Source organism: Hyperolius riggenbachi, chromosome 3 (assembly GCF_040937935.1).
Source record: "Hyperolius riggenbachi isolate aHypRig1 chromosome 3, aHypRig1.pri, whole genome shotgun sequence".
NCBI lineage: Eukaryota > Metazoa > Chordata > Amphibia > Anura > Hyperoliidae > Hyperolius > Hyperolius riggenbachi.
Genome location: NC_090648.1, coordinates 98,310,255 through 98,454,433, shown reverse-complemented (window position 1 = coordinate 98,454,433; position 144,179 = coordinate 98,310,255). Strand labels below are relative to the sequence as shown.

General features: G+C 45.6%; 2 protein-coding genes across 3 annotated transcripts; both read right to left on the bottom strand.

Moving 5' to 3' along the window:
- Positions 1-4,373: 4,373 nt before the first annotated feature.
- On the bottom strand, positions 4,374-38,049 carry LOC137562873 (tumor necrosis factor receptor superfamily member 26-like). 2 transcript variants are annotated; one of them, XM_068274665.1, is made up of 9 exons: positions 37,805-38,049; positions 26,179-26,284; positions 19,113-19,241; positions 17,010-17,124; positions 13,353-13,444; positions 10,119-10,205; positions 8,836-8,855; positions 6,081-6,174; positions 4,374-4,901 (listed from the first exon to the last, which is right to left on the bottom strand). In XM_068274665.1, the coding sequence occupies exons 1-9, from the start codon at positions 37,892-37,894 to the stop codon at positions 4,609-4,611; spliced, it is 1,026 nt and encodes a 341-aa protein (XP_068130766.1). In that variant the 5' UTR covers positions 37,895-38,049; the 3' UTR covers positions 4,374-4,608. The 2 variants fall into 2 exon arrangements, with proteins under 2 accessions (XP_068130766.1, XP_068130765.1); XM_068274664.1 differs by having other exon boundaries at positions 6,081-6,195; positions 37,805-38,048.
- A 38,926-nt stretch (positions 38,050-76,975) lies between these two features.
- Positions 76,976-141,718, bottom strand: LOC137561066 (tumor necrosis factor receptor superfamily member 23-like). Its single transcript, XM_068272298.1, has 9 exons — positions 141,620-141,718; positions 128,801-128,906; positions 116,308-116,439; positions 114,254-114,368; positions 88,097-88,179; positions 86,805-86,903; positions 85,410-85,429; positions 80,510-80,605; positions 76,976-78,175 (listed from the first exon to the last, which is right to left on the bottom strand). Exons 1-8 carry the CDS (start codon positions 141,710-141,712, stop codon positions 80,513-80,515), a joined length of 741 nt encoding a protein of 246 aa, XP_068128399.1. The 5' UTR covers positions 141,713-141,718; the 3' UTR covers positions 76,976-78,175; positions 80,510-80,512.
- Positions 141,719-144,179: the final 2,461 nt, after the last annotated feature.

Here is a 144,179-nt window from a genome sequence, read left to right as displayed (position 1 = left end):
TGAAGGAGTGGTTAAACAAAATAGACTTCATTTACACAATGGAGAAACTTAGAGCAGTTAAGACAGATCGGACCCACAAAGTTTATATCACATGGGCGCAATGGGTGGATTTTAAGGAAAAAAGAGAGTATACTGACTTGGCAACAACATAGAGAGATGGTATGATAAGAGTCTATAGGAGGCAAATAGCTGATTATAACAGAAATGATTCTGAATCTGGTTTAAGGCGTAGGGAGGGACTTCTTGAGGACTAGGACAAAGCAAATGCGGTCAGGGTTAGCTAGATATAAGTGCAGTCGGATTTTAGGATATGGGAATAATAATAATACTAGTATTACTATCTTGAACCTAAAGGTCTTATGTGAGGGTTTGGGGCTCTGTTTAAACTTTGGATACAGTTCTGACACTTGCCAATTTTGTGTTGGGATAAGCGGTGTGTACCACTATGTCATCCCAGCTAAATTCAGCCTTAAAGAGACACTGAAGCGGAAAAAAATATATGATATAGTGAATTGGTTGTGTACTATGAATAATTACTAGAAGATTAGCAGCAAAGAAAATATTCTCATACTTTTATTTTCAGGTATATAGTGTTTTTTCTAACATTGCATCATTCTATAATATGTGCACATTACACAACACTCAGCATTCAAAATGAGTCTTTCAGAGCAGTCTGTGAAGTAATGACCTCTCCTCTAGCAGAGGAAAAGCAAATAGTCCAGGAACAGTTGAGATAATAAAAGTCAGATAACAGCCCTCTCCACGACTAACTTAGTCGGAGAGCTTAAAGGATACCCGAACTGACATGTGACATGATGAGATAGACATATGTATGTACAATGCCTAGCACACAAATAACTATGCTGTGTTCCTTTTTTTCTTTCTCTGCCTGAAATAGTTAAATATCAGGTATGTAAGTGGCTGACTCAGTCCTGACTTACAGGAAGTGACTACAGTGTGACCCTTACTGATAAGAAATTCCCCCTTTTTACCTCTTTCTTGCTCTCAGAAGCCATTTTCTGCTAGGAAAGTGTTTTATAGTTGGAATTTCTTATCAGTGAGAGTCACACTGTAGTCACTTCCTGTCTGAGTCAGGACTAAGTCAGCCACTTACATACCTGATATTTAACTCTTTCAGGCAGAGAAAGAAAAAAAGGAACACAGCATAGTTATTTGTGTGCTAGGCACTGTACATACACATGTCTATCTCATTATGTCACATTTCAGTTCGGGTATCCTTTAATGGCTTGTTTGCATAGAGATAACAACTGGAGTTTCTCAACTCTTCCTGTACTGGAAACAATTACACTGATGTATCTGATCTTAATGTTTTATTTCTTAGCTGTGCTACACATACAAATCATAATATCATCAATTTTTTCGCTTCAGTGTCTCTTTAAAGAGACTCTGTAACAAATTGTTTATCTTTATTTCTTCTATGCTATAAGTTCCTATGCCTTTTCTAATGTGGTCTGGCTTACTGCAGCTTTTCCTAATTGCACAGTAGCTGTGTTATCTCTGTTATATGATCTAATCTTCTCTCTATAGTCGGCACAGTCAGGCTGAGGCAGTCAGACTGGAATGTGCAGGGCTGCTTGTGATTAGCTAGAAGCTGTACACACCCCCTGCAGGCTCTGTGTGACTAACACACTCTGCTTAGCTGAGCCTATTAGAAGCTGGTTAGTTTGTTTGTAAACACTGCCTAAAACTGGCAATTACAAGCCAGGTTTGCAGCAGAGAATGGCAGAAACAGCACAGAGGGGACCAGGAGCACATAATGAATAGAATGGTATGCTTTTTATTGTAAGAATTTCAGAGTACAGATTCTCTTTAAAGCTATGAGGAAACTGGCTTGCAGGCGTTCTTAGCTGGACAGTCATTATAGATTTCAATTTGTGTTAGTTAATTGCAATATGTATAAAACAGTAGAAATGTTTGTTTTATGATGAAAAGTTAAAGACTTGTTTAAGCTGTTTAACTTTTGCTGTTGCTCATTAGACATATGTCATTGTTCTTTGACTATTTTCAAATAAAGCTTTTTTGGAGAAAAAAAAAAAGATACAGTACTACAGTATACTTTAAGTGCTTGAGTATGCCAATATATAGTACTTTTTATATAGTAAACTACTTTGCCCTTGCCCCTTGGAGTTAACAATAAAGGGATACCACTGTATACTGCTATGCCCTGCAGACATAAGCCCACGCAAAATAGTTTGAATCTCAACAGATGCCAAAGTATTATCGAAAGGTGAAATTATGAGAAATACAGGGCAGTGCTGAGCTAGTCATCACTAGTTCTGCTGTGTTTTTATTTTGAATGCAAGGTTTGGATAGGCTTCAAAGGGAAATATCATTTCTGCAAATGTTCAGGTTTATACTTAGTAGCAGGGCTGTGAAATCGGTACAAAAATCCACCGACTCCGACTCCTCAGCTTAGGATTCCACTGACTCCGACTCCTCTAATTTGCATATTACAATCTTGTTGATTGAAAGTATGTAACATGAAATTCGTCTCTTAACTGCCAACGCTTAAGAATTTTAAAAGACAACTGAAGTGAGAAAGATATGGAGACTGCCATATTTATTCCCTTTAGTCACAGACTAAAACTAGTCCTTGGCAAGAGTACTTGTAAAAGGTACAGGCCGGAACAAAGAACATCTATCAGGCCCTAGGCAATGTAAGTGTGGGTACATGTAAGAATGATGTGCAGGTACTCTGCAGGGGAAGAAGGAGATTCTTCTTTTATTACACATTCTTCATGCACAATCTGAACCAGGTTTATGGGTGATAGACAACACCTCTGTGTTCAATGTGCACAACATTCTCAGTGGATTCCCTGCAGCTTTGTGGAGAGTGCATATGTAGAGTATAGTACTACTATGTAACAAAGTAAACTTGAGACAGATGCAATTAAAGTTTTATACATACCTGGTGCTTCCTCGAGCCCCCTTCAGGCTAATCAGTCCCTCGCTGTCCTCCTCCGCCACCTGGATCTTCTGCTATGAGTCCAGGTACTTGAGCCAGAGTAGCGTAGTGTGCATGCACACACTACGCTGCCGGGAGCGTACTACACCTGCGCAGCACTATTGCGCAGGTGCAGAACGCTCCTGGCTGTGGAAGCCGCATGCGGCCGGACTGCGCTGACTAGCTGAATTACCAGGACTCATAGCAGAAGATCCAGGTGGTGGAGGTGGACAGCGGGGGACTGATTAGCCTGAAGGGGGCTGGAAGAAGCCCCTGGTATGTATAAAACTTTTCTTTTCATCCTTCTCAGTTACCCTTTAATTTGTAGTCACCAAACCAAATTTTAACAACATATCAAATTATTTGATTTCATGAGCAAAGAGACATTTGTACATTTGCATAAATCAGAATCAATGCAGAATTATTTCCATGTCGTTGACCATCTCTATTAGTGACACGGCTACACATCAGGCTTTATACTTACAGCATAGATGTTATTTCGTATATATAAGAGATTCCTGTGTACACATCATATATACAGTCACAATCAGATGTGTATATCTGACTTTAAAAATACGGGGACTGCTTTATTGAAGCAGCACAAGTAACTCATTTTGATTGGTTTATTTCATTTTTGTGGACTAAGCACAGCTATTACTGTATGTATAAATTATTTATGAATGACTATTATCTGAGAAATAGAACATTTTATCATATTTTCTATTTTAATTACAGTTTAAATTCATTAGGAGTCGGTGCATTTTTTCCAGACTCCGACTCCAGGCACCCAAAATTGCCCCGACTCCGACTCCACAGCCCTGCTTAGTTGAACGAATAGAATGCAGCAGCTGAATTGTCACATGGATACTAAGTACATTCTTAGAGGCTTCAACAAAACCATAAAGATAGTCAAGAACCAACCACACATTGCTCTTCCACCACTGATTTGGGACCTGATTAGCCTGAAGCCCCACACCCACACTGGACTGAACTCGGCCGTGGCGGACGATAATGACCACCATGGCTGAGAGTCAGGCATCAGTCAGGCGTGTGGCCGCATGACAATCGGTAAAGATCCGGCATTTTGGCTCTTTAGCAATGCCCGACTCCCAAGGATTGCGCAATCACACCGGGGGCCGATCTGTCACACGCACTCCTCTCCCACCCCCACATAGCAACAGACGCATCTCTACAGCATTGTTAGCGCTCTATTGTCCCGGCAGGAATCAGTACCCCATCCCTTGGGTGATAGAGATCAGCAAGGCATCCCCCCCCATGGGTATGTAGCTGTAGAGAAACATAAGTAACAAGCATTTTTCATTTGCAACTTGGTCACTGTAATGCTGACAATAGAATATGAACACATAAAAATAAACCACAGAACTGATTTTTTTTTGATGAGATGAAGATCTTTTGGGTATTTTATTTTTTATATATTTTTTGTAGTACATTTTTATATTTTTTTTTTAGAAAAAATATATAAAAATATTAACAATTAAAATCATATCCACATATGTACAAAGTTCCTTAAGTCTAAAGCCAGCTAAGACAGGAAATCAAAACTGGCAGAGGAAATCAAATGTTCCAGGCCGGGATCAGTACCAGAGACGGAGGGGGCAGTACCAGATGGCAGGGATAGCGGGTCAGTCCTGGACTTGCTGTATGTACAGGTCTTCCCTCAGCAGCTCTCTGGTGATGGTCTGAGCGGTTTTATCCATCTTCAGGCGGCACAAGGCTTTTAAGATGAGGTTCACATCGAAGGGATTCTGCTGGTGCCACATACGTAGCATGGCATAGTGCTGGCTGTTCGCATTGCGAGCATTGTCTAACTCCGCTCGCTCAATATCCCTATCACTCAGTCCCAGTTGCCGCATGAATTGATCAAACTCTTTGACGGGACCGTGCACCACAATCACGTCAAATGTTCTGGTAATGACTGTAGAGAAATGAAAATACTTCAGGTTACAAACTGCAAATCAGGAACATTTACATGTTAAAAAAATAGGTCTATGGATCAGATAAGCTTTGCAAGTAGGGAGGGAAAATTAACACTGCTGGGCAGGCAAAAAAAAATGCAGAAGTGATGTCACTTTTGACATCACAGAGAAACAGTGAAGATGGAAACCAGCAGAAAAATAATTTTCTCCTAAATCTGACAGTGAACACTAAAAACAGGACAGGTAAGCTAAATAAGTAATTACTTATTAGATGGGTTGTTGTTGTTTTTTAATTATTATTATTTTTCAACTAATTTGGAGTTTCATCCCACTTTAAGACATAACTTACAAAAAAAAAGCCACCACATGTTTAATGTTTCTGTAGATCGGTAATGTAACCTTTAACCCAGGGCTGGGGACATTTTGCGCAGCCTGGGCTGCATTCCTGGCATTCTCCCATCCTCCAACCATGCAGAGTCACAAGCGGGTGGTAGCAGTGAGTTAAAACTCATCTGTTTGCCGATTCCAGCGCCGTGTCTCCATGGCAACAGGGCGTCACATGACTCGCCATCAGAGGGTGCCAGTGTATTACACGCTGGCAACTGATGGCGTATCATGTGACGCCTTGGAGCCATGGAAACGCGACGCTGGAAACAGAGAGCAGGTGAGTTTTAACTCACTGCTACCGCCCACTTGCGACTTTGTAGGGAGGGAGCGGGGGAGAAGAGGAATCCGGATGCCTATCAGCGGGCCGGGTGTACAGCCTACAGAGGCCAGATACAGGCCGTAGTTTGCCCAACGCTGCCTTAATCAGTACACTATCCAACCAGGGTCCAGATTCTGGGTAGTACAGCGATTCAGGAGCGATTTTGTAATGCACCAATACTTTACATTGGAGAGCAATCGCTCCCAAAATGTGGCATGAACTGAATCAGCTATAACTGCAATCACTCTAGTGGACTCCCCTCCATTGACTTTCATTAGCAAAACATTTTTTGGAATCACAAGCATTTGAATATCCAAAAATGCTGCCAAAAGTACATTGGTGCGACCCAACCCACAGAGGTTCTACTGTATTTCACCATAATAAAACCAAGAAATGTACATAAGCCCCTCTAAGCTCCCCTTACTGTGCAATATGTACATATGAAAGAATGGTCTGTGTAAAGATTACTCACTGTAATCCTTGGCGTCAGCAGTGATGTCCTCTTTGAACTGCAGCTTGATGTCTGATGGAAGGAGCTGGGTGCTGGAATCCTCACTTTCACCAGGCTTGCACACAGAAGATAAGATCTATGTTTACAAAATGTCATGTGTGAATATTCTAGTCACTTGTTAATGTGTAGTGTATACAGAAAACTCTACTTCTGTTTTGAATTGTGACAGACAAAAACTGCAAGTCTAGAAAATCTAAAGGAATAACGAGGTGGGGGGAATGAGCTGGTTTTGTCGCCTGCTCTGCACCGCGCCTGATTTGGGTGCCGCCATATACAGTATTGTTACTTACAGCTATGGCGGTGCAGCATGAATTAAGTACACGTTTCCTAATGTCAGGTGCTGTAGTTCTGATCCTCTCCAGGGTGCCTCTGTCTGCTCCAAAAGATCCGTCTACTACGTGTGCCCGTCCGCGCACCTACTCATTTGTGTCCCCTTTTCTGGAAGATGTCTTTGTAAATTGCAAAAGTGCAGATTTCTCCCGGGGGCTATAAAGGAGGCACACGCCTGCAGCAGATGCAACCAAAGTTGTAGTCAAGGCTCTTTCGGAGCGGACATTGCTGACCTGGAGGGGATTGAACCTACAGCAAGGGACCTAATATCCTGAAGGGGGCTTGTAGAAGCCCCAGGAAAGTAAATTTTTACTTTTCCCCCTTACTTTAAACTCAATTTCTACAAAAATGTTTGTTTTGGTTCTGAGTTTTTTGAGAATTTATATCACTTCCTTTCTAAACAGGAAGTGATTAAATCTCTCCAACAGCAACAGAGACAGCAACAAATAAAACATTTATAGTAAAATAGGGAAGAGTATAGTACAGTGGAGTATTCCCTGGTGTAAATCTCGATGCAAAGATGACTATCAGTATATTTGCTGGAGCTTCACCTGGTAGTAGTGGCTGTCTCTGGCCCCAACTGTCTACACTGTGACAACACAACAACACAAATCCCCTCCACAGCCGAGGAAGGGTGGGTGGAGAGTGACACCACAATGTGCGGTGTAGATGGCTGATGCCTCCAGGTCAAGATTTGGCGACTGCAATATTAGCTTGACACTCGGGAATCCTTTACTACACCAACACAAGTCGGAACATGGAGAGAACTTATTGTAAGTACTGTCACTGTGCTACTAAGAAGGGGTGCTTCAGGCATGGTCACCCAGAAGATTTTCTGCAGTTAGTAGACCTTATACAGAAAGGGGCAGAGAGGCCATAGGAATTCCTATTCTGTGATACTGACATGCAGATAGTATGTAAAGTGAACTGACTGTGGTATGTACTTGCACTGCGCTGTGACTATACAACATGTAGTGTACATTTTAATAACTAAGCTAGAGATTTAATGGATTGCTGACCTTTAAAACACGAGTGTTTACAAAAAAAATGTCCTTTTCTTCAAGTGACAAATGTCAGGTGAAAATAAGTTTAAGGGCTAGTTCAAACTGTGCGCTTTGGTAGCGTTTTGCTGATCGCTGGCGATCAGCAAAAAAGCTGTTTTTTTCACTGTACAGGAAAGCGATTTAGGAGTGATTGTGTTTTGTGATTCTATAACATTGAAATGCAATCGCTCCAAAAATGCTGCATGCACCATCAGCAAATTGCTAATCACTGGCGATAGTGCGATACTGTGAACACTACCATTGACTTGCATTATCAGCAGCATTTTGCTGAACACCAGTGATCAGCAAATCACTCTGCACGTTCCTGCTGCTACACTGCTTGCGGACAGCACTTCTGAGATTTCTTCCTCTTTTAGATTGTGGTCCCTTTGCTCTGGTACTGTTTTGATACCTACATATTTGTGTGCCTCTCAGGAAGCGGCTTCTGACCGTGAAACACGTGTCAGGCAACATATGGTTCTGTATTATGGATATTTTGTATTGAATTGTCTACATTTCAGGACTGCAATAGAGAGGATTTTATACTGAAGAATAAAGACTTTGTGCTGTTCCTTAACCACTTGCCGACCGCACACTCATAACGTGCGTCGGCAAAGTGGCAGCTGCAGGACCAGCGACGCAGTACTGCGTCGCCAGCTGCAGCCTAATTAATCAGGAAGCAGCCGCTCGTACGAGCGGCTGCTTCCTGTCAAATCACGGCGGGGGGCTCCGTGAATAGCCTGCGGGCCGCCGATGGCGGCTCGCAGGCTAGATGTAAACACAAGCGGAAATAATCCACTTTGTTTACATTTGTACGGCAGATCGGCGATCCCCGGCCAATCAGCGGCCGGGGATCGCCGCCATGTGACAGACCACATCCTGTCACTGGCTGCACAGGACGGATAGCGTCCTGTGCAGCCCGGAACACCAGGGGGAGGCAGCAGGTAGGAGAGGGAGGGGGAATTTCGCCGCGGAGGGGGGCTTTGAGGTGTCCCCCCCCCGCCACCCACAGCAGGCAGGAGAGATCAGACCCCCCCAGCACATCATCCCCATAGGGGGGAAAAAAGGGGGGCAATCTGATCTCCCTGCCTGCACCCTGATCTGTGCTGGGGGCTGCAGAGCCCACCCAGCACAGATCAATCAAACCAGCGCTGGTCCTTAAGGGGGGGTAAAGGGTGGGTCATCAAGTGGTTAAAAAAAACCCTTTAGTATAAAGACTGTTTTGTGACTATTTAGTGATTCTAGTTTGCTCAGTGTTCTGCATGGAGCATCATCTTGCTGTGGTTGATGCCTCTCAGTTTAGTAAACTTTTATTCTAACAATATTACGAATCATGAACTTACCTTTCCAAACAATTTAGACCCTGAAAGAAAAAATACACAAGAAAATTAGCGTGTCATCTACACAACTTTTTCAGCATCTATAATAATAAGACATGAAAGGCATTGTTCTATTACATATTCAGCAATTCCCTGATGTTTCTTGTGTGACCCCAGTATTGACCAACAGCCTGTAGAAGTTAGAAGATGAATATCAGGAAGGCAGGGAACACACTAGGCAGAAACGCTAGCGTTGCGGAAAACGCACATAATGCAAGTCAATGGGCCGCATGTAAAAATGCATATACAGTACTTGCGGTCTGTAATGTGCGGTTTTAAAATCGCTGGTTTTGTTGCATATTTTTCAAATAGCATAAAAAACGCACATAATGAAAGTGAATGGTGATGAAGCGGTATTGTGTTTTAGTGCGTTTTTTATGTGTTTTGCATGCGATTGTATATGCTTTTTTTTTAAAAGAAAAAAAGTTTGCTGAAGTATTTCCGCTTCCTGTTGACTTTCTAGTCATTTGCATAAAACGCATAAAAAATGCATACTAAACACTTATGCGATTTATATATGCATTCCGCAAGCGCATTAAATTCACAGAAAACGCATGTGCAGGAAACCGCAAATGCACATAAAACGCACGTAAATGCATTAAAAACGCACAATTGCATATGTGTTAAGTATCCCGCAATGCCTAGTGTATTCCCAGCCGAATAGATTGCTCTAGCCACTCACAGCCCCACCACCACACAGAAGGTCAGAAAGTATGAAGGAAATATATACATATTCACAGGACTATACAGTAACCAATCCTATACTGGCTTTCATTTTCCAACCTAGAAAGGGTAGCCGCAATGTGATGTGGTTACTACGGCAACACTATTTCCTTTCATTTAAATTGTAAGTGGACCGGAACCACAGGACACAAGGAAAACACAGAGAAATACACCCTGTGTGTTTTAGAGAGAAAAGCCTGTCTAATTCTCCCTCATCTGTGACAATCAGAAATGTAATTTGAACTGTGTCAGCACAGAAATGCGGCAGACCTTGGCAGACACAGCTAACATCCATTTGTCTGCTTCCATAAAAGCAGGAAGTAGACACACTGCAAATTTATTGCAGGAGTGCTGTAAGCCGTAACAAAGAAATGTTCTTCTTTAATGGTTATTATGCTGGTGCGTATCTTTTAGAGCAGAAAGGAAGTTCTGAGTGTATGTTTTCTTTATTCGTGTATGTTTCTGTTGTAGGACAGGCTCTTTATCTATTGGCCACTATCACACAGGCTTCTGCCATTTCTCACCTTCTCTCCTCTTCATAAGCACAACGACAAGGATTAGAGCCAGGATGAGCAGCAGCAGTGGAATAAGTGTACCGGCTATGATGATACCTGTAAAAGAAATTATTGTGTCCGTGTTAGCTTGATATACAATGTTTACAACACAATGTCAAAGAGGTGGAAAAGGAGGCAGTGCTGGAAGGGAATTAGGATCACATACGCAATTAACTTTTTCTCCTGCGTTTTCTCCAAGGTAATATTTTTACATCTTGTTAATAAAATGCCTTTAAAAGTGTACCGGAGCCGAAGCTCGTGTGCAAAATAAGATGCTTACCTAAAGAGAGGGAAGCCTCAGATTCCTATTGAGACTTAGTGCTCTGATGTCCCCCGGAGAGCAGCCCCGGGAAGATTAGCGACAAGGCATTGTCGCTAATCATATCGGCGTTGCGCACCTCCTCTTCCTATAGCGTGGCAGCGCAATACCCGACCGAGCCCGTCCATTGCATGCGCAGTAAGCCGGAACCGCTTATGTACGAACAGCGCCGTGCTACTGCGCATGCACAGCCGCGCTCACAACAGAGGAGGACTGCGGCCCTGATCTGGAGGGTGCCGCACTCAGCGACGGGGGACAACGGATCACTGAGGGAAGCCTCAATAGGATCCTGAGGCTTCCCTCTCTACGCGTAAATATCTTATTTTGATCACAAGCTTCGGCTCGGAATCACTTTAACCACTTGCCGACCGCACACTCATACCGTGCGGCGGCAAAGTGGTAGCTGGAGGACCAGCGACGCAGGTCTGCGTCGCCAGTTGCCTCCCTAGTTAATCAGGAAAGGCCGCTCGCGCGAGCGGCCGTTTCCTGTTAGATCACGGAGCGGGTCTCCGTGAATAGCCTGCGGGCCGCTGATCGCGGCTCGCAGACTAAATGTAAACGCAGGAGACATTTGTCTCCTTTGTTTACATTGTACGGCGCTGCTGCGCAGCAGCGCCGTAAGGCAGATCGGCGATCCCCGGCCAGACAGCGGCCGGGGATCGCCGCCATGTGACAGCGGACATCCTGTCACAGGCTGCACAGGACGGGTAGCGTCCTGTGCAGCCCCGATCACCGGGGGGAAGGGTAGGAGAGGGAGGGGGGGGGAAATGTCGCCGCGGAGGGGGGCTTTGAGGTGCCCCCCCGCAACTAGCCTGCACGCAGGAGCGATCAGACCCCCCCTGCACATCATCCCCATAGGGGGGAAAAAAGGGGGGAGATCTGATCGCTCTGCATGCCAGCTGATCTGTGCTGGGGGCTGCAGAGTCCACCCAGCACAGATCACAAAAATCAGCGCTGGTCCTTAAGGGGGGGTAAAGGGTGGGTCCTCAAGTGGTTAAGCCACCAGCAAGCAAGAAAATACTCAAAATAATGTTGACAGTACTTTTACATCTACTTGTTGGTACTTTTTCAATTGCAAAGTGCTGAAAAGTTATTGTAAAAAGAAGTTGAAAAATAATCCCATTGGAGAAAAAAATGAACTGAATAAGGGTCTAAGGCCACATACACACATCAGACCATAGTCTTTTGAAAATGAAAGATCACAGACCAATCTTACCACCCTTCATGTAGTATGAGAGCCACACCTACACAGTCTATTCTATGGAGCTGAACTCCCCATCAGAAAAAATCTTTGCAAGATGCTGCACACACAGATGCTGTACAGACACAAAAGATCAGTATCTGCGAAAGATCTGTTCCTACCAAAAATCCATTCCTGCAAATTGCAATGATAGTCTATGAGATCTGCAGATCATCGTACACACATGATTTAACTGACATTCATCTGCAGATCATCTGCAGATCAGATCCACCAGGTTGGATTTTCAGATCTGCAGATCTGTCAGTTAAATCATGTGTGTATGATGATCTGCAGATCTCATAGACTATCATTGCAATTTGCAGGGTTGGATTTTTGGCAGGAACAGATCTTTTGCAGCTACTGATCTTTTGTGTCTGTACAGCATCTGTGTGTGCAGCATCTTGCAAAGATTTTTTTCTGATGGGGAGTTCAGCTCCATAGAATAGACTGTGTAGAGTATGGCTCTCATACTACATGGAAGGGGGTAAAACTGGTCTGTGATCTTTCATTTTCCAAAGACCATGGTCTGATGTGTGTATGAGCCTTAAGTCTGCTGCAGCTGGTCAGTTTTCTAGCAGGGGCAGTGGCAGACAAGCAGGATAGACCCATGCCTTTCATAGTTATTAACTCTCTGGCTGTTCTGCTAATCCTCTGGCTTTAATAATTCTTGAATCACTGACCCAGATTGAGTGTACTGAACAGATAACTCTAGTGTTGGCATGCTTGTAGAAGGTTCCAGTCATACTCTACTAAAGACAAAATATCAACAACTATTGTCTTACCAAAAGGAAGAGTAGCAGTGGATGTTCATCCAACTTCAGGTTTTTAATGCGTGCACCACCTAGTGATAGTCTATGAACTATCGGAAACAGATTGCAGAGCTACAGTTATAGGAAGGAAGAGGGAGGGAGGGATGTCTGGCCAGTGGGAGCAGGGAGAATTGCAGAGCAGTGCTGAACTAGCCAGCTGTAACTCTGATTTTTGTTTCTGGATAATGAGTTTAGTAGGGCTTTAAAGCCAATGGGTACCGGATTAAAAAAGAAAAAGTCAGATACTCACCTAAGGAGAGGGAAGGCTCGGTCCTAATGAGCCTTCCCTCTCCTCTCCCGGTGCCCTCGGTGCTGCGCTGGCTCCCCCATTCGCGTCCGCCGCCGCAGGGACTTCGGGAGCACTCAGGCTTCCGAAGAATGGGCCGCTCCATACTACGTACGCGCGAGTGCGTCATAGAGGGCGCTCGCGTATGCGTAGTATGGAGCGGCCGCGTCATCGGGAGCCCGAGTGCTCCCGAAGGCTTCCGAAAGCTCCCGAAGGCATGCGGAAGTGGCAGTATTTGACCGAACTGGTCGAATACTGCCACGGGGGATCCTGCGCGGGACCGGGCACCGGGAGAGGAGAGGGAAGGCTCATTAGGACCGAGCCTTCCCTCTCCTTAGGTGAGTATCTGACTTTTTCTTTTTTAATCCGGTAAACATTCACTTTAACAACATTCTTTCCTTGCAGAGACCAGACCTGAAGAATACGTCCTCGTAGGATGGGCCAGGCATTTGCTATGCATTTAATTTTATTTTTTTATTAAATTCACCATGCTATGGAAAAATTTGAATTTTCATAATTGTAATACATGCATTATTTAAAGGGGACTCACTTGTGTTGTTGTCAGTGGAATCACTTTGAGAGCCACACTGGATGTCTGATGTTGAATTGCAAGGTGCAAGCAGAAACTGATCTTCAGGGCAACTGAAAAACAAAAACAACCAAAAACATTTTTTATTTGTAAGTTATGGCTGAAAGTGGACCTGAACTCTTGCACAGGACAGAAGGAAAACAGAGAGAAATGCACCCTGTATGTATTTAGCGAGCTTAGCCTGTCTAATACCCCCCAGCCCCCCCCCCCCCAGTCTGTGACTAATCACAAGTGTGATTTGATCTCTTATCTGGGACCGCTGGATGCCTCGGCAGAGCAGCTAATTTGTAAACACAGAATGTTAACCCTGTGTCTGCTTCCATGAATGCAGGAAGTAGACACACTGCAGATTTATTGCAGAATTTGCATGAGTTGTAACTAGGAAATCTTTTTCTTTAAAGGTTATTATGCTGTTACTTATCTTTTAGTGCAGGGGGGAAGTTCTCAGTTCAGGTCCACTTTAAGGGATGAGAGTAAAAATTCACTGAAAACTATGGTATTAAGGCCAGGCAAGTCTTAATTGTCAGGTCACCATCATGACTTGGCAATACTCCTTAGTGAATTGGATGATAAATAATTACATATATATATATATATATATATATATATATACATATAATAAAATGGCCTGCCCCTCCAAAGCACTATGGTTTATAAGAGAGGAGTGCATGGGGTCACACTCGGGTCAGTTCTGATTCACATTCCCCAGCTGATGTCACACTACAGCACCCAATCAGTGGTTACTGCACACTGGCTCTAGGTCTATTCACAGACACTTCTGCAAAAGTCCCTCACATTCTACTCCAGGCCTTCAACCTTACTGAGGTCAGCCAATGCGGCTGAGAGACTTACGTTGGATGCAGTCCTTTAGAGCAAACACAAATCTATTCCTCCGTCCACCAGCCCAATGCGCATGATAGGAAACTCAGCACTGCAAAGTAGTCACCAAACCGGTTTGAGCAGCACAAAAACACACAGGAAGACTGAAGCGCAACAAAGGGAATTTCCCATCGCTTTGTCAGCACAGTTTCATCAGAATATACAACGTTTCGGGATAACTCACTCTTCCTCAGCTGCCACCCTGGGCCTCAGCTCTCATCAGCTTACACATGACAACAGCCCAAAGCAATCCGTGATAACTATGAAACTTCTCTCTTTGTGGTGAGTTCGTTGTGGGCAAAGATGATGTTAAATAGCATATTTAGCTCTGCCTGGCCAGCAGTGGCATATATTAGAGTAATTAGCGCTAACCGCAAGAACTGAAACTAGGCCATGACTTGAAATGGGAGTGTCCAACTTGAAGCTGGTCATGGCCAGTAAAAGGTTTGGTGATGGGTCAATCATACAAATAAATAGGTCAATGTACACAAGTCTCCCCCAAAAAACTGGGCGACAGCATATCACCAAAATAAAAACTAGGCAGCGTGTTCTCAAATAACAAAATTAGGGAGACATTCTTCCAAACTAACATAATTAGACAGCATGTCCCGGTGTAAGACCAGACAACTGAAGGAGGGGACCGTCTTACTTCAGGAACGAAGCAAACTTTTACTGTTCCAATACACACATGTTAAGACATCTGACGGTCACAGACGACAATCGTTTCAGGGTCACACAGGTTCCCTTTGTCAAGGCATAGGCAGACAAAAACATGTACCTGTGTCTGCTTATGCCTTGACAAAGAGGACCTATTTGGCCCTGAAATGATCGTCAGCTGTGACAGTCAGTGTGTTGGAACAATAAAAGTTTGCATAGTTCCTGAAATAAGACTGCGTGCAGACCTCTCCTAGGTTGTCTGGACATTACTGCTACTGGGATCCAGCACCAGCAACTACTCCTGATAGGTGTACAGTTCTATTGATTCAATGATTTCCAGACCCCCATAACAAATCCCAGTAACAGACCGCATCACATGACAGACTCCAGTAACAAGCAGCATCACATGACAGTACCCAGTAATAGTCAGGCCCTCAGTAAAAGGCCCAGTCCTCCTGTTCTGTACACTAGAGCTCACTATCACTATTACTCAGGAATGGTGACTACATTCATGTGTCCTGATGCTCTTCAGCCCAGTCAGCATTCACCTGCACCACTCACCATCGTCAAGTCTCCTGTCCACACCATTCTCACTGACTGAAATATGGGGGAGAAGGTAGTCAGATGTCACACTGCCAAGATGAACAATGACCGGGCTGCAAAGTCACCCTACCTCAGCCTAAGTGACAGCGAGCAAAGGTCCAAAGCTGTGGGAGATTTGCAGGAGCTCCGCACTCCTAACCCATCCCCAATGTTTGCCCTGTGATATCAACGTACCATATGGCTGTGCATGTGCTATGCTGTAATTAATACAACAAACTTGGTCTGGAGCTGTTACAAATAGGAACGTGACTGCAATCTCACACCAATAATTCACGAATCTATAGTCCTGTGTGGCCAGGTGATGAATGCAAAGATTTGCCACCTTGTAACAGACAATTTTACACCCAGGCTATATTACTTGCGCTCTACAATGTTTTACATCTCATTCGAACTCCGGGAAACAAGGTCTACTGCTGCAGATTCATTAAACCACTGTAAAATGTAATGGTGTTTACGCAAACTACATAACGGGCATTGCACAAATAGTGCAACTTGCATTAAGTAGTCAATGCAATGTTACTTGTATAGCAATTGTGTACATGACATGAGTTTGTTCTGTTTGTGCAAAAGTCATTATGTAAGTTGCGTAAACACCGGTACAATTTACCCAAATGATGTGCGCAGTTAAAGTTGATCTAAACTCTTGCCCAGCACAGAAGGAAAACATATATGGTAGAAATGTATATCTATTTAGAGATTTTAGCCTGTCTAATTCCCCCTCATCTGTGACTAATCACAACTGTAATTTGATCTTTCAGTTGTGTCAGCTAATTTGTAGACACAGGATGTTAACCTTATGTCTGCTTCCATGAAAGCAGGAAATAGACACACTGCAGATTTATTGCAGGATTTGTATCAAAAAATGTTTTATTTAAAGGTTATTATGTTCTTTCGTATCTATTATAGCAGAGAGGTTCTGAGTTGAGGTCCGCTTTAAAGGATACCCCAACTGAAATGTGACATAATGAGATAGACATGTGTATGTACAGTGCCTAGCACACAGATAACTATGCTGCATTCCTTTTTTTATTTTTCTGCCTGAAAGAGTTAAATATAAGGTATGCAAGTGGCTGACTCAGTCCTGACTCAGACAGGAAGTGACTACAGTGTGACCCTCACTGATAAGAAATTCCAACTATAAAACACTTTCCTAGCAGAAAATGGCTTCTGAGAGCAAGAAAGAGGTTAAAAAAAAGGGAATTTCTTATCAGTGAGGGTCACGCTGTAGTCACTTCCTGTCTGAGTCAGGACTGAGTCAGCCACTTACATACCTGATATTTAACTCTTTCAGGCAGAGAAAGAAAAAAAGGAACACAACATAGTTATCAGTGTGCTAGGCACTGTACATACACATGTCTATCTCATTATGTCACATTTCAGTTGGGGTATCCTTTAAATTGTTATGGTGGTTTTGTGAATCTGCTGTACTGTCTCCTACACAGTGTGGCTTAGCTGCTGTGTAACACTCTGATTTCTTACCTAGGAGTACAGTTCAGGCAGATCTCACAAGGTTGGTTGGGAGCGCAGTAAGTTCCTTTCTTGCAATGGCAGACGGTATCCTTAGTGCTTTTACAAGCTGACACTTGGTCCTGATCTGCAATGACACACAGGAAGTTGTTATTTTAGATGTTCTAGAACAGTGTTTCTCAACGTTTTATTGGTATGTACCCCTTCTAAAACCCTGTACTCACCAAGTACCCCCTAGCATATTAATCATTATCACAAGTACCCCTTAACAAATATATATTTAATCGTAGTACATGATAATTGGGTCTAAACCATTTCCAAGCAATTACTATTGCTTTTAACTAACTAAAATACTAATTTGGTGTTGTTTAAATAAGATTTATCATTTTCTAAAACTCTAAATTTGTATTCTCGGTTAATTATATCAAGCCCGAGTACCCCCTGGAACCATCAGAAGTACCCCCTGGGGTACGCGTACTGCACGTTGAGAACCTAGGTTCTAGAAAGACCTGTGACATTCAGTAATGCAAAGTGATCACATCTGGACCTGTCGAGAGCAAAGCTAATTGCATTGTTGGATGTAGTGGCCTGTAGGTTATTTGAGGCAGAAATTGAAAGTTCTAAAATTCTATGTAAGGTTTTGGGGATTAGTACCCGAGACATACAGGAGCATTTCCAAAAATCATAAATGATGTACCATAATTTGTACCACGCATAATTACCTGGGTGATCCTGCAGTGCTAAGCTAGAAGAAGGAGCCTTGCTAGAGGAATCTCTGCACAGCATACATGCACTCCTCCCCTCTTCCTGCTCCTTTTTAGTGACATCACAGTGACTGACAGCATGTTCGGGCCAGTGAAAACTATGCAGTTAAAGTGAACCTCCGGACTAAAAATCTACTCAGCAGAACTGAAAAGGCTTGGTGTTTCTTTAACAGTTTCACAGCATCAGAACTTTGTTTTTCTTACCAAAGCATCATTTTTAGCTGCATTTTTAGCTAAGCTCCACCCATCGAAGAAAAAAAAGCCCAGGGAGATGCTGTGCAGAGCATGATGGGATTTTCTATGTTGTTATTCACGTTGCCTAGCAACTAGGAGAGGTGCTTAGGACACAGGACAGTTGGAACTGTGTCTCATGCTCCCTGTCACCTACTTTCAACCAAAAAGATGGCTGCCATCATCAAATCAAACATTTGTCTGTTCTTTTAAAACAGGGTGGGTAAGAGACTATATTACCTATCTATTTTAATGAATATAACTAATGTAACTTAATGACAGTATGTTTGTTTAGGCTGGAGTTCCTCTTTAAGGTCCAGCAAGGAGTGCAAAAATGCCAAGCAGAAAAATATCTATCTGCAACCCCCCCCCCCCCCCCCCCCTCCATATTGAGATAGAAAGCTCACAAGGGGGCAGGGCTTTCATCCCTTTGGTCTCCTGGAATTCTGTTACAGTATTTATTTTGTGTCTTGTAACTTGCTACACATTTTATTTATCATGTTACATATATATTTGCAGAAATTGAATGCCAGGGAGGTTTAGGGCCAATAGCCTGACGGTCCCCAATCAGTTAAAGGACAACCGAAGTGACATGTGACATGAGGAGATAGACATGTGTATGTACACACAAATAACTAGGATGTGTAAAGATCAGGTATGCAAATGACAGTTTCTGTCTGGGTCGGAACCGAGTTGGACTGGGTCAGACTATGGCATAACCCTCACTGATAAGTAATTACAGAAATAAAGCAGTTTCCTGTCAGTAAATGGCTTCTGAGAGCAGGAAAGAGATAAAAAGGGTCAATAATTCATATATTTGAGCTATGACATACTTCAATGAAGGTGCCATTGAGCAGAGACCATGAAACAGTGAAAACTAGATTTAAATATAAAATAAAATTGTGGGATATCTTAAAAAAGTCAGGAGGATTGATACAATCGTTTTTCTCGTCAATTTATTTTCACCTTGGATGTCCTTTAAAATGTTCCTGTTTTTTGTCTGTGCTTGGAAGAATAGGCTTCCTTCTCCTCTTAGAGACAACAGTATAAAACAGTGAGTGGGAAAATATCTCCAGCAGGAATCCAGACAGAAAATGTGTGTTTTGTAGGAGATACTCACCATCACGACATCTGCGACATGTGAGGCATTCAGACATCCCTGTGAGGTCCTCGGTGAAAGATCCCGCAGGACAAGGCACACACACTCCCAAGGTGTCCGGCTGGGTGCAGGCAGCTTTAACATAGTAACCTGGAGACAAAGGAAAAGTTTGGTATTAGTTAATGAAAAGCAAATAAAAGATGGATGTTTACAAAAAACATTAGAGGAACTGCAGCCCTTATATCAACACTGTGTTAAAGAAAAGGGTGGACTGTGGATGTGACTCACTGAGCTGCCATGTGTGCTTTGGTTTCCTGGTAAGGTGTGATTGTACTTGAAATGGATTGTTCTGCCATAGCAGAGCTATGCACTAATTCAGGGGTAGGCTAGATTCAGAGTGGGACGTTGCATTTTGATGCCACGTTAAAGTCGCACCGCAAGCTTACAACGCAACGCGCCCAAAAAGTGGCAACACAGCGTTACCGTCGCATACAGCAGATACAGTAAAAAATACAGGCAATGAAAAGTATGCTTCTAAGTCATTACTGAGCATGTGCAAACAGTCCAACGTAGCTAATAACGTGTATAACGCACTGCATGCAGTACTTTTACTTAACGTGCAGTGTTAGACACCAACGCAACGTGTGCACTGTGAACAGGGCATTGATTTTTCATTGCAGTGAGTTATTCTGCGTTAAATGTTGTTTTAATGCACGACTTTAATGTCCCACTGTGAACTTAGCCGTAGGGAACCTATGGCTCGGGAGCCAGATGTGGCTCTTTTGATGGCTACATTTGGCTCACATACAAATCAGTAGGGGTTGATTCACTAAGCTACACTGCTCAAGCAGCGCAAGTATTCAAAGTATTGCACGCTACTGCTGTAGCATGCACTACTAACTTACGCTACCCCAAAATGAACAGCTGCTCCAATTGTCCCACTCTGGGCCCTGTCAGGTCCAGTGACTTTGTAGACCGAGCTCCTCGCATTTTCATTGAACCAATAGGCTGCCTGTCACTTGACAGGCAGCCTATTCGGCCAAAGTGCGGGGATCTCTTCCTATAAAGTGAATCAACCTCCAAGTCAGCTAGCTAATTGTACAAGCTGTTAGGCCTAGTGCACACCAAAAACCGCTAGCAGATCCGCAAAATGCTAGCAGATTTTGAAACGCTTTTTCTTATTTTTCTGCAGCGTTTCAGCTAGCGTTTTGCGGTTTTGTGTAGCGGTTTTGGTATAGTAGATTTCATGTATTGTTACAGTAAAGCTGTTACTGAACAGCTACTGTAACAAAAAACGCCTGGCAAACCGCTCTGAAGTGCCGTTTTTCAGAGCGGTTTGCGTTTTTACTATACTTAACATTGAGGCAGAAACGCATCCGCAATCCAAAATCTGCAGCAGCCCGGGAGTATGCGTTTCTGCAAAACGCCTCCCGCTCTGGTGTGCACCAGCCCATTGAAATACATTACCCTAGTGGATCTGCACCCGCAAGCAGATCGCAAACCGCAGCGGAAACGTTCCGGTGTGCACTAGGCCTTAGTCAGTATTTCTCCTGTCTGGTTCTCAGGGAAATTGCTGAAGTTTCTGAAACTCAATAGAAGCTGAAGACGTGTCTGACACTTTCGCTGCCCAACGGATCACCATGGCAACAGGGACATGAGCCTTACTGTCCCTGTTTGAAACATATTATATGACTCTCACGGAATTACATTTTAAAATATGTGGTGTTTATGGCTCTCTCAGCCAAAAAGGTTCCTGATCCCTGCCCTAATTACTCAAATGCAACCACTAGAAATGGGAATGAAATGTATGAGGGTAGGCGATTTCATTGAGGGATACCTTAGGGCCCTTGCACACTTAGCGCATCGCAGTACTCTCCCCGCCAGTGGCCATTACTGTCTATGAGACAGGCCACAGTACCCGCAGTGCAACCTGACGGAAGTGGTTCAGTGAGTGAGAAGCTGCAGCATGTTGGCATGTGGTACGCGGTACCCAGCGGCACAAGACTACGTGGGAATTTTTTATAGATTGTCGCAGTAACAGTGCGCATACTGCAAAAAACAAGTGACATGTGCCTGAGGAGAGAAGTCAGACGCTACTGACGTCACTGAATTACACGCGGGATCGAGGAGTCGGTGGTTTCATAAACTGAGGAGTCGGATGATTTTTGTGCCCGCTCCATAACCCTGCAAGGGCTGTGGAGTCGGAGTGGAGAAGTCGGATCAATTTTGGGTACCTGCAGTCTGAGGTTTCATAAATTGAGGAGTCGGAAGTCAGATGATTTGTGTACCGACTCCACAGCCCTGCTTACACTTTTGGGGGGGAGGGGCAGAGCAGGATTATCCACCAAACAACCTAGGCAGGTGCTTAGGGCCTGGTGGGTGTCTAGGGGCCCATCTGCCACCTTCTGTGACCTCTCTACGCTTCAGCTTACAAAGGACAAGGACCACAAGGGGCCTCACATCTATTATGATGCCTATGGCCTCATTACATATGAATCCATCTCTGGGGAGGGGTCACACTGATTTCCCTGTCAGCATTGTCTGCCGCAGGGAACAAAATACTCTATTTTGCGCGCGCTATAATGCGCATAACATTTTTGTGTGTGATCGCAAATTTTCATGTGCAATCGCGAATTTTCGTGCAAAAATGGCCACGTCTTCGCACAAAAAATTGCAATTGCACACGGAAAACGTTACGCGCATTATAACGCACGCAAAACGCTAGTGCGACCGTGATATTAGTTATCACGGATTAGTGAATCAAGCCCCATGTGTGAAACCACCCTAGCAATACAGTACACTCACAAATTATAATTTTGCCAGAGAAATAGCAATAAAATATAAATATAAATAAACCATAGAAATAAAAATTGTGCACTTAGTCATTGTTTACGGTTTATTTATGCATAGCTGACTTATCCTATAAAGGCAGAGCTGAAATTCCCAAATTTGAATGACTAGATACTCCCATATGCCAGTTATAATAATGCATATGGACAGTCATGTAATTAGAGGTCTTACGTAACGTTTATAATGAACCTTGCTCCATGCCAGGAAACACCCACAGAGAGGTGCATGGCATTCCTTAATCTTCTTATGTAACACGTGTTACCATGTTACTGCAATGTGGTGTACACAGGGTGTGGCACCTCTATGCACGAGCTGTTCCAGGCTGGGAGCCAAACACTTCAGAAGAGGGCCAGGAAGGAAAAGATCACCACTTTAAAGGGTACCTGAGATGGTGAGGGGAAAAAAAATTACAGGTAGTCCCCGACTTACGAACGCCCGACTTACAAACGACCCGCCGATACGCACGGCATGGATTCTGTGTTTCCATGGGAACAAGCCCCCCAAAATTTTTCAAATTGGATTTGTCGTTTTTGAGAAAATCGATTTTAAAAAATTCAAAGAAAAAATGGCTTTAAAACTTGTATAAGCAGGTGCAGAGGGCAGAGGGGGACACTGGAGGCACAGGGGGGCACAGAGGAGGTAGAGGGGACAGAGATGGCACAATGTTCCGACTTAAGAACAGATTCAGGTTAAGAACGAACCTACAGTCCCTATCTCGTTCGTTAACCAGGGAATACCTGTATACATACCTGGGGCTTCTTCCAGCCTGATCGCTCCCTCGTTGTCCTTCTGAGCTGCCTGGATCCTCCGCCATTGGCCCCAGAATGTCCTCTGGGACGGGGCGTACTGCACACACGTCCCTGTTGCCGGGAGCGTTCTGCGCCTGTTTAGGGAAATAACTATGGCAGCCTTTATATGCATCTCATTTTAATTGTCTTTTAAACCCCTTCCGAAATGAACAGCATTTGTTGTAATATTTGGCACTAAATGAAAGACAAAAACCCTCCCAGCAGCGGTAATGAATGGACTAACCCTTCCCATACACCTTCTGCAGTATCAAGAAGTAAATGTGTTTCCTCTATGCAGGGAAGGGGCAGGTTACAGAACAGGCGATAGGAGCAGACATATGAGACAGTCAAACGTGTACCTTAACTGGAAATCCCAGTTTATCCTCTAAATTCCCCAGCTATCATGCGACCCGCATTTCCTTCCTCTGCTCAGTGAGTCATGCCATTGTACACAATGTACAGACAACTCCTTTCTACTAAAGGCATAGCTCTGCTATGGGGCAGGGCAGCACAACCGTCAGAGCACAGAGAGACTATGCTGCTAAAAAATAATAACTTACAGTATTAGTGCCTGTATGACCTGCTGAGGCTATTGCTTCCTTGGTTCATAGCCTTTCAGGGTTAGTACCTATAAGACAATGTTTACTCCTGATCGCCCACTGAAAGTGAACACTGCTGCAGACCGATCACAAATGAGTGAGCATGAGAAATAACACAACAATCCTACAGGTCGCGCTGAGGACATGTGCAGCCGACCGATCCCTGACATGTGTGTATGGGGTTTTCACTTTTACCACCGATGTGGAAATCGATCTAAAGGATCAACTTCCCAAAAGGTGAGCTGCAGATCCTCTCGTGTATTAAAATTGGACCAATCAGGATAAGTGCCTGTCAATTTTTATTGGTCCGAGTTGAAGCTGCACAACATTTACATGAAACTTGAATGCAAGGAGAAATGATGTGCACCTCAATAATCACCCCTACATCACACATCTGGGTATTTGATAACGCGGTTATTGGCAAGCAACGGGGACTAGCATACCGTGTTTGGACGCTGAAGTCACAGTGGATGACAGAAGTTGAGTATCGGTTAGCGTTATCAGTTGTTAGACACTGGGATTAGGAGAATTAGCGTTATGCTAGGTACACACCATACAATTTTCTGTTAGATTTACCCACCAGATAGATTATTTCCAACATGTTGGAAAAAAATCTATCTGGCAGGTAAATCTAACAGAAAATTGTATGGTGTGTATCTAGAATCAGAGGACAGGATAGCGGGAAGTTAGGGCACGTTTTTCCACTATGCGGAAACTGCTCCACATCGCAAAGCAAGGAAACTGCAACCAAGTCACGTCAATGGAGAACCTACGCGATCCGGCGATATGCGACGCAGGGGAAATTATGGAGCTTTCCACAGCATGCATCCGAGTCCCCATAGTCGCCGACGGGCAGCTGCATGATGCCACATCCGGTTGCACAGAAGACAGATGGAAGCACCTGCGGTGGGATACAAGGCAATGCGGCTATCGCCTCGCATCCGCTAGTGGAAACGGGCCCTTAAGAATAGCTGTTGGAGTTAAAAGGTTAGCATTAGACATTAAGCAGGGGGAAATTTTGAGGATGGAGTTTAGAGAAAGGCACCAAGAAGGAATTTAACTTTAATTAACATTAGGGGGAAGATTAGGTTAGGCACTAAGGGGGGTGGGGGTGGGCAGGGTTAGTAAGGCATCAGGATGAGGTTCACACATTAAAGTGAACCTCCAGACTAAAAATCTACTCAGCAGCAATGACAAGGTTTGGTGTTTCTTTAACAGTTTCACAGCATCGGAACTTTGTTTTTCTTACATAAGCCTTATTTTTAAAACGCTTAACCTTTTCGGGACCGGCCACCTACCCCCCCTTAAGGACCAGGCATTTTTGGCGGGAAGGGGGTGCGCGCGTTTGGGGGGGTCAGGCGGCCGGATCCCGTGTGTGGCTGCCGGGCATTGTGTCCCCCCTTGGTGGCCTGGGCCCCCCCTTCTGCCAGCAGCCTTCACTTACCTTCCAGGCTCCAGCGATGAGCCGCACGGGACCCTCTTCTCCGGCCGGCATCTCCGCTTCATCTGACGAGCAGTTCCGGGTCGCGGCTTGATGACGTCATCAAGCCGGGACCCGGCGCTGACGTCAGATGAAGCGGAGATGCCGGCCAGAGCGGAGGGGGGCGCCGATCGTCGCTGGAACGGCAGGGAGGTGAGTGGATCCTCTTCTTTCCCCCCCTGCCGCCGCAGCTGTCAAACAGATCACTACGATCCGACGGCGATCGTAGTGATCGTGTGATCAGCAGCCATACGCGATGGCTGCTGATCACTCGGGGGAGATGTCGGCTGTCATATGACAGCTTGATCTCCCCCTCCGGGTGCGCACGATCGCGTCGGGAGCGGAAATTTCGGGCCGGCGTAGATCCTACGCCGCATCAGGCTAGAACAGCCACAAGTGCGGCGTAGGATCTCATGCACATGGTCCCGAAAAGGTTAAGCTCCGCCCCATCAACGAAAACTGCCCGGGCTTTTTTTCCCTGATGCTGTGCAAAGCAGGATGGGATTTCCTATGTTGTTATTCACGTTCCCTAGCAACTGGGAGGGGTGATCAGCACACAGGACAGTTGGAACTGTGTCTCATGCTCCCTGTCACCCCCTTTCAACCAAAATCTATTTTAATTAACATAACTAATGTAACTTAATGACAGTATGTTTGTTTAGGCTGAAGTTCCTCTTTAAGCATGAGGTTATGACTAGGCTTTAAGGTGCCCATACACTCGTCAGATTGGCAGCAGATAGATAAGAAATGCATCTGATGATCTATCTGATGCGTTTTTAGAACCTTTTTTACCAGGATAGAATTCCAATAGATTTCAGTTTGAAATCTATTGAAATTCGATCTGATGGCATTTTTTTGCCATCAGATTTCCATTAAGGCCAATGCAAACTGATAAGCAATCTCATCAGATCGACCTAAATTTTCCATCCTGCCTGGTCGATGGAAATCCATCGAAATCGATCAAAATCGGCTATCGATCGGTCGATTGGCCAACCAATTTGCAAACGATCAATCGATCGATCGGCCAGAAAATCGGCTGAGTGTATGGGCCCCTTTAGGAAGGGGGTGCAGATTTAGGGGAATCAGTTAAAGTTAAGTTATTGATGGAGATGGAGGAAAGGCACCAAAACAGAAACAAATTCACAGTCACCAACCCAAAAAAGCAAAGTACCACTGACAAGAAGGAAGGTTAGGCTTCAGGAGGGGTTGACATTATGGGGGTCTGAACCTCAGGGAAGGGATTTAGCATTAGGGGATTGGGTTATGAGATCAATGGGGGAAGATGAACCCAAACACCACCTAAAACACTGCTGAAATAAATGATTCCAATACATGTTGGACATCCATGAGTTGATGTGAGAGTAAATTACCTGCTGGACATCGTAGACATCGGACGTCGTCATTCATATAGTAAATATGGTCATCGGAGGGCTCGCTGTCATCACCCAGAGGCAGGCTAGATGTGGAAGGCAGTATCTGCAGAGAGGAGATCACACTGATTAGTATCCCAGCATTGCAACATCAGCTCCAGTCACTACGCAGTCACTGTGTGTATGGCTGCTATCACTCTCAGGAATGGAAAAGCTAAGTCAGATGCTAATACAGTAAGCTATATGCTATTGGGTCACACTTGGGCCATTCATTGTGGAGCCCAAACAAAGTTTGTATTGGTGCAGTATGGTGATCTATTGGCCAGCAGGCTTGGCTAGCAGCACTGGGGTGGAGGGTTCAGTCCCATTCTGTACACTAGCTGTGTGTAAATAGTATGATCTACCTGTGTAAATGTGCATTTTCTACACAGTCTAAAAAGTAGCCTGTATTAAATTGTGGGAACATTCTCCTGGTTACTTCTACCTCTGTGCTTTCCTCAACATGTACTAGCGATTGTGAATTGTTGTATTACAATTTTGTTTTACCTTCTCTTAGATTAAAATTGTTTTTAAAACAGAAATTCAAACCCAGGTTCACTTAAAGCGGATCCGAGATGAAAAACTAACTATAACAAGTAACTTGTCTATATATCTTATCTAAAGTTTATACAGCAAATCTAGCTGCAAACAGTTTTTAATAGAATATGATTGATTATTCCTGTGATACAATGACAGCAGCCATGTTGTTTGTAAACATTACACAGAGGAAGGCTTATCTGTATCTTGAGCCATCAGCCTAATCCCCTCTCCTCCTCCCTCCTCCCCTCTGCCTCTGATATCAATGGCTAGTAACACCTCCCCCTCCTCCTGCCCAGACTTAGCTCCCATGAGCCCTTGCTACTGCCAAGGCTCTCTGAAAACCTGTGGGCGTGGCTTTTTTAGTTTATAGGGAATTAGAGTATTAAAACAAAAACAAAAAAGTATTTGGCTTGAGGAATGCCTCAATAGGAAAGGAACGCAATTATGAAATGTGTAAAAGTTCATCTCGGATCCACTTTAAAGGGACCCTGAGCAGTCCTCGCGGCCTATGGTGGGCTGGAGGAAGCCCCAGGCAAATACCAATTTCATTTTTTGGGACTGTTCGGGGTCCCTTTAAAGCAAATGGGAATCGTTTTTTTTTTAAAAGACACTTACTTAAGGAGAGGGAAGGTTCAGTGTTCTATAGCACCTTCCCTCTCCTCTCCCGGTACCCTCATTGTGGTGGCAGCTCCTCTGTTTAAATCCTCTGCCATGGGGGACTTCGGAAGTCTAATTGGGAGCCAAGTACTCCCGAAGACAGGGGGCTCCGTACTGCACATGTGCGAGTGCGCAGGAGAGAGTGCTCACCTGTGCGCAGTCTGGAGCGGCGCGTCTTCAGGAGCACTCGGGCTCCTGAAGAATTCCGAAGCCTCCCTACGGCGGCGGACACAGCAGTATTTGACCAAATTGACCGAATACTGCTACGGGGGAGCCAGCACAAGAACAAGAGCACCGAGAGAGGAGGGGGAAGGCTCTATAGGACCCAGAGCCTTCCCTCTCCTTAGGTAAGTATCTGGGTTCCCATTAGGTCCCCATTGACTTTAACGAAGTATAAACTGCATCTTTATTGTGAGCAACTATCAGCTCAAGGCAACGAGCTCAGACATTTAAAACCACTTAAATTCTTATGGAAGTGAGAGGTCGATCTCACATACACACACATACAGTCCCCACGTAGTAAATCGCACACATATGCTGCACCAAAGCAATTGTAGATCTGTACACTGTTGGACAATAAATATATCAGTCCACGTGGAGTTTCGTCCTGCGATCTACATGTGCACATGTGGTCACTCCACGGGGATCAGCCGGGGACACCATGAGGCAAACGTCCGTCTCGCTAAGCTCCTCCCACCAGGTGAGGTCATGGTGTCCCACACATAAACAGTTGTTTGCATACTCAGAAAGTTTGACTCCCAAACTGTTTTTTATCGCTGTCCTGATCCTTTTTATTTTTTTTACCAAAGTTGGACTTTTGCAGATCAGTTTACTATAGCCTCATCCTTAAGAACACGTCCCGCATGCTCTTATCATATAAAAGCTGCACAACTTGAATGACACAAAAGCCAGTTCATATTACAGGCTATATAAAAAAAAAACTTTTTGAAATGGCGTCAAGTATGAAAAGCTGTCCTTACCCTCCCTTCAGTGACAGGACCCCCATATCTCCAGGAACACTGTGTGAAGGTTTTGTTATCAGATGAGCCACATGGAGTGACGCACATGTTATTTCCAGAATGCAGTAAGACTGGCTCCTCACAGATAACTGCCATGTGTTACACAGCAGGGAGTGTCTACACTTCTACAGCTGTACTAGTCACTTGGAACACTTGCTGTAAATTGACACTAAATATTTTCCTGTGTAACTTTGTATGGAAAACATGCTCTACAGAAAACAGAATTAAATAATACTATCACTTCCTCGAAGCAAAATAAAGCTGAAATGAGTTTTAATACCGATCTCAGAAGATAAATCGCCGTCCTGCATAATTTTGGTGCATTTGTGCTCCTCTTTTTATAGGAGCACAGAAAAGTGACATAGCAATTGCACTGCTATAAGATTTCCCTGTGATTCGGCAATGCAAACTGTTTTCCCGCAGGGTTTATTTTCTGCTCCCATCGGAAATTGCAATCGCACTGTACACTTGAAGGATCACGGCGCAATTGTGGCCAAATTGGGGAAAAGTATAGTCTTCAGCCCATGCAAGAGGGTTCTCGGCCGCCCGTTGGGTCACCTCTGCATAGAATCTAGCATGTGTACCTCAGCTCCTGATCCCCCTCAATGCTTCAGTAAAAGATTCAACTTGCCCACTCTGTGCCACATTTTTGTGCGCATTGCTGTCGGCCCGCCTCCTCCTGCATAGCAACAGAACACGGAGCTAGCCTATAGGTTAGCAATGCATCTGTACAGAACTCACCTGAACTATGCAGGCAACAGTTCTCGTATGTATGTACGAGGCTTATACACCAGAGTGTCCATTTCGAGAAAATATGTTGTAATCCACAGGTTTCTATTTTGGACCTCCATTGTTATTCGTTGGTATCTACTGTATGTTGCCACCCTTTTCTGTCCTTTTTTGGCAGTTCCTTAGTATTTCTCTAATAACAAGTTCACCCAAACATAACATTATAACCCAAAAATAACATTAGGAAGAAGAAAGGGGTGAAAGAAAGAAGCCAATTTCAAAAAACAAAGGGGGTGTAAAAGATAGCTGTGAAGGAATATGAATAAACAGAATACCAACTTTATGGTGGTTGATTGTAGGGAATGGCTGCCCCAAAATGGGTTCCATTACAAATTTTGTTACAAACTTTCCCAGAGCTAGCTGAAATGTATTTAAGTTTATGAATATAAAAAAGCCTATTGATTGAGGCCTCAAGGCCTGGTGCTGGCTGAGTGGGGTATTTCCAGTATTTAGCAATAAGACAATGTGCAGCGATTACTAGATAATGATTCACTGGATGCCATAAGTGTACCTTGAGCTGAGGTAGAGTCTTCCTATTATACTAGGTGCAGCCTCTTCCTGTGAGGGCGGAGTTTCTTATGGGCTGTAGAAATCAGCAAGCCCTGTAATGTGTTGTTGCTACAGGCAGGATTATTATAATTGGCCTGGACATTGTCACGCAATTCTGTGAGCATCTACGATTGATACGTCTTTATCATTAAAGGACAACTGAAACGTGAGGGATATAGAGGCTGCCATATTTATTTCCTTATAAGCAATACTAGTTTCCTGGCTGTCCTGCTCATCCTCTGTCTCTAATACTTTTAGCCATGGACCCTGAACAAGCATGCGGCAGATCAGGCGTTTCTGACATTATTGTCAGATCTGACTTGATTAGCTGCATGCTTATTTCTGGTGTTATTTAGACACTGCTGCATCCACATAGATGAGCAGGGCTGCCCAGCAACTGGTATTGTTTAAAAGTAAATAAACACCGCAGCCGCCATGCTCTTCTCACTACAGTTGTCCTTTAAGCCTAGTATGCTGCTCACTCTCTCTCCTCTTCATGACAGGCATTCAGAATGTCATGGAACAGGAAGCCCCTCTGGGAACCTTTGTCATATGTGCTTCCCTAAAGGTTCCCATTAACGGTACAATTTTTAGGGAATGATCTAAAGCCTCGTTCACACACTCGATTAAAATAGTTGGAAAACGAACAATAAACGACAGATGAATAATAATCATTGGACCATTTTGCAAAATTAGCACTAAACGGCCCTGCCAGACTATGATTATCATCCAATGGACCGATCCACCCTAACAGATCCGTTTGGACGATAACTGGTGGAAATCGGTAGAAAACACAGAAATCAGACACTGATGAACGATCAATCCATTCAAAACCTTTGCGCTATATTATGTACTTCCAGTTCCTCAGTTTTGAACTTCCGCTAAAAATCGATCAATAGACTATCGTTATGCCGTCCTCGATTTCAAAAGTGTCAGATGGTGACCGTTTGTTTTGGAACATCGGTTATGGAGGGTGTTTACATAATTTTAGTTTCAATAAGATTATCCATATCAAAAGAAAAGACCGTATTTAGTTGATCACCAGCATGAAAAGTTGCCAGCTTGCGATCATATCTAAACCAGTTACCATCGTATCTACCAGGGCTGTGGATTCGGTACTAAAATCATCCAACTCCGACTCCTTTGTTTATGAAACCACCAACTCCGACTCCAGGTACCCAAAATTGCTCTGACTCCAACTCCTCGACTCTGACTCAGTCTAATTTTTACAAAGCCTATGGATTTGGTTCAAAAATCATCCGACTCCTCAGTTTATTGAAACCGCCGACTCCAGGTACCCAAAATTGTTCCGACTCCTCGACTCCACAGCCCTGGTATCTACAAGTAATCAGCCATGCTGGCTGCCCATTTCTTTAAGGAAACAATCGATAATGTGATATAGTTTGGGATTGATTGGGCCCATCAGCTTCTCTGTTTTTATACAATACCATCTGAATAATCTGATCAACAATATGACTGTTATCTAAAAATGGTACCATTAACGTGCAGCTTTAAAATAGACACAAAACAAAATACTCGGCTGAGCCATTGGCTTTCATAATATCCAAATCTGTCCCACTGTCTGAAAAAATGCAGTCAGTGGAAGGGGTGTAAGGTTAGGTTAGGGGGTTAAAGCAGACAAAAACAGAACAGATAAATCTCCTGGGGAAAAGCTATAGGCAACAATAGAGAACAGTGATGCTTGGCACAAACACCATGTTTGCCAGCTTGATGTATATCACCACTTTTAAGCGGTATTGTCACCATAAAAATCAAATTTCAACAGCAACTGGTCTGAGTGTATTAAAGCCTAGGTTCTCAACGTGTGGTACGCGTACCCCAGGGGGTACTTCTGATGATTCCAGGGGGTACTCAGGCTTGAAAAACTTAACGAAGAATAACAAATTTAGAGTTTTTTAGAAAAGGATAAATCCTATTTAAACACCAAATTAGTGTTTTAGCTAATTAAAAGCAATTGTAAATGCTTAGAAATTATTTAGAACCAATTGTCATGTACTATGATTAAATATATATTTCTCAAGGGGTACTTGGAATAATGTTTACTATGCTAGGGGGTACTTTGCAAGTACAGGGTTTGAAAAGGGGTACATACCAATAAAATGTTGAGAAACTCTGTATTAAAGGATAAAGATGCTAATCCTGCATTCAAAACTTGCAAAACGTTTTCTGCTGTTATGGTTTGTAATTATCACATACTTTAGGAGCACTGGCCCTAGTGCCAAACAGTTGAATGCTGGGAGTTCTTTTTATCTATAATATATTCCTCCATTTCCATTTATTTCCCTGCCTAGCTGCTTATCAGAAACACCCTCTGATTACTTGTGTTTACAAGCAAGGCTGAGGTGACTCAGTGATTGGATGTGTAAATAAAAAAAAGACAGTGCAGTTGTTAGTATACACCTCAGTGGGAGTGCCTGAAGACTCTGGGAGGACGGCAGCTAATGAATACACAATGAGCAAGAAAAGGGAGGGGGGGGAAACAAGAGTCAGGGAGGATATGATGTCAGCATTAGCTTGGCAAGATGGCCAATGCCTAGAATAGGATTTTCTGCTTTTCCTTTATAAAATTTACAGGAATCATTATGTGGATAGCACAATACATCTGTTATGTAAGTAGAAGTAGTATTTATCTACTAATATATGTGTTTTTTATTTCTAGGTTAGCACGGGTGTCGCTTGTTCGAAGTATGCAATGAAAATCTATGGACTAAAATAGAGGGGGAGATGACTATGATATTTAGTGACCAAAGTATGATCACCTTTTTATTCCCCAAAAAATGAAACTAAAATAAATAAAAACATTATACATCATACAAACATCATACAAATAGGCCCCTTAGGAAACTTCTACACCAACGGAAACCTATGTGGAGAGTTCCACAGCAGCTGCCTGCAACATTTTGCAATTTACCTGAAACAAACACTTTATAAGGCAATGAGGGCCTTTTCTCAATCGCTCAGAGAAAATCACGGTTCTTCGCAATTTGGAAATCTCAAGTGATTTCCAGATCACTCAGTGGGCAGTGAGCACCCCACTGGAAGGATTGCTGCTCACGTTTTGTTAAAGTAACTTCAAACAGGTAGATGGAATTGATGTACTAACTGCTTTTTAGCAAGGTGGAAGACAGAATTTTCTGTATGTGTGATCTGTGCCACTCTGACCTTTGCTACTCCTATGGCAGGAAAGGAACAAGTGACAGTACTACAGGATTGTTCAGGAAGGCGAGAAGGCACAGACACCACATGCACCATGCAATCTTTCACTTTAGATCCAATTCAAGTATGTAATCCTGTACATATTCTGATCTGACATCGATTGAACACAGAAAAAAGCTAGCAGACAGACATGTGCGATTTTTTATAATTCCGAATGTATACAGATCAAAAATACATTGGTTGCACATTTTACCTTTGAGAAAGCCTGGCGCAAGCCATGCGAAACGGTCGTTAGGCCGTGCACCTAGTGGCACCCACCACCGCTGCCTCCCACCTGTACCCAGCCGAATTTGAAGACACCATGATGGTATGTGTGTTTTTCTCACTGCATGATCAATCAATGCATATCATGCCTGCTGATGCACTTTAATTCACTACATGTGACATCTTTTTGTACAATAAACACTATAGTGCCAGACTTTTTCTCATGTCTTTTTGACTGTCAAAAATACATTGAAAGGACAATAGTTTGTATTTTGAGCAATATTTTTCAGCATGTCTGATCTGCCTCCGATCGCATAAGAGAACAATTTTGAGATAGGATTGGTCGCTGACAAGTAGTAGGCTGTTTGTCCAATGTGATCATTTTTTTTTTCTAGGAAAAATAGGATCTGAAGGGAAAATTGCATGGTGTGTACCCTTTAGGTCTAATGGGGCAGAGTCGTGAAACAACGGTAAAGTTCATATGTGCACACAGTGCACGTAAAGTTTGCCAACATTTCCACAAACCATGTAATTGGTGTTGAGCAAATAGCGCATCTCTCATTATGTACACAACGTGCACACTTGACTTATTGTATAATGAGTGGCACACTAATTGCATAATGTGCTTTATTTAAACATGTGTATTGTGTGCATAACGTTCATTGCACTATTTTGCAGCGGCTGATAGTTTGTGTAATCTCAGTAAACTTTAGGTGCACTGTGTGAGCATGAAAATGCTACCATTCTATCTCGATTCTGGGTACATATGGAGAGGGATTTACCGTAAACTCAGACATGTTGCCCTGTACTTTGCCTGGGCCACAGTGTTCCGCTTTGCAAAATGTCCTATCTATAATTAGTGTGGGAAGTAAAATTAAGCAATGGTGTCTCTCAGACGATCAGGGCATGTTAGGACATGTTCCCTCACCCCGACTGTGATGCCTAAAATCAGCCACACACATTCTGTTCAACTCGCCAACGTAAACAAGTGCGTGGGCATTTATAAACTATATCTGAATAGCCTTTTACTGTATGCATTTCATAAGGCATTTTATTTGAGTGTATTTACATGTTTTATTTGCATTTAAGTACTAGTTGGTCAAAGTCACCTCATATCCAATACAATAAGCTACGTATATACAGTACGCAAGGGCAAAGGAACACATTCTAATATAAAACAGTAAATCTGTAAATCAAGTACATTCGTTTGTCTATGTGATGCTGTATCATTATTTGTCCTCTGTTCCCCTCCGCTGCCGTTTTCCCCCCACTATATGCCCCGTTCTTCTTTGGTCCTGACTAATTGTTAGTCAGGACCTTTGACCCGGAATTAATGCTCCTGTGCATGCGCAGTAGGCTCGCTCACATGACTGGGAGCAGTGTATGTAAAGCCAGGCCCCCATCAGCACAGCTCACAGGACGGCTACTGCGCATCAAACGTCCGGACTAACAATTAGTGAGGACCAAAGAAGAGGGCATATAGGGGCACAACGGTGGCAGATGGAGGGGAACAGAGGACACAGAAGGATACAGCACCACATTATACACAAACTTATGTACTCGATTTATCAGGGTTTTTTCTTTGTCTCAGATGTCCTTTAAAGTAGCAAAGTGTAATGCGATGCATTACAACCAACTGCTTTTAAAATAGACATAGACAATAGACAATAAATGGTATCATCCTGATTCAAAACGTCTTGCTTTTACTCATGGCTAACACGGTACAACACTTTACTGCTTCTAAAATAGACATAATAATACAGTTTACTGGTTTACATTTGGATGTGCTCTTCTGCCCTCCCAACTTGTGTCTTCTTGACCATGTGTACCCCAGCGTGTAACCCTGTGTGTGTGTGGCACACGTCTGTATTGCTAGTTTTCAACACAAAATAACGGACAGGGTTGTCGCCTGTGACACTAGTGACACGCTATCTGAAGTTGGATTCCCAGGCCTGCAACCCTTCTGTGGTCCATGCTAGAATGTCCCACTGTTGTTGGATTTTAGTATATTTTTGTTCTGTACAAGCCAAATTGCAAATGGAGGAGACATTCCAAAGTGGGAGAGAGACAGACAGGAATTAGGAAAACATGATCATCTAGCCAGCATGTGACTCAGACCATCCAAGTAACCAAGTAACTGACAGGAAGGGTGTTTGTTGGGTAACACTGAGCTAAAGACCAGAGCTAATTCCTGGTTTGCTAATGTCGGAACAACATGTGACAGTGAAAGCCATGGGGTCATGTGAGGGCTTCCTTGAGAAAACATTTAAAATACGTACGTAAACCTATCGCGTTTCAATTTTTCTGCAGATCTTCCCCATGCATTAGATTACATATCACATGAAACCGTCACCTATATGGTTGCTTGGGTATTCTATATGGCAAATCACATCTACCTCATGACATTTCAGAGACCCTCCGTTACTGCTCCACTCCAATAAGGCCCAGTGCACACCAAAAACCTCTAGCAGATCTGCAAAACGCTAGAGGTTTTTGAAGCGGATTTCAGAGCGATTCTAGGCATGTTTAGAGACGTTTTCTAAGGGCCCCTTCACACTAGAGGCCTTGTTCGGCGTTTTACCATGGCCATAGTTGGCGTTTTCCATGGTAAAATGAAAGTCCATAGACTTTCATTTTACCTTTCCCACTTAACTCCGCGGTTGAGCGTTGCGTTTTGAAGCTCCCCGATGCTTTTTTAGGGCTGACCGCGGTATTTCTCATTTCATTGGTAATCATGTATTGGCGTTAAAACGCCTTCAAAACGCACCAAAACGCTTACAGCCAAAGGCAGCATTTTGGCCTTTTCTAGCGTAGCCTCTAGTTTGAAAGAGCCCTAAACATGCCTAGCGTTTTTGTGTACCAGATCACAAATATTGTTACAGTAAAAACTGTAGCTGAACAGCTTCTGTAACAAAAACGCCTGGAAAACTGCTCTGATCTAGCGTTTTTCAGAGCAGTTTTCCACTTTCCTATACTTTAATAGAAACGCCTCAGAAATCTTAAAACTGCTGCAACCCCCGAGTTTGCGTTTGTGGAAAAAAACGAACCTCCCTGGTTTGCACCATCCCATGAACTTTCATTAGCCAAGTGGTTTTCCCCCTGCAAGTGTTTTAAAAAACGCTCCAGAACCGCTCTGGTGTGCACCAGCCCTAACTGCAGATTCTCTGAAGGCTCACATTCCTCCAGTTCATGCTATGTCCAAAATATAAGAAAGTTTGAGGCCTCTTGCACACTACATGCGATTCTGATTTTTTTTTACGATCCAATTTTTTATTCCAGTTAAAAAGTGTGGCAGCATGCTGTACTTTTTTTTATGGAAATCAGAAATTGGATTGCATAAAAAAATCGAAATCACATGTAGTGTGCAAGAGGCTTCAGTGGGAAGTTTTCACTTTTTGTAAGCTATACAATGTTTTGTCATCATCAGTCCAAATAAACCAAAGAAATAACAAGGAAATTATATGTATGGAAAGCATAATCATTATCCAGCCCAGTGTATGTTAAACATTTATGATAAGTCAAAATGCCGTCTGTATTTCAACTGTTCTTTTTGCCATACCGTGTGTTACCAAAAATAATTCTGGGTGTGACACCTGCGACTCTCAGCGAATAAAGCTGAGTCTAATAATGCAAAGGTTGTGACCGCACCGGGGCCCTTTGGCCAAACCCACTAGTAACCCTCCCTCAACTGCAGTCTAGCTTTTCAATGGAGCTGGCATTCTGAAGATGCTTTGAATAGTGGTAATCATTAACAAACTGATCCCCTCCTCTGCTGACACCTCCCATACTGTGAATGTCCTTGACTTTTTTGCCCATATGAATTGTTATGTATAGATGTCGGGGCGGCTCAGCCTGGGGCTCAGATCAGGATCTTCAGCGCTCCATGTGTACCGCTATGTCATTTCACTTGACTGATATCCAATTGGAAAAATGTTCAAAAATCATATGCGTACGCCAGCTTTCTTCTATATCCAATCAATGTCAGAACTGAACATCAATCTGATGGTCACTCGGTTGAACAGACTCAAGTGTAAGTTGAATAGAGTGTACTAGGTTTACAAACATTTGCTACACACTGCAACAGCTCCAATCCTAGCCAGGGCGCTATCTGCATGGAGCTTGTATGTTCCCCTCTGTGTCTGTGCGGGTTTCCTCTGGGAACTCGGGTTTCCTCTCACATCCCAAAAACATACAGATAACTTCATTGGCTTCCTTGTAATTTGGCCCTAGACTACAATCCATACAATACACGATACATACATAGACATATGACTATGGCAGGGGTTAGATTGTGAGCCCCTCTGAGGAAGTTAGTGACAATATACTCTGTACAGCGCTGCAGAAGAGGTTGGTGCTCTATAAATACTAAGTAATAAAAATACAACAAGGTGCCTGTACAGCTTCATAAGAAACTGAGCCATTAAAGTTGATGGCCCCTTAATAAACTACCATACTCATATTTAATAATAATAATTAATACTTATTTAATATTGTTGTAACTATATAAGCAATAATTCTCATTCAGTTGTGCAAGTCTTTGCATGAAATAGAAGCTCTCTCGGTGTGTGCAGGTGGCAGACAGTGGCACTCACCAGTAGTAGCAGGAGGAGTAGTCGGGTGATCAGAGCCGTAGGGTCCAGTCCGGGGGTCGCATGTAGCTGTGGTGCCCCCCTCGGGGCCATGGTGTACACGCCACACAGGTGAAAATAACAGATCCGTGTATTAGCACAAAGTATCCAGTGATCGCTGGTGATCCGCAATAACCTCACTCTGCACTTCTGCACTGGTCTGGAACACCGGCAAATTGCAACTACTAGGCACTATTATTCATCACTCTACTATTCATCTCTGTACTATAGCTCCACCCCTGGTAAGCCCCGCCCCGCCAGTGACTGTACTCTTGGCATCGCTGCTGACTGAGAGTTACGTCACGCATTCCTCATACCTCGTGGCTTCTCGTTGCAAAGTTCCCCGGCCGCCACTCCCAGCAGTTGTCTTGCGTAATACTGATAATAACATCTACTGTCTGGAAATAGGTTGCCTGTATTCTAGCAAACTAGCATACGTTGTCAAATTGTCAAAGTAGAATACGTTTAAAGCGATATTCCCTGCTTTCAGCTCCACACTTAATTTAGGTCCAGTTTACAGGGATGGTTACACATCGTTTTTGACAACTTTTTTTTTTTCTGAGGGCTTGTTCACACCTAGGGCGCTCTGCGTTTTTCTTGAGCGCCAGCGATTTTTAAAAACACCCTGAAATCGCTAGTGCAATGAATCCTTATGGCACGCCCCCTGATGATCAGTTTGTGAAAAGGAATAGATTTCTCATGTAAAAGGGGGTAGCAGCTACTGATTGGGATAAAGTTCAATTCTTGGTCGGAGTTTCTCTTTAAGCCATGTGCCTGCCACACCGCTGATCACGCCCTCGTCACACCCCCTAGTCATGCATACTATAAAGATTTCATAAGAAAAATATGCTGTTTTATAATTCAAACCACCCTGGTCCTTTCTATCCTGGTTCATTTTCCTTCATATTAACATTTTAAAATTAGTAATATATCAATTTGAAGGATGGGAATAAAGTTTACAGTCAAACACATTTTTTAGTAGAGAAATAAATATATTTACATAGAAAGAGGGACAAATGAGGAAAAAGGGACAGAGCTCCCAAAGAGGGACTGTCCCTCCGAAAGAGGGACAGTTGGGAGCTATGTTATGGGATAGTTCATATCAGCGCGTTGCATCCGCTTTCCGCTCAGCAAAGCGCTGCCTGTACCATTTTCGGCACGATTTTGCTACAATGGAAGGTATAGGGAAAACGCTCACAAATCGCATTATCTGGCGATTATCCGACGATTGCGTTCACACTTTTATTAATAAATGCATTGTATTTTGAATGGAAGCAGTTCAGTTAGGGTACCTGGATATGTTGCCTGGTGGATGATCCTGCTCTGCCTGTGTACCTAGCTTTAATGAGGAACTTTAACCCAGGATCGAACTTCATTTCAATCAGTAGCTGATGATGCCTTTCCTGTGAGAAATCTTTACCTTTTCTCAAATAGATCATCAGGGAGGGCTGGTGCACACCAAAACCCGCTAGCAGATCCGTAAAATGCTAGCAGATTTTTAAACGCTTTTTTTATTTTTATGAGGCGTTTTGCTAGCGTTTTGCGGATTGCTGCTGCGGTTTTCAGTATAGTAGATTTCATATATTGTTACAGTAAAGCTGTTACTGAACAGCTTCTGTAACAAAAACGCCTGCAAAACCGCTCTGAACAGGCGTTTTTCAGAGCGGTTTGCGTTTTTCCTATACTTAACATTGAGGCAGAAACGCATCCGAAATCCAAAAAATGCCTCACCCAGGCATTTTTCGTTTCTGCAAAACGCCCCCCGCTCTGGTGTGCACTACCCCATTGAGATACATTGACCAAGCAGATCCGCAGCCGCAAGCGGATCTGAAAACGCCCAAAAAGCCGCTCGGTGTGCACCAGCCCGGAGGGTCTATTTGGCTGATATTTTGGTGAAACCCCTCCCACAGTGTGATGTCATGACCATGGTCCTGACCGTTTGCTGTTTAGAACCTTGTTGCATTGTAGACAGTAACTGCTTTTTCCAGCTGCCAAGCAAGCAATATCGAATAATAATAATAATCCGATCTCCCTCAGTGCATAGAACTCTCAGTAACGAACATTCTGTACAGATCACCTGGCAGGACTAAAGATGCCACCACCAGTTATAAATTTCAGAATGTAAATCAGGGAATATTTTAAATGGCCAAACAATGAATAATTTACAAATGAATATTGAAAAAATTAGCAATTTTATTTGTTATGTTATTTTCACTACAGTTCCTATTGTTTTTTGTTTTGTTTTGTTTTTTATCACGTAACAGGAAAAATTAACAAATCAATTTTGGTTACAACTTTCTTTTTATTCCATACATTTTTTGCGAATCATGCATAGCTCCCAACTGTCCCTTTTTCGGAGGGACAGTCCCTCTTTGGGAGCCCTGTCCCTCTGTCCCTCTTTCACCCTCATTTGTCCCTCTTTCAGGACTTTGTCCCTCTTTCTGTGTAAATATATATATTTCTATACTAAAAATGTGTTTGATTGACTCTAAACTTTATTCCCAACCTTTTAATCAGGGGTCTCAAACTCAATTTACCTGGGGGCCGCAGGAGGTAAAGTCAGGATGAGGCTGGGCCGCATAAGGAATTTCACAATCGCGGCGCATCGGCGCCTCTGCCCGCCCCTCTCACTCTTCCTTCACAGAGAGGGGCGGGGAGAGGCGGCGATTGACATCAGGAGGGGCAGAGCTGAAGCTAAAAGCTCTGCCCCTTCCAGGAAATGCCGGCGGATTGCCCCCTGGGCGATTTGGGGGCTCTGCAGCCCTTGTTTAGCGGCGGGGATGCGGCGGATTACTTGGGAGCACTGAAGCGAACTATAAGGAAGCTTTTGCCAGCGGGGGCCACAAAATATTTTATCGAGGGCCGCAAATGGCCCTCGGGCCGCGAGTTTGAGACCCCTGCTTTAAATTGATGGTGTTACTATGAAGTAAAATGAACCAGTATAGAAAGGACCAATGTGGTTTGAATTATAAAACAACATATTTTTCATATGAAATCTTTATGGCATGCGTGACTAGAGGTGTGGTGAGGGCGTGGCCTAAGTGTCCCTTTTTCTCATCTCAAAAAGTTGGGAGGTATGAATCATGGACTTTTTATTTTAATCAGGGCAAAGGAGCCCTCGGGGTCACCGAGTACCCCTCAAGCGTATGTTTTCAGAACGGTAAACCCTCCCTCCCGCTGCACTATCACTACATGTTAATAAAGCAAGCTTATTTGGTGAATTTACACTCCAAATACCAATTGATGTGTGGTGATGTTTTCACCTATCTCCTTATCACTTGTATGATCTTAGTGAATTGTGGCCTATGTGTGTTAAAACTTTTACAGTGTATGCAACGTCCCATTGTGAACCTAGACATTGGGCTAGTTCACAGTGCTCAGTCGCGTTGCAGAATAATTCTGTATGTACACTCACTGCTCATACAATCCCATGGCCCTGTTCACAGTACTACATTGTAGCGGACCACCTTATTTTAACTCACTGCATGCAGACTTTGTATTCAAATCTATGTCCAGTCTCCATTGCAGTTCATGCTCATTATAACGCGTGTGTTATGCAACTGACCACTGTAAATCTAGCCTATCATGTTTCTCAAAATGCTTATAAAATAATCTTTTTGGCCGGCACCAGGGCCATTTTTAGGGGCGGGGCAGGCGGGTGTCCGCCTGGGGCACCGATCAGGAGGGGGTGCAGATCTCCAGCGCTGCTCACTCTACTTCCATATTAGCAGAAGTGGAGTGAGCAGCGCTGGAGACAGAGAAGGCTGGCAGCATGCATGGAACTCCATCGCATGGAGTGGACCCGATCAGGCTCGGCTATTTCTGATGGAGCCCAAGGGGAAGCTTGTACTACGCCTGAACAGGAGTGTGGATTGCTACATATTGCCACGCGCTGAAGCCCCTACTGCGCCTGCATGGCGGATTTTCAGGGTCTCCCAGCGCTGGATCCAGGAGACTGAAGAGGACGGAGGAAGCCTCTTTAGGATCCAGAGGGTTCCCCCTCCCGAGGTAAGTACCTCATAGTGGCACTTTTTTCCCTTAAGGGTTTACTTTAAGCAAGATATTCTAGAAATCCAGAATCTGACCGTAATATCCACATTATGGCTATATTATCAAGGCTGTGGTATTTGAGTTATGACAGTCAGTGACATTCCCCCTCCACCTTCCCCACACCCTTCCATTTCATTTCAACATACAGTAGTCCTAAGTGCACATTCCTGCTACACTGAAATATTATACCTGTCTCTGTGACACTCATTTATCTGTGAAAAAGGACAGTTTGTACCTATACAGCAAGTAGAGATAATAACTGAGATTAACCCAAGTTTTCCAGCACAATGGAAAGTAAAGAGGTACAGTATGTATTGTGTGAAAGCTTACAGCTGTTCCTAGTCCTTGTCATGTTTCTGGGAGTCACAGGTAGCATTTCAGTCTTAGGGAACATATAGCTCCAGGTGCTGGTGGTAGCGGACTCTATAATCAGGCGGGACAGGATGTTGTCTCCAGGCTGCTTGGGTTCGGCATATAGTGGATCACATAGACAAATAGATGGGTGTGGCTGGAGGACCCAGCTGTTGCAGTACACATTGATACTAATGACACAATTAGTGGAAGGTGAAAGGTCCCCATTTTACTGTCCCCTATTCCCTCTTCACTCTATGGACTATCTATCCCAGCCCTCTATACTGTCCCTTATATGCTCCACACCCTTATGGACTGTATACCCCAACCCCCTATACCCTTCCTTTGTTCCTACAACCACCCCTCCCATTGCTAATGTTTTGCTTTGGCAATGCTAAATGTATTTGGTCCTGCCAATAAAGCTTATTTGGATTTGGTCCTAAAAATGTTTTCAAGCCGAGCTGGGACAAGGTTCTCCAGCACCCAAGGCTGAGACATCAAAGTGTGCCCCCTCCATCTCTCCCACCCCAGCCGTCACACACTGATTGCTATTAAGCCCAATCTACACGATACGATTCTTTATACGATTCTATTTACGATCCGATTAAATCCAACAAGTCCGATCGGGATTTGATTCAATTCGATTCGCCATTGCAAAACAATGGCAAATCGAATTGAATCAAATCGAATCCCGATCGGACATGTCGGATTTAATCGGATCGTAAATAGAATCGTAAATATTATCGTGTAGATTAGGCTTTAGACTAAGAGGAGCCCCAGCCCCCCCTCCCCCCCACCCCCACACACACAGTTAACTGGCTTGCCGTCACTGCCATGTATCCCATTTTCTTATTTCTCTCTACTTTATGGCATAGGGGGAATGATAGCTGAGTGAGTTGTGTGTCCCCTCCTACACTGTGCCCTGAGGCTGACGCCTCCCGGCCCTGATTTCTAGGATTTAGGAGATCGACTCAAAACAAGGTCCTCCAAAGCAGTGTTTTCTGAAATGCTGCCTGTGCCTTGTGGGTTACCTAAAAAACCGCAGGAGCTTAGGAAGATAAATAAGTGGTCGAGAAGTTGGTGTAGGAAGGTAGGAAATCTTGGAGAGTTCTTGGAGAAATGGGAAAATGTTCCAGTCGGCTACATGCTCTACAGTATGGACAAACTACACCAGTATGGAAATAAATCAAGTTGATCCGCACAACAGGTAGATTCACAAAGCAGAGTAGTTTATTTACATGCAGGGCCGTTTCTAGGGCAGTGCGGGCAGGGTGATCATCCTGGGCGCAGACCGGCAAGTAGAAGAATGGGGACGCAGGCAGAAGGACATAACCGCTAGGGAGCTGGTGACAAGTGGTGCAGCCAAATGGAAGAAGGAAGAAGATTACCAGCACGATCACCTTCCTTGACTCCTCCTGGGCGGCCTGCGCCCGATGTCAAGTCATCATTACCTTACCACTGGGTGATGACACCTGATGTCCTGCAGCGGTACTGCAGGCTGTCAGGGTGCGGCGCCCATGGAGGAGTCGGCTTTCCAGGCTCTTTTCGCCTGTGTGTTTTCCTGGTCCCTGCTTCCTTCCGGATGAGCGGCTGGTCACTAGTAAGTAGGCAGATCTACTTGTGACCTGTGGCTGTGTGACTGTCCCTAAAGAGTAAGGGTATGCGAGTCCACGGGATGGGGGGGAAGGAGGCGCAATTTTTACACCCTGGCCCTTGGTGCAATTTAGCCTAGAAACTGCCCTGTTTACATGACAGCATGTACAACCATTCCACCACTAATGAGTCATTCTGGGGCCACGGCGGGTTTCCTTTGTCAAGGCACACAGAAGTTGCATTCTACTGTGTACCTTGACAAAGAGGCCCAGCTGTGTTCTTAAAACAAGTCACGCGGCTTTGTGATAGTACCCCCCCCCCCCCAATTTTTCCCTCAACTCTTCTGTGCTTCCATGTGACCCTGTAGGATAGCAGCATTGTATCTCACCTGTCCATGCAGCTGGCTCACTGTTCTTTGTCCTCTTTCTGCTGCCTGCCTCTTGTGACCCGGCGCATGTTATGTGTAAGAGTAATAACATGCACTGGGTCACAAGAGGCAGGCAGCGGGATGAAGACAGGGAGCCCGAATGGAACAGCACGCCGGCCGCGGGACAGGTGAAATACAATGCTGCTTTTGTGCAGGGGCCTTTGGGAGCACATAAGAGTTAAGGGGGAGGTTGGGGGTCCAGCAGCATGGGGGGTCTGGCAGCACTCAGGAGCCCCGGAGCAATTTCCTTCTTCTTGCCTTAATGGACCTGCAACATAATATGTTTGCTAACCGATGGTATTAGCTTAAAAACAAAATTAACCTATTTTGGTTCCTGGACGTAGAAACTACGTCCAGGAACCATGCACGCTCCCGCGGCCGATCGCGCGCGCTCCTGGCCCGCGGTTCGTTAGCCAGGCAATCAGTGAATCGGGCTATGGTGCCCGATCACTGATTCCTCTCCCCCGCTGAAAAAGCAACAGCTTCTCTCGGAAGCTGCGCTTTTCCTGGCTGTTGCCTCCCTCATGCGTCACTCTAAGCGTGTGTTACGCTTAGAGTGACGTCATGTAAACAAACTCACTCATCTTGTGGCCAAAAAGTAAAACTACAACTAAAAGTAAAAAAAATTAAAATCAACACACAATTACATTATAAAACTATGGTTTACATCCCACCCTCCCAAAAATACCCAAATAAAATGTTTAATATAAAGAAAAAAAAACCATTGCAATAAAAAAAAAACATGTAAATATTTACCTAAGGGTCTAAACTTTTTAAATATCAATGTAAAGATGAAATATTTCTATAGTTTTTTTATTTTAAACTTGTAAATAGTGATAGATGCAAAACGGAAAAAATGCACCTTTATTTCCAAATAAAATATTGTCGCCGTACATTGTGATAGGGACATAATTTTAACGGTGTAATAACCGGGACATATGGGCAAATACAATACGTGAGTTTTAATTATGGAGGCATGTATTATTTTAAAACTATAATGGCTGAAAACTGAGAAATAATGATTTTTTCCGTGTTTTTCTTATTCTTCCTGTTAAAATACATTTACAGTAAAGTGGCTCTTAGCAAATTGTACCCCCCAAAGAAAGCCTAATTGGTGGCGGAAAAAACAAGATATAGATCAGTTCACTGTGATAAGTAGTGATAAAGTTATAGGCTAATGAATGGGAGGTGAACATTTCTCAAGTGAAAACGACGGAACGCGAATGGGTTAATCAACTTGAGTAGCTGATGAGAGTATTTTTAGCCCCAATAGCTTCATGTGATACAAAATAAGTAACTTTTGGGGCATTTCAGGCTCTGTGACCGGCAGATCCAGGGCCGGATTTGTGGGCAGGCCAAATAGGCCCGGGACTAGGGCGGAGCTTAGGGAGGGGCGGGTTAACAAACAGGTAGTGTCCAACAGTTGTCCATGTCATCCCCACAATTGCCATGTTGTCCGCAGCCGCCCCCCTGCATTGCTCTGCACACACTTTCTGTGTGTGCAGCAGCGGTGCCGGCTGCTTAAAACGGACAGCTTTAATTTTGCATCAGGAGCAGCAGCTACATCTTTACAGACGAGCTCGCTGTCATTTACTAGTAGTGCCTCCGCCCCCTGCCCCATATTCAGTTTCGGCCAATCATTTCTGTGGATGCAGCATGAGGAAGTGCCAAAGCTGCACTGCGATTGGTGGATGGCTGGTGCTGGGACCTGATTGGTGGAGACTGCAGGCGGATTTTCTGATTGCTGCAAGCAAGTGGGAACTGGGAAGCTCATGGACTCTGGATGGCGGGCAATGGGAGACGGGGGTGACACAGGGCAGATAACATCAGCAGAACAGGCAAGTGAGTGACTTGCCATGATGCAGCTACTATGCATACAGAGGCTCTAAGTGCTCTCCTCCCCACTTCTGTATTTGCAGACAGCGGCAGTGAGGCCATGGCTGCTCCAGGAGGAAGAGGAGAGAGGCAGCCAGCTGACACAGGGAACTTAAGTGATAATCCTCTAACCAGCGCTGCACAGGAGAGAGGTAGTATCTGATTACGTGGTACATGGATGGATGGACGGAGCAGGCAGCGTCTGCTGTGCTGGAATGTGACACTGACAGGCTGTCTGGCTGAACGATCCTCCCCCCTCTCCCCTCCATGAGCTGACATACACCATTCCTTCATCACAGGATACAGGGGTGAGAAGGGAGACAGTGTAGGGTGCCTGCTTTTTCTTGTTCTCTAGCAACTGTGTGGTTAGTGTGTGGGCAGTGTGGCTGAATGATACTTATGACCAGCATAGCAGTGTAATTACACTTGTATATAACTGTACATATGCATATAAAACTTTCTTTTGCTCTGTCTCCATGCCCTTTTTCTAACTTTCTCTGCACCCCCTGCCCTCTTTCTATCTACCCTCTCTATGATAAGTGCTTTGTGTCCACCTGCATCTTTTAACCTCTGCCCACTCTTTACTTTCTATTCCCTTTCTGCCCAGCCTCACTCTTTTTGTGCCATCTTTCTCTCTCTGCCCTCAATCCCTTCCTCCCTCTTGCTCTCACAGCCCTCTTGCCTACTGTGGAGCTCACAATCTAATCCCTCTCATAGTCATTCTAACGACTTACCATATTATTATGTATTTATATAGCTCTGACGACATCTGCAGCACTTTACACAGTACATAGTCATGTCACTGACTGTCCTCAGAGGAGCTCACACTCTAATCCTACCATAGTCATAGTCTAATGTCCTGCCATATTATTACTATGTATTTATATGGCACTGACACCTCCTGCAGCACATTACAGAGTACATAGTCATGTCACCCACTGTCCTCAGGAGCTCACACTCTAATCCTACCATAGTCATAGTCTAATGTCCTGCCATATTATTACTATGAATTTATATGGCACTGACATCTCCTGCAGCACATTAGAGTACACAGTCATGTCACTGACTGTCCTCAGGAGCTCACAATCTAATCCTACCATAGTCATAGTCTAATGTCCTGCCATATTATTACTATGAATTTATATGGCACTGACATCTCCTGCAGCACATTACAGAGTACACAGTCATGTCACTGACTGTCCTCAGGAGCTCACAATCTAATCCTACCATAGTCATAGTCTAATGTCCTGCCATATTATTACTATGTATTTATATAGCACTGACATCTCCTGCTTCACTTTACAGAGTACATAGTCATGTACCATAGTCATAGTTTACTTAGTATGATTGGAGGATTTGGGGGGGGGGGGGGGGGGGAATATAAATACCACAGTCTGGTACATTGCCAGTCTATGTTCTGTAATGCAGTCTATCATATACAGAGCTAAAATACATGTGTAGGCTCTATTTAGTCTCTGAAGGGGCGGTTGGAGAAATTTGGCCTAGGGCGGTGAAAGTTACAAATCCGGCCCTGGGCAGATCAGAGGGTTAAAGTGCCCAACAAGCATATACAGTAGTTCAGCCTATTGTGTGAAAGACTCCTAAACTTGGGTAGCTTCACAAAGAGATAACTGGGAGCTACTGATTGCAACAGGTATTTGCACAGCCCAGAGGAAAGCACTGATTCACTGAGGAAACATAGCAACAGTGACTATATAAACAAGCAAGGAGGGGCAAGGTCCGTTCCTTCAGCCCAGGAAAGTGCTTGTCTCATGATGTGGGCAGACCTTTATCTCAAGTCAATAAGATCGGCACACATAAGAGGGAACAATGTACAGAAAGCAAAAAAAAAAAAAATCACCTTCACAGAAGTGTTTATTAACCTAAAAAATAGGTGGGGCTGCGTCTGCATGGACCTTGACAGTCATGAGATTCCCTTCACTGTACAGAATACACCCTAGACTGCCTGGACTGGCACTGGCAGTCTGACTTTCTTCTCTCTCTCTCTCTCTCCAAATCCAAATCCAAATCCAAAAAAGCTTTATTGGCAGGACCAAATACATTTAGCATTGCCAAAGCAAAATAGAACATTAATGTGGGGGGGGGGGGGGGGGGGGATTGTGGGAATAAGGGAAGGACATGGGTATACAGTCCATAGGAGGATGTACGGGATGGTATGGGGGGGATGGGGTATATAGTCCATAGGGGAGGGGGGTATAGGCATACAGTCCATAGGGGAGGGGAGTATGGGGTTATACAGTCCATGTGTTATCATGTTCCTCTCAGTTGGTGGCAGGCCGTGACATATCGGGCAGCTATTTGCACAGTTTCTTCCTCTTCCCCCAGTATGATGTAGAGTTTCCTCTTCTCATCTGTGGAGGTGAAATCTGCAATGTGGGCGGAGAGTCTTTGAGAGTCTCTCTCTCTCTCTTTGCATCTCTGCTGTCCCTCTCTACCTTTCTGCTTTTTCTCTCTCTCTCTTTGATGTCTCTCTCTCTCTCTCTCTCTCTCTCTGCTTCCCTCTCTACCTTTCTGCTCTCTCTCTCTGCCTCTCTACCTTTCTGCTTTGCTTTCTCTCTCTCTCTCTCTCTCTCTCTCTCTCTCTCTCTCTCTCCCTCCCTCCCTCCCTCTCTCTCTCTCTCTCTCTCTCTCTCTGCTGCCCCTCTCTACCTTTCTGCTCTCTCTCTCTCTCCCCTTGCTGTCTTTCTCTCTCTCTGCCTCTCAGCTGTCCTTCTCTGCCTCTCAGCTGTCCCTCACTACCTTTCTGCTCTCTCTCTCTCTGCCTCTCAGCCGTGCCACTGTGCCTTTCTGCTTTCTCTCTCTCTCTCTCTCTTTGCTGTCTCTCTGCCTCTCAGCTGTCCCTCTCTACCTTTCTGCTCTCTCTCTCGGCCTCTCAGCTGTGCCACTGTGCGTTTCTGCTTTCTCTCTCTCTCTCTCTCTCTCTCTCTCTCTCAGCTGTCTCTGCCTCTCAGCTGTCCCTCACTACCTTTCTGCTCTCTCTCTCTCTCTCTCTCTCTCTCTCTGCCTCTCAGCCGTGCCACTGTGCCTTTCTGCTTTCTCTCTCTCTCTCTCTCTTTGCTGTCTCTCTGCCTCTCAGCTGTCCCTCTCTACCTTTCTGCTCTCTCTCTCTCTCTCTCTCTGCCTCTCAGCTGTGCCACTGTGCGTTTCTGCTTTCTCTCTCTCTCTCTCTCTCTCTCTCTCTCTCTCTCTCTCTCTCTCTCTCTCTCAGCTGTCTCTGCCTCTCAGCTGTCCCTCACTACCTTTCTGCTCTCTCTCTCTCTCTCTCTGCCTCTCAGCCGTGCCACTGTGCCTTTCTGCTTTCTCTCTCTCTCTCTCTCTTTGCTGTCTCTCTGCCTCTCAGCTGTCCCTCTCTACCTTTCTGCTCTCACTCTCTCGGCCTCTCAGCTGTGCCACTGTGCGTTTCTGCTTTCTCTCTCTCTCTCTCTCTCAGCTGTCTCTGCCTCTCAGCTGTCCCTCACTACCTTTCTGCTCTCTCTCTCTCTCTCTCTCTCTCTCTCTCTGCCTCTCAGTCGTGCCACTGTTCCTTTCTGCTCTCTCTCTCTCTCTCTTTGCTGTCTCTCTGCCTCTCAGCTGTCCCTCTCTACCTTTCTGCTCTCTCTCTCTCTCTCTCTCGGCCTCTCAGCTGTGCCACTGTGCGTTTCTGCTTTCTCTCTCTCTCTCTCTCTCTCTCTCTGCTGTCTCTGCCTCTCAGCTGTCCCTCTCTACCTTTCTGCCTTCTCTCTCTCTCTCTCTCTCTCTCTCTCTCTGCCTTTCAGCTGTGCCTCTGTGCCTTTCTGCTTTCTCTCTCTCTCTCTCTCTCTCTCTCTCTCTCTCTCTCTCTCTCTCTCTCTCTCTTTGCTGTCTCTGCCTCTCAGCTGTCCCTCACTACCTTTCTGCTTTCTTTCTCTCTCTCTTCGCTGTCTCTCTCTCTGCCTCTCATCTGTCTCTCTCCCTCTCAGCTGTCTCTCTCTGCAGTCTCTCTCTCTCTCTATGGCTTTCTGCTGTCCTCCCCACACACTGGTACCCTCCTCCTACCCACTGGCACCCTCCTGCCAAATATATATTAAACTTTATAGTCTCTTTAGTTGTGCCAGCGTTGGGCTGCTCCAAAAATAGGAACCTATCATCCTGTAAATACATGTCTTTGGACCAAAAAGGAAACTTATCAAATGAATGTCAACAATTACTGTGCAGTCTGAAATGTCAATAACACATCCAATTTATTAATAATAATAATAATAATAATAATAAAAATCACAAGAGATGGAACTTTTTCAGTTTTTCAGTCAATTAATGGCCAATTGTTTCAGTGTTGTTAGATGTGATCTGTGTGTGTGTGGTCTCCTTATCAGAAACAGGGAAGCACAATGTTGAAGCTGAGAAAGCAATGACCAAATATGCCTCGTTCAATGCAATTTAAAAAATAGTATAAAAAAAATACATTTTACATAGATGATTTCTTAAACCATAAAGTACATTGATTAGCTTATTAAGAACAGGGCAAAGCTTCATGCAGAGGCAAAACTGGGCTATTGCCCGGGGTCACATAGCCTGTTGGGCCCCATAGCTCTATGTGAGGCACAAAAGCCAACTAATACAAGGGCAATGGTAGGCTTGGGTACCCATGTTCATTTTTGCCCAGGGCCATATTTAATCTAAAATCGGCCCTGATTGACAATGAAGCACAGCTCCAACCAAAACGTTTCTTTTAATTTTCTGGATAGAGTGGAAAAACTTTACAGCCTCCTTCATGTTTTTACTGCATATCCCCATCTGGTGACATGGGAAGTGGGAACACCTATCCAAAGGAGACAGACCGTAGCCTGAATTGTAAGGTTGTCACTTATTTCTTTCCCTCATGACAGAATTATCTCAAATTCAAGCTCTGGATGTCACACTGACGGGATATGGGGGGGGGGGGGGCTGCAAAAAGTTGCCAGAAGTCCCAACACTTCATCCTCCATCCAAAACTGGAAAATAAGTTTTGGCTGAAGTTGGGCTTTAGGGTGATTGCCTTTGCACCATTACTCCCCTATGTAAAATTAATACATTGTGGGAGACATTTCTCTGCCCTGTGGCACCAAGAGGAAACAATAAGGGACCCCTAAAGTCCAGGAGGGAGCTCCCATCAACCACATTGGTCACTTAAAGAGACTCTGAAGTCTGCTAAAAATGAGGTTTTTACTTTAAAAACCTCTTTAACATAATTGTCCCTCCTAAAATGCTGCATCCCTGCAGCTAAAAACGCCATAAATCACCCCAAATTACCTGGGGCACATTGCGGGGCTCCTTCCGTGAGAGGCAGAGCTTTTGCCTGCAGCTCTGCCTCTACACGGGTCCATCAGCGTGTATCTCCGCCTCTCTCCGCCCCTCTCAGTCTTCCTTCACTGAGAGGGGCAGCGATCAGCACTGATTGACGCGCATGGAGGCAGAGCTACAGCCCAAAGCTCTGCCTCCTTAGTTCAGCAAAATCCATGACCATGAAAGTCATGGATTTTGCCAGGGGAATTAAGGGTGATTTATGGCGTTTTCAGCCTTGGGGATGCAACGTTTTAGGAGGGGCAATTATGTTAAGAGTTTTTTTTAAAGTAAAAACCTCATTTTTAGAAGACTTTTACGTTAAAGGGTTCCAAGCAGCTTTCTTTTTCTGCAGTATAACTAAGCTTCTAATAGCTGTAGGAGCTGCCATTTCCCCCCTCCCCTTCTCTCTACTCTTATTTATACTGGGGAAGGTGTGAAGGTAATCAAGTTTTTAAAGTGGATCCGAGATGAACTTTTACTAATTGCATAATTGTGTTCCTTTCCTATTGTTTATAGGGCATTCCTCAAGCCAAATACTTTTTTGTTTTGTTTTTGTTTTAATACTGTAATTCCCTATGAACTGAAGAAGCCTCGCCCACAGGTTTTCAGAGAGCCTTGGCAGTAGCAAGGGCTCATGGGAGCGCAGTCTGGGCAGGAGGAGGGGGAGGTATTACTAGCCAGAGATTTCAGAAGCAGAGGGGAGAAGGAAGGGGGATTCCGTTTTTTTACAGGCTGAGTGCTCAAGATACAGATAAGCCTGCCTCTGTGTAATGTTTACAAACAACATGGCTGCTGTCATTGTATCAAGAAATAATCTTATTCTATTAAAGCTGTTTTCAGCTAGTTTTGCTGTGTAAACTATCTAAACTTTAGATAAGATGTATAGACAAGTTACTTGTTATAGTTAGTTTTTCATCTCGGATCCGCTTTAAGTACTGTGAGAAAACGCGGAAAAGCCGCCGCGTGCGCTCAGAACAAGGCGGCTGATTCCGCGTCCAACGCGGCGGTTTGCACGCGTAGGCCTACATCTGTCAGTATGGCTGAACGTGGAGAAACCGCCGCATGTCTTGATAGCGGTGCGGCTGGCTCCGCGTCCAGCGCGGCGGGTGGTACGCAAGACATGTCTGGTGTGGCTGGGACTGATAGTCCACACAGGTTCAGAAGGACGCGCGCGCGCGCGTTGAGAGGCAGAACTTTTATGACAGCCAGAAGGGAGTCAGCTGACCAAGCCGGTCAGCTGACGATTGTACCAGTTCCCATTGGTCCAGCACTTAGGGGAGGCGCTGGAGAGCGCTGGGCTATATATACTGGGTGCTGGTCATTTGCTGGTTGTCTGCCGTTGCGATCACTACGTGGAAGCCCTCAGACCTTATTGTCAGAATCTGTTATCATTCTGTTATACTTCAGATTAGTTCCAGGGTGTTGATGATCAAGGACCTCACACCCAAGATTACGCATCTGTGTTATCATTCTGTTATACTTCATATTAGTTCCAGGGTGTTGATGATCAAGGACCTCACACCCAAGATTAGGAATATGTGTTATCATTCTGTTATACTTCAGACTAGTTCCAGGGTGTTGATGATCAAGGGCCTCACACCCAAGATTAGGGACTTGTGTTATCATTCTGTTATACCTCAGACTAGTTCCAGGGTGTTGATGATCAAGGACCTCACACCCAAGATTAGGAACTTGTGTTATCATTCTGTTATACCTCAGACTAGTTCCAGGGTGTTGATGATCAAGGACCTCAAACCCAAGATTAGGGACTTGTGTTACCATTCTGTTATACTTCAGACTAGTTCCAGGGTGTTGATGATCACGGAGCTCACACCCAAGACCAGGGACTTGTGTTATCATTCTGTTATATGTCAGACTAGTTCCAGGGTGTTGATGATCACGGAGCTCACACCCAAGACTAGGCATTGTTTATTATCTGTTATGACTTTCTGCTTTCCTGACCACTCTTCTGTTCACTGATTTGGTACTTCGCTATATCTGATACTCTGTTTCCAAACCCTGCTTGCCTTTGGATTACCAAATCAGCCTTCTGTCTTTGTACTGTGTGTGTTGCCGACCTGGCTTGTCCGACCTTGAGAGCTATCTCCCCAGTTAAGAGATAGTTCACAGACCAGTCAGTGACATCCTCTATTGGTGTCACTCTCGCTCTGGTCCTTCCCTCTCCCAGTCTGACTCCTCCCTGCGGGAGAGTCTCAGGCTGCTGGAAGGTACTTACTCTAGCAGTATTCCTTACTGCCTTGTACCTGTCTTCCTGGTATTGTTCTCAAAGTATTACTGTTGCACCAAACACTCATATCTCTCAGGTGTCCAGAGGTTAGTAATATATCTGATTATCGGTGATACTGCAGATCATCAATAATCAGGTATATATCTGTATTTTGGTGATACTGCAGATCACCAATAATCAGATCCTCTCTGTGTTACACCGATCGTTACAAGTACATTGTCCTTTTGCATGCTTATGGCTGCTGCTAATTACTGCAATCCAATCTGCCTGCTCTTTCTGCTTACGCAGTCCGGCAGAAGTAGGACAATAATGAACATTTAAATGTAATAAGAAGAGGTAGAATAGAATTTTTTTTGTAAAAAAAAAAACACCCCACATTGTTAATATGCATATTTAATGTGCTACTGAGATGCCCTGGGGGCTAAAAATGGTGCTCGGTTCACTTTAAGTACCACCAACAAGGGCAATTCTAATTAAAAGGACAAAAAGACAAAAAGAGAAGCGCTCCTTGGTCCCTATTCAATTAAATGTTTCTCCCGAGTTCTCTTCTAGAAGATAATTTTCATCTTCTGTTAAGAATAGCTTTTCAGCACTTTGCAATTGAAAAAGTACCAAAAAGTTTGTGAAAAAGTACTATCAAGATTATTTTGAGTATTTTCTTGCTTGCCGGTGGTTTTAGAGGCATTTTATGACAAGATGTGAAATATATCACCTACTCAGGAGAAAAGGTGAATTGCAAATGGGCCCTTGTGTTTAAATGTATGGGGATGCTTAACCCCCTTAATAATTAGCTCACCTTGAGTTGTTGCTGAGAGAATCAATTTTGACTAATCAGCAAATGAGTCATATGAGTGGATTCACTCTCAGGCATCAGGCCATATTCTTTCATCTGCAGGTCCCTGTGCTTCTTTGTCTCTAGAAGGTTATGAGGAATGTGGTTACCAGACGCCTCTCCTGTCTCTGGCATGCAAGGACCAATTAGTGAATAGGGCTCTCCAGTATATGGAAAGAGTTCTTTATTATATAAAACATAAACGGATATGTCAAAGCTAACATGTTTCCCAAGGGGACACCCTCTTCATCAGGGATCAGATACAGTTTACTGTATGCACTCCTCCATTTCTAAAGGCACTCATAAACATGAATCTGTGATTGACTAAAACACCCTTAAATGTGTTACCATCTGATGATCTGTTCAGCAGTTTTTGTGTCACAAAACAATTATGCATGATTACTTTGGGTGACAGTCTTTTGCCTGTATAGGAGTCCCCCTGCTACTGCTGTGTCTGTCAAGATGGACCAGTTGTTGTTTAAAGTGCACCCGAGGTGATAATAAACTGATGAGATAAACAGTTGTATTTATTCAACTACTAAAAATAACTTTTTAGATATCTCATGGTTTTATTTTATAATTAAACATTTACAAAGTAGATTGAATGTTTTGTTGTCTGCTGTCTGTTATTGGCAGCCTATTAAGTGCCCCAGAGTGAAAATACATGAACTATTGACCTTTTTATATCTCTCCCTGTACTCAGAAGTTGAATTCTGCCAGGAAAACTTTTATGGCTGTATTTTTCTTATCAGTGAAGTTTACTATATTCCTGAAAAGGTACCGACAAGACAGAAGCTGTCACTTCCATGCCCGAGAATTAATACTTTCAGGCAGCAAAGTAAAACAAGTAAAGCAGCCTGGTTATTAATATGTTTTTCCCTCTACATATATCTGTTTATCTCATCATGTCACATGTCGCCTCAGGTACACTTATAAGTCCTGGCGCTTGTTGTCAGTCAGGGGGAAGTCCTAGTAGTGATAGTGTAATCTCCTCAGAAAAAAAGCATGGAGGGAGATGATAAGATCCAGATTATTTTGTTGTTTTTTGCAAAATAACAAAAATAATATTGATAAGATTTGAACACCAAGCTAACTTTAGCAATAGTCTAGAAGAACTGGTGCATGATTTTCTCTGTGACTCTAGGCCATTATTTCTCAACACTTAGGCCTGGTTCGTATTAGCGTTAAAAAACGGTCCGTTCCCAGATTGGAAGGGATGTGAATGGATCCAATGTTAACCTATGGATCCTTTCACATCCGTCCGTTCCAACGGATGCGTTCCCCACGATCCACTGAATGGACCGCTAAGCCCTCTCTCTCTCAGATGGGAAATCCGAGTTTGCTCGGATAGTGCTATTCGGATTTTAAAAAAAATCCGAATTGCTATTCAAAGTTCGGATAGTGGAAAAAGTTCGGATTATCTGGGTAGTTCGGATACCCAAAAATTGGATAAGCACCACTGCTCCTTTAAAATGACAGTTTAGCAATGAAAGGGAAGAAAACAGCATTTTTATTCCTTCAGTTCTCATAGATGGTAGGAGCTGGAGGACAGAAAATGAGTCAGGAAAGAGTTAACTAAGGAAGAGAAGAGACCACTGCTAGCTAAGAAAAACAGTCATAAATTAGGATTAACTAAATTAATTAACAACTGCTGGGGTCAGTGTCAATGCTGTAAAAGAGGTGAAGAAACTAGCAGAGCTCACTGATGTTTGTGAATGCCTGCATTAAAACTCAGCGGAACTCAGTTCTATCTGCTTTGTAATGTAAATCTCTGGTATTTCTCACATCAATCTGTGTGTTTATCATACAGAGGAATGGATTATCAGTGACAGTTATGATTGATCCTGATTTTTTTAACACATCAGGAAGTGAGAGAGAGATGCAGGGATTGGGGAACTCTGGAATTCAGCTATTAGTGCAGAGCAGGGCGCTGGATGGCTGCGCTGCGGGACCAGAAGAGATGATTTACTTTGACATATGACCTCTTCTCTCTCCAAGTCATGTCGCCCTTTTTATCTTATCTAATTTTATCGCCCTAGGCCGTGGCCTTTCTGGCCTTCCCAAAAATCTGGCCCTGATTATGCAATGAGTAAAAGTTCATCTTGGATCCGCCTCCACCCAGATTTAGTCACCTACATCAAATGATAACCAAATCCTGCTGAAAAATTAGTTGTGCACTCTTGGTAAAGGGAAGGTAGCAGGTAGTTAAAGTGTAACAAACACTGGGATTGGAAGTAAAAATCATGTACAATTTTATATAAAATAACTATCACTTGTTGGATACTGTGCTAGACTAACAGCATCCCATATGAGCCTCCTTCTCCATCGACTCTGCTTCATAATAGGACCTTCTGATTGGCACACATTCTTTCCTAACAATAGGCAGCAACTATCCTGTTTACTTTACAGTGTGTATGTAACAATTGTGGAATTCTCTCCGTGATCAGCGCACAGGACGTGCGCTGACACTGCGGAAATCCTCCACAAGCGTATAATTTGAGGGAACCCAGCAAAAGGTGCAATGCACCTGTAGAGGGAAATTCCTGTCGACAGGTGGAGCTGTGAAGTGCAGAGGAACAGCTCCTCTGCCCTGCCACAGACGCCAGACAGGAATTGTACGAAGGGAAGAAACGCAGGGCAAGATAGCCCAGAAAGAGAGAGATCAAAGCGACAGAGGGTATGTGTGTTCACCAATCTAGTCGCCACCCTGCGACGATGAACACACAACCATGAAGATAAAGTGAGAAGGCAATCGCCAGAGATGGCGATTGCTAACAGCGACACAAGACCAAATAAGCACAGATGAGGAATGTATGTATGTCCACCAATCTAGCCGCCAACCTGCGACGGTGGACACACAACAGAAGAAACCAAGTGAGAACGCAATCGCAAGAGAAGTGATTGCGGAAGAGAATGAGCACAGGGACAGAATGTATGTATGTGCCCCAATCTAGTCGCCAACCCGCGACGGTGCACATACAACAGCAGATATGAAGTAGGAACGCAATCGTGAGAGAGGCAATTGCCAGAGGTGACACAAGGCTACAGCAAGGCAGAGCACGAGAGTAGCAAAGGCACAGCAAATCATACAATGAGAAGATAAGGAAAATAACAAACGCTAACTAAACGCGAGCACCGCACTCATTCGCAACAGTGCACGCGTTTATGCGCGGTCTTCGCGTGTTAAGCACAACAGAGACAAGCACGCCTAACTAACCACCGACAGACAAACATGAAACAGAAGACGCGAGCGCTTGCTTAACGGTTACCTCACCGAGCCTCCAGCAAGCGTTCGTAGCAGACAAGACAGATACACGAAAACAGGAATACGTGAGAGATACGATCCACTGCTCTTTCCGCCAGAGCGAGTGCGATCCAAGTATAGAAACAGAGCGAGCTGGATCCACTGCTCTTTCCGCCAGAGCCAGTGCGATCCAAGTACAGCATGAGAGATGGAGATCAGACGGATCCACAGCACTAGCGCCAGGCGAGTGCGATCCAGGCAAGACAGATTAGAAGGGGCTACCAGTAACAACCGCTGTTCCGGTTAGCACTCAGACACACAGAACGATCTCCTGTCGACCACCGCTGGGACAGGACAATCGTAACAGAGAAACAAACAGATATGCAATCCTAACTGCACTAGGGAACCTGCCTAGTGCAGTCTCAAGAATTACTCTAAGCTAATCTTTAAACAATGAGCAAGGCTGACACTCCAGGAGTGTTTCACAGGACTAACCCTTATGACCAGCCCAGGTCTGTGATATCACATGGTATTTATAGAGCAAGCCTACAAAGGATGTGGCTAGGCAATCTGCATGACAAATGTATGCAAATTCCTCAGCAGCAAGCTGCAAAACTGACAAAAGGTCTCTCTTCCAGAGACCTGCAGAATGCAGACCTGAACAGTGGTCAAAAAGCTGCCTGCCTGCGCAGGCAGCCGAGCGGATCCTCACAGTGTATAAACAAGAGGCCTTTAGTTTACTTGTTTATGTATTTGATTTACACAGAACCTCTGATGAAGTTGGTGTTTGACCATGAAACACATCAGGGTCTTTTTGACCAGAGAGGCTTGTTGGTTAGTATAGTGTGGCTGGATAGTGTACAGGTTCAGGGCTCTGCCTCTGACACAGGAGACCAGAGTTTGAAACTCAAATCTTCCTGTTCAGTATGCCAGCACCTATTTGGTAAGGAGACCTTGAACACTGCTACTGCCTATAGAGTGCATGCTAGTAGTTGCAGCTCTGTCCGCCAGGAGAAAAGCATTATATAAATGTTATTTGTCTTGTCTTCTCTGTCAAGCAGATAACCCATTCTATACTTTCTTGTCTGAGAGTAAAGGTCCATATCCACAGCATGATATTTCGTGACAACTTATCATTTCTGCGTCATTGTGTAACATTATCTATATTATGTTAAAACGATGTTTAACCTCCCTGGCAGTCTATTAAAAACCGCCAGGGGGCAGTAGAGCAGTTTTTAAAAAATTTTTTTTTTTTTTTAAATCATGTAGCGAGCCCAAGGCTCGCTACATGATAGCCGCCCCTCTTCGATCGCCTCCGGCGTTCTCCGATCAGGAAATCTCGTTCAAAGAACAGGATTTTCTGGAGGGCTTCCCTGGAGGGCTTCCCATGGCGACGGGCGGCATGACGTCATCTACGTCATCGACATCGTGACGTCATTGGGAGTCCAGAGCTACCTCTCAGCGCTGTCTGCCACTGATTGGCCAGGCAGCGCACAGGGTCTGGGGGGGGGGGGAGCGGCGCGGCGAGCGGCGGACAATCGGCGGGTAGCGGCGGCGATCGGAGTGCACACACAGCTAGCAAAAGTGCTAGCTGCGTGTTGCAAAGAAAAAAAAATTAGGCAAATCGGCCCAACAGGGCCTGAGAAATCCTCCTGCACGGCATAGCCCGGCTCGGGCATACCGCCAGGGAGGTTAGCGATATGCAACTACCCGTCATGATGGATCACGCCGTGACCGATCGTTCAGATCTTTGCTAAAGTCAATGGTCTTCAGCAAAAAATTACAACGATCATTTAAAGTGGGCCCAAATTAAAAATACAAGATTTCAGAAATAAAATCTATTTTCTAAATTATAATAATAAATAGCAGCCTTTTTTCAGCTGCGTGATGACAAATATAAAATATTTTACATTTATTGGAGGAACCCCTCCCTTTCTTTCAAATTGCCGGGATTTTTCCGGCAAACTGGTGGAGTAGATGGTGTCTGGCAATGGAGGAATTGCTAATGGCTGCCCCCAGTATAACCCTAGCTATGAAAAGAGAAGGGTGAAAAGCATGCACTGAAGTGATCATAGGTTTGAAGGAGTGTTTATTTATCTTTGTATGTGTCAGAGTGGTGCAACTAAATATTTTTAATTAAAAAAATGTTTGGTTTGTCCGCTTTAAACGACCGTTCACGTTGTCATTAGATTATCATTACTGCGATTTTGCCAGATGGATTGGGGAATGATCATTCATCGGCGGAGACCCCGATCCATCTGGCCGTGGGCACTTGCAGTGAATTCAGAATGACTAGAATGTTATATTTTCAGCTTAGAGAAATGAAAGGTGAGCATTGATTGCTGCAATATAACATTGTGTACTGTGCATAACACATATCTAAGTAGTGAGTCACCACAAAGGACATCCTGTTTTAAAAAATCCCTTTGAAGTAAAGAGTCGGTGAAAGGCTAGGCTGCCATGATTTGTATTACTTATGTGCAAAACCAACAGAATACAAAGCATTGTTAAAATAATTAAAATAAACGTGCAATAAATAAAATATGCAACTGTAAAGAGAACTGGTTATGTGAGCTAATCAAGTTCATTGAAGATCATACAACCCAGAGCAGATGGGGGAAAAACCAGAGGAATTTTACATACATTTTTTAATAAAGTGCCTGCTTAAAGTGAACCTCCAGACTAAAAATCTACTCCGCAGCACTGAAAAGGCTTTGTTTTTCTTACCCAAGCCTCATTTTTAGCTGCGCAGAAGAAAACTGCCCGGGAATTTTCCTACTGATGCTGTGCAAAGAATGATGGGATCTCTGATGTTGTTGTTCTCCTTCTGCTGTTTTGGAGCGAATTTGTTTTTTTTTTTATTTTACATTTGAAGCCTAGCGTGCGCAGCTGGGAGGGGTGATCAAGACACAGGACAGTTAGAACTGTGTCTCATGCTCCCTGTCACCTCCTTTCAACCAAAAAGATGGCTGCCCCCATGACAAAGATGGCTGCCCCCATGACATCACAAACATTTGCCAGTTCTTTTAAAACAGGGTGGGTAGGAGATTATATTACCTATCTATTTTCATTAACATAACTAATGTAACTTAATGACAGTATGTTTTTTCAGGCTGAAGTTCCCCATTAATGTGTCCAGGGACAGTCTTAGAGAAAATGACACAGACAGTGGCGTACCTAGGGAATTTGACACCTGGTGCTGATTATTTACAGACAACCCCCCAAACAACCACTTTTTGGGATGGTAGGGTTGACGCGTTGGGGCGCCAAGTGGTTTGCTGCAAATTTAGGGGGAAAAGGAGTCGCCAGGATGTGGATGAAGCTAACCGTTATGAAACTCTGTACTCCATACAGTGCTGCAGAAGATGTCAGTGCTGTATAAATACACAATAATAATATGGTAGGACAGTAGACTATGACTATGGTACAAATAGATTGTGAGTTCCTCTGAGGACAGTCAGAAAAGGGGGACATACGAAAGAGGGGGGATGCATAGGGGGGATAAAGAGGTAGAGGCACAAGACAGAGAGCCTGGTGGGAGAGGAGAAATGGCAGGAAGACCTCTAACCAGGATTGCAGACATGCTGTTAAAAGAAGCCACTGAAATCTGAAAAGAGGAAAGGGTCATGGGGAAGAGAACAGGGTGGGAGGGGGAGCTAGGAAAAGAGATATTATTGCCTGCAATCAAGCTAATCTAAATTGCCTGGAGCTTGCTTCTCTGCTCACTATAGAAGTCGGCTGTATCACTGGCTTCTGCAACAGCAGACTGCCCTGCATTGTTGATTAATTACTATGATCAGGATAAATAATCAATAGTCCAGGGCACTCTGGTATTACAGCAGCCAGTGCACATGGCTACTAATGACAGGCAACTTCTGAAGCACTAAACAAATCCTGCCACCTCTCCCTGCTAATGTCCCAACTGCAGCACAGCAACCATACTCACCCTGCTGCTCTGCACATTCACTCACTGCAGGCTGTGTGAAGAGAGCAAGGGAACACATTGCCCATGGGACAGGAAGGGGGAGGGATGCTACATCTAATGCAGGGAGTAGTACAATCCCATGCACTGCCTGCCACTATTTTCCCGAATGTTGCCCATGGCTACACCTGGGGCATCACTGGATCCCCGGTTTGGATCCCTGTATTTTGTATGTTCTGAGGGACAGTTGTATGCTCTGAGGGACAGTTAGTGACAAGACTGTATCTATCTATCTATCTATCTATCTATCTATCTATATATATATATATATATATATATATATATATATATATATATATATATATATGTATATATATATATATATATATATATATATATATATATATATATATATATATATATATATATATATATATATATATATATATATATACAGGATCTTCTCAAAAAATTAGCATATTGTGATAAAGTTCATTATTTTCTATAATGTACTGATAAACATTAGACTTTCATATATTTTAGATTAAAATACACACAACTGAAGTAGTTCAAGCCTTTTATTGTTTTAATATTGATGATTTTGGCGTACAGCTCATGAAAACCCAAATTTCCTATCTCAAAAAATTAGCATATTTCATCCGACCAATACAAGAAAAGTGTTTTTAAAACAAAAAAAGTGAACCTTCAAATAATTATGTTCAGTTATGCACTCAATACTTGGTCGGGAATCCTTTTGCAGAAATGATTGCTTCAATGCGGCGTGGCATGGAGGCAATCAGCCTGTGGCACTGCTCAGGTGTTATGGAGGCCCAGGATGCTTCGATAGCGGCCTTAAGCTCATCCAGAGTGTTGGGTCTTGCGTCTCTCAACTTTCTCTTCACAATATCCCACAGATTCTCTATGGGGTTCAGGTCAGGAGAGTTGGCAGGACAATTGAGCACAGTAATACCATGGTCAGTAAACCATTTACCAGTGGTTTTGGTGCTGTGAGCAGGTGCCAGGTCGTGCTGAAAAATGAAATCTTCATCTCCACAAAGCTTTTCAGCAGATGGAAGCATGAAGTGCTCCAAAATCTCCTGATAGCTAGCTGCATTGACCCTGCCCTTGATAAAACACAGTGGACCAACACCAGCAGCTGACATGGCACCCCAGACCATCGCTGACTGTGGGTACTTGACACTGGACTTCAGGCATTTTGGCATTTCACTCTCCCCAGTCTTCCTCCAGACTCTGGCACCTTGATTTCTGAATGACATGTAAAAGTTGCTTTCATCTGAAAAAAGTACTTTGGACCACTGAGCAACAGTCCAGGGCTGCTTCTCTGTAGCCCAGGTCAGGCGCTTCTGCCGCTGTTTCTGGTTCAAAAGTGGGTTCATGCTTCCATCTGCTGAAAAGCTTTATGGAGATGAAGATTTCATTTTTCAGCACGACCTGCCAACTGCTCACAGTGCCAAAACCACTGGTAAATGGTTTACTGACCATGGTAATACTGTGCTCAATTGGCCTGCCAACTCTCCTGACCTGAACCCCATAGAGAATCTGTGGGATATTGTGAAGAGAAAGTTGAGAGACGCAAGACCCAACACTCTGGATGAGCTTAAAGAGACTCTGAAGCGAGAATAAATCTCATAGTTAGCAGGGGCACGTGTGCCCCTGCTAAACCGCCGCATACGCGCCGCTAAACGGGGGTCCCTTCACCCCCAAACCCCCCACTGCGACACTTGGTCGCAGACTTGGTCGCTCCTGGAGGCAGGGCTAATGGCTGCAGACCTGCCTCCATTCGCGTCTATCAGCCGCGCATCGCCGCCTCTCCCCCAACCCTCTCAGTGAAGGAAGACTGAGAGTGGCGGGGGAGAGGTGGAGATACGCGCTGACAGACGCGCGTGGGGCAGGGCTGCGGCGGTTAGCCCTGCCCCAACCAGGAAGCGCTCCCCCGCTGCACGGAGGGGGATTTGGGGGTCAAGGGACTCCCGTTAAGCCCCTGCTATATACGAGGTCTGAAGCGAGATTTATTCTTGCTTCAGACTCTCTTTAAGGCCGCTATTGAAGCATCCTGGGCCTCCATAACACCTGAGCAGTGCCACAGGCTGATTGCCTCCATGCCACGCCGCATTGAAGCAGTCATTTCTGCAAAAGGATTCCCGACCAAGTATTGAGTGCATAACTGAACATAATTATTTGAAGGTTCACTTTTTTTGTTTTAAAAACACTTTACTTTTATTGGTTTGATGAAATATGCTAATTTTTTGAGATAGGAAATTTGGGTTTCATGAGCTGTACGCCAAAATCATCAATATTAAAACAATAAAATGCTTGAACTACTTCAGTTGTGTGTATTTGAATCTAAAATATATGAAAGTCTAATGTTTATCAGTACATTACAGAAAACAATGAACTTTATCACAATATGCTAATTTTTTGAGAAGATCCTGTATATGTATAGCGCTGCGGAAGATGTCAGCACTGAATAAATACTAAATAATAATAAATAAGTTGAACTGAAAAACTAATAGCACTGGTGCCAATAACATAAGATACTTTGCACCTAAAATCTATAATTGCTACCAGGCCCAGATTAACATCACAGGAGCGTATAGGCACAGATGTCCTGGCACCCCAGACTTCGCCCTCCATGCAGTGGCGGCTCCAGCTTCAGGTTTTTGGGGGGCTCAAAGGGGGCACAAGGGCTGGCAGGTGGGGCTTACAGGGGAGAATCTGCGCCACGGCGATGAAATGGGTGTGGTCATGACATCATGTGGGCGGGGCTAACTGTAATGTAGTTGCACCAGCTAATGTAGTTACATAAAAAAAAATATGAAGTACATGCACATCATGACAGACAGCTTTTCACCAGTAAATGCGCATAAGCGACAGCTTTTCACCAGTTAATGCTCATCATGACAGACAGCGTTACCCCAGTAAATGCACATAAGAGACAGCTTTTATCCAGTAAATGCACATAAGAGACAGCTTTTCACCAGTTAATGCTCATAATGACAGACAACGTTATCCCAGTAAATGCACATAAGAGACAGCGTTACCCCAGTGAATGCACATAAGAGACAGCTTTTGACCAGTTAATGCTCATAATGACAGACAGCGTTACCCCAGTAAATGCACGTAAGACAGCGTTACCCCAGTAAATGCATGTAAGACAGCGTTACCCCAGTAAATGCATGTAAGACAGCGTTACCCCAGTAAATGCATGTAAGACAGCGTTACCCCAGTAAATGCATGTAAGACAGCGTTACCCCAGTAAATGCACGTAAGACAGCGTTACCCCAGTAAATGCACGTAAGACAGCGTTACCCCAGTAAATGCACGTAAGACAGCGTTACCCCAGTAAATGCACGTAAGACAGCGTTACCCCAGTAAATGCATGTAAGACAGCGTTACCCCAGTACATGCACGTAAGACAGCGTTACCTCCGTAAATGCACGTAAGTGACAGCGTTACCCCAGTAAATGCACATAAGAGAAAGCGTTACCCCAGTAAATGCACATAAGAGAAAGCGTTACCCCAGTAAATGCATGTAAGACAGTGTTACCCCAGTAAATGCATGTAAGACAGCGTTACCCCAGTAAATGCACGTAAGACAGCGTTACCCCAGTAAATGCACGTAAGACAGCGTTACCCCAGTAAATGCATGTAAGACAGCGTTACCCCAGTAAATGCACGTAAGACAGCGTTACCCCAGTAAATGCACGTAAGACAGCGTTACCCCAGTAAATGCACGTAAGACAGCTTTACCCCAGTAAATGCATATAAGAGACAGCGTTACCCCAGTAAATGCACGTAAGACAGCTTTACCCCAGTAAATGCATATAAGAGACAGCGTTACCCCAGTAAATGCACGTAAGACAGCTTTACCCCAGTAAATGCATATAAGAGACAGCTTTACCCCAGTAAATGCACGTAAGACAGCGTTACCCCAGTAAATGCACGTAAGACAGCGTTACCCCAGTAAATGCACATAAAGTTCTCTACCAAATAGAAAACCAGTTGTCTACATGTGCTTAATTAATTTTAATTATAACTTGCAAAATTGTCATACAAAAAGTGATTCACAAACTTGTTTAAAACATCCTAAAAACAACATGGCTGGCACATGGACTACTTAAGCATTATTCCCACTGTCATTGTGAGGATCTAAGACCGCATTGGCCGCCCAGCCAAAGCCTATGCATGCCAATCGGCTATGTAGACATACTGGTTTTCTATTTAGTAGCGAACAGTGTTTGAGTAACCAGTTTGTCTCCTCCGAAAGCGAGTGGTGCTAATTTTTAAACATGTGGCCGCCAAAGATGTTAATTATATTCTGGCACATAAAGTTCTACCTGGTCAGAAGGGTGGGGGGACTATTTGCAGAGACTGGGAGGGGAGCCCCATCATTCCCTCACCTCAGCGTACAGGGGTACTTTTATGCACGGCGCCGAGCGGGAGATACAGCTATAGTTTCCGGGCTGAAGCAGACACTAGAGCTCCAGCCGCCTGGTCCACTCCTGTCTCCTCCTAAGCAATACCGCTCTGCACTACTTCCTGATTCAGTGCGTGCATAGCGGTATTGCTGAGGAGAAGACAGAAGTGGACCAGGCGGCTGAAGCTCTAGCGTCTGCTTCAGCCCGGAAACTATAGCTGTATCTCCCGATCGGCGCCGCGCGTAAAAGGCCCCCTCTCCTGTTATCATTCCCTGAGGTGAGGGAATGATAAGTGTCTCGCCCCACTCTCGAGTCGGCCCTTAATTCAGGGGGGGGGGGGGCTTTCCGAGGGGCTTACAGTTTCTCTGCTGGGGCTTCAGCCCCGGCAAGCCCCAGTGTAGCGCCGCCACTGCCTCCATGAATCTACAAACACCATCCAAACTGCACTGCAAGTGTGCTGGCTGACCCAGCTGTCACTTCTTCCTTACTTCCCTTGTCCATCATAGGTAGCTACATGTGCCCCTTAATACTGAGGCTAGCTCTAGCTACATAATACTAAGAAGCTAGAGGTGCCCCCAAGTATTAGGTAGCTAGAGGTTCCCCCGACTGAAGGGAGATCTGGTCAGTGAAATGCAGAGACCCAGGTGAGTAACCTCTCATTTACACTCTCATCAAGACTCTGCATGGGTAAGGCGGGAGGGAGGCACTTGGGGAGGAGAGTGAGTTGCCTTTCCATCATCAGGCGCCTGTAGGCATGTGCCTACAGTACTCTATACTAAATCAAAGTCAATTAACCCGCTGCACACACACATGCAAATTCTCATACAAATTCTTTCATACAACTCATGCAGGATCCAATGTAATCCCTACAGCTACAGCTTTTTTCTTGTAATTAAGCTGGGGTCTTCTATACAAGAAAAAAGTATCTTGTGTAGTCACATACACTGCATCAAGGTCCCCTAACATCCTCTATTGGGACAGATACTGCATCAAACTAATACCCCAATGCAGATAACAAAATGCACCCATATGTACCATGCACACACCACCAGCAAAAGCTGAGTGTATGCTAACAATAGTCAATGACAGGGGAAAAGAGGGAGAGCACTAGATCAAAGAAAAAACACAGAATCCAGGCTCCTCACCTCCAACTAGCACATTTAAATCTTTTTAATATGTTACAGGGATGTGCTAGACGGGGTGTGGCAAATACAACAGCAAAGTCAATTAACCCTCTGCACACACACGTTAATTCTTTCACACTACTCATGCAGGAACAAACGCCATCCCTATTTTTTCTTGCTACATTATCATGACAAGAATCCTGGTAATCCATCGCTAATAGCCCCCCTCCAACAACAGCCCCAGCCCCCTTCTGTCTTCAGAAGCTGCACTAACACATCCAAATTTACTACCCAAGATGGAACATGAAGACGAGCTGGTAAGTAGATAGCCCTAAGACTCCCCCCCCCCCCCCCCCCCCCCAATCCTGCAGGTTGCAGCACTAAAGGCGCATACACACTCCGGATTCCTGCAAACGATGGGTCGCCAGAGCCAGACCTGCCCGCGGGGCGGACGTTCTGCTGACAGTTTGCCTGTATGTACAGTCTGTCGGCAGGCTGATGAGGCTGGTTTTGACAGATCTGCCTGGTTTTGACAGATCTGCCGAACGGATCTGTCAAAACCAGCCTTATCGGCCTGCCGACAGACTATACACACTAGCAAACTGTCGGCAGAACGGCCACCCTGTGGGCAGGTCTGGCGACCCACCGTTTGCAGTAATCCGGCGTGTGTATGTGCCTTAAGACAGAGCCTGATGGGAATAATCTGTGTTTTATACCGGAAGTACTCTTTAAGTCACCCCTTCTGTTAATGGCTCAGTCCTTTTTCCACAGTGTTGCATTTCTACATAGAATAATTTACTGGAAGAATTTAAAACATCAAGGCAGACATTCAAGGGCTGTAGGACCTGCTGGATCCAGCGTCTTATATCAGTTCCTATGCCCCAATCTCCTCCGCAGCCTTAACCCTGTGTGCCGCTTCTCTGGTCAGCTGAGGGATGACAAGTGCATCGTCTCAGCACCCGGTTTCACCCAGGCCTTGATATGCGCAGAGTATAGTAACTGAAGCAGGCAATACAGATGTACCAGTAGTAGAAAGATGATACAGGCACTCTCCAAATCAAATAATCTTCTCAACTGCCAAGGTTACAAAATCCACTATGGTGCAAAGCAATATTTCAAGATCCTCAGCACTAAAGATATGCAGCTCTCCTCTCAAACATGGTCAACTCTGTAGTCACCCAGTGCTCCAAAATATGCAAGGTGACCACCACCAGTGGAAGAAGAAAACCAATGGTAGTCAGGTATCTTTGCAGATCAAACACATCCTTAAAACATACACATACATAAAATTTGTGTCCAATACTCACATTGTGGGCCCTTGTGACAAGGAACCTACAGAAGTTAAAAGTGTATCGTGCACACAGAGGTGCACATAAAATCACATTTGCAGTAGTAGATAAGTGCCCAGTCTCCAATTCACGACCAGAAACCAATTCCCAATCCGTTAACACGATACTCAGACTAAATCCCCTGGGGAGAATTCCGGTTCAGGTGTCCGGTGGCAAAATGAAATGTTGTTGTTGTTTAAATGCCCTTTCCAGATTTTCCTGAACTGGAGACCACAACAAGGACATATGTATCAACCAATCTTCAAGGGTAGTGAGATTGGAAGTTGGACCAGAGAGAGGATAACTTGGAAAGTCGCCCTGTGACTATTTACAAAGTAGACATTTTGGTGAAAGAGTTTACCAGATTGTTAATGGCAAATTCTGCAAATGGTAAAAACTCAGTCCACTTTTCCTGATTACCAGCTACAAAACTGCAGAGATATTACTCCAAGGACTGATTAGCCTTTTCCGTCTGAACATTGGTCTCAGGATGGAACCCCAAAGAAAAAGACAAGGAAATTACCAGACGGAACAGAAAAAACTCCAAAATTGAGATTCAAATTTTACTCCTCGTAACTATATTCCCAGGGATCCCATGCTGCCTGAAACCATGTTGAATAAACAATTCTGCTTATACCTTGGCTGTAGGCAACTTGTGCAGTGGAATGAAATGTGCCATTTTACTAAACCTTTCAACAATTACCCAAATCACTGTGAACTCCTGGACAAAGGTAGGTCTACAATAAACTCCATAGAGAGGTGTGTCCACAGGGCAGGTGCTTCCATAAAGGCAAAAAGGGCAATTGCCCAAGAGCCTGGAGGAACCCCCAAGGTGTCCTCCCCCCCAACCCAACTTATTAACTTAACTGTGCTCCTGTGTTTGGCAGAGTAGTGTTTCACCTGTCCTGGTGGGTGCGCTCCTCTGTCAGCCTGTGGCTCCATGCACTCCCCAACTTCATACTTGCAGGGTCGCCTCTCCTTTATGACCTGGAAACACGGGACAGGTGAGATGCTTCTCTGCCAAATACATTGCAGGGGCCCCGGGAAGCATAGCTTAATTTGAGAGCGATTTTTGGCAGTGGCAGCTGGGTCAGGGGCCCTCCGGTGGAAATTTGGATACAACAAACGATCTCTAATGCTGCTTTTTGGTTGGGGGCCCCCTTATTATTTTGCCCGGGGGCCCCATTGTAACTAGAACTTGCCCGGTGTGTCCAGGACTTGGCAGAAACTGGAAGAGGAAGAAGGGGACCCTTTGGGGCAATATGGAGAGTTTTGCTCCAGGCACAAACAGGGAGGGCAGGCTTTCACAAAGGCTTATACTGTATACATAAACATATACTGTATAGACATATACTGTATAGAAGATTATGGGCCTGATTCACAAAGCGGTGCTAACAGTTAGCACGCTGGTGAAAAGCCCTTTATCACACCTAAACTCAGTTTAGGCATGATAAGTTTAGGTGTGATAAGTTTAGGCATGATAAGTTTAGGTGTGATAAGTTTAGGCATGATAAGTTTAAGCACCAACTGCGTTAGCACCACAGTGCACAGCTGATCAAAAGTTTTGCGCTAGCAAAGTCTGGTGCACTTTGCATATAGTTGAATGGCGCTGCTTTGCGTGCGGGACTTTGCACGCTATCTACACTTATCTAAACTTAGCATGCCTAAACTTATCACACCTAAACTTATCACACCTAAACTTATCACGCCTAAACTGGCTTTTCACCAGCGTGGTGCAATGGTTATCACGCCTAAAGTCTCTAACTGGGTTAGCACCGCTTTGTGAATCAAGCCCCATAAGTTCTATCTACAGAGATTATTTGACATCTCTTAAAAGTTTGAACTGTTTGGCAGTGTATCAAGTTGTCCTCAGCAGCACTGCTGCTTCTGTCACAGAAAGCCTTCATTGTGTGCATATTTATTCGTTTTAGCACGACACATCTGTGCAGTGTGATAAATCAGTTCTTTATCATATTATCAGTCAGTCATGTCATGTTCTCTGTCACCCTACCACAGCCTTCAACAATGTTTATTCAGTTTTCTGGAAGGTATTTATAGCTGAGACTTCCCCCCTAGGAATATGTGAGCGTGTGGCCTGATAAAGACCAGAGAACAGAGTCCACAGTTCTCTGACTGCTTGTACCCCGGTTAAACTGGAGGAATCCAGTCTGTTATCAACAACAATGGAGAAAAAAAATATTGAAAGAAGGAAAGCGAAACACCAATCAGAGGTAGTTTCCTCAAAAACAGAAATAATGGTTGCAGATACCTTTACTAGTCATCCTTCTGGTTGCTAACACGATCTTTTGCTAGAAATATCTTTTTTGTGATCAGTTGAGTGATTCGGCTCTAGTATTACTGCAAGCAAAGTAAGGGATATAAAATGGCTGGATAATGTACTGGTTAAGGACTCTGCCTTTGACATGAAAGACCAGGGTTTGAATCCTGGCTGAGGTCAGTACCTATTCAGTAAGAAGTCCTTGGGCAAGACTTCCTAACACTGCAGGGTGGCCCCTTGAGTTCGTCCTTAGCAGCTGCAGCTCTTCAGCGCTTTGAGTCCAACAGGAGAAAAGCACTATACAAATGTTCGGATTATTATTATATTAAAATATGGCTTAAAGTGGGATACTTCCTAAACTAAAATTCCAGCAACTACTCTGAACTAATAAAGCTTTAGTGAAAGAAAAGATCATTTGAAAGCATTCCCAAGTATTTCCTGTGTGTAAAATTGTTTATTTTCACTGAAGAGAGCAGTAGAAGTTTGCTTATATCTGGTCAACGGCAAAGGCAAGAATCTCCCGGTATCTTCACTCTGTGCCCTCCGATTCAGCAGAGGGAGGGGGACAGAATGAAGACACATGCAGGGTTTCAGTCAACAAATACGTATTCCTTACAGAATGCAGCACAGCTAAGGTCCAATCTCTCTCTGTCAGTGAGATTGCTGGGAGGTTAGCATGCTAGCAGCTGTCATTCGCTCATAGTGTACCTGAAGGCAAATTTTGAGAAAAAGTTAGAGACTTACCTCCGTAGAGGGAATTCTCTAGATAATCCAGAAGCTTTCTGCATCCCCCTTGAGCTTGCCGGTCCAGCACTGGGACCCTCTGAACCTATTCGACAAGAGTTTGCGAGGTCGCACCCCCTTCTGTGTGTCGCACTGTGCTGGCACTCGCGCCTGCACAGTAGCAAGGGGAGGCTTGTGCATAGCTTTTTCCTCCGTGCATGAGTGGCTTTGTGCTACTCTGCAGAGGTGGGTCGTCAGTGCACTTGCATAGTGAGGCTGCACTAGTATACGGAGCATGGCTACAAAGTAGCAGAGGGTCCCAACTTGCAGAAGTGGGCTCAAGAAGGATCTGAGAAGCCTCATGTTCATCTAGAAGCTTCCTCCTACTGAGGTAAGTATCATTTGTATTTTAGAAAGTGACAGGTTTGCTTGAATGAACTCAACCTGTTTTGGAATTAAGGGCTTTTTCTTCACTACTAATTGCAAAACGCAAGTGCACACGCTGGGATGTGTCCCCGATTTGGCCCTATTTAACACACACTTCTGTGCATTGTGATGCTATTTACCATGTGATCAGTTGAGCTTCATGTTGCAATTAGTATACACGTACAGTGTTACTGCGCTCATTCCCAACGGTATTTATGTAGCAAGCGTTCCCCAAGCCAATGTCCAGCGGCCATTGGTGAAGAGGAACAAGTGTTCCTCAAGCCAATTTCAGAATTTCAGTGCCTGGAATGAATGAACATGTCCATTTATAATAAAGAAAGTAAAAGAAAGTGTAAAAAAAAGAAATTGGACAGCTCCTGGTAACCCACGATAGCAATTACAGAGGCATTTAGTGGCAAAACAAGTGAACTCACAGGATACAGTTTTCATTAAATCAAAGCCCCCCCCCCTCCCCCCAGTTAACAAACAAACACATCGTAAAAATAAAAATAATAATAATAATAATACCAGTTTAAAAAGTACATAAATAGTTGCCTTAGGGACTCTGATTTGTTTTTAATATGTATGTTATGAAGGTATATTACTATTATTTTGATAAATAAGGGCTTGTAATTGTTGACCACAACAAAAAAAAATCTTTATTTCGAAATAATAAATTGTCGCCATACATTGTACAAGGAACATCATTTAAATGTTGATAGCCAGGACTGATGGGCAAATCAAATAGGTGGGCTTTATTTATAGTAGCATTGCTTATTTTAAAGCTATAGGGGATAAAATTAAAGAAATAGTGTATTTTTCTTTTTTTCTTGTTTTTCCAATACAATGCATAGAAAATAAAGTAATTAAGTAAATAAGTATTGCCCTCTATAAGCATCATTTGTGGTGAAAAAAACAAGAAATAAATTATTCAGGGGTGAGAAGCAGTGATAAAGTTATGGCCAAATGAATGAGAGGAGCGCTGACAGGTGAAAATGGCTCTTGGTGGTAAAGGTAAAATGGTCTGTGGGCTGAAGTGGTTAAACAACACACCCATCCACTCTCTCCATGCACCTTTTCCTGCTGCCTGGGTGTCACCCTCGACTCAGCACTCTCCTCTACCCCCACATACAGAATGAGTCCAAGTCAGGCCACTTTCATCTCCGCAACATTGCCAAAATTCATCCCACCTATCACCGGCACCACCAAACTCCTGGTCCATGCTCTGGTCATCTCCTGTCTGGACTACCGCAATGCCATCCTTTTCTGGACTTCCTGAGACCAGACTCCTCCCCCCCCCCCCCCCCCCCGCAATCTGTTATGAATGCAGCTGCCAGGCTCATTCACTCCTCCCACTGCTCCTCTTTAGCTATCTTGAAGAAAAAGCTGCAATCATCTGGCCGTTGTTGTTTTGAGGGCTCCTCCTCAAATTTAAGCAGAGCCTTCTGGGAGAGGTGGTGTGGCCAAGCTAAGACTATGATAGTACAAAGTGCTGCAGTAAGCTAGAACACATTAGAATAGCTTTTGGAACTTGTAGGATGATAAAAAACGGGATGCAATTTTTGTTACAGAGTCTCTTTAAAATTAGAACTGAAGTCTTTTCCATGTGTTTTAGACACAGAAGGAAACAGAATTCATATAGACAATCTTTAGATTACAATATTAATTGTTCAAATAGTAGAGATTTTTTACATAAGAATAATTTGAAGAAATACAAACTAAAAACAAAAGAATGAGTATGATGCACTTCAGTGGTTCTCATACTTTTCCAGGTGATGGCACCCTAGCGACACTGACATTTTTTCAAGGTATCCCTGGGCACAAAGGATTGACCAATGGGTATCCTTGGAGCCAAATTTAAAGTGAACCTTAAGTCAACAAAAAAAATAGCAGCATAGGGGGAGATATTGTGGCTGGGAACGCGAAGAATCACTCGCGTTCCCAGCCTGTCGGGTCCTGACGGCGAAACCGGAAGTAGCCGCCGGCGGGGACGGGAGGATTGGAGAGACATGGCAAGGGCACCGATCAGCTACAGGGGCTGAGGGAAGCCCCAGGTGAGTAAAACTCATTTTTTTTTGTTGACTTAAGTGCCTCTTTAAAGATGCTTTTGGCTCTAAGAGCTCCCCTCCGTCCTCATGTGCAGCTCTCGCTCTCCCCTACCGCCCACCGCACCTATAGCGCCCACCCACTCCTTCACCCAGGAGCACCCACAGCCCCTGGTGTTTCTAGCGGTATGGGAGCTTTGCTATTAACTGCTAAAGTCACCAGCCATTAAACTTTAACAATAACCATTACAAAAGCGTTTGCAAAAAATACATATTTTTTGGTGAGTATTTTGCAGTTGATCCTCCTCTACCATGCCACTGTCCAGGTTTTGGTACACTTTTGTTTTTTACACCTTTTTTAAAGAAATCGTGGCTGCAGCGATGCCCTGAAAGTTTTCATGTTCGCCTGCAGCAGGATCGCGAACAATTTTCACAAACTGAAAATTTGATGTTTGCTACATCACTAGGGGTGAACTGCCTATACCTGAAATGGTTTGCCATCCGTATCGCACCGCGGTGCTATTCTGGACTATTCTGCAGCACGCACCCAAATCACTATAGCCATGCATGGCATGGCTAGGTGACTCAGCTGCATGCTCGCATCACTGCAAGTGCTGGCATCAGTCCTGCAAGAGCGGCCCTTACTCTATTTTGTGAATCCATTGATTACATTTTGTTAGGCCATATCACCTGTTTGCATTTTAGCAAACACTTTACATTAGCTGCTGTGCCATTAATAAGTTTCCATTCCAAAGTAGCACAACGTACAGGGCAAACCACTTCTCAGAAAGGTGCGCCTGTGTGACCCTAGCCGCGCGCGTCCTTATTCGCGTTCCCATTGCCAGGAACATTCTGCGCAGAGGCAGCACAAGAAAACCTCGTACTGCACTGGAGGTTCCCGGCAAGGGGCACGTGGACGAGGAAGCGCGTAGCCAGGGCTGCGCAGGTGCAGTGGATATAGACTTGCAATACCGAAAATGAGCCATGACGAAGGACCAGAGCATCGTTCAGAGACGGCGCGGACACAGTGAGGCTGCAGGGGATTGGCAGAAGCCCCAGGTAAGTGAAAACATTTTTTTTTTAATACATACATTTCAGGTCCACTTGCAAGTTAGAAGGCTATGAAAATACATGCGATCGCTTTATCTTTTTCAGTGGAGACTGGGGCCATCTAGTGGTGAGATTTTATAGCTTGCTTAGTAGGTGTCGACATTTGACACCAGATGGTGACACCAAAATGAAATTGGCGATTTTGATCATACAGGCTGCCTTATATCAGTGTTTCTAAACAATATAACAATATTTTACCCCTTTATGAATGATGGTTTTCATCACGCATCCCGTTGTGGGTAACATTATCACAAGAACCCCTTGACAGACGTATATTTAATAGGAGTACTCTGCTTCCAAGGCCTCTTTCAGCCCTCATTCGATCGTGTCTGGAGCATCATCAGACATGAGGGTCACAATCTGGTGCTGAACCCCCTTCTCCTGCAGCATGTCCCCTTTAAAGTGTACTCGAGACGAGAAAAAAATTATATATATATATATATATATATATATACACCTGGGACTTTCTCCATCCCCCTTCAGGGCGATCGGTCAATCACCATCCTCCCACGCCAACTGGATCCTTCACTAGGCGGTCCAGTAATTCTGCCGCTCGGCAGAGTTGGCCTAGCAGGGGGCCTGGGAAGATGGTGAGGGACCCATTAGCCTGGAGGGAGCTGGAGGAACCCCAGGTACGTATATATATTTTTTTACTCCTCTTAATTTATTTTGTGCTGTAAGAGGCTGTACTGAGCAGCTTGGGACTCTTCAAAGTAAGCCAAGTAACGCATCACGGCACCCTCAATAGGCTAGTAAGACACCACAGCAGTGTACAGACAGAAAACTGTCCCAAATCAGCTTCCTCAAATATCAACCATATCCTGATATATTTCCTAAATATATCTGTAGTTCTTCTTCTGGGACTGAGGACTCCCTTTGTAGTAGGATAAAAAATGCAAATAACTTGCTTTATTGATAATCCAAAAAACAATTGTAGCATTGAACACTCACTTTTGTGGGTCCTAAATCCCTTAGGACCCACTGGCACTTACCTTCTGAGTGGTACTCCTTATAAACCAATGTAACAGATCTCCAGCAATATGGTCTGCTCTCAACCCAACTGGTTTCGGTGATTGCCATCGTCAGGGATGCTGAGGACACACATTTACAATGTCCTTTATATAGAGTAATCATAAATTGTTTCTGGTGGTGCGACAGGCGCAACTCACCGCATCGCTGATGCCAGTTTGCAGTGTGTAAGCAGCCTTAAAGACAGAGTGGCTTGGATAGTCTGCGTATCACCACAGAAGGTAGTGTAATAAAACTACATTATGGTCTTTCAAAACCAATTATAAACAAGGGAAAAGCAGTATTCAAAGAGGAATTGTGACACACTGGAGTTTTCCTTTAAGGCTGGTTCACACGGATGCTTGGCGGGCATTCACTGCCGGCGTCCAGGACTCGTCGTTAAACGCTCTCATTCAAGTGAACATCCCTTTAGATGGTCTGCATTTTTAAAGTCAGTCATTCAGCACTCTCGTAGGAGTGCTGGGTTACTGTGAGCTTGCTGGGGAATCTGTTACACTGCATATGTCAAGTACCGTACGTTACTGGCAGCTCAATGCTGGTCTTAAAAATGCTGTTTTATTATTGGGGTGTGTTGTTTGTGGACAGGAAAAGTGGGATACCAATACATATCTGGTATCATTGGATTCAGCAGAATCAGGGCTTTTACAAACTGAAATATTTTTGTCAGTAAATGTAATTCTTTGAAAAAAAAAAAAAAAAAAACAGAAAAATATTTTTTTATTTCATTTTTTTTTTTTTTTAATCATATTTCACTCAGAAATGTTGTTACATCTCCAGAAAAAGTACAACATTTTGTTACAGTGTTCCAGCCCAATTCATTATGGAAAAAACAGTGTATATAATATGTCCTATTTCATGTACGTTTTCTTGTCAAAAATCGTAAGTAAACCTAATGAGTGCAAAATGTCTAAAAACTGCTTGGCAGTAGATGTGCGTGTTTAGGACAAATCGGCTGGCAGGGAAAGAGTTAAACACAAGCTAAATTAAAATAAATAAATAACTTTAAAAAAAAAACACCTCTTTTGCTTCTAAAATGCAAAAGCCTTGTACACACACAAGATGGCAGGCGGCCCCTGACCCCCCTCGATGCAACTGCAAAACATCCGGCTGGCATGACATCTCGGCCAAGAGTATTGTTCTCCTATGCATTTCATCCGCTACACGCTACTCTATCGGGCCTCCTTCCCCTTCAATAACAACAGAACTCATTGCTAGCCAGGGAGTGAACCTGAAGTGTGATATAAAAATCAGCTAGTAGTAAGCATGCATACTAAGCAGCCACACTCCCTTCATTAAAGGACCACTACAGCGAAAAAAAGAAAGCGGTTAAAATCTGACAAAACCGACAGGTTTTAGACTAGTCCATCTCATCATGGGGGATTCTTAGGGTTTTCTTTGTTTTCAAAAGCGTTTCCTGAACATTTCCTGACATTTCCTTTAACCCCTGGTGGACCCAATGGTCTGGCTGCTTTAAGACCAGAGCCATTAGTGGCCTTTTAAGAGCAGTGATTGCTGTGATTAGCTCACAGTAATCACAGGGCCAGGAGCCACTGACATTGGCTCCTAACCAATACATGGAAGCCTCTGCTGTCAGTGAGAACGGCGAGAGCGAGCGGCGTGCGCGGTGGGGATGATTGAAATCTACGCCCTGGCAGGAATAACAGGACATAGATAGGGCGTAGATTTCAATCATCAAGGTCCGCACGAGGTTAAGCAACGGCCAAATCAAATTCCATGTAGGTGCAAACTCATTTTGCCAAACGAAATGATTCTGACTCTGGTGTGCGTTTTTTATTCTCGCCAGTGGGGTTATCATCTTCAGTAGAATGGTTACTCCACTTTTTTGCTTCGGTCATGGAAACATCACTTCACCTATGGGATGATGGGATGAAGTTTTTCTCAAACAGGTTGTTTTTTTTATCGGTTTCTTCCCCATAGGTTTCATAATAATCTCCCATAAAGAAGATTTTATCTTGCTCGCTGCCCGGTCCTGTTAGGGAAGATGGAACATTTTCCAGTTAATGCTACAGCCAGCTGAACTGCAACTAATCTTGAGTGTGCAATGATTCTTATTACTCAGTGCACTCTTATGCCAGACTTACCCAGGGGTGAGCCTGGGGTGCCTGGCACCTGGGTGCAAGATTTTCTCTGGCGCCTATGGGAGTGGTTAAATTAACCGCGCCCAACCACATAACCACACCCATGTCCTGCCTAATCATACCCACACCTTCCACCTCTTTACGCATGCATGTGATACCCCATTCCTGCCCCTCTTCCATCGGCTTGCTCCTGGCTGGCTTTGGCTGCCTGCGAGTCTGCTAGTCTCTGGACTGACTCAGGCTGAGAGGCTCTGTGAGTGCGACGCAGGTCACGCACTGCGTATTTATGGCTGCCTGCGGCCACCCTACTCTCGCTCGCTGTCGGCTCCTCCCCCCGCCAAGCCCAAGCGTGAGGTGGGCTGCCTGTATCTTTCCCGTTGCGGCGCGCAGCCTGCCAGTGTTGCCAACCTTTCACGTTATTTTTTACTGACAAATACCTAAAAATTTACTGACAAGATTATTTTTACTCACAAAATTTCCCCACTAAATGCACATAAGAGACAGCGTTTAACCAGTAAATGCACGTAATGACAGACAGCCTTTCATCAGTAAATGCACATAATAAGAGACAGCTTTTCACCAGTAAATGCACATAATAAGAGACCGCTTTTCACCAGTAAATGCACATAATAAGAGACTGCTTTTCACCAGTAAATGCACATAATAAGAGACCGCTTTTCACCAGTAAATGCACATAATAAGAGACCGATTTTCATTAGTAAATGCACATAATAAGAAACTGCTTTTCACCAGTAAATGCACATAATAAGAGTCAGCTTTTCACCAGTAAATGCACATAATAACAGGCCGCATTTCACCAGTAAATGCACATAATAAGAAACCGCTTTTCACCAGTAAATGCACATAATAAGAGACAGCTGTACACCAGTACATGCACATAATAAGAGACAGCTTTTCACCAGTAAATGCACATAATGACAAACAGCCAGTGTCCCCAGTATATGTAGCCAGACTGGTCCCCCTTTAGGTAGTGAGTGACAGGGACCCCGTTAAGTTAGTGAGTGACAGGGACCCCGTTTAGGTAGTGAGTGACAGGGACCCCTTTAGGTAGTGAGTGACAGGGACCCCTTTAGGTAGTGAGTGACAGGGACCCCTTTAGGTAGCGAGTGACAGGGACCCCCTTTAGGTAGTGAGTGACAGGGACCTACTTTAGGTAGTGAGTGACAGGGAGCCCCTTTACGTAGTAAGTGACAGGGACCCCTTTATGTAGTGAGTGACAGGGACCCCCTTTAGGTAGTGAGTGACAGGGAGCCCTTTAGGTAGTGAGTGACAGGGACCCCTTTAGGTAGTGAGTGACAGGGACCCCTCTAGGCAGTGAGTGACAGGGAGCCCTTTATACAGTGAGTGACAGGGACCCCTTTAGGTAGTGAGTGACAGGGAGCCCTTTAGGTAGTGAGTGACAGGGACCCCTTTAGGTAGTGAGTGACAGGGACTCCTTTAGGCAGTGAGTGACAGGGACACCTTTAGGTAGTGAGTGACAGGGAGCCCTTTAGGTAGTGAGTGACAGGGACCCCTTTAGGTAGTGAGTGACAGGGAGCCCTTTAGGTAGTGACTGACAGGAACTCCTTTAGGTAGTGACTGACAGGAACTCCTTTAGGTAGTGAGTGACAGGGACCCCCCCTCCCTCTAGCCACCGCTGCTCCCCCCTCACCTTGCAGTGTCAGACCTCAGGATCAGCGGCGACCCAACCAGTAAGAGCGGGCGCCGGACGCACTCGCTCTATATGCGGAAGTGACATCACTTCCTCATATCAGTGCGGTGTGCTAGGTCCTAGCGCCCGCACTATTGGTCGCCGCCTGATCGAGGTCTGACGGGCTAGAGGGGGTGAGCGGCGGCCAGAAGGGGTGAGCGGCGGCCGGGCGGTAATGCACCCGCAGCACCCGTCCAGGCATGGCCCTGGACTTACCTGTCTGAAGAGATGTCATCTGTAATGCTACCTACCCTCTGAGTTGTGTCATTGCATGTTATGGGCAGCAGCATTCTGCCAGCTGTTACATGCACATTCTGACAGCTGTTCCGAGCATCAGGGACAACAAAGGGGAGATTTGCATATTCAGCAGCAATGCATTGTGGGACAACTGATGTGCTCACTCCAACCTCAATAATGCTAAATACTTTCTGAAGGCAGAATTCTATGTCATACAACATTGAGGATAGCACTACTAATATTTATTTCTAGATAGCATCCCACTACTAATACTTACCAGTTAGAGCATTGTCTTGCCTGGGTGATCTTCAATTCTGGACTGTTTTAATTTTGAGTGCAGCTTTCTGTCAGGACAATCAACAACTTCACACATCTGCAAACAAAGCAGGTCAGTGATACAGATTTGAATGTGAGAAGATCTGAAAAAGTGCTAAGTGCTTCAGACACTATTCTGTGCAGCAGCAAAATCAAACATCCAAAAGGATTTTTTTTAATGTCTTTATTATTTAATTCCCTACCACTCCTTAAAAACCACAGCAATCTTCACATATCACGCTCCTCCCATTCATTCTCCAATTAGTTAATCGCTACTACCAAAATATTATCTACACCTTGGGGGGGTGATGTTAATATGAATTTTAAAAGGACATGCTGTCCTCATGCTGTGTATATGTCTGTCATTATGAAATAAAGACAAATTGGATATAATATGCGCTAAGGGTTGAGTTCTCTATGGGAATTGCTGTATATCTGGAACGTTGGACATTAAGGGGTGTGATGGACCTCTCATGCCATTAGGACTCCCCGAAAAAAAAATATATATATATAATCCTGAGGCTGGTTGACCATCCTTTTATGTTTTGTCCCTACCCCTAGTGGGCAACGAACTAGTTCCCCTTTTGACCTCTTGCCAAGTTGTACTCCTACTAGATAACCTAAAACACACTGCCTCTAGGAAGGAATATCGTATACTACCCCACCTCTTGCCCACTTTTTGGGCAGTTGGACGGAGCAACTGCCATTTGCTAAGTGCTTTTGAAAATATAGAAAACCCTGAGAGTCCCCCATGAGGAGATGGGTTACTCCAAAACCTGTTGGTTCTGTCAGATTTCTAATACCTACTGTAAGTTACAGCAATATAGGAGAAAAGTAATGTATGGCTCATTTTACCCTGGAAGAAGCAAACTTTTAATTTGAATGTGTTTAAATGCATTTTAAATTTTACAATTTTCATGGTAGTGGTCCTTTTACATCTAACCTCCGCAACTGTGACCAGCCCCAGACACCCCCCCCCCCTTTCTTCTGTTTAAAAAAAAATCCAAATGCAGCCACCATTAAATAACTTTAGTAGCAAGATGCCCTTATCGACATCACCTCTCGTCAGTTTTTGCGGCGCCTCTTTTTTTAATGTACCCAATCTTTGGTCCCTTTTTGGTTGTAAATTGTCTCCCTTAGGCCCGGTTCACATTAGCGGTCGTCGTCCGGAATCGCCGTGCCGGAGCCGGACCGCATGCGGAACGGACGCACAGCATAGCAATGAAAGCCTATGCGTCCGTTCACATGCGTCCGTTTCGTCCGGACCGGAGCCGGACCGGATCCGGACTCCGGCATAAGATCCAACATGCGCTATTTTTTGGTCCGGCTCCTCCGGCAGACGTATCCGGAGCGGAGCCTGACTGTTGCATCCGGCCAATACAAACCAATGAGAAACGGAGAGCGCACAACACACTGGCTATAAAAACCGGACGTTCTACCCCACTTCCTATGCTTTTTCTAGTGGCCATTTTGGATGGGGACCACATGGGCCCAGAGTTCACAGAGTGGAGCAGCAGCGATTTCATGCTGGAGCTCTTTGGCAGCAACATGTCTGATGATATGTCTGATAATGAGGAGGTGAGGCCCTACACAGCAGAAGACCTCATCCTACAGGTGCAGCAGATAGAGTAGAGGGTGCACCCACCATCTCCTGCGAGGAGCACGCCTTCTCCCCACATAGTAGTAGGTGAACAACAGGAAGGAGAGAATTCCCAGGTAATACGAGTAAAAAATGACTGGATCCATGGTCCCAACTGCAGTCTCTGTATCCACGGATGGTCTCCACACGTCCACCTGTCTCCAACAATGACCCCAGAGCTTCTGCTGACCTCCCAGACCCCAGGTATTTATACAGGTTGTTATCTCTTTAAGAAACCGGATCCGGACCACAACCGTGTTCATACCGCACGGAAAATGGATGCAAACGGACCGGATCCGAACCGGATCCGGATAGGAACCGTACGGATCAGGTCCAGTCCGGATCCGGTGCGGTCCGGACATCCGTTCCGGTTTTTACAAAACCGCAAGTGTGAACGGGGCCTTATAGTCTCACTTATAGGCTTCAATTCATCAAAGGGTGTTCGATAACAAAACCCCAGTCCTTAAAATACCGCATTCGGTATTTTACACTTCACTGTGCTAATTCATCAATATTTTCCCATGTGTGGTAGAGGTTCGTTAAGTTACCGAACTACTAGGCTTCAATTCATCAAAGGCTGTTCCATAACTGCAGAGTGGTGCAGAGCAGCTTGGAATGTCCGTGTGTTGTTACAAGCTGATAACAATAGAAGGCATCCAGACATCCCTTTGTGATGTAAAGGTGTTATAGTTACTGTTATTTATACTGCCTCTGCTGCTCTGAATCTGTCGATCAGTCTTTCTTAACATTTTATTTATTTGCCACAACGTAGATGAACTTCCTGGAGACATTACAAATGCCATGCTTGGTGATTTCACCACCAGCATCTTTGCATTATCAAACAGGGCCTGAAAGGGTTACACCACCGAAGGGAATCTGGGGATATATTTTGACCCGTTCTCTCTGCTCACTGCTTGGGGGGTCTGAAAGCTTGTGTGGAGAAGCCTGTGTGACCTATCAGCGGCACTTGCAGGAGAACAGGGGCTGTTTCTATTGGCTGCCTGCTCCTGCTAATCATGAAAACATTCACACAGAAGGCTTTCGAAGCCTGTAACGACAGGGGAGAGCTTGAGATAAACACCCAGCCCCGTTTCTTGCCCCGTGCGGAGCGTGCCGCCGCCCGGGGCGCTGTTGGGAGGGGGGCGCTATAATGGAGGGGGGAGCCGGAGCCGCGGGGAGGGCAGCCCGACCTCTCCCTCCCTCTCCTCTCCCGGGCGCCCTCCGTGCTCCCCCCTCAGATGCAGAGTTCCTAAGCAGCAGGGAAGCGCTGTTTACAACTCACCGGCTGCCTGGCTCCAAGCGCTGCTCTGTCGCCGCTGGTCTCCTCTCTCTGTATACATACTGATACACGCTGCTTCCGGCTACAGGAAGCAGCGTGTATCAGTATGTATGTATACAGAGGAGACCAGCGGCGACAGAGCAGCGCTTGGAGCCAGGCAGCCGGTGAGTTGTAAACAGCGCTTCCCTGCTGCTCACGAACTCTGCATCTGAGGGGGGAGCACGGAGGGCGCCCGGGAGAGGAGAGGGAGGGAGAGGTCGGGCTGCCCTCCCTGCGGCCCCCCCCCTCCATTATTGGGGGCATCTACCTATCTAACCTATTCTGGGGGCACCTACCTAATCTAACCTACGCTGGGGGGCACCTACCTATCTAACCTACACTGGGGGGCACCTACCTAATCTAACCTACGCTGGGGGGCAGCTACCTATCTAACCTACACTGGGGGCAGCTACCTAATCTAACCTACGCTGGGGGGCAGCTACCTATCTAACCTACACTGGGGGGCACCTACCTAATCTAACCTACACTGGGGGGCAGCTACCTATCTAACCTACACTGGGGGGCAGCTACCTAATATAACCAACACTGGGGGGGCAGCTACCTATCTAACCTACACTGGGGGGCAGCTACCTAATCTAACCTACGCTGGGGGGCACCTACCTATCTAACCTACACTGGGGGGCACCTACCTAATCTAACCTACGCTGGGGGGCAGCTACCTATCTAACCTATACTGGGGGCAGCTACCTAATCTAACCTACGCTGGGGGGCAGCTACCTATCTAACCTACACTGGGGGGCACCTACCTAATCTAACCTACACTGGGGGGCAGCTACCTATCTAACCTACACTGGGGGGCACCTACCTAATCTAACCTACACTGGGGGGCACCTACTTAATCTAACCTACACTGGGGGGCAGCTACCTAATATAACCAACACTGGGGGGCACCTACTTAATCTAACCTACACTGGGGGGCAGCTACCTAATATAACCAACACTGGGGGGGCAGCTACCTATCTAACCTACACTGGGGGGCAGCTACCTAATCTAACCTATACTGGGGGGCAGCTACCTATCTAACCTATACTGGGGGGCACCTACCTAACCTATACTGGGGGGCACCTACCTAACCTATACTGGGGGGGCAGCTACCTTATCTAACCTATACTGGGGGGCAGCTACCTAATCTAACCTATTCTGGGGGGCACCTGTCTAATCTAACCTATACTGAGAGGCACCTACCTATCTAACCTAGGGGGGGGGGGGGGGGCGCAATTTTTACACCCTCGCCCTGGGTGCATTTTAGCCTAGAAACTGCACTGTAAACACCGAATGTGTTAGCGAATGTGGGAACCTTGATGAATTAACATTTGTTGAGCACATGTCGGTAATTTATCTCATTGCTGTGTCATTTCAGCTTCTCATTCGGTAACAGCTTTGATGAATTAACATTTTCTAAAGTGCTTCGTTAAGTCAGCTGTTTTCAGCATTACCGAATGCGGTAATGCTTGATGAATTGAAGCCATAGTCAATTAAACACATCTGAAACACTATAAAAGTGTCTAAATTTTACACTTATCCTCTAAATTATTTCATTACATTTTACTGCATTTATTCTGGTATCCTTTTTTTGAATGATGGAGAATATAGTACACACCATTGACTATAAATGAGACTAAAAGGGAGACAACTTACAACCAAAAAGGGACCAAAGAATCTGGTCCAAAACATGGATAGTCCAGACTCCAGAGAGCTGTGATTAACCCCAGCATCCCCAGAAATCCAGGTGATGTGCAGTTTTTCTAGTGGTAATGGCCATGTATCTGCTACTGCATCTACTTCATGAATCAGTGTGCTGTATCCCACCAGCAGCTATTTATACAGGCTGGGAGTAACATCTACAAAAGAGACAAAGAAAGAAGAAGCAACCATTTCTATTACCTTGTCTTCACATTTTTGACCTGTGAATAAAAAAAAAGGTAATGATTAAAATCAGTGACATATCATTACGCTACCCTTTTTGCATAACTGATGATGCCCTCAAAGTGTGGCAACCCTGATGGTACACTTCACAAAACTAACTTAAAGCATACATCTGAGAATTTAATTTACTTCTTTTTTACTGATTCTTCCAGCCCCTAGAAGTCTTTTAGGTGCTATAGTGCAGTTTTCCTCTGAGCCAGGCCTCTGGAGCTCCCTTAGTAAGATCGTGACATGCGGCTGGGATCTTCTGCACATTCGCGGGCCCGCCGTACACCTCTCGTGACCACCCTTCCTTTGCCGAGAGTGCTTTGCGCTTGCGCAGTTATGAAAGAATCGAACTATACAGGTGCAGAGCGCTCCAGCCGCCAGGAGTAATCACGAGAGCAGGGCCGAATTTAGGGCTAGGCCGCCTAGGCCATGGCCTAGGGCACCACAGGAGGTTTTTATAATCATTCGTAATTGATTGTGCCTATCAACAGAGATTATTTACAACCAATCCGATCAGAATTTCTGATTGCTCTAATGATTTTTCACTAGAAATTGGACTGTTATTATCCACCTTTTTGTTTTTTTTAAGGGTGAAAAAAAACCCATTGTATTCCTAGTCCAAAGCCTTATTATAACAGAACTCCCCCATTCCGGTTGGTATTTGCTAGAAAGGTGGGGCCTGTGAGTGTGGGACTCCAACGCCTAGACAGTCATGCTTTGCATGGCTTTTAACATTGGAGCAGGGACTTGCAAAGGGGGTTGTCAAAACTTAATTTCATGCAAAGCACCCTTGTCCCAAAGATAAAAGAACTCTTTTTACAGGACTATGTTTATATATTAAAACTGGTAAATGTACTTACTTTGCATAGTAAAAAGTTTTTAACAAAACAATAGGGTGCTTTTTTAATGGTGTACAATGTACATTACTGGGGGTTTCACTAGGAACTGGAGATGGAGCAGTATTTTATTGAGGTGAGGGGTAAAGTTGGGAGGCACTGCTGGGATATGGAAGGGCAGAAACATACTGAGCTATCAGAGACAATTCTACACATGGTGTTCCGGTCAAACTTCCACGACATACATAATCACAGGCACAGTCATCAGTGCTGAGCATGGCTGGTTGCGCTTGTCTGAGCAGCGTTGGTTGCACAGAGTGACAAGTGATAGGATTATATACTACATTGCTGTTGTGAGTCTGTTAGCACACAGAACACCTGAGGCAGGTCAGACTGCTTGTGTATGTCTCACCTCCGTCACATGACTGCAGCCAGTTACACATTCCGAAGTGCTTACTGCCTGTTATTTTAGCTATAGATTGGCCTAAAGTCAGCTCAGCATCATATGGGTATCCATCCATCATCTTACCTTTTCTTTTCATTTTATATGAATAAATGAGTATGGCTGCCAGTATGAGGATGAGGAGAGTAACAGCAAATGTGATGATGAAGAAGGTAGACTTCACGTCTGTAAAATAACACAAGGCAACTCCATTACCTGATGGCTGGAAAATAATACTCTATCAACAGTTCTTGCTCAAGGCTGTAGTTATGAGCACAAATTCGTATAAATGTAATTTTGCATCAAAATTCACAATTGTAATTTCATTTGTAAACATAATTAGGTATCGTAATTTCGCAATTTTGCGTAATTTACATAATAATTTGCGTAATTTTGTGCTGACTTTAGCGGTTAATAGCAAAGCCCCCCTACATGTCATACATCACCAAAATTGCTATATATGTTATGGGGAATAGTGGGAACAAGGCGCATCCCAGCTCAAATGACGGAGCTCCTCTTTCAGTCTCCCTGCGGCGTCTTTTATTACTGTACAGCGCTGCGATCTACTACAACGTTGTACTGAGGATACCCGTGTGACACGGCTGTCCCCCTGGGACACAGGAGAGCAATCGGCACTCATAGGCTGAAGCCTATGACAGCCGATCGCACCGATCGGCTGGCGGGGGGAGGGGGGGGGGAGGAAAATAGACACATTTGTTTAAAAATAAAGGAAATAAATATTTGCCCCCCAAAAATAAACACTAGGGGAGCGATCAGACCCCACCAACAGAAAGTTTTGCACGGCCCGCCCCCATCACGTGACCCGCCCCCATCATGTCACAGAACACTCCTGGCGATGGGAGCATGATAGGGAGGCGGGTACAGCGCTGTGCAGTGCAACTGGGCATATTACAGGGCAAGATTGTAGAAGAATGGAGCTGCCTGGGAGGATAGCGATAGAACCCACAGAGTACATGAGGCTGGAGGAAGCCCCAGATAACTATAAATGCTGCTACTTAAACCATTTTCGGTTTCCTTTAAGGATTCATACTACAAAATAGATGGTCAGAGCTTATGAGTTTGAGAAACTTGGTGAAAGTAGATAAAGATCATAGTGTTGGCTTAGGGCGGCAAGGCTTCAACATTGGAGGACACATGTACAATTGTTATTTTGTCACCCAAAAATAATCACAAATCATTATTTTAGGTGAAAAAAAAAATCTATCATGTTTTAAGCTTTAGAAGCAATGCAGGCCATATACAGTTTATAAGCTGAATTCCATTTTTTTTTAATTCTGCTTAAAAAAGTTATATTTGAAAAAAATATCCACGTAGTGTAATGTAAGAAAGCACACAGGAATTAAGCATGTAAATCTTACACCATCCAACATCACGTTCGGGAACACACTGTATATCCTCAGTAGAATTACAAGGCTGCTTCAGTACTTGACCCTCAGGACAGCTGAAAAACATTGGAGGAGTAATGTCAGACATCAACTTTGTGTGCAGATTTCAAAAGTTTTTATCACCACCCCCTGAGTAATACCAGCCCACATGATGCATAATGTAGAAAGCCAAGTTTTCCACAGCGGCCTTGTCTAATGTTATAGATGGGGGGCTTATCACCACTTCATGTTCAGAGAGATGGGAGTATGTGGGGTAAGGTCTTGGGGAATTTATGGGGGAATCTGGAAGCCCCCGTAAATAAAAAGATACCCCCCCCCCCCTTCCAGGTAACTAGGTAAAAGGGGTCACCTGTCAGGACTTGAAGATCTGTGGTTTGTGAACGGGAGCATGTTTTCCCTGAGCCAATCAAAGTACCTGTAAGGGAAGTATCATGGCTTCAATAAGAAGCCAATGATCTTTTCTGTATCAAACACTTTCTGTGTGCTCTGAACTCTGTTCAGAGCGCACAGAATAAAATGTTAGGGACATCTTGTGGTTAATTAACCACTTGAGGACCCACCCTTTACCCCCCCTTAACGACCAGCGTTGTTGTTGCTGATCTGTGCTGGGTGGGCTCTCCAGCCCCCAGCACAGATCAGCGTGCAGGCAGAGCGACCAGATCGCCCCCCTTTTTTCCCCACTAGGGGGATGATGTGCTGGGGGGGTCTGATCGCTCCTGCCTGCGGGTGTTGCGGGGGGGGGGGCACCTCAAAGCCCCCCTCCGCGGCGAAATCCTCCCCCTCCCTCTCCTACCTGGCCCCCCTGGTGTTCCGGGCTGCACAGGACGCTATCCGTCCTGTGCAGCCAGTGACGGGACGTCCCCTGTCACATGGCGGCGATCCCCGGCCGCTGATTGGCCGGGGATCACCGATCTGCCTTACGGCGCTGCTGCGCAGCAGCGCCGTACAAATGTAAACAAAGCGGATTATTTCCGCTTTTGTTTACATTAAGCCTGCGAGCCGCCATCGGCGGCCCGCAGGCTATTCACGGAGCCCCCCACCGTGAATTGACAGGAAGCAGCCGCTCGCACGAGCGGCTGCTTCCTGATTAATCAGCCTGCAGCTGGCGACGCAATACTGCGTCGCTGGTCCTGCAGCTGCCACTTTGCCGACGCGCGTTATGAGTGCGCGGTCGGCAAGTGGTTAAAGAAAAAAAAAATTCATAAAAAATACAGATATTACACTACATTTTACTTTACACAAATGAAATAAAAATAAATTAACCCCTTCCTTACCCCCACCCCTCTCCCATAGGTGCCATAATAAAACACTGGTTTAAAAAAAGGTACAGAATTAAAAAAAAAAAATACATAAATAGCTACCTTAGGAACTTAGCTTTTTATATGCATGATGGTATATTACTGTTATTTTAGCAAATAACGGCTTACAAATAATATATTGCCGCCATACATTGTACTAGGAACATATTGTACATGTTGTGATAGCTGGGACAAATGGACAAATAAAACGGGTGGGTTTTATCTATAGTAGCATTGTTTATTTTAAAACTATAGGGGATGGAATTGGAGTAAGGGCTGGTGCACACCAGAGCGGTTCTGGAGCGTTTTTTAAAACGTTTGCAGGAGGAAAACTGCTTGGCTAATGAAAGTGAATGGGATGGTACACACCAGAGAGGTGCGTTTTTTTCCACAAACGCAAACTCGGGGGCTGCAGCATTTTTTAGATTTCTGAGGAGTTTCTGCCTCAATGTTAAAGTATAGGAAAGTGGAAAACCGCTCTGAAAAACACTAGATCAGAGCTGTTTTCCAGGCATTTTTGTTACAGAAGCTGTAACAATATTTGTAATCTGCTACACAAAAACGCTCCAAAATAAAACATGCCTAGAATCGCTCAGAAATCTGCTTCAAAAACCTCTAGCGTTTTGCAGATCTGCTAGAGATTTTTGGTGTGCACTGGGCCTAGTGTGTTTCATTCTTTGTTTCCATGTTGTACCCTTTAACCAATTGCCGACCGCCCACTGCACAGCAGCGGTCGGCAAGTGGATCCCGCAAGGACGCATGCACAGAGGTGGCGGTCCTTGTACCGGCAGGGGCGGAGCGATCGCGTCATTCCTGACGCGATCAGCCACCGACGCCTGGCTCCGCCCCCCTCACGCTGTAACCCGCCGGCCGTTCAGAAGCGCCGGCGGGTTACTAGCAACCTGGATCGCCGCATACAAAGTGTATAATACACTTTGTAATGTATACAAAGTGTATTATATAGGCTGCCTCCTGCCCTGGTGGTCCCAGTGTCCGAGGGACCACCAGGGCAGGCTGCAGCCACCCTAGTCTGCACCCAAGCACACTGATTTCCCCCCCCCCTGCCCCCTGATCGCCCACAGCACCCCTCAGACCCCCCCCCCCCCTGCCCACCCCCCAGACCCCTGTTTGCACCCAATCACCCACCTAATCACCCATCAATCACTCCCTGTCACTATCTGTAAACACTATTAGATTCTCCCCAGATCCCCCCCCCCCCCTGTGTACTGTATGCATCTATCCCCTGATCACCTGTCAATCACCTATCAATCACCTGTCAATCACCCATCAATCACCCCCTGTCACTGCCACCCATCAATCAGCCCCTAACCTGCCCCTTGCGGGCAATCTGATCACCCACCCACACCAATAGATCGCCTGCAGATCCGACCTCAGATCACCTCCCAAGTGCAGTGTTTACATCTGTTCTCTACCCTAAACAACCACTAATTACCCATCAATCACCCCCTATCACCACCTGTCACTGTTACCCATCAGATCAGACCCTAATCTGCCCCTTGCGGGCACCCAATCACCCGCCTACACGCTCAGATTGCCCTCAGACCCCCCTTTATCAATTCGCCAGTGCATTATTTACATCTGTTCTTCCCTGTAATAACCCACTGATCACCTGTCAATCACCTGTCAATCACCCATCAATCACCCCCTGTCACTGCCACCCATCAATCACCCCCTGTCACTGCCACCCATCAATCAGCCCCTAACCTGCCCCTTGCGGGCAATCTGATCACCCACTCACACCAATAGATCGCCCGCAGATCCGACGTCAGATCACCTCCCAAATGCATTGTTTACATCTGTTCTCTACCCTAAACACCCACTAATTACCCATCAATCACCCCCTGTCACTGCTACCCATCAGATTAGACCCCTATCTGCCCCTAGGGCACTCAATCACCCGCCTACACCCTCAGAACGCTCTCAGACCCCAGCCCTGATCACCTTGCCAGTGCATTGCTTGCATCTATACCCCCCTCTAATCACACCTTGAGACACCCATCAATCACCTCCTGTCACCCCCTAGCACACCTACCCATCAGATCAGGCCCTAATTTGCCCCGTGTGGGCTCCTGATCACTCGGCCAAACCCTCAGATCCCCCTCAGACCCCCTTCCGATCACCTCCCCAGTGCATTGATTGCATCTATTTTCCCCTCTAACCACCCCCTGAGACACCCATCAATCACCTCCTGTCACCCCCTAGCACTCCTATCCATCAGATCAGGCCCAATACAAGCTGTCATCTAAAAGGCCACCCTGCTTATGAACGGTTCCACAAAATTCGCCCCCTCATAGACCACCTGTCATTTTGAGACATTTGGTTTCCAGACTACGCACGGTTTTGGGCCCGTAAAATGCCAGGGCGGTATAGGAACCCCACAAGTGACCCCATTTTAGAAAAAAGACACCCCAATGTATTCTGTTAGGTGTATGACGAGTTCATTGATTTTATTTTTTGTCAAAAGTTAGCGGAAATTGATTTTTATTGTTTTTTTTCCCCAAAGTGTCATTTTTCACTAACTTGTGACAAAAAATAAAATCTTCTATGAACTCGCCATACACCTAACGGAATACCTTGGGGTGTCTTCTTTCTAAAATGGGGTCACTTGTGGGGTTCCTATACTGCCCTGGCATTTTAGGGGCCCTAAACCGTGAGGAGTAGTCTAGAAAACAAATGCCTCAAAATGACCTGTGAATAGGACGTTGGGCCCCTTAGTGCACCTAGGCTGCAAAAAAGTCTCACATGTGGTATCGCCGTACTCAGGAGAAGTAGTATAATGTGTTTTGGGGTGTATTTTTACACATACCCATGCTGGGTGGGAGAAATATCTCTGTAAATGACAATTGTTTGATTTTTTTTTTACACACAATTGTCCATTTTCAGAGATATTTCTCCCACTCAGCATGGGTATGTGTAAAAATGCACCCCAAAACACATTATACTACTTCTCCTGAGTACGGCGATACCACATGTGTGGCAATTTTTTGCACCCTAACTGCGCTAAGGGGCCCAAAGTCCAATGAGTACCTTTAGGATTTCACAGGTCATTTTTGTTTCAAGACTACTCCTCACGGTTTAGGGCCCCTAAAATGCCAGGGCAGTATAGGAACCCCACTAATGACCCCATTTTAGAAAGAAGACACCCCAAGGTATTCCGTTAGGAGTATGGTGAGTTCATAGAAGATTTTATTTTTTGTCACAAGTTAGCGGAAAATGACACTTTGTGAAAAAAAACAATTAAAATCAATTTCCGCTAACTTGTGACAAAAAATAAAATCTTCTATGAACTCGCCATACTCCTAACGGAATACCTTTGGGTGTCTTCTTTCTAGAATGGGGTCATTTGTGGGGTTCCTATACTGCCCTGGCATTTTAGGGGCCCTAAACCGTGAGGAGTAGTCTACAAAACAAATGCCTGTCAGCTCCTGTCACCGAAACAGGAAGTGGCTGCCGGCGGGGCCAGGAGGATCGGAGGGAGACGGCGAGGGCACCGGACAGCTGCAGGGTGCCATTGGAAGCCCTAGGTGAGTAAAACACATTTTTTTTTTTTACTTAAGTGTCCCTTTAAGGGGGGTAAAGCCCGCGGTCCTCAAGTGGTTAAAATGCATAGAAAATCAAGAAATTACTGAAGACAAATATCACCCCCAAAAAGCCTAATTTGTGGTGAAAAAAACAAGATAAAGGCCTAGTGCACACCAGAGCGGTTCTGCTGCGGTTTGCGATCCGCTTGAGGGTGCGGATACGCTTGGGTAATGTATTTCAATGGGCTGGTGCACACCAGAGCGGGAGGCGTTTTGCAGAAACGCATACTCCCGGGCTGCTGCAGATTTTGGATTGCGGATGCGTTTCTGCCTCAATGTTAAGTATAGGAAAAACGCAAACCGCTCTGAAAAACAGCACTTCAGAGTGGTTTGCCAGGCGTTTTTTGTTACAGTAGCTGTTCAGTAACAGCTTTACTGTAACAATACATGAAATCTACTACACCAAAAACGCTTCACAAAACCGCAAAATGCTAGCTGAAACGCTACAGAAAAAGAAGAAAAAGCGTTTCAAAATCTGCTAGCATTTTGCGGATCTGCTAGCGGTTTTTGGTGTGCACCAGGCCATACTGTAGATCATTTATGTGTGATAAGCACTGATAATGTTATGGCCAAATAAATGAGAGGAGCGCTGACAGGTGATAATTGTTGTTGGCAGGAAGGGTAAAACAGCCTGTGGAGTGAAGTGGCTAAGTAAAACATGTATTTTCCCCAAATTTTCATCTGTTTCTTTCCATTTTTTTATACTACTTTCTTCACATCTTTTATATTCTTCTCACTTCTAGTCTTCTACTCTTGTTCTCTTATTATCTTGATAGAGAAACTACTCCCTCTTCTGGTCAAAGACAGCACTGTATCAAAATGCAACCTGAACTCTTTTTTTAATTATTATTTGTTGTATTTATAAAGCGCCAACATATTACGCAGCGCTGGACATTAATTTAGGTTACAGACAATATTTAGGGGTGAAAAACAGCAATATGACAATACAGGAATATAAGAAAACCAGATCACACAGCACAGTATGAGTATAAGGTAATGCTTAGTCAGTCACTGGAGGGGAACATGAAGATTAGGCAAGTTAGGTTCACTCAAATGCATAGCATGGGTGCACAGTAATGGAGGTGCATGATCAGGTAGGACACAAAAGGAGGAGGACCCTGCCCAAAGGCTTACAATCTAGAGGGAGAGGTAGGGACACGAGAGGTAGGGGACCAAAGTTCAGCTGTGGGTTTAGAGCAATTGTGAGGGGTAGTAGGCCAGAGTGAAAAGGTTAGTTTTGAGGGCCTTCTTGAAGGTGTTGAAGGAGGGGGCTGCCCTAATGGGTGGAGGTAGGGAGTTCCATAGTGTTGGAGCGGCTCTTGAGAAGTCTTGGAGGCATGTATGGGACTGGGTGATGCGGGGGGACGGTCAGGCGAAGTTCATTGGAGGAGCAGAGTGAGCGGCTTGGTGTGTATCTCTGAGTAAGATCAGAAATGTAGGTTGGACAGGTTTTGTGGACGGATTTGTAGGTCAGACACAATATCTTGAATCTGATTCTGGACTGAATAGGAAGCAAGTGGAGGGATTCACAGAGGGGAGCCGCCCTAGTGGAGCGATGGGAGTGGATAATTCTGGCTGCCGCATTCATGATGGACTGCAGTGGGGCTATTCGGGTCATAGGGAGACCAGACAGAAGGGCATTGCAGTAGTCGAGGCGGGAAATTATGAGGGCATGGATGAGGAGTTAGGTGGTGGCAGAGGTCAGGAAAGGGCTAATCTTACAGATGTTACGAAGGTGGAAGTTGCAGGACTTTGTGAGGTTTTGGATGTGGGGAGTGAAGGAGAGTGCGGAGTCCAGGGTGACACCCAGACAGCCGGCTTGAGAGGTAGGGCAAATGGTAGTGTGGTTAACAGTGACCTGCACATCTGGGAGGTCCAGGGATGACCCGGGTGGGAAGAATATAAATTCCGTTTTGTCAAGATTTAGTTTCAGGAACCTAGTGGACATCCAGGAGGAGATGGCAGATAGGCAGGAGGAGACCTTGTCCATGGTAGTGGTGGATATGTCAGGGGTGTGGATATAGATTTGGGTGTCATCTGCATACAGATGATAGTTAAAACCCATGGAGGAGATAACCTTGCCAATGGAGGATGTGTATAGGGAGAACAGTAGGGAGCCAAGGACCGAGCCTTGGGGGACTCCCACTGAGAGGTGGTTGGGGGTGGACGAGGACTCATTGAAGGAGGTTGTGAAGGAGCGGTTGGAGAGGTAGGATGAAATCCAGGTCAGGGCGAGATAGTGAATGCCCATGGATTAGAGGGACTGGAGGAGTAGGGGATGATCTACTGTATCAAAAGCTGCTGAAAGGTCAAGTAGGAGGAGAATGGAGTATTTACCTTCAGCTTTAGCTAAGGCAAGGTCATTGACCACTTTGGTGAGAGCCGTTTCGGTTGAGTGGGCAGGCCAAAATCCAGATTGCAGTGGGTCTAGTAGTGAGTTGGCATTGAGGTACTGGGTCAGGCATTTGTGAACCAGACGCTCAAGGAGTTTTGAGGCGAAGGGGAGGAGGGAGATCGGGCGGTAGTTGGAGGGTAGCGAGGGGTCGAGGGAGGGTTTCTTGAGCAGGGGCAGTTCTGTGGCCTGCTTGAAGTCTGAGGGGAAGGTGCCTGTGGATAGGGAGAGGTTAAACAGGATAGTGAGGACTGGGGCCAGATCCGTGAAGTGAGGCTGAAGTAGATCAGAAGGGATAGGGTCAAGGGGGGAGGTAGTGGTATGGGAAGTCTGCAGTAGGCGGTTGACTTTCTCAGTGGTAGTAGGAGTGAAGGAGGTGAGGGGAGGATAGGGTGGAGGAGGAGTAGGTTGTGAGCGGGTAGGAGGTGAAGATTGAATATTTCCTGACGGATGGAGACTATTTTGTTGGTGAAGTGGGTGGCTAAATCTGTGGTAGAGAGGGAAGAAACAGAAGGTGGGGGTGGGTTTAAGCAGGGAGTTGAAGGTGCCAAAAAGACGCCAGGGATTGGAAGCTTGTGCTCCGATGAGCTTGGTAAAGTATTCCTGCTTTGCATGAGCAAGGGCAGTGTGGAACTGCAGCAGGTTAGTCTTGTACTGTAAGAAATCCTGGTTTAGTCGAGTTTTCCTCCATTTTCGTTCAGTGGCACGTGTTTCCCTCTGGAGGTTGCGAGTATGGGTAGTGCGCCAGGGCTGGGGGTTAGGGGGTCGGTTGCGGCGGAATATTGGTGGAGCAGCTTTCTCTAGGGCTGAAGAGAGAGTTTGGTGATACTGAGCTGCAGCAAGATTAGGACAGGTTAGGGTGGGGAGAGTGGAGGAGAGGCCATGGAGGGAGTCAGCAAGGACGCCAGGGTTGAGCTTGCGTAGGTCTCGCTGCCATCGACCAGGTGGGTGGGCGGGTAGTTTGGAGGTGCCTTCTGTGAGGAGGTTGAAGGTGAGAAGGTAATAGTCTGAGGGTGGAAATGGTGCGATGTCGAGGTCTGCAATGGTGGTGGATTTAGTGAATATAAGGTCGAGAGTGTGACGTGCAGTGTGAGTGGGGGCGTTGGTGTGTTGTACTAGGCCATGTGAGTCGGCTATGGTGAGTAGCCGGGTCACAACAGAGTTCTTTGGTTCATTGATGGGAATATTGAAATCCCCGAGGATGATGGTGGGGAGGTCAGAGGAGAGGATGTGTGGGAGCCAGGGGGCAAGGTTGTCGAGAAATGATGTATGCATACTTAAGCAATTCCTGTGTGCTTTCCCGCGTGCAATTTGCATTTGCATATGAACTGACAGACCATATATATCAATAGGGTTATTCACATCTTTTAAAAGTCAAATTTTTATTGAATTTTTAGCACATAGTTACAAAACATACAAACATCCCCAGGCAACCCGCCCAAACTTCCCCTCCCCCCTCCCCCCCCCCCCCCCCCCAGGTGCATCGTGTCTTCAAGGCTCAAAAACAGGGTAACGTGGAGAGCCACCCCCTCCCATATAGAGACCGAGGCAGGCTGAGCGGCTACTCTAAGTTCATGGAAAGGCGTAGCCCTAGCTCACAACAGATTAAAAAGGAAGCATAGACCCAGCAGACTCATAAACATAGGTAGACAGGCGGTGAGAAGCCTCTACATTTGTAGGTAGAGGTACAAAATTATGAACCAGAAGGAGGTGGCTGTGATGTAATATACTCAGACCACTGCAGCCAGATTCTTTCGAATTTCTGTGGACATTTCCTGTTTAAATACGTTAGTTTGTACCATGCCATAACTTTATTTATTCTTGATATCCAGGAGCTTTTAGAGGGGGGCTGATCTGACATCCATTTAGAGAATAGTTCCCTGCGGGCATACAGGCACAAGATTTTAACCAGGGTGCTTTGGTGATTGGAAAGAGTGTCGTCATCATATAAACCCAGCAGGAGGACTTTGGGGTCCAGTACAATTCTCTCCCCCATAACCTTGGTAAGTGTTTTCGCTATCGTATTCCAAAAGACTTGAAGGATATCACAGGACCAAATCATATGGAAAAAGGTTCCCACCTCCCTCTGACATTTAGGGCAAATATCTGATCTGTCCGGGAAAACCACCCTCAGCTGTATCGGTGTGCGGTACGTTCTGTATATTAGTTTAAGATGCATAAACTTATCTGTAGCTGAGATTGTAACCCCTTCCATACTTGACAGGACATCTCCCCATTCATTATCTGATAGGGGACCCACATCCCCCTCCCACTTCAGCCTGGCCTTATCTAGTCTAGGGATGGTTTGAGGAATCAGTCTAGAATAGATTTCAGAGAGAGGTCTCTCAAGCTGTTGTTTTATAAGCGGTGCTTCTATATGATCTGATTCCCAGGTCCAGTGGCCAGGGAATTGACACTGCCAAGCATGGCGGACCTGAAGATAACGGAACAGCATACTATTTGGTAGCCTAAATTTATTTTTCAGTTGGGAGAATGAGAGCAGTGTGCCGGAGGGGGCAAGCTGGGCTACCTGTTTGATACCCCTGGAGGCCCATATCTGGGGATCCGGTATGGATACGAAGTGTGGGAGTTTGGGGTTTCCCCATAATGGAGTGTAAGGGGAAAGAGTATTTAGTTTCCCCGTGCCAGCTCTGCTAGTCTCCCAGGCCTTAATGGTGGTCCTCATAGGAGTACCTGTTAATCCCCCTAAAAGGGAGGTTCAACAGCGACTCAAGTGAACCAGCAATAGCGGCTTCCAGTACCACTGCTGTATTCCGCGCATCCTGGGAGAACCACCATCGTATGGACACAAGCATAGAGGCCAAAAAATATTTGCGTAGATCGGGGAAAGCCAGTCCCCCCCCCCCCCGTCCAGAGGAAGCTGCAGGGCAGTAAGCGAGAGGCGCGGGGAGGAGTCGCCCCTGATAAAACTAGAGGTAATAGAGTCAATTTTTTTGAACACCGACTGTGGGATCCAGATAGGAGACTGCCTGAGAACATATGTGAATCTAGGGAGGAACAGCATCTTAAAAAGATTCACCCGTCCCACCACTGAAAGCGGAAGAGCCCTCCAAATCTGGGCCTTTAGGGAGTAGTGATCAATGACTGGTTGCAGATTCAGGGTAATAAAGTTGTCTAGGGAGTTGTCCACCACGATACCCAGATATTTAAAACTGTGGACCCATCTTAGTTGGGAATGGGAAGCCGAAGGGGCGATACTTTTGTCAATTGGGTATAATAGGGACTTGTCCCAGTTTATGCGGATACCTGAGAACGTACCAAAAGAGTTAAGGATATGGAGAGCTGCATTCAAGGATGACCCTGGATCACCCAAGAAAAGGACCATATCATCGGCGTAGAGCGCCACCTTCTCGACCAATCCCCCTACCCGAAGTCCTGTAACATCTGCAGAGGACCTAATTTGTATAGCTGCTGGCTCAATCGCCAGAGCAAACAGGAGGGGAGAAAGAGGACAGCCCTGGCGGGTACCTCTGCGAAGGGGAAAAGGATCTGAGACCTCATCATTAGTTTTAATTCTGGCAACTGGGGAATGGTACATTAGTTTAACCCATGCAATAAATTTGTCCCCGATCCCATACAATTGGAGGACCTCCCAGAGGTACGGCCACTCAACCGAGTCAAACGCCTTTTCGGCGTCGAGCGTTGCCATGACTCTGGAGCCAGAGTTATCACGGGGGATGGTGAGATTAGTAAAGAGCTTATTCACATCTAATGCATATCGGCATATGGGAAAAGTCTTACAGCATGCAGCTTTTCTCTGCACACTGCTCACTAGTGGTGCTCAAATACCCCTTTTCAAAATTCGAGTTTGGTCGAATTCGAATAGTAAATTATTCGAGGTCAGTCGAATATTCGAGTCGAATAAATTTTACTATTCGATTCGACCTCGGACTTCGAGCTCACTATTCGAGTCGGTATTCGAGCTCATTATTCGAGCTGACTATTCGAATTGGCCTTAAATAGCTTCCTACACTTGTTTTGAGGGTGAATGATGCAAGAAACATCTTTTTTTCCAAGTAACAACAGCAAGTGATTATGTGGGGATGTTCCTTTAAAAAAAAAAGGTGAAAAGAGAAGTTGTGTCCAGAATTTTGTTCAGTACTGTATATACTTCTTCTTCTTCTTCTTTATCTTCTATATCTTCTTCTTCTTCTTCTATATCTTCTTCTTCTATATCTTCTTCTATATCTTCTTCTTCTTCTTTTATATTGTCTTCTTCTTCTTCTTCATCTTCTTCATCTTCTTCATCATCATCTTCTTCTTCTTCATCTTCTTTTTCTTCATCTTCTTCATCTTCTTCTTCTTCATCTTCTTCTTCTTCATCTTCTTCATCTTCTTCTTCATCTTCTTCATCTTCTTCTTCTTCATCTTCTTCATCTTCTTCATCTTCTTCATCTTCTTCATCTTCTTCTTCTTCTCCTTCTTCATCTTATTCTTCTTCATCTTCTTCTTCTTCATCTTCTTCTTCATCTTCTTCATCTTCTTCTTCATCTTCTTCATCTTCTTCATCTTCTTCATCTTCTTCTTCATCTTCTTAATCTTCTTCATCTTCTTCTTCTTCATCTTCTTCTTCTTCTCCTTCTTCTTCTTCTTCATCTTCTTCTTCTTCATCTTCTTCATCTTCTTCTATATCGTCTTCTTCTTCACTTATTTCTCTTTTCAATTTTTTTTTTTAAAGAAATGCAGCTATTTTTGAGTGTAACAAATAGCTGGTGGCGCACGCATGTTGGAAGCGCCATTGTATGTGCTCCCTGGCAGTGGAAACACACAGACAGCAGGAGGTAAATTCAGCAGCAGGAGGAGGAAGATGAGTGTTTGGCAGCAGGCAGTCAATGAGGCAGGCAGCGTGACATAATAGCCCTGGTACCTAGCGGTGATACCAGGGCTGTAAATAAACACAGCAGGCAGGAGGTCCCAGACAGCGGTCGTGCAGCCCACATCGTGTCCAATACACAACTGGGACAACACAGTTTTCAACCCGGGCACCTCAGAAAAATTAAACCTTTTTTTTTATGGATTTTTGGTTTTGTTTGTAAAACAAATTACACAGATATATAGCTATTGTTTGACGTAATAGCTGGTGGCAGAGTGGCAGCAGAATGTAATTCTGTGTACCCTGGCAGTGGGAAACACAGACCGACAGCAGCAGCAGCAGGAGGAATGGAGGAGTAATGTGAGCAGCTATTGTTTGACGTAATAGCTGGTGGCAGACTGGCAGCAGAAGGTAATTCTGTGTACCCTGGCAGTGGGAAACACAGACAGACAGCAGCATCAGCAGGAGGAATGGAGGAGTAGTGTGAGTGTGGCAGCAGGTAGGCAGCGTGACATAATAGCCCTGGTACCTAGCGGTGATACCAGGCCGTAAATAAACACAACAGGAGGTCCCAGACAGCGGTCGTGCAGCCCACATTGTGTCCAATACACAACTGGGACAACACAGTTTTCAACCCGGGCACCTCAGAAAAATTAAATCTTTTTTTTTGTAATGGTTTTGTAGTTTTGGTTTTACAACCAATTACACAGATATAGCTATTTTTTGACGTAATAGCTGGTGGCAGAGTGGCAGCAGAAGGTAAATCTGTGTACCCTGGCGTTGGGAAACACAGACAGACAGCAGCAGCAGGAGGAATGGAGGAGTAATTATGTGAGCAGCTATTGTTTGACGTAATAGCTGGTGGCAGAGTGGCAGCAGAAGCTAATTCTGTGTACCCTGGCAGTGGGAAACACAGACAGACAGCAGCATCAGCAGGAGGAATGGAGGAGTAGTGTGAGTGTGGCAGCAGGTAGGCAGCGTGACATAATAGCCCTGGTACCTAGCGGTGATACCAGGCCGTAAATAAACACAACAGGAGGTCCCAGACAGCGGTCGTGCAGCCCACATCGGGCTTGATTCACAAAGCGGTGCTAACCTACTTAGCACGTCTAAAGTCTTTAGACACGCTAACCAGGGTGCTAAGTAGGTTAGCACCGGATTTCTCAATCAGATCGCGCGCTAACTTTGCGCGCATAAAGTTTTACGCGCGCAAAGTTTTACGCACGCTAAGTCCCATAGGCTTTAATGGGCACTTCGCGCGGTGCGCCCTGCGCTCTGTGCAGTACGCGCGTAAAGTTTTATTATTATTATTATTATTATTATTATTATTTTTTATTTATATAGCGCCAACATATTCCGCAGCGCTTTACAAAGCACAATAAGACGACAAGGGGAACATAGATACAACTAACAAATGTACAGCAGAGTTCCAAGCGTCACAAATATTGTTACAAGAACAGTAAACATTAGGAGGATGACCCTGCCCTTGCGAGCTTACAATCTAATGGGTAGTGGGGGACACAATAGGTAAGGGGGTGGAGGATGGATGAGGCAGTGATTCTTTGCCTCTCATTACATTGTGACAGACAAGTAAATAAGGGCTATAGAATGTTATAAGCTTGTCTGAAAAGGTGTGTTTTAAGAGTGCGTTTGAAGATGTCCAGGTTTGGAGCATGACGTACAGGCTGTGGAAGAGAGTTCCAGATAAGGGCTGATGCTCGTGTAAAGTCCTGGATGCGAGCATGAGAGGAGGTGATCAACTTAGAGGCCAGGAGAATTTCTTGGGAGGAGCGAAGGTTGCGGGAGGGACAATATCTTGAGATTAGTGAGGAGATGTATGGAGGAGACAACTCGTGGAGGGCTTTGTATGTTAGAGTCAGGAGTTTGAACTGGATCCTCTGGGTAATGGGTAACCAGTGGAGAGAGTGGCACAGTGGGGCTGCATCGGAAGAGCGTGTGGAAAGGTAAATGAGGCGGGCCGCTGAATTTAGAAGGGATTGGAGAGGAGCTAGCCTGTTTTTTGGTAGGCCACAGAGCAGGGTGTTGCAGTAGTCTAGGCGGGAGATGATTAAGGCATGAACAAGCATTTTGGTGGCCTCTTGTGTGAGGAAGGGACGGATACGGAATATATTTTTGAGCTGGAAATAGCAGGTGGTGGTTAATGAGGCAATATGAGGTTTAAAGGAGAGCTCTGAGTCCAGTATAACCCCCAAGCAGCGGGCCTTAGTGGTTGAGGTTATTGGGGTGTTGTCTACCGTTATGGTTGCAATTGGTGGGGGTGTAGATAGCAATGGTGGAAAAATCACAATTTCTGTTTTAGTCATGTTGAGTTTTATGCGCATAAAGTTTTGCGCGCGTAAAGTTTTATGCGCGAAAAGCTTGTTTAGACGTGCTAAGGGGGTTTTCACAGGCGTGCTAACAGTTAGCACCGCTTTGTGAATCAAGCCCATCGTGTCCAATACACAACTGGGACAACACAGTTTTCAACCCGGGCACCTCAGAAAAATTAAACCTTTTTTTTTTGTAATGGTTTTGTAGTTTTGGTTTTACAACCAATTACACAGATATAGCTATTTTTTGACGTAATAGCTGGTGGCAGAGTGGCAGCAGAAGGTAAATCTGTGTACCCTGGCGTTGGGAAACACAGACAGACAGCAGCAGCAGCAGGAGGAATGGAGGAGTAGTGTGAGTGTGGCAGCAGGCAGGCAGCGTGACATAATAGCCCTGGTACCTAGCGGTGATACCAGGCCGTAAATAAACACAACAGGAGGTCCCAGACAGCGGTCATGCAGCCCACATTGTGTCCAATACACAACTGGGACAACACAGTTTTCAACCCGGGCACCTCAGAAAAATTAAACCTTTTTTTTATGGTTTTTTGGTTTTGTTTGTAAAACAAATTACACAGATATATAGCTATTGTTTGACGTAATAGCTGGTGGCAGAGTGGCAGCAGAATGTAATTCTGTGTACCCTGGCAGTGGGAAACACAGACCGACAGCAGCAGCAGCAGGAGGAATGGAGGAGTAATGTGAGCAGCTATTGTTTGACGTAATAGCTGGTGGCAGTGTGGCAGCAGAAGGTAAGTCTGTGTACCCTGGCAGTGGGAAACACAGACAGACAGCAGCAGCAGGAGGAATGGAGGAGTAGTGTGAGTGTGGCAGCAGGCAGGCAGCGTGACATAATAGCCCTGGTACCTAGCGGTGATACCAGGCCGTAAATAAACACAACAGGAGGTCCCAGACAGCGGTCGTGCAGCCCACATCGTGTCCAATACACAACTGGGACAACACAGTTTTCAACCCGGGCACCTCAGAAAAATTAAACCTTTTTTTTTGTAATGGTTTTGTAGTTTTGGTTTTACAACCAATTACACAGATATAGCTATTTTTTGACGTAATAGCTGGTGGCAGAGTGGCAGCAGAAGGTAAATCTGTGTACCCTGGCATTGGGAAACACAGACAGACAGCAGCAGCAGGAGGAATGGAGGAGTAATTATGTGAGCAGCTATTGTTTGACGTAATAGCTGGTGGCAGAGTGGCAGCAGAAGCTAATTCTGTGTACCCTGGCAGTGGGAAACACAGACAGACAGCAGCAGCAGGAGGAATGGAGGAGTAGTGTGAGTGTGGCAGCAGGCAGGCAGCGTGACATAATAGCCCTGGTACCTAGCGGTGATACCAGGCCGTAAATAAACACAACAGGAGGTCCCAGACAGCGGTCGTGCAGCCCACATCGTGTCCAATACACAACTGGGACAACACAGTTTTCAACCTGGGCACCTCAGAAAAATTAAACCTTTTTTTTTTTTAATGGTTTTTTGGTTTTGTTTGTAAAACAAATTACACAGATATATAGCTATTGTTTGACGTAATAGCTGGTGGCAGAGTGGCAGCAGAAGGTAAATCTGTGTACCCTGGCAGTGGGAAACACAGACAGACAGCAGAAGGGCAGTACACAGCAGCCCACTGTAGGTGTAAAATGTGTGGCTGCAGGCGACGTAATAGTCAAAGTGAACCAGGCTGGCTTAGTGAGCAGGAGCCAGGAGGTGGTAAAGGGTGGTAAGGCACATTAACGATGGTTCTTAGCCAGTTCATGTCCCCCTCTCGCCGACAACAGGGGCCAGGAACTCGCCTTCCACCCACGCCTGGTTCATCTTGAGAAACGTCAGTCTGTCCACAGACTTGTGAGACAGACGTGAGCGTTTCTCGGTGACCACACCACCAGCTGCACTGAAGCAGCGCTCGGACAGCACGCTGGAAGGGGGGCAGGACAGCACTTCCAGGGCGTACTGCGCCAGCTCGCTCCAGATCTCCAGGCGCTTGACCCAATACTCCATGGGATCAACAGGGGCATCGCTGTCAAGCCCGCTGTAGAACCCCATGTAGTCAGCCACCATGCGGGTCAGGCGCTGGCTGTGACCGGAGGAGGATGCTGCTGCATCATGCACCTCCTCTCTAGTCACTGCTGCCGGAGCCTCTACAGTCCTGTAGAGCTCGTGGCTGAGAGACAGCAGGTCTGTGGGGCGCTTGCTGCTGGATGCAGGCACCTGCTGCTGCCTCTGTGCTGGCTGCTGGACAGTGGGGGTGGAAGGCTGGGGGAAGGCTTCCTCCAAGCGCTCAACAAGGGCCTGTTGCAAGCTCCTTATTTGTTGCGCTGGGTCTCCTCCTGCAGGCGGCAGGAACTGGCTCAACTTCCCCTTGAGGCGTGGGTCCAACATCATGCTGATCCAGATGTCCTCCCTCTGCTTCATCTGGATCACCCTGGGGTCCCTGCGCAGGCACGTCAGCATGTCCGCTGCCATTGGGAAGAGGCGGGCCACGTCTGCTGGCACATCGACGGCAGTGCTGCTGTCCTCATCCTCCTCCTCTGCCTCGTCAGCCTCATCCTCTCTCCACCCCCGCACCAACTCAGCTGCACTGTGCTGCTCCCCCTCATCAGCTGCAAGGTCAGGGACCTCCACCAAGTCCTCCTCCTCCTCTCCCTCAGAGGTGGACTGTGCAGCTGCTTGCCGCTCCTGCTGGTCCAAGGCTGCCGCTCCCTGTTCCAGCAAAGCATCGAGGGCCCTGTTCAGCAGACAAACCAGGGGCACCCACTCGCAGACCATAGCATGGTCCCTGCTCACCATGTTAGTGGCCTGCAGAAAGGGAGCCAGCACTAAGCACACCTGCTGCATGTGCCTCCAGTCATCATCGGGGACGATGGACGGGATGTTGCTGGTCTTGTCCCTTCTCTGAGCGGCGGAAACAGTGGCCAGGGCAAGGTACTGGTTGACAGCGTGCTTCTGTTCAACCAGACGCTCCAACATCGCCAGGGTGGAGTTCCAGCGAGTCGGAACGTCAAGGATCAGCCGATGGCGTGGCAGATCCAGCTCCTTTTGCACGTCTTCCAGGCTCGCACAGGCTGCACCCGAGCGCCGGAAGTGACGCACAACGTTCCTTGCCGTTTCCAGCAGTTCGCCCATCCCCTGGTAGGTGCGCAAGAACTTCTGCACCACCAGGTTCAGCACGTGGGCAAGACAGGGGATGTGGGTCAGGTTTCCCCTGTCTATTGCGGCAACCAGATTGGCCCCATTGTCGGCCACCACCTCTCCGACTCTGAGGCCTCTGGGGGTCAGCCAAATCCTCTCCTGCTCCTGGAGTTTGGCCAACACATGGGTTGCCGTCAGCTTGGTCTTCCCAAGGCTGACCAAGTGCAGCAGCGCTTGGCAGTGGCGGGCCTTCACGCTGCTGCTGAGGCGGGGGGTTTGGCCAGGTGTGCCGGAGGATGGCAGAGGATCGGAGGAACCTGCTGCAGTTCCCCTGACCCTGCGGGGTGGCACCACCCACTGTGTTGCTGCTGCTGTGCCCGCTGCTGCTCTCCCATCCTCACCCCCTTCCACCAAGCTGACCCAGTGGACAGTGAAGGACAGGTAGCGGCCTGTCCCGAAGCGGCTGCTCCAGGAGTCCATGGTGACGTGGACCCTTTCACCAACCGCGTGCTCCAGCCCTCGCTCCACATTGGCCATCACAAAGCGGTGCAGTGCAGGAATGGCCTTGCGGGCAAAGAAGTGTCTGCTGGGGAGCTGCCAGTCTGGGGCTGCGCAAGCAAGCAGCGCACGAATGTCGCTCCCCTCCTGCACGAGCGTGTACGGCAGGAGTTGGGAGCACATGGCCCGTGCCAGCAAGCCGTTCAGCTGCCGCACGCGACGGCTGCTGGGAGGCAGAGCCCTAACCACCCCCTGGAAGGACTCGCTCAAAAGGCTCTGGCGTGGCCTTTTGCTGGCACGGGAATCAGCAGACACAGCGGAGGAGGCCACTGAGGACTGGCTGCCAGAACAGGCCTCAGTGTCGGCGGCAGGAGTTGCAGAGGGGGGAGGAGCAGTGCGTTTCCACACTCCTGCTGGTGCTGCTGGAGGAGCAGGAGGGCGGGTGGCTGCTGTTGCTGCTGCTGCTGCAGCTGAAGGCTGTGCAGTGATGGGTGTGGTGCCACTGCCAGCACCAGATGCCTTCAGCCTCTGGAACTCCTCATGCTGGTGGAAATGTTTCGCAGCAAGGTGGTTGATGAGCGAGCTGGTGCTGAACTTTAAGGGGTCTGCACCTCTGCTCAACTTCCGCTGACAGTGGTTGCAAGTGGCGTACTTGCTGTACACAGTGGGCATGGTGAAAAATCGCCAGATTGGTGACAGAAACATCCCCCTACGGCATGGAAGCGCTGCTGCCGCCTGTCTCCCTGTGGTGGTTGGGGGGGGGGGCTTGGGTGCGGCTGGTGGTGGTACTGGCAGATGCTGCTGCTGCTGCTGCTGAGCCTGAGACACCAGGAGGCTGTGGGACCTGCCTACTGCTGCCAATGCTTGCAATGATGCGCCTCCTTGCAAGGCCCACAAGCGCATCCTCCTCCTCCTCCTCCTCAGAGCTGCTGAGGACGACATCCCCTGGAGGTGGTGGCACCCAGTCTCTGTCTGTCACCGGGTCATCATCATCCTCCCCCTCCTGAAACATGTCCTGCTGGGATGATGACCCCCCAAACTCCTCTCCTGATGCATGGATGGGCTGCTTGACTGTCGCCACAGTCTTGCTGTCCAATCCCTCATCCCCCAAAGTGCCCATCAGCATCTCCTCCTCCAAATCGCCAACAACAGCAGACAATACCCTGATGGTGCCTGGGGTAAAAATACTGCTGAGTGACAGGTCGCCAACTTGTGACGGTGAACTGGCCTCCTCCCCAGACCCTGCTGGGCGGCTGCTGCGAACAGGGGTGGTGGTGGTGAGGGTGGAGGCCTCGGATGCAGAGCTGATGGCGGGCTGCTCATCCTCCGTCATGAGTTGCACCACAGTGTCTGCATGCTTTTCCTCAATGGGACGTTTCCGACCCGGCTGGAGGAAAATCGGAGCAGGTGCTACACGCTGCTGCTGCTGTGTCTCTGCAGCGTGAGTTGCAGATGCTCCTGCTGGGCGGCGCCCAAGGCGTCCACGGCCAGTGGCTATGGGAGGAATGTTAGCCACTGACGCTGCTGCTGCTGCGGAACTGTGCATGGTGGCGCGGCCGCGGCCTGCCACAATGCTGCTCCCTCTCCTCCTGATTCCCTTGCTGCCCTTCCCCTTGCCCAAACCGCGCTGGCTGCCACTTCCAGACATCTTCGATGTTTTGGGCGTAAAGACAAAAGTTTTTTAAAAGGGCGGGTTAAAAGTGGGGTACTTTAATGGAGTGGGTTGGTGGGTGAGGTGACTGAGTGAGTGTCCCTAGTACAGTAAGTAAGTAGTAACAGTCAGGAAGTACAACTAGAAGTTACAATAATCAGTAGTAATCACAAGGAAATTTAGTGTGTGTACACTACAGACAGTGAGTGCACGCACGCGCAAACACGCGCAGGAGCTAGCCTATGAACAGTGACTGAGTGAGTGTCCCTAGTACAGTAAGTAAGTAGTAACAGTCAGGAAGTACAACTAGAAGTTACAATAATCAGTAGTAATCACAAGTAAATTTAGTGTGTGTACACTACAGACAGTGAGTGCACGCACGCGCAAACACACGCAGGAGCTAGTAGCCTATGAACAGTGACTGAGTGTCCTAGACTCCTATAGTACAGTAAGAGTAAGTAGTAACAGTAAGTACAACTAATTACAATAATCAATCAGTAATCAGAAGGAAATAGAGTGTGTGTGTACACTACAGTACACAGACAGTGAGTGAGTGCACACACGCAGGAGCTAGTAGCCTATGAACAGTGACTGAGTGTCCTAGACTCCTAGTACAGTAAGAGTAAGTAATAACAGTAAGTACAACTAATTACAATAATCAATCAGTAATCAGAAGGAAATAGAGTGTGTGTGTACACTACAGTACACAGACAGTGAGTGAGTGCACACACGCAGGAGCTAGTAGCCTATGAACAGTGACTGAGTGTCCTAGACTCCTAGTACAGTAAGAGTAAGTACGTAGTAACAGTAAGTACAACTAATTACAATAATCAATCAGTAATCAGAAGGAAATAGAGTGTGTGTGTACAAGACAGTGAGTGCACACACGCAGGAGCTAGTAGCCTTAGCCTTAGCCTATGAACAGTGACAGTGAGTGTCCTAGTACAGTATAACTACAATACTAAATACAGAATCAATCAGTAGTAAAGGACAGCAGAAATACTGGTATAGATGAGAGAAATATACTAACAGAGGACAGGAGAGAACAGCTGCCCACACAGGCAGGCCCTGAGGCCTAAAGCTGTAAGCTTGCCTGCAGCAGCTGTCTCTGTCTATGTAACACAAAAGCTACTAACTAAAATACAATGTCTATCTAACTAACAACAATATAGGTGTGTATAGGAGGTGTATGTGAGCAAAAACGCTAGGTAAATGACCACAATAGAGCTCTTGCTAAGCCAAAGCACAAAGGAGCAACTCTCTCTCTATGCAAGTTACATAGTTACATAGTTATTTTGGCTGAAAAAAGACATACGTCCATCGAGTTCAACCAGTACAAAGTACAACTCCAGCCCGTCCCCCACATACTCCTGTTGATCCAGAGGAAGGCGAAAAAAACCCCACCAGGCATGGTCCAATTAGCCCCAAATGGGAAAAATTCCTTCCTGACTCCAGATGGCAATCAGATAAAATCCCTGGATCAACATCATTAGGCATAACCTAGTAATTGTAGCCATGGATGTCTTTCAACGCAAGGAAAGCATCTAAGCCCCCTTTAAATGCAGGTATAGAGTTTGCCATAACGACTTCCTGTGGCAATGCATTCCACATCTTAACCACTCTTACTGTAAAGAACCCTTTCCTAAATAAATGGCTAAAACGTTTTTCCTCCATGCGCAGCTCATGTCCTCTAGTCCTTTGAGAAGGCCTAGGGACAAAAAGCTCATCCGCCAAGCTATTATATTGCCCTCTAATGTATTTATACATGTTAATTAGATCTCCTCTAAGGCGTCTTTTCTCTAGACTAAATAAACCCAGTTTATCTAACCTTTCTTGGTAAGCGAGACCTTCCATCCCACGTATCAATTTTGTAGCTCCTCTCTGCACCTGCTCTAAAACTGCAATATCTTTTTTGTAATGTGGTGCCCAGAACTGAATTCCATATTCCAGATGTGGCCTTACTAGAGAGTTAAACAGGGGCAATATTATGCTAGCATCTCGAGTTTTTATTTCCCTTTTAATGCATCCCTCAGTCTCAGGCAAGGACGGAGAAACCTAACATGGCGGCCGCTATTTATAGGGTAGGGGCTGGCCAGGGTCCCCCTCTGTGATTGGTTGCCGTCAGAGGGCCTGGGAGCCCTCTGATTGGCTCTAAGGACATCAATCTGGGCTATGACGCTATTCGAGCTCGGTACCCGAGCTCGAATAGCGCCGTTTGCTCGAATAGCTCGAATAGTGAATGGGCTATTCGCGTTTACTCGAATAGCCCATTCGAATAGCTGCAGCTATTCGGAGCTCGAATACCGAGCTCGAATAGCTGAAAAAGAGCTCGAATATTCGAGCTACTCGAATATTCGAGCTCTGCTGAGCACACTCACATTATCTTATATGCTATTATTAGCTACTGTATGAAAACACGCGCAATGTAGCAGTGACAAATGTGCTAGGTGTGATGGTATTCAGGACATACATAGGACATGGTAGCCATCTTAAAGCTAATGGGAACCAGTAAAAAAAAAAATCAGATACCTAAGGAGAGGTAAGGCTCTGGGTCCTATAGAGCCGTATAGCTCCGCTCACAATCCTCTCGTTGCAGCGCTGGCTCCCCTGTTTGAATCCCCCACTGTAGCAGTCTTCGGAAGTCTCTGGGAGCCAATTGCTCCCAAAGACAGGCCGCTCTGTACTGCACATGCATGAGTGAGCGCGCTCACCCAGGCGCATTACGGAGCCGCCTGTCCTCGGGAACACTCGGGCTCCGGAAGACTTCCCAATCCACCTGCGGCGGCAAAGAGCAGTATTCAATCTAGTGGTCGAATGTTGCTGTGGTGGGGGAGGGGGGGGGGACAGCGCTGGAACAAGGGATCCATGAGAGGAGCAGGAATTTATTTATTTAATAAGTTAGTCTTCTGTGTACTAAGCAGAGAATTTACACTTCCTAAGTTGTGGTTGAGGCAACAGCCTTGTTTTACCCTTGAATAATGCTGCTACTCCTCTCAATTTGATTAAAAACCATGAGGTCTTCCTGTCTCTGCTGGCTTACCGTAAGGCCGGGTTCTGACAGAAGGTGTGAAGTAAAATGATATGCGTGGTTTTTTTCACATTACAAGAATGACCATTCCCTTATTGTGTCTGTTTAGTAGCACTTGGTCTTAGTAAGTAGATATAAGCAGCAGTCCCTTCAGGGCCGAGCCTGGGCGGGTGCTGCGGGTGCAAGGCACCCAGGCGCCTGCCTCTGAGAGGCGCCGCCCGGCCGCCGCTCTCCCCCTGTGGCCGCCGCTCGCTCGCTCCCTTCCTCCCTCTAGCCGCCGGCGCTGCATCAGACCTCGATCAGGCGGGCGGGCGCTAGGACCTAGCACGCCGCACTGATATGCGGAAGTGACATCACTTCCGCATATAGAGCGGGTGCGCCTGGCGCCTTCTTACTGGTCGGGTCGCCCGCTGATTGAGGTCTGAAGCTGCTGCAAGGTGAGGAGGGAGCGGCGGCGGCAGAGGCAGCAGCGGCGGGAGGGGAGGGTGGGGTGCGCTCCTGTCACTACCTAAACGGGGACCCTATACCCCCTGGCTACCTATCCTGGGCACATATTACCCCCTGGCTACCTATCCTGGGCACATATAGCCCCTGGCTACCTATCCTGGGCACATATTACCCCCTGGCTACCTATCCTGGGCACATAATACCCCCTGGCTACCTATCCTGGGCACATATACCCCCTGGCTACCTATCCTGGGCACATATACCCCCTGGCTACCTATCCTGGGCACATATACCCCCTGGCTACCTATCCTGGGCACATATACCCCCTGGCTACCTATCCTGGGCACATATACCCCCTGGCTACCTATCCTGGGCACATATTACCCCCTGGCTACCTATCCTGGGCACATATTACCCCCTGGCTACCTATCCTGGGCACATATTACCCCCTGGCTACCTATCCTGGGCACATATTACCCCCTGGCTACCTATCCTGGGCACATATTACCCCCTGGCTACCTATCCTGGGCACATATTACCCCCTGGCTACCTATCCTGGGCACATATTACCCCCTGGCTACCTATCCTGGGCACATATTACCCCCTGGCTACCTATCCTGGGCACATATTACCCCCTGGCTACCTATCCTGGGCACATATTACCCCCTGGCTACCTATCCTGGGCACATATACCCCCTGGCTACCTATCCTGGGCACATATACCCCCTGGCTACCTATCCTGGGCACATATACCCCCTGGCTACCTATCCTGGGCACATATACCCCCTGGCTACCTATCCTGGGCACATATACCCCCTGGCTACCTATCCTGGGCACATATACCCCCTGGCTACCTATCCTGGGCACATATACCCCCTGGCTACCTATCCTGGGCACATATTACCCCCTGGCTACCTATCCTGGGCACATAATACCCCCTGGCTACCTATCCTGGGCACATATACCCCCTGGCTACCTATCCTGGGCACATATACCCCCTGGCTACCTATCCTGGGCACATATACCCCCTGGCTACCTATCCTGGGCACATATACCCCCTGGCTACCTATCCTGGGCACATATACCCCCTGGCTACCTATCCTGGGCACATATTACCCCCTGGCTACCTATCCTGGGCACATATTACCCCCTGGCTACCTATCCTGGGCACATATTACCCCCTGGCTACCTATCCTGGGCACATATTACCCCCTGGCTACCTATCCTGGGCACATATTACCCCCTGGCTACCTATCCTGGGCACATATTACCCCCTGGCTACCTATCCTGGGCACATATTACCCCCTGGCTACCTATCCTGGGCACATATTACCCCCTGGCTACCTATCCTGGGCACATATTACCCCCTGGCTACCTATCCTGGGCACATATTACCCCCTGGCTACCTATCCTGGGCACATATTACCCCCTGGCTACCTATCCTGGGCACATATTACCCTCTGGCTACCTATCCTGGGCACATATACCCCCTGGCTACCTATCCTGGGCACATATACCCCCTGGCTACCTATCCTGGGCACATATACCCCCTGGCTACCTATCCTGGGCACATATACCCCCTGGCTACCTATCCTGGGCACATATACCCCCTGGCTACCTATCCTGGGCACATATACCCCCTGGCTACCTATCCTGGGCACATATACCCCCTGGCTACCTATCCTGGGCACATATACCCCCTGGCTACCTATCCTGGGCACATATACCCCCTGGCTACCTATCCTGGGCACATATACCCCCTGGCTACCTATCCTGGGCACATATACCCCCTGGCTACCTATCCTGGGCACATATACCCCCTGGCTACCTATCCTGGGCACATATACCCCCTGGCTACCTATCCCGGGCACATATACCCCCTGGCTACCTATCCCGGGCACATATACCCCCTGGCTACCTATCCCGGGCACATATACCCCCTGGCTACCTATCCCGGGCACATATACCCCCTGGCTACCTATCCCGGGCACATATACCCCCTGGCTACCTATCCCGGGCACATATACCCCCTGGCTACATATCCTGGGGACACTGGCTGTTTGTCATTATGTGCATTTGCTGGTGAAAAGCAGTCTCTTGTTATGTGAATTTGCTGGTGAAAAGCAGTCTCTTGTTATGTGCATTTGCTGGTGAAAAGCAGTCTCTTGTTATGTGCATTTGCTGGTGAAAAGCAGTCTCTTGTTATGTGCATTTGCTGGTGAAAAGCAGTCTCTCGTTATGTGCATTTACATGGGGAAAAGCAGTCTCTCGTTATGTGCATTTACATGGGGAAAAGCAGTCTCTCGTTATGTGCATTTACATGGGGAAAAGCAGTCTCTCGTTATGTGCATTTACATGGGGAAAAGCAGTCTCTCGTTATGTGCATTTACATGGGGAAAAGCTGTCTCTTATGTGCATTTAGTGGGGAATTTTTGTCAGTAAAAATCTTTTGTCAGTAAATTTTTAGGTATTTGTCAGTAAAAAATAACGTGAAAGGTTGGCAACACTGGCAGGCTGTGTGGTGCAACGGGAAAGATACAGGCAGCCCACCTTGGGCTTGGCAGGGGGGAGGAGCCGACGTCAGCGAGCGAGAGTAGGGTGGCCGCAGGCAGCCATAAATACGCAGTGTGTGACTGCGTCGCACTCGCAGAGCCTCTCAGCCTGAGTCAGTCCAGAGACTAGCAGACTGTCACTCGCAGGAAGCCAAAGCCAGCCAGGAGCAAGCCCATGGAAGAGGGGTAGGAATGGGGTATCACATGCATGCGTAAAGAGGTGGAAGGTGTGGGTGTGATTAGGAAGGACATGGGTGTGGTTATGTGGTTGGGCGTGGTTAATTTAACCACTCCCATAGGCGCCAGAGAAAATCTTGCACCCAGGTGCCAGGCACCCCAGGCTCACCCCTGAGTCCCTTACTTTGCTGTACAGGGCAGGCACTTGGCACATGGATGCCCTCCAGGACAATAGGTTCCGCTCTTGCAGCTACACATTGTATTCTTAGTGATGTTACAAGGAGAGAGTTCTTCCTGATCTGTAGGTGTAACATTGAAAATCACATCAGCAAATAACAAGCATTATTACTGGTACCCATAGACTTTTATCTGCAGATGGTAGACTAGTAACAGCAGCTCTGGTCATGGCCAACCTGCCATCCATAGATATTGGCCCTTAATCAATTCATCTTTTCTCCTAAGTTTTCTACTAGGAGCAACTTGAAAAGTGCCCAAAAAGTAGGTGAAAATTTTCTTGCTTGCTGGTGGCTTAAAAGGCATTTTATTGCTAAAGCGTGAAACTATCACCTAGGAGAAAACTTAAAGAAAACCTGAGATCTAAAATAAATATAAAAAATATACATACCTGGGGCTTCCTCCAACCCTGTTTAGGCTCATTGGTCCCTCTCTGTCCTCCTCTGCCTCCTGGATTCTCTGCAATGTGGCCCGGTAATTCGGCCTGTCCAGAGGGGTGTGGTTGGTGGAGGGTTAAGGTTCGGCGTGTTGTAGGGAATTTTACGGTTAGGCATCAGGGTTGGGGGTTAAGGTTAGGCATCGTCAGGGGTGTGGTCAGGGTTAGGCATAGGTAGAGAGGGGGTTCTGTGTAAGAATAGGTTTAGGTTTAGAGATGGCCCAAACCTCAGATTTCCGGTTCGTGAACCGGGTTCGCGAACTTCCGCGAAAGTTCGGTTCGCACGAACTTTCGCGAACCGCAATATGCTGGCCACAAAAGTGATGGAAAAGATGTTTCAAGGGGTCTAACACCTGGAGGGGGGCATGGCGGAGTGGGATAGACGCCAAAAGTCCCGGGGAAAAATCTGGATTGGACGCAAAGCAGCGTTAATTAAAAAAATTCCAAACCGCTGAGCCCCCCTGGGGTGACGGCACTATGGTGGCATCAGCAGCTGACGTTGAAGGGCATGTTGGCTGGCTGTACATAGGTGGCGATACATGGCGCTGGACACTGCCACCAGTTGTTTCTGACGACGAGCTCCCCCTGCTTCTTTCAGGAACTCGTCTCCTCCTACTTCTCTCTGACTTCCCCTCTGAACTATCCCCCTGTTCATCTCCTCTATTGAAAACATACGTGGCATCCATATCATCGTCATCATCATAATCATCCTGCCCAGCTTTGCTTGTCTCAGACACCTCCAAAACTTCACCAACAGCAGGTACTTCATCATCCTCCTCCTCACACGTTACGTCCATAGTGTCACCTAACTCAGACATATGAGGTGGTGTAACTTGCTTAGCGCCTTCATCTGGTTGTAACAATAATGGCTGAGCATCAGTGATTTCCCCACCAAATAACTCCTGCGAACTGTCAAATGTAGCAGATGTGGTACTTGGAGTAGCACTAGTGGCTGCAGAAGATGAGGTGTTCTGTGTTAAATAGTCAACCATGTCCTGACAATCTTGGGAGTTGATGGGACGTGCCTTCTTCTGAGCACTGTACTTTGGTCCAGGGCCGCACAAAATCACATCACCACGACCTCGCACAGACCTGCCAGGTGGCCTTCCTCTGGGTCTGCCTCTACCTCTGCCTCTACTTGTTTTGTCAGCTTTGTCCATATCGGGGAGATGAGGTGAAAGGTATGCACTGACTTGAGTAATACAATGTGCAGTCACACAGGTGCAGTTAACTGGTATGTACGGAGTGGTATAGCGCAATGCATCGCACCACTAAACTCAAGTGCCTCACCGATACTTTACTATCGTAATTTGGACTTCAAAATAGCATATCTGTACATTTACTACTACTACATGTACTACTAGCCAATATTTTGGGTGCCCAAATTTCCAGGTGCCCTTTTCGCATGTACGCCTAATAATAGCTCTGGTGATCACCCCCCTGTTATCACATATGCAATAAGGATTGCAAGTTTCTTGTAACTGTTTCTGATTAACTGAGGAAGCCCTTTTTGTTTTGTCACTTTGTCCAAAAAAGGGGGGCTGGGGTCCAACATGAAAGTCACCTACCTGCCGCACACTTGGTACAGGCCAGACACTGTTGTAGTCCAGTCAGGAACTCGCTGTAGGTAGATCCTGGCTTACACTGGGCACAGACTCCCTGCGTGTTTGTACTTATACAGTCTTTCTTCACATAGGTTCCTGCAAGTAAAGCAGACAAGCGTGTAGAATGAAGACCATAAGTGGCTTCCTTACAGCCAAGTTTTGTTTTTTTTAATCTCCACTTTAACAGCTATACGTCCGCCTCACGCCAATGGGCGTGAGTGGAGCGGCAGCCCCAGGAACGCCTAATGCCGATCGGGGTGCTGTCCTGAGGGCGTATTTTGCTGGGGATCGTGCGCGTCCCCACTTGAATGACAGAGCTCCGCTACATCATCAATCTCACAGCAGCAATTGCCACTAGGAGACTGTTAGATGTACATAATACAGCGCTGCGATCTACGGCAGCGCTATATTGGGGACAGTGGTGTGACGCTGTCCCACTGAGCAGCAGGGAAGCGATCCGCTGTCATAGGCTGAAGCCTATGACAGCCGATCACGCTGATTGGCTGGCGGGGGGAGGGAGGGTTGGGGAAGAAAATAATTTAAAAAATACTTTATTTATTTAAAAAAAAAACAATTCAATATTTATTTAAAAAAATAAACGTTTGGGGAGCGATAACAGCCCACCAACAGAGAGCTCTGTTGATAGGCAGAAAAGGGGGGGGGGGGTATCACTTGTGTGCCGAGTTGTACGGCCCTGCAGCGAAGCCTTAAAGCTGTAATGGCCTATTTTGTAAAAAATGGCCTGGTCACTAGGGGGGTTTAAGCCCAGGGTCCTCAAGTAGTTAAAGGGTAACTGAAGTGGGAGCAGGGCCGGCCCTACACTTTTTGCCGCCTGAGGCAAATTTCTAAAAAATTGCTGCTGCAGAACCCCCCCCCCCCCCCGTGGGGAGGGGGGCCGCCGAGCTGGAGGGGTAGCGGGCAGGACGGGGGTATTGGGCCTAGCGGCGGGGAGGGGGGTCGGACCCCCCCCTCCCTCGCCTGGGTCCCCCGATCTGCGCTCCCCTCCAGCCTTACATAGTGAAGCAGCCAGCCGCTACTCGTACGATGCACGGGCGGGGAGGACTCACCTCTTCCAAGCGTGCGCTCCACTGACGTCACTTCCTGCAGCGTTGCAGGAAGTGACGTCAGTGGAGCGCATGCTGGAACGAGGAAGAGGTGAGTCCTCCCCGCCCGTGCCTCTTACGAGTAACGGCTGGCTGCTTCACTATGTAAGGCTGGAGGGGAGCGCAGATCGGGGGACCCAGGCGAGGGAGGGGGGGGTCCGACCCCCCTCCCCGCCGCTAGGCCCAATACCCCCGTCCTGCCCGCTACCCCTCCAGCTCGGCGGCCGGCTCCCCGCATCCAAGGACGGGCGGGTGCCGCCCCTAGAAAGATGCCGCCTGAGGCAAAAGTTTCACCCCGCCTCATGAGCGGGCCGGGCCTGAGTGGGAGGCTGCCATATTTATTTCCTTTTAAGCAATACCAGTTGCCTGGCAGTCCTGCTGATCCTCTGCATCTAATTCTTTCAGCCATAGGCCCTGAACAAGCATGCAGCAGATCAGGGGTTTCTGACATTATTGACAGATCTGATATGATTGGATGCATGCTTGTTTCTGGTGTGATTCAGACACGACTGCAGACAAATAGATCAGCAGGGCTGCCAGGCAACTAGTATTGTTTAAAAGGAAATAAATATGGCAGCCTCCATATCTCTCTCACTTTAGTTGTCCATTACACCATTTTTTTTGATAAGTTGTGAGTGCAGCCTACTGCACCTTGCCTGAATGGCGCCAGTGCTGCATAAAGGTATAGAGCTGCCACAAGAGTAGCCAACACTATTCATGAATGACAATTATTCCATTGATAATAGCAGGAATCTAGAAAGCATAAATAGGATTAATCAATGTGGTACTGAACCCAACATAAAAAAGTTACATACTCACCTATGGAGGAAAGACGCCGGATCCTATGGAACCATCCTGGTCCTCTCTCCGTGCCATCGGTCCACCTCTGTCGTCCCCCTTTGCAATTATTAGACCAACTGGTCAAATAAGTCTTCAGGGATCTTGGGAAAGGCTTCAAAAGCACCTTGTGTCCCCCCAAGTGCTACTGAAGACAGGCGCTCACGCTCCATACTGTGTGCATGCGAAAGCGTGCACTTGTGAATGTGCAGTGCAAAGCCACCCATTTTTGGAAGCATTCGGGGACACAAGTGCTTCCAAAGCCTTCCAAGGACTCCTGGAGGTTTCAAATTTGAACGCATGACAGCAGAGGAACGAGGACACCAAGAGAGGACCAGGAAGGCTCTATAAGATGCAGAGCCTTCCCTCTTCATAGGTGACTGAGTATCTGACATTCTGACTTTTTTTTTATCGAGCTTCAGGCAATAAAGTGGACTGTAGTCACAAGATCAATGAGAAATCCATTTGCAAAGTTGAAGTTACAAAGAAAAAGACATTTGTGAAAGCCTATACAGCCTTCTACTCAGCGTAACAGTTTTGTACTGCAATGCATGTCCTACTTGTTGGAGTCGGACCATCAGCTTCTCAGTAAGTTAGATGTAATTGCCATGACTTAACCAGTATTTGGAAATATGTGCAAGTAATGCTAGTGTTTTCAATGCACACTCCTCCTCCAGAACGCTGTTGCACATTCCTCCCCCAGACTGCTGTCCATGCTCCTCCCCCAGACTGCTGTTCATGCTCCTCCCCCAGACTGCTGTCCATGCTCCTCCCCAGACTGCTGCCCACGCTCCTCCCAGGCTATGAGCCTCCCCCAAACTGCTGTCCACACTCCGCCCCCAGACTGCTGTCCATGCTTCTCCCAAGAAACCTGTCCACACTCCTCCCCCAAACTGCTGTCCACACTCCTCCCCCAGACTGCTGTCCACACTCTTCCCCCAGACTGCTGTCCATGGTCTTCCCCTAGACTGCTATCCATGCTTCTTCCCCAGACTGCTGTCCACACTCCTCCCTCAAACTGCTATCCACACTCCTCCCCTAAACGGCTGTCCACACTCTTCCTAGACTGCTGTCCACACTCTTCCTCCAGACTGCTGTCCACACTCTTCCTCCAGACTGCTGTCCACACTCTTCCTCCAGACTGCTGTCCACACTCTTCCTCCAGACTGCTGTCCATGCTCCTCCCCCAGACTGCTGTCTATGCTCCTCCCCCAGACTGCTGTCCATGGTCTTCCCCTAGACTGCTATCCATGCTTCTTCCCCAGACTGCTGTCCACACTCCTCCCTCAAACTGCTATCCACACTCCTCCCCTAAACGGCTGTCCACACTCTTCCTAGACTGCTGTCCACACTCTTCCTCCAGACTGCTGTCCACACTCTTCCTCCAGACTGCTGTCCACACTCTTCCTCCAGACTGCTGTCCACACTCTTCCTCCAGACTGCTGTCCATGCTCCTCCCCCAGACTGCTGTCTATGCTCCTCCCCCAGACTGCTGTCCACACTCCTCCCCCAGTCCACGCACCTCCCCGAAACTGCTGTCCATGCTCCTACCCCAGACAGCTGAGCAGTCTGTGTCTCCTGCCCTTGCACAGTCGAGCACAGGACTGCAAACTGCAAAGTCTTCAGCAGGCCCCTTTATGCTCATAGGGCAGCGAACAGTCCTGTGAAGATCTGTTATCTTCAATTAGTTCTCAAAGCAGCTGCGTGAATGCTTTTTTTTTACAGCACAGCCTAATGCAAAATGTAGGTAATGGCTGCTTATTACCGCCTTCCTAGCTCCCACCTGAATTAGATGCCAAGGGCAGGGCCGGACCCCTTCAATGCTACAGTGGGATGCAAAAGTTTGGGCAACCTTGTTGATCGTCATGATTTTCCTGTATAAATCGTTGGTTGTTACGAAAAAATGCCAGTTAAATATATCATATAGGAGACAAACACAGTGATATTTGAGAAGTGAAATTAAGTTTACTGGATTTACAGAAAGTGTGCAATAATTGTTTAAACAAAATTAGGCAGGTGCATAAATTTGGGCACCACTAAAAAAAATAAAAACAATATTTAGTAGATCCTCCGTTTGCAGAAATTACAGCCTCTAAACGCTTCCTATAGGTTCCAATGAGAGTCTGGATTCTGGTTGAAGGTATTTTGGACCATTCCTCTTTACAAAACATCTCTGCTTCATTCAGGTTCATGGACAGCTCTCTTTAACTCACACCACAGATTTTCAATTACAATATATTCAGGTCTGGGGACTGAGATGGCCATTCCAGAATGTTGTACTTGTTCCTCTGCATTAATGCCTTAGTGGATTTTGAGCAGTGTTTAGGGATGTTGTCTTGTTGAAAGATCCAGCCCCGGGGCAGCTTCAGCTTTGTCACTGATTCCTGGACGTTGGTCTCCAGAATCTGCTGATACTGAGTGGAATCCATGCTTCCCTCAACTTGGACAAGATTCCCAGTCCCTGCACTGGCCACACAGCCCCACAACATGATGGAACCACCACCATATTTTACTGTAGGTAGCAAGTGTTTTTCTTGGAATGCTGTGTTGTTTTTCCTCCATACATAACGCCCCTTGTTATGCCCAAATAACACAATTTTAGTTTAAACAGTCCACATTCACCTTATTCCAAAATGAAGCTGGCTTGTCCAAATGTGCTTTAGCATACCTCAAGTGGCTCATTTTGTGCTGTGGGCGTAGAAAAGTCTCCCTCTGCATCACTCTCACATACAGCATCTCCTTGTGTAAAGTGCGCTGAATGTTTGAACGATGCACAGTGACTCCATCTGCAGCAAGATAATGTTGTAGGTCTTTGGTGCTGGTCTCTGGGTTGACTCTGACTGTTCTCACCATTCGTCACTTTTGATTATCCAAGATTTTTTTTGGTCTACCACTTCAAGCCTTAACTTGAACTGAGCCTGTGATCTTCCATTTCCTCAATATGTTCCTAACTGTGGAAACAGACAACTAAAATCTCTGAGACAGCTTTCTTTATCCTTCCTCTAAACCAGGGATCCCCAAACGTTTTGGGTCGAGATCCAGGTCAACATACTTCAGACTGCTGGGGGCCGGAGTATACATAAGATGATGTAGAAGTCTTTGCGGGCCAGACAGTGAAGCATACCCAGGTGACAACCTGCAGTTCAATTGGACAGCAGTGTCACCTGATGTGGAATTTGATTGTAAATCAGCGAAATTACTGCTTTCTGGCTTCCATGTGGATCGGTGGTGCCAGCACTGTTATTCCATATGTGGACCACCAATTATTTTTTTTTTAACAATTCAATTTTATTGAGTTCCATGAAAACACGTACAAACAAGTACACGCAGGTACCCAAAAGGACAGTAATTAGATGAACTACAGTTGTATACAATATGAAATTACATGGGAAGTAAAACATAAAGGAAGGAAAGCTGTGAGCATCTTATGCAGTATATACATATATTCAATACAGTATGAACAAAACAGGATTACATATTAAGGTCTTTGAGACATATGCAAGGATATCCAGCATTATTAGCTCTCCTGAGTTGGTCAGAGTTGCTTGAGCTATGCCAACTGTAGAGAAAGTTGAGAGGAATTAGGGAGAGAAAGAGGAGAAAGAAGGGGGGAGGGAAGAATTAAGACAGAAAAGTGAAGATAGTAGTAGATTTAAGTTTCCAGTGCTTGCCTCTGTAACCAGGACTAGTAGACACTAAGTTTTACCTAGTTCCCCAATTTGAACAAGAAGAATACTAATTTGCTAGTGAGGTCATTCCTCTGGGCCAGAGGGGAGGGCTGCCACATTGTTATACCAGGGGGCCCAGATTTTGTCAAATCTACTGGGACAGTTGCGGCTTTTATACGTTAAACGATATAAAGGCAGGGCCTTCATGATAGTACAATTCCAGTAGTTAAAGGAGGGAGGTTTATCGGATTTCCAGGTGCGGAGAATTTCCCTACGACCATAAAAACATAGGATTCTAATTAAGTATTGGGGGTGTTTACCCGGTGGGGTATCGTCTAACAGTCCCAGCAGAAATGCCCGGGGAGAAAGTATTAGTTGTGTTTGCAGAATTTCATTAATTAAGTCATTAATTTTAGACCAAAATGAATATATATGAGGGCAGTCCCAAAACATATGGAAGAAAGTTCCAGGATCGACGTTGCACTTAGGACAATTGGGAGTATTGGAGGTAGAGATTTTGTGCATACGTACAGGAGTAAGATAAGTACGATGGAGAAATTTAAATTGTATTAATCTGTCTCTAGCAGATATCGGTACTTTAACAAAGTTTTCTAAGATTTCCTCCCAGTCCTTGTCATCCAATCCCAGAACTTCCTCGTTCCATCTGGACTGGCATCTTGAAAGACTATAAGTATTATTATTCATAAGACCAAAATATATTACCGAAAGAGGTTTGTCCAGGTCCTCTGCCATTAGTGTTTGCTCTATATCACAGGAGACCAAAAGTGACCTACTGTCCTTAAATTGAGCATTATAAGCGTGGCAAAGTTGTAGATATCTGAAGAACATTTTATTAGGTAGATCAAAGGCACTTTTAGGGAATTAAAAGGTAAAAGTCCATCATTCCCCATTATATGTTGAATGGCTTTTATACCCTGGCGGGCCCACAAGCCTGGATCTGGTATTTGTGAAAAATGAAGCAGAGAGGGGTTGTCCCAGAGTGGTGTGTGGGGAGAGAGTTTACCCGCGTTACCTGTATAGGCGAGCATGTCTTTCCATATTTTGGTTGTGGTGGACATAGGAATCGTGCATCTAGGATCTCCCCTGGTGCCCCTGAACGCCAGCAGGGTTAGTCTCTCGTAAGAGCCCAACCTTGCTGCCTCCACCACAACTGCGGCGTTGCATTTGTCTTGAGAAAACCACCATCTTATGGTGACCAAAACAGCAGCACAGTAATAGAGGTACATATTTGGAAGTGCTAGACCTCCCTGGTCTGCTGGGAGCTGTAGAGTGGCAAGACCAATCTTTGGTACACAGCCTGCCCAGATAAAACTTGAAATCAGTGAATGTAATTTCTTAAAAAATGCCTTAGGTATAAGTATTGGCGTTTGGCGAAAAATATAAAGAAATTTAGGCAAGAAAATAATTTTAAATATATTAATGTTACCAATTAGAGAAAGGGGGAGAGTCTTCCATATTAAGGCTTTTTGTTGAAATGTATCAACTGTTGGCTGTATATTTAGTTTGTGAAAATCAGATAATTGCGTAGTTACTTGGATCTGCACACAACCGAGAAAATATACCAGGGAAAAATAATCAAACACAGGGTCACTAATGACCAGCCCTTTGAGTATCAATATAGGAGTATTTGGCTCCACATTATTGGACCTAATGGTCAGTAAAAGAAACACAACTTTAATCGTGCCTAACAAGATTCACAAATTTATGTATAAAACCTCTAGTGTGGAGGTCTTGGCTTATCCCCCACAATAAGACATCTAATGTGGTGTAGCTATTCCACATAAAGGTTTAGAACCCTGCTGGTATAGGAGATGGTTGTAGCCACTAGCATTCAATCAGCTGTCATGTAGACTGCTAGCAGATGCTGCCTGTAGTCAGTACAGACCATCACCTACATATACATATCAGGAGCTCTGACTTGGGCTATTTGCTGGGGGACATTTTGCTGGTGGGGGGTGCACTATGCTCATTGTATATATGTATAGCACTTTTTGAAAAAGCCGTAGGGTGAAACATGTTAAAGATCATTGTACAATCACTGTGTAAATAGCACTATTACTCCTCTATATGTCCTCCTGATATGTATATGTAGGTGATGGTCTGTACTGACTACAGGCAGCATCTGCTAGCAGTCTACATGACAGCTGATTGAATGCTAGTGGCTACAACCATCTCCTATACCAGCAGGGTTCTAAACCTTTATGTGGAATAGCTACACCACATTAGATGTCTTATTGTGGGGGATAAGCCAAGACCTCCACACTAGAGGTTTTATACATAAATTTGTGAATCTTGTTAGGCACGATTAAAGTTGTGTTTCTTTTACTGACCATTAGGTCCAATAATGTGGAGCCAAATACTCCTATATTGATACTCAAAGGGCTGGTCATTAGTGACCCTGTTTTAGTTACTTGGATCCCCAGGTATTTGAATTGTTTGACCCATTGTAACGGGCTAGGATAGCAATTGGTATCAAAGTTGTCTAATGGCATCAAAACTGATTTTCCCCAGTTGACTCTGAGGCCCGAGAACCTCCCAAAACAGTCAATAATATAAAGAGCTGTTCGTAGAGAAGCTTCCGGGTCCCCCAAGTACAGCAAAGTGTCGTCTGCATACAAGAAGACTTTCTCAGTAAGGGAGCCAACCTGTATGCCCTCAACATTGGCTGATTCTCTTAACAAAATTGCCAGTGGTTCAATGGTAACACAAAAAGATAGGGCGATGGTGGGCATCCCTGACGCGTACCCTGAGACAGTGGAAAAGGAGGATAGATGGAGCTGCCGGTTTTTATCCTAGCTATTGGAGAGTGATATAAGGCTTTAACCTATGATATAAAATTAGTTCCAAACCCATATAAATTTAGTACCATATTTTTCGGACTATAAGACGCTCCGGACTATAAGACGCACCTAGGTTTAGAGGACAAAAATTAGGAAAAAAAACAAAAACTAAACCTAGGTGTGTCTATGGTGCAGGGGCATCTTATGGATCTTTCCCTCCAATTATTTTGCTCCCCTTATGCATTCCTTGTATTTATTTTGCCCCCTGTGGTCCTCCTATGTCCCTCTGTACTTTGTCCACCTTGTGTCCTCTGCCCCGTGTCCTCTTTCACCCTTCCTCTGTCTCCATGTTCTCTGGCCCCCTGTGTCTTCTTTCCCCTTTCCTCTGTCTCCATGTCCTCTGGCCCCCTGTCTTCTTTCCCCTTTCCTCTGTCTCCGTGTCCTCTGGCCCCTGTGTCTTCTTTCCCCCTTCCTCTGTCTCCATGTGCTCTGTCCACCTGTGTCCTCTGTCCTGGCGTCCAATGCCCTGTGCTCTGACCCTCTTCCTTAGTCCCCTGTTTCCTCCATGTCCAGGGTCTTTATCCCCATTGTCCCAGTGTGTGCTGTGTCCCAGGGTCTGCATGTCTGCCAACCCCCTATGTCCCCGTGTCTGCCTGTCTCCAGTCACTCTGTGACCCAGTGTCTGCTTGTGACAGTGTAATAATCACATAAATGCAACTACCCGGTGTCTGCTTGTCCCGGGGGCCGCCTGTCTCTAGTCACTCTGTGACCCGGTGTCTGCGTGTCTAAGTGTAATTACATGCAGCTGCCCGGTGTCTGCTTGTCCTGGGGCCGCCTGTCTCCAGTGTTGGTGTTCCAGCCAGGGTAATAATCATATACATGTAGCTGCCACTTATTAACCATGCTGTCCCCCGTGTCTCAAATACATACCTCGTATCTTTTATCATTGCGCTGTCCCCCGCTACCGCCGCAGCTTGCATCATCGTGAAGTCCTGGACGTCTTTGCAGAGGAATAACCAATCAGGCTGGTGGCCAATCTCTGCGCGCTGTGATTGGCCCAATTGACGGAGAGGTGGTCCCGCCCGCGAGACCATCGCGTCCTATCAACATAGGAGCAGGGAGCAGAGAGCATTCTGATTGGCCGTTAAAGCCAGCGCCCCCTGCCTGATTGGTTAATTCTCTGCAAACGTCCAGGACTTCCAGATGATGCAAGTTGCGGCGGTAGCGGGGGACAGCGCGATGATAAAAGATACGAGGTATGTATTTGAGACACGGGGGACAGCGTGGTTAATAAGTGGCAGCTACATGTATATGATTATTACCCTGGCTGGAACACCAACACTGGAGACAGGCGGCCCCAGGAAAAGCAGACACCGGGCAGCTGCGTGTATGTGATTACACTTAGACACGCAGACACCGGGTCACAGAGTGACTGGAGACAGGCGGCCCCCGGGACAAGCAGACACCGGGCAGCTGCGTGTATGTGATTACACTTAGACACGCAGACACCGGGTCACAGAGTGACTGGAGACAGGCGGCCCCCGGGACAAGCAGACACCGGGCAGCTGCGTGTATGTGATTACACTTAGACACGCAGACACCGGGTCACAGAGTGACTGGAGACAGGCGGCCCCCGGGACAAGCAGACACCGGGCAGCTGCGTGTATGTGATTACACTTAGACACGCAGACACCGGGTCACAGAGTGACTGGAGACAGGCGGCCTCCGGGACAAGCAGACACCGGGCAGTTTCATCTATGTGATTATTACACTACGACATGCAGACACAGGGACATGCATACGCCGGGAGCAGGCAGACACTGAAATAGAGGGACACATGGACGGGGGATGCAGACGGGAAGGAGGCTCAGGTCCAAATATGTAGTATTCGGACTATAAGACGCACTGACTTTTCCCCCCCACTTTTGAGGGAGAAAAAGTGCGTCTTATAGTCCGAAAAATACGGTAATTGCCAGATGTATGACCATTCTATGGAATCGAAAGCTTTTTCTGTATCTAAGGAGGCAACAGTGCGTCTACCTTTGTCCTGTACTGGCAGGGAAATATAAGTGAAAAGTCTACGTATGTTAATGTCAGTGCTGCGCCCTGGCATAAAACCAGTCTGGTCGCAGTGTATCACATCAGTGATGACCTTTTTTAATCTATTAGCTAAAATGTTTGCAAGTATTTTTGCATCTGAGTTAAGTAATGATATAGGTCTATAGGAACTGCACTGGTTAGGATCCTTATTGGGTTTTAAAAGTACTATAATTATTGCTTCGTTAAATGTATTTGGCAAAGTACTACCTTCCAGAACCTCATTTAATATTGTACATAGCTTCTCTACTAGTAGAGTGGAATAGGATTGATAAAATTCAGCGGGGAGTCCGTCGGGGCCCGGGGACTTGTTCGGTTTCAGTTCAAAAATAGCCTGTTGGATCTCTTCTACAGAAATAGCCTTATCTAGCTCAGTGGTAGTCTCTTCTGAAAAATTTGGAATATTAATATTGTGTAAATAGTCAAGAAGATCATTATTAGAGTATGTAGCTTTGGACCACCAATAATTAAAGATGTAGCTGACCGCATCTATAAGTAATACATTTTCTGTGTGTGGGGCCAGTAAAAAAAGCCTCAGGGGGCCACATTCGGCCCACGGGCCTTAGTTTGAGGACCACCTAAACCATGATAATGAACAATCTTTGTCTTCAGGTCATTTGAAAGTTATTTTGAGACCCCCATGCTACTCTTCAGAGAAAATTAAAAGTGGAGAGAAACTTATAATTGACCCCCTTAAATATTCTTTCTCATAATTGGATTCACATGTGTATGTAGGTCAGGGGTCACTGAGCTTATCAAGTCATTTTGAGTTCCAATAATTTGTTTTAAAGGTTTTGGAATCATTAAAATGACATTATTGCGCACTTTCTGTAAATCCAATAAACTTCATTTCACTTCTCAAATACAACTGTGTGTGTCTCCAACATGATATATTTAACTGACATTTTTTTATCGCAACAACCAATGATTTATACAGGAAAATCATAACGATTAACAAGGTTGCCCAAACTTTTGCATCCCACTGTATATGCTCCAGATAAGACCCAGACACATGCATTGGGTAATTTGTGAGTAATCCGGACCTGCCCCAAACCCATCATCACTCACAGGAGGTAGTCAGGGAGGAGCTCAGAGAAGGTACCAACTAGTCTTTACCACTATCCCAGAGCCGACCCTGCCAATCTCCTCCCTGTGCTGCACAGGAGATAGCAGAGGAAGAAGGTGGGCGAGGTCAGGTCAAGTTCAGTTCCCCCGAGAACCCGCAAGGGGCCCTGTGGGGAAAGACTGACAACTAAGGGCACAGAGAGATACAACTTTATGCTCTCTGCACAATTGTTCTAATGGCTGCATCTGCTCAGCCACTGCTAAGGAATCATACAAAGTTTTGCAGACAAAAATTTGTAGACTGTCCCTATTCAGTGTGTAGCAGGCTCTTGTGTACTCCAACCTCTCTACCCCTCCCCAAGTGCTGTGTACTGTAGTGATGCTGAAGGAGTCTGCAGAGCAAGTTTTGCTCCATCAGAGATGGACAGAGTGAGTGTAATAAGCTGAGGCTGGGAGCACACTCATCTGTCGGTTTTCTGCCTGCGTTTTCTGCTCACCATGTGTGTCTGTATGTATGAAAACATGCATGTTTTACCACAGAAGCTAATGTAATTGATAGAGAAAATGCATGTAGTGCTTCACTGCTGTCTGTTATTTATCTACATGGGGAAAACACATTCAAGTGTACACTAGCCAATTGAATAAAATTGGTTCTCAGTTTACCTGTGCAGAAAACGACGGGGAGGCGGGGCCCCATCCAAAGTTTTGCAAGGGGGGCCTACTGATTTCTAGTCACGCCCCTAAACTCTATACTGATATTTGGGTCATGTGACCAAAAGGAAATTCTCTAGAACAGCTACAGCAAATATGAAAATTATGTAAACAATGGTACAGTCTACTATTAGCCTTTACCAACAATAAAAATCTGGGTGGGTGAACTGCTTACCTGCTGGACATTTTATACACTGTTTTTTTCCACTTCTATAATATGAATGGTTTTCTGCTGTATTGTTCAATGTCTTCATTTTTGAAAAGCTTTCTATGTTAACTGCCTGTGTAGAAAAAGATACATGTAGTACATTTAAAAATAACCTTCAGAAAGCACTTTGTCCATGTTAAGTTACAACCTAACTCCAATGCAGATTTGTAACGTAGCATCCTATGGTAAATGTGGAACCTGCGATACAGGCAGTACATTCTTTATATAGCATGCTTTGCTGCTCCGGACTGCAGACTGGCAAGTGGGAATGGCTCCTACATAGAAAGTAAAAGTTGTTCACTGCCAGTTTTACAATAAGTGGAGACCAGACAAAAAATTGTCAGCTCAAGGGGGAACACAGCCTTTTTTGAGGCATAGGAGCAGCAGGACAGGAATCTGAAAGGAAAAAGAGTGCCCCTACAGGCTTGTTCACACTATGAGCGTTTTACGTATTTTTTTTAATCGCTGGCGATTTTAGAAATCGCCCTAAAAGCGATTGTGCAATGATTCCTTATGAGAGTGTTCACATATGAGAGGTTTGATTGCGATTGCGTTCCGCTTCCAAAAGCGCTGCCTGGACCATTTTTTTAGCACTTTGGCTCAATGGAAGGTATAGGGAAATCGCAAAGCACTTGAAAAAACGCTTTGTATAGCAATTTCCCGAGCGCTTTTATGAATAAATACATTGGGCTCGATTCACAAAGCGGTGCTAACCCAGTTAGAGACTTTAGGCGTGATAACCTTTGCACCACGCTGGTGAAAAGCCAGTTTAGGCGTGATAAGTTTAGGCATGATAAGTTTAGATAAGTTTAGATCGCGCGCAAAGTCCCGCACACAAGGCAGCGCCATTAAACTCTATGCAAAGTGCACCAGACTTTGCTAGCGCAAAACTTTTGATCAGCTGTGCACTGCGGTGCTAACCCAGTTGGTGCTTAAACTTATCACGCCTAAACTTATCACACCTAAACTTATCACGCCTAAACTTATCATGCCTAAACTGAGTTTAGGAGTGATAAAGGGCTTTTCACCAGCGTGCTAACTGTTAGCACCGCTTTGTGAATCAGGCGCATTTTATTTATTCATTTCCGGGTGAAAGTTCACTTCCTGACTGACGTCAGGAAGTAAAAAAAAAAATCGCTCTTCAAAAGCGCTTAGAAAAGCGCAGGGAAAAGCGATGACAAAACTCTCAATAAATCGCTCAGCGCTTGCGATAGCGATAGCGATTTATAATGTGAACAGGGCCTAAGGGGGCACTTACCTCGGTAGGGGGAAGCCTCTGGATCCTAATGAGGCTTCCCCCCCGTCCTCCTCCGTCCCTCCATTCCAGCGTTGTCAGCTGCCGAAAATCAATGCCGGGCTCCAGGATCATAACAGTCCTGTGGGAGCCTCGTGCAGGTGCAGTAGCGGCTTTCCTTCCGGCTTAGGTGGAAATAGCTGAGACTGATTGGATCCGCTCATCCTGTGCAGTAGAGTGGATCCGATCAGACTCGTCTGAGCCCGAACAAAAGCTGCAAGTGCGCCAGTGTGAGGCTCCAACAAGATTGTTATGATCCTGGAGCCCGGTGGATTTTCAGCGGCTGACAGCGCTAGAATGGAGGGAAGGAGAGGGACAGGGGAAGCCTAATTAAGATCCAGAGCCTTCCCCCTCCCGAGGTAAGTACCCCCAGGGGCTCTTTTTTTTTCTTACAGATTTAAAGGACAACCAAGGTGGCATGTGACATGAAGAGATGGACATGTGTATGTACAGAGCCAAGCACACAAATGACTATGCTGTGTTCCTTTTTGTATTTTTATGCCTGAAAGAGTTAAGAATCAGGTATGCAAGTAACAGTTTCTGTCCGGGTTGGGACTGTGTCAGACTATAGCATAACCCTCACTGATGAGTAATTACAGCCATAAAACACTTTTCTGGCTGTAAATGGCTTTTGAGAGCAGGAAAGAGAAAAATAGGGTCAATAGTTCACGGATCTGAGCTCTGGCATACTTCAATGAAGGCGTCATTGAGCGTAGTCAATGAAACAGTAAAAACTTAAACACTAGATTTAAATATAAATAAAACTGTGGGCTATATAAAAAATACATTTTTAGGAGAAGGAGAATAGATACTATTGTTTATCTCAGCAGTTTATTTTCACCTTGGATGTCCTTTAAGTATCAGGAAGAAAATGTGTCCAATAAAGGAATCAGTAGGGCTGGCTGACCCACTGGCGGGAATAAGTGCTGAAATAATTTATGAAAATAGCATCACAATGCTGATATAGTAAAATATTGGTACCAATGTCGGCTTCCCACACCCCACTGAATATAAAGGTGGCCATACACATATAGATTGCCATCATATTCCACCATCAGATAAATTCCTGTCAGATGCTTGTCAGATCAAATCTAACAGGAATCTATCCGATGTACGCCATACACTAGGTACAGAGTTTAAATCGATTTCGATCAAATGGGCCGCTCGCTACATCGATTTCTAGCAGATTCGATCAGAGTGATGTAATCGACCAAATAGCGATATCCACAGACATATTACTATTCTGGAGAATACTGTGAATCAGCTATCCAGGCAACTCCATAATATGAGTAGGGCTGGGGACACACTTGGCAGTGTGTGAAAGGTCGCGTTTTCTGTCTGTTTTCTGGGCGTTAGTGCATTTTCCATGCGCCAGGTATAGGTGCCCCCAATATAGCCAGGTATAGGTGCCTTCAGTATAGCCAGGTATAGGAACCCTCAGTATAGCTAGAATATCGGTGCCTCCTGTATAGCGAGGTATAGGTGCCCTCAATATAGCTTCCCCCAGTATAGTCAGGTATAGGTGCCCACAGTATAGCTAGGTTTTTGTGCCCCCAGTATAGCAAGGTATAGGTGCTCCCAGTATAGCGAGGTATAGGTGCCTTCAATTTAGCCACCCCCAGTATAGCCAGGTGAAGATGCCCTCAGTATAGTGAGGTATAGCTACCCCCAGTATAGCAAGGTATAGGTGCCCTCAATATAGCCGCCCCCAGTATAGCCAGGGATAGGGTCCCTCAGTATAGCTAGGTACAGGTGCCAACAGTATAACCAGGTACAGGTGCCCACAGTATAACCAGGTACAGGTGCCCACAGTGTAGCCAGGCATGGGAGCCCCCAGTATAGAAAGGGATAAGTAGCCAGTTAGGTGCCCCAGGCCCAGGGTCACAGCGCATGTGGGGAGAGCAATTGGCACACAGAGCAGCAGGGAGGGCCCTCTTCTGCATTCCATAGACTAACATTGCTGCATAAAATGCAGCGTTATCCGCTACGCTAGCATTTCTGCTATGTGTGCACCCAGCCTAAATGGTTCAAAACTATTTACAGTGGGATGCGAAAGTTTGGGCAACCTTGTTAATCGTCATGATTTTCCTGTATAAATCGTTGGTTGTTACGATAAAAAATGTCAGTTAAATATATCATATAGGAGAGACACACAGTGATATTTGAGAAGTGAAATTAAGTTTATTGGATTTATAGAAAATGCGCAATCATTGTTTAAATAAAATTAGGCAGGTGCATAAATTTGTCATTTTATTGATTCCAAAACCTTTAGAACTAATTATGGGAACTCAAATTGGCTTGGTAAGCTCAGTGACCCCTGACCTACATACACAGGTGAATCCAATTATAAGAAAGAGTATTTAAGAGGGTCAATTGTAAGTTTCCCTCCTCTTTTAATTTTCTCTGAAGAGTAGCAACATGGGGGTCTCAAAACAACTCTCAAATGACCTGAAGTCAAAGATTGTTCACCATCATGGTTTAGGGGAAGGATACAGAAAGCTGGCATAGAGATTTCAGCTGTCTGTTTCCACAGTTATGAACATATTGAGGAAATGGAAGACCACAGGCTCAGTTCAAGTTAAGACTCGAAGTGGCAGACCAAGAAAAATCTAGGATAGACAGAAGCAACGAATAGTGAGAACAGAGTCAACCCACAGACCAGTACCAAACACCTACAACATCATCTTGCTGCAGATGGAGTCACTGTGCATCGTTCAACCATTTGGCGCACTTTACACAAGGAGATGCTGTATGCAAGAGTGATGCAGAGGAAGTCTTTTCTCCACCCACAGCACAAACAGAGCAGCTTGAGGTATGCTAAAGCACATTTGGACAAGCCAGCTTCATTTTGGAATAAGGTGCTGTGGACTGATGAAACTAAATTTGAGTTATTAGGGCATAACAAGGGGCATTATGCATGGAGGAAAAACAACACAGCATTCCAAGAAAAACACCTGCTACCTACAGTAAAATATGGTGGTGATCATATCATGCTGTGGGGCTGTGTGGCCAGTGCAGGGACTGGGAATCTTGTGAAAGTTGAGGGACGCATGGATTCCACTCAGTATCAGCAGATTCTGGAGACCAATATTCAGGAATCAGTGACAAAGCTGAAGCTGCGCTGGGGCTGTATTGTTCAACAAGACAACGACCATAAACACTGCTCAAAATCCACTAAGGCATTAATGTAGAGGAACAAGTACAACGTTTTGGAATGGCCATCTCAGTCCCCAGACCTGAATATAATTGAAAATCTGTGGTGTGAGTTAAAGAGAACTGTCCATGCTCGGAAGCCATCACACTTGCATGAACTAGTAGAGATGTTTTGTAAAGAGGATGGTCCAAAATACCTTCAACCAGAATCCAGGCTCTCATTGGAACCTATAGGAAGCATTTAGAGGCTGTAATTTCTGCAAAAGGAGGATCTACTAAATATTGATTTCATTTCTTTTTTGTGGTGCCCAAATTTATGCACCTGCCTAATTTTGTTTAAACAATTATTGCACATTATTGCACACTTTCTGTAAATCCAATAAACTTAATTTCACTTCTCAAATATCTCAGGAAAATCATGACAATTAACAAGGTTGCCCAAACTTTCGCATCCCACTGTATATAGAAAAGGAAAAAAGAGCAGGGGGACTCCTTTAAGTGGTAGATCCAGTACACAGAACTTTATATCAATCCAATAAAAAATACTGTATACCGGATAACTCACATTTGTGTGTCTTAAAGCGAACCTTAACCAGTTCACCCCCAAGGGTTTTTACCCTAACGGACCAGAGCAATTTTCACCTTTCAGCGCTCCTCCCTTTCATTCACCAATAACTTTTTCACTACTTATCACAGCAAATTGATCAATACCTTGTTTTTATTGCCACTAAATAGGCTTTTTGGAGGCGATATTTATTTTCAGTAATACCTTTTCTTTTTATGCATTTTAAAGGGAAAAACAAGGAAAAAAATGAAAAAATACACGATTTCTCCATTTTCATCCCCTATAGTTTTAAAATAAACACTGCTAATGTGCATAAAACACACACATTTTATCTGCCTATTTGTCCTGGTTATCACAATATATAAATTATGTCCCTAGTGCAAAGTATGGTGACAATATATTATTTGGAAATAAAGGTGTATTTTTCCTATGTTGTGTTTTTTGTTTTCTCATTGCATACTACCAATGAATTCAAGCCCTTATTTGCAAATATAACAGTAGTTCACCCTCATAGCATATATATTTTAAAAGCTGAGTCCCTAAGGTAACTATTTATGCATTCGGTTTTCAATTCTGTCACTTTTGGTGTTTTTTACAAGTGTTTTATTTTGGTACAGAGTATATGGAAATAACAGTTTTATTGCTTCTCATTCAGTTTGCCAAAAAATCTAAATCAAATGACATATGCATAATCTCTCAAACACCCCAAATTATCTTCTCTTGCTTGTCACGGTTAAAATGATACCCTATACACATCATCAGATAGTGTTTTGGCCACATAATACACTGTTAATCATGAGCAGCACAATGTATTTTTCAAGGCCATTTTTTGCACCAGAAACAATACAGTCATACTTTCCCAGCAAAACCCCTGGTGTCTCAGAACATTGGATATAGGTCATAAATTATACCATTCTGAAAACTAGAGAACCAGACCTACCCAAATATACATATTTTGTAACATTTGCACTTTTGCGGTTTTGATGAAATTGCACCGTAACTTAAAAAATGTTTTTTTTTTACAGTTTTCTTTACTTTGGCATGAAAAAACAATTCAAATGACATATGCATAATCTCTCAAACACCCCAAATTCTCTTCTCTTGCTTGTCACGGTTAAAATGATACCCTATACACATCATCAGATAATGTTTTGGCCACATAATACACTGTTAATCATGAGCAGCGCCAATGTATTTTTCAAGGCCATTTTTTGCACCAGAAACAATACAGTCATACTTTCCTAGCAAAACCCCTGGTGTCTCAGAACATTGGATATAGGTCATAAATTATACCATTCTGAAAACTAGAGAACCAGACCTACCCAAATATACATATTGAGTAACATTTGCACTTTTGCGGTTTTGATGAAATTGCACCGTAACTTTGAAAATGTTTTTTTTTTACAGTTTTCTTTACTTTGGCATGAAAAAACAATTCAAATGACATATGCATAATCTCTCAAACACCCCAAATTCTCTTCTCTTGCTTGTCACGGTTAAAATGATACCCTATACACATCATCAGATAGTGTTTTGGCCACATAATACACTGTTAATCATGAGCAGCGCCAATGTATTTTTCAAGGCCATTTTTTGCACCAGAAACAATACAGTCATACTTTCCTAGCAAAACTCCTGGTGTCTCAGAACATTGGATATAGGTCATAAATTATACCATTCTGAAAACTAGAGAACCAGACCTACCCAAATATACATATTTTGTAACATTTGCACTTTTGCGGTTTTGATGAAATTGCACCGTAACTTTGAAAATGTTTTTTTTTTACAGTTTTCTTTACTTTGGCATGAAAAAACAATTCAAATGACATATGCATAATCTCTCAAACACCCCAAATTCTCTTCTCTTGCTTGTCACGGTTAAAATGATACCCTATACACATCATCAGATAGTGTTTTGGCCACATAATACACTGTTAATCATGAGCAGCGCCAATGTATTTTTTAAGGCCCTTTTTTTACCAAATGCAACAATGTAATTCTTTCTTCTCAAAGCCCCAGGAGTGTAAGACCATTCAATAAAAGACACAAATGTTACCATTCTGAAAACTAGAGACTCAGGCCTACTCAGTTGAAAATAGAATAATTTAGGTGAGGCCTAAATCACTATCCATAACATGAATGACAGATACATTGGAACTCACCATTGCAGGTCTAGCAGGATGGAGAAAGGCCAGAGGTCATACGCCAAGGAAAGCCAGTGGTCAGAAGATGGGGGGTGGTCTGCAGAGTAAAGTCCTGTGGCAAACACTCTCGCCTTGCAGCAGCAAGTCCAAATGGGAAAAAACTATTTGCAGGTTGTAGGAGTCTTGGGTTTCCTCTAAGCTTCTGGGTTTCCTCCCACACCCCCAAAAAAGGTGGTAATGTTAACTAGTGGTAATTGTGAGTTCCTTTGAGGGACAGTAAGTGGCAAATAAAAGTAGAGAGGAAAAAGTCCAGTGAAAATTTAGGGTAACGAAGAAAAAAAAATAAAATAAAAAATAAAGTCTAATAGCTGCTGAGGGTATGGTATGCCTCAAAGCAGCCGGAAACGCAGAGTCCCGGCTGTGAGGGGCACTTTGGGCAGTGGTATCTGCTGTCTTTCCGCCTCTTGTGCTTGGTGCACACCCGGCATCGCTTCTGTGGCTTCGCCTTAATTGGGTTCGGGGGGATCAGGGCAGGAAAATGTTTTCCCCTTAGGCGAACTGCTCCATCCAGTTGCATTGGATTGTATTCCTCCATAAGGTGTACGCTTTCATTGATCAGCGATCTTAAAGCTTGTCGCATAAACGGGAGGTAGCTGTCACCGTGGCATTTCTTTTTATAAAGCACAAATGCGTTGTGCATGGCCATCTGCAGGAGGTAAAAAAAAACTTTTTTGTACCAGGCCCTCTTTTTTTTTTTTAAAAAGTAGTAGGAGAGCATTTGGTCCGCAAGATCCACCGCACCCATATTTTTTGTGTAGTCGACCAATGCCATTGGCTTCTCGATCTGCTCTCTGGAGGTTGTGACAGGAACCACTTCTTCAGTGTGGATTGAAGTCAGGACCATGACGTCTCTCTTGTCCCTGAATTTTATAGCCAGGAGCTCACCACTTCTGAGACTGTGTGTTTCCCCTTTCGATAATTTTTTATTAACCACCTGTGGTGGGAGGCCTTTGCGGTTTGGCCTCACTGTCCCACAGGCACCAGTCTCTGCAGAATATAAAAATTTGAAAAGGGGAATGCTGGTGTAGAAGTTATCCACGTACAGATGATAGCCTTGGTGGAGGAGTGGGTTGGCTAGTTCCACCACAATTTTCCCACTGGTTGGCATGTATGGTGGGCACCCAGCTGGTTGCAAATGGCTATCTTTGCCCTCATACAGAAAAAAAGAATAGGTGTAGCCAGTGCTGCTCTCACAAAGTTTATAAAATTTTATCCCATACTTGGCAGCCTTACTTGGGATATATTGTTTTATCCCTAATCTGCCATGGAAGGGTAGGAGGGATTCATCCACTGCAACCTCTCTCTCTGGGGTGTACACCTCGCTAAATTTTGTACTGAGGTGGGTGAGTATGGGCCTCAGCTTAAAAAGCTTGTCATGGCCAGGATCACCTTTGGGGACATTGTCCGAATTGTCGGCAAAGTGCAGGCACTTCATAAGAGCCTCATAGCGCTGCCTGCTCATGGAAGCTGGAAACAGGGGTGTTGCGTGCATAAAGTCCTTAGACCAGTACAGTCTTATTTCTGGCTGTTGGAGTATGCCCATGTGTAGTGTTAGGGCCAGAAACACCTTTAGCTCAGGTATGGTGGTGGGCTCCCATTTCTCAGCCAAATAGCAGGTGGGCTTCTGGGCAATATACTGCTGTGCAAACAAATTGGTTTGCTCCACAATGTGCTGCAGCAAATCATCACCCACAAAGAGCTGGAAGAAGTCAGCAGGCCCGAAGTTGTCAGTGGGCACTAATATTTCGCTTGCCCCTGTAAAAGGCGGGATGTTGGGTGCTACAAGGTTAGCGGGTGACCAGGTGCCCCGAATTATGTCCTCAGGTACCGGTGGGCGTACCTGCCTTTGCCTGGCTCCCCTTCGGCCTCTGCTGCTAGCTGCAGCAGTGCTACCCACTGAGCCCCCTGCGGTGGTATCTGAAGGGCCCTGGACAGTGGTTCCCCTCTGGCCTGTGCTGCTAGCTGCAGCTGTGCTACCCACCGAGCCCCCTGCGGTGGATTCTGAAGGGCCCTGAACAGTGGACTCATCATCCCTCCTGAAGCGGCGAGACGGCTGCCCAACGCTCTCTGAACTGTCAGAATCTGACTCAGAGCTGCTGCTCGTTGGGTGCCATTCGCTCCCTGAATCGTCCCCACTGCTGCTGCTCTGCTGAAGGTAGACGGCTGCCTCCTCAACAGAATACAGTCTCCTCGCCATAGTAAGCAAAGGGGATAGATAGATAGATAGATAGATAGATAGATAGATAGATAGATAGATAGATGGATGGATGGATGGATGGATGGATGGATGGATGGATGGATGGATGGATGGATGGATGGATGGATGGATGGATGGATGGATGGATGGGATGGATGGATGGATGGGATGGATGGGATAGACAGACAGACAGACAGATCGATCGATCAACCAAGCGATTGATCAATAACAGAAAGATTTTTTTTGTTTTTTTGTTTTTTTGTTTTTATATGAAGATGAAAAGAAAGAATATAGATAGAAAGTATAGATAGAAATATCAGAGTAAGGGTAAAAGAGGGGTGAAAAAGTACAGAAAAGTACTAAGAAGTACTAAAAAGTACTAAAATAAAACAGAAAACCAGTAAATGGCAAAGGAGGGGGAGGATAAGGGGTTAATAAAAAAGTATGGGGATAAAATTTTATTTAAAAATATAAAAATCCTACCACAATCACAGTCTTTCTCCCTCACAGCTCCTGTCACCTCTGAATGCTGATTGACAGCAGTGTGAGGTGACAGATGAGCTGGGAGGGAGAAAGCAACTTTGTTTACATACACTACAGGACAGATCATTGTTACTGGCTTGTAACAATGATCTGCCTTGTTACTGGCACTTGATTGGCCCAGGGACCATGTGATTCCCTGGTCCAATCACCAAGCCGCGGGACCCGACGTGCGCGCGCAGCGGGAGCGCGCCCGCTCGCACACAGCAGCAGAGTTACAATGTAACTTATTAAAACGTCCTGTTGCCATTAATAGCGGCGAACATGACGTTTTAATGCGTTACATTGTCCCTAAATGGTTAAGTCAACTAAAAAAAAAGAGATTTACTCACCTGGGGCTTCCCTCAGCCCCCAGCAGCCGATCGGTGCCCTCGCAGCTCCGCTCCGATGTCCCAGGACCCGCCGGCGAGCACTTCCGGTTTGGCCGTCACCGGCCGACAGGCATGAGAACTTCCCATGCCTGTCGGCCGGTGACGGCGAAACCGGAAGTCGTCGCCGGCGGGTCCTGGGACATCGGAGCGGAGCTGCGAGGGCACCGATCGTCTGCTGGGGGCTGAGGGAAGCCCCAGGTGAGTTCATCTCATTTTTTTTAGTTGACTTAAGGTTCGCTTTAAATCCTTTAGGACCCACTGGCAACTAGCGCTTCCCACTCCTGTGCTACTACAGTATGATATCCAACAATCTGAACAGTAGTGTCCGCTCTCAGACCGACCAGTTTCAGCGATTGCCATCTTCAGGGGTAAATCAATCCATTATTTCATCTTTAAAGTAAATCTGTAACAAAAAAGTACCCCTGGAGGTACTTACCTCGGGAGGGGGGAAGCCTCTGGATCCTAATGAGGCTTATGCCGTCCTCTCCTGCAGCCCCGATCCATCACTGGCAGCCACCAAAAATACACCGACAAAGTGCTTTGCACAGGTGCACTTAAAGGGCAACTGAAGGGAGAAGACAATGGAGGCAGCCATTGTTATTTTCCTTTTAAACAATACCAGTTGCCTAGCAGCCCTGCTGGTCTGTTTGGCTGCAGAAGTGTCTGAATAACACCAGAAACAAGCATGCAGCTAATCTGACAATAATGTCAGAAACACCTGATCTGCTGCATGCTTGTTCAGGGTCTATGGCTGAAAGTATTAGAGGCAGAGGGTCAGCAGGGCTGTCAGGCAACTGGTATTGTGTAACGATTGGTGTCAGCTAAACAGATTTTCTGATTATTGGTGATCTGCAGTATCACCAATAATACAGACGCTATACCTGATTATATGGTGATCTGCAGAATCACCAATAATGCGAGTATAGCCAGACACAGGACTACCAAGGTGAAAAGGTGTTTGGTGCAACAGTAATGAGGAGGATAAGGTCTCCCGAGGAGCAGGAGACTACAGACAATACTGCAGCCAAGGATCACCTGAGGAGCAGGTGAGTCTGGCTGTACAACAGTTAAGGAACCCCTGAGGAGCCGGAGCTACTGGCGTGCTGCAATGTTGATCGCCTGAGAAGCAGGCGATTCAGACAGTACTGAAGCCAGTGTACACCTGAGGAGCAGGTGCCACCGGTAGCTGCAAGGTAATCACTTGAGGAGCAGGTATTTTCCAACAGTACTTCAATAAAGCTTCACCTGAGGAGCAGGTGACGGCTACAGATCCCTCACCAGTGGCTAGGCCCACTGGCGAGGATAGAGAGGTCAGACAAGCAGAGTAGGCAACGTACGGACAGACAAGGTACAAAGACAGAAGGCTGATTCAGTGTTGTGTCCAGGCACGGGTCGGCAACGTGAATCATATAGGCAGAGGTACAGAGTCAGTAAGCAGGAGAATAGTCAAGGAAGGCAGAAGGTCATAACAGATAATACAATGTAATTAGTACTTTAAGCTATCAACAGAATCTGGCTAAGTGTGGATTCCCAGCTCCGGCTGGTTCTGGCACACTTTGGGATCTGACTAAGGTCTGAGCGCTCACGCGTAAGCATTCGCAACAGCAGACACCGGGCAACTGACAGTCTGTTACTATATATACTAAGTTGCTCTGCAGCGCCGCCCCAGCCACTCAGCCAATCCGAAGTACTGTTGGAGTCAGCTGACTAGACAGATCAGCTGACTCCCCGTCTATTCGCATAAAGGTCCTGTCGCCTGGCCCTCAATCTATGTGCAATGGAAGAACCCCTGTCTAACCCCTGTCTAAGGGGTGGAACCCACTGGAGCAATTTTTTGAGCGTTTAGAGAGCGATTAAAAACGTTGCAATTTCCCTAAACGCTCAGCTAATGTTAATGGCTGGACCAAATTCAACTGGAGCGATTGCAATTAGCAAAATCACTATCGCAGGACATGCAGCATTTTGGTGGCGTTAGCGTTTCTGCAATGTAAAGTATATAAATGCTGGCGTAATCGCTCATGAATCGCTACACGTAGCGATTTGAGTGCGATTTTAAATTAATGCAAACTGTAAATAAAATTATGATACATTGAAAGGCCCAATCAGAATTAAAATCGCTAATTGCAAATTGCCACACAATCGCTGGCAAAAAGCTTACACTTTTTAAAATAGCTACCAAAATCGTCAGAAAAGCTCAAGAAATCGCTTACAAAACGCTCATTAAAAACGACAGCAATTGCAATATCGATTTGCGATTTGTAGTGGGTTCCAGGTCTTAGAAATGTTATTTATAATACTGAATTACATAATCGCCTGTAAGAAAATGATACACTTCTACTGTAACTGTACGACTACTTTTTGAAATATAAAAAGAAAAAAAATGCAAGTGGTCAGTTAATCCTCTCACTTGTCCTATGTGATTTCTAAGCAGACGTGAAAACAAGGAAAATTCATCTACTTACAAGTAGGAGGATAATGATAATGAGGCAATGGGAGCGTCTGCAGTGATTGCCAGATGTAGCTGGTCCAGTGAAGTGTGGAGACAGGTTCTCCATGCAGCCTGTGTATGTGTACAATACAACACATACCTCACAACTGAGCTATGCCAACAGCTGAGGAGGAAACATGCATAATAAACCTATGAACTTCATGCAAATCAGGCAGCTCCACCTTTTACTCTCTTATTTCCTGCTAAAATTATTTATATTTACATTTTATGTAACAGTGATATCTTTATATCTTATCTGGAACACACAACAAGTCGCAAATCGCTATCGGTAGCGTTTTTAATTAGCGATTTGTAAGCGATTTTATGAGCGTTTTGATTGCATTTTTAAAAAGTGTAAGCTTTTTACCAGCGATTGTGATTGCGATTTGCTATTTAAATTCTGATTGGTTGTTTCAAATCAGGCTCATTTCTAGGGGCCGTGCAGCCATGCGGCTGCCCTGAGCGCTTTTGAGGGAGGGGGCGCTGTAGCCGCGGGGAGGGCAGCCCGACCTCTCCCTCCCTTCCTCTCCCCGGGCCGCCCTCCGTGCTGCCCCCTCAGATGCAGAGTGATTGCAGCAGGGAAGCGCTGTAAATATCTACTCACCTCCCTGGTTCTAATCGCCGATCACTCACTAGCCGCTGGTCTCCTCTATGCATAGCAGGGTATACACACGCTGCTTCCTGTTTAGCAGGAAGCAGCGTGTGTATACGCATCTATGCAGAGCAGGAGACCGGCGGCAAGTGAGTGATCGGCGATTGAAACCAGGGCGGTGAGTAGCTATTTACAGCGCTTCCCTGCGCATTACTCTGCATCTGAGGGGGGAGCACGGAGGGCGGCCCGGGGAGAGGAAAGGGAGGGAGAGATCGGGCTGCCCTTCCCGCGGCCTCTCCCCTCCATTATGGGGGGACCTAACCACCTACCTAACCTATACTGGGGGGCAGCTACCTAATCTAACCTATACTGGGGGGCAGCTACCTATCTAACCTATACTGGGGTGCAGCTACCTAACTTAACCTATACTGGGGGGCAGCTACCTATCTAACCTATACTGGGGGGCAGCTACCTAACTTAACCTATACTGGGGGGAAGCTACCTATCTAACCTATACTGGGGGGCAGCTACCTAACCTAACCTATACTGGGGGGCAGCTTTCTAACCTATACTGGGGGGCAACTACCTAACCTAACCAATACTGGGGGGCAGCTACCTATCTAACTTACAGGGAGTGCAATATTATTAGGCAAATGAGTATTTTGACCACATCATCCTCTTTATGCATGTTGTCTTACTCCAAGCTGTATAGGCTCGAAAGCCTACTACCAATTAAGCATATTAGGTGAAGTGCATCTCTGTAATGAGAAGGGGTGTTGTCTAATGACAAAATTCACGACTGGGTCTCGACCTGGATTTTAGGCCTGATTGGCCAATTTTATTTTATGTACCACAGTGCAAAACAGCACGACGTTTCGACCAACAGGTCTTTATCAAGTGCTTACAAACTATTTGTGCAGCATCCATATATATAGAAGCAGATTCAAATTTAAAACACACCCCCGTAGGGGCGGGCACAATACTTAAAGAGACAGGCTATATTATATTATACAAAATCATAGAAAACACTTCAGGTTGTAGGCCTCATTCATGCCATTAGGCGCCAAAGTTCCTAAGTCATATATCCATTTGCTTTCTCTGCGTAACAGGGAGGCTTGGGGGTCCACTCCCTCCTGCAAGAACACCTTCTCCAGTATACACCACCTCAATTCGCCCACTGCATGCCCACACTCCTGGAAGTGGCGACCTACGGGAGATTCAAATTTATCCTTAAATTTTTCTTTTGCATTATTCTCCTGCTCTTTTTTATAGTTCCTAATGTCACTTCTATGTTCATTAATCCTCCTCCTACCATCCCTAGTTGTCTGTCCTACATAACCCATTCCGCAAGGACACTTTAGCAGATAGATTACATTTGTCGTGGTGCAAGAATAATTGCCTTTAATCATAATCCGTGTCCCTTTTGTGGTGTGGGTGACATAATCACCCCGGATTATGGATGAACAATTCTGACAGTTCATACAGGGGAACGTGCCTTTACGGCGTGGGATGAATGTTGCAGTGGTCTCAGTGTGTCCCCTTAAATCCGCCCTGACTAACTGGTCCCTGACACTTTTACCTTTCCTAAACACCATCCTAGGGGGAGAGTGGAAAACCTTGGACAGTAGCGGATCAGCCTCCACCACTGACCAAGCCGTGCGCAGACATTTTCTAATGTCTGATGCATGGTTATCATACGTAAGGATAAATTGCACACCCTCCTGGGGCTCCTTCCTGCTAACCTCCCTCCTCCCTCTCAACTCCCTTCTATCCATTGTAGCTACCTGAGCTGCCATTCCCTCCACCATCTCTCTGTGGTATCCTCTCTTTTCATAGTCCACCACCATTCTTTTGGACTGTTCCTGATACTTCCCATCACTGGAGGTAATTCTACGGGCTCTGATAAGTTGACTCTTAGGGAGTCCTTTAATCAAAGGGGGAG

Excerpts from the sequence above, each read along its gene's own strand:
- LOC137562873 (XM_068274664.1), bottom strand. The coding sequence starts at position 37,894 with ATGGCCCCGAGGGGGGCACCACAGCTACATGCGACCCCCGGACTGGAC. Across the intron at positions 17,125-19,112 it reads ATGTCGCAGATGTCGTGATG|ATCAGGACCAAGTGTCAGCT; the intron begins GTGAGTATCTCC and ends GTGTCATTGCAG. Across the intron at positions 8,856-10,118 it reads GCTTATGAAGAGGAGAGAAG|GGTCTAAATTGTTTGGAAAG; the intron begins GTGAGAAATGGC and ends TTTTTCTTTCAG.
- LOC137561066 (XM_068272298.1), bottom strand. The coding sequence starts at position 141,712 with ATGGAGAACCTGTCTCCACACTTCACTGGACCAGCTACATCTGGCAAT. Across the intron at positions 88,180-114,253 it reads TGCCTGCCCTGTACAGCAAA|CTGTCCTGAGGGTCAAGTAC; the intron begins GTAAGGGACTCA and ends AATGTTTTTCAG. Across the intron at positions 85,430-86,804 it reads ATATAAAATGAAAAGAAAAG|GTCAAAAATGTGAAGACAAG; the intron begins GTAAGATGATGG and ends TTTTATTCACAG.